This window comes from Rattus norvegicus, chromosome 3 (genome assembly GCF_036323735.1).
Source record: "Rattus norvegicus strain BN/NHsdMcwi chromosome 3, GRCr8, whole genome shotgun sequence".
In the NCBI taxonomy this organism is placed as follows: Eukaryota; Metazoa; Chordata; class Mammalia; order Rodentia; family Muridae; genus Rattus; species Rattus norvegicus.
This window is the reverse complement of record NC_086021.1, coordinates 23,873,919-24,018,097: the sequence shown is the minus strand read 5'-3', so window position 1 is coordinate 24,018,097 and position 144,179 is coordinate 23,873,919. Positions and strand designations below refer to the sequence as shown.

Genomic DNA, 144,179 nt, shown 5'->3' with positions numbered 1-144,179 from the left:
GGGAGGTCTAGTGGGGTTCGATTGGTTTATATTGTTGTTCTACCTATGGTGTTGCAAACCTTTTCTGCTCTTTCAGTCTTTTCTCTATCCTCTCCATTGGGGTCCCCTTGTTCAGTCCAATGGTTATCTGCAACCATCCTAATCTGTATAGTAGGGCTCTGGCAGAGCTTCTCAGGAGACACCCTTTATCTGGCTCCTGTCAGCAAGCACTTCTTGGCATCAGCAATAGTGACTGGTTTGGTTGCTGTTTATGGAATAGATCCCAAGGTGGGCCAGTCTCTGGATGACTTTTTCTTCAGTCTATACTCCATTCTTTGTCTCTGTATTTCCTCCCATGAGTATTTTGTTCTCCCTTCTAAGAAGAAATGACACATCCACATTTTGGTCATCCTTCTTCTTGGGCTTTTGGTCTGAATGCTCTCTGAGACCAGGGAAACCAAGAATGGGGATTGGGGCTAACTTCAGAGAGTTCTCTATTCTAGGTTTAGAGTGGCTCTTCCACCTTACCACCACCCTAGACCCTTAGCTCATCCCCTGACTCACATGATAATGACTGCGAAACCAAGTGGACAGGTGCTTGAGAATAGCTATCTCAATTCCTGAAAGATCACCCTGTGGCATCTCTACTTGGGTGCTGATAACAGGGTCCAGGGACTTCGGCCTCAGCCCAAAAGTAACAGGAAACCAAAAAAGAACAACCAGGGAACTTTCCTACCTCAGGAAGGGTAGGAAGGAGAGCTTGGTGCACACACAGAGACCTGCAAGGACCTGTCCCACCCAGTCTTTGTGCCCTTCCCCTTTTCAGCTTGTCAGCAGGGTTGCCAATGTCCAAGTGACCTAGCCAGGTACTTCTTTTTTTTTCTTAAATTTCTTTTTTTTTTACTTTACATTTCAAATGCTATCCCCTTTCCTGGTTTCCCCTCCATACACCCCCTATCCCACCTTTCCTCCCCCTGCTTCTTTGAGGGTGTCCTCCAACCATCCACTCACCACTTTCTCCCTCCCCGCCCTCATATTCCCCTGCACTGCAGAGGACCATCCTTGGCAGGACCTAGGGCTTCACCTCCAATTGGGGCTCAAAAAGGCTATCCTCTCCTACATATGCAGCTGAAGCCATGGTCTGTCCATGGATACTTTTTGGATGGTGGTTTAGTCCCTGGGAGATCTAGTTGGTTGGTATTGTTGTTCTTATGGGGTTGCAAACCCCTTGAGCTCCTTGAGTCCTTTCTCTAAATCCTCCAATGGGGACCCCATTCTCTGTTCAAGTTGGCAGCCTCTGTTATTTGTCATGCTGTGGAAGAGCCTTTCAGGAGACAGCTATATCAGGCTCCTATCAGTTTGCCCTTCTTGGCATCAGCAATATTGTCTGTCTTTGGTAGCTGTATATGGGCTGAATCCCCAGGTGGGGCAGTCTCTGGATAGTCTTTCCTTCAGTCTTTGCTCTCAACTTTGCCTCTGTATTTACTGCTGTGAGTATTTTTCTTCCTCCTTCTAAGAAGGACTGAAGCATCCACACTTTAGTCATTCTTCTTCTCGAGCTTCATGTGTTCTGTGGATTTAATTTTGGGTAATCCAAGCTTTTGGACTAAACACTTAAGGGCTCTCTCTCTCTCTCCTCAGATTTACCCTCAGTCTGTGTCATCCCTGGAATGTCCCACTTCAATTGTAGCTGCTCTTCTGCACATAGTGGAAACTAGTGTTTATTCCTTGTGAAGATGAATTACTTTCTTTTTGTGTGTGGAGGGGTCTGTGCTTATGTGTAAGGAACTGCTGACTGGTTATGCACATGAATGGATAGCTAGTGCCCATAGACTGCAGCCGGCTCCATCTTCCCCACCCTTGCCTGAGGAAGCTTGCTAGGGATCCTGGCTTCTGAGGGAACCCGTCTTTCCCCTTCATTCACTCTACACTATTTCCTGTTCTTTCAAATTTTTTTAGTGAAGCTGAAAGTGCAGTTCAGTAATAGATTCCTACCTATGTAATAGATTCCTAATGCTGTAGGAGTCTGCAGAGTTAGAACTTGTTTATTCTTGGCAGGAAGGCTGCTCCTGTGGTCTGGGAAAGAGCAAGGCCTTTTCTAAAAGAATACAATGTAACATTCTTTTGGAAGTTACTCAGGACCTGCTTAGCTACTGCAAAAACACCCTAGAAAAACTGATAGGTATAAATGTAAAGTGGATCTAAAACTTCATAATGAAAATTTCCTTAATTTTACCAGAGTTTGGGGTTAAAGGACAAAATTAAACATAGGGAAAATACACTTGAGTGCTGGGAGCTCTGCAGCAGCCTGAGAGGGAAATAGGAGGGAGGGCCACAGTGGGTGGGGTTCAGGTATAGGTGTGAGGCCATGTGCTATCCCATTGCTTACCCGCCATTGTTCACCCCACCGCTCACTTTGGACAGACTTCCAAGGAGGTGACACAGTCAAAAAGAGTCATATTACCCAAGACAAGTAAGTGTCACTACAACAATACAGAAAAAATAATTCAAAGAAAGCATTCTTAACTCTCATTCTTAACTCTTGATCTGGAAGAAAATAAGAAGCAAATGGAAATGTTTATTGGAGACAAATATTTGGCACTTTTGCAAATAATTAATAGTTGATGCCTAAATGTTGGATATGGAATTTAGTGAAAATGCTTCTGTTGATATTATATATAATAGCAGAAATCAATTGGCAATAGTACGAGATTAACAGGCAGGCGAATTTTACCAGGGTTTGTTGAGGATGCTTCTAAAACTTGTCATACTTGCTAGTGACACAATCCTGGTGGAAACCACTTAGGCAGGACATGTGTGAGCATCAAGTCTCAAGGCCCTCTGAATACTCAGATGGATTTTGTACTGGTGTTGTTTCAACTCTACATGTTCTGCACAAGACAAAGGCAACATATTACTAAAAAATATTTAATAGCCTCCTCTCCTCTCTTTTTCAGGCCATTCTTGTTAGTTTGCACCTCTGAGTGCAAACATTAAATCAACTATAAGGCGTATCGTCTGGAGACATTATTGAAGATTTGTGCCTCTGTAAAAAGTTGATTTTCAAATGGGGGTTTCGCAAACAGCACAAAATAGGACAGAGACATTAAATAATCACCGCAATACTTAGTTTAAAAAATAGAATGATGGCAACGCAAACCTGATGGATTCTGTTGTAATGTGGGAGATGTAAACATAGAGTGAGCAGTCAGAGAGCAAGAGAAGCCCATGGTGTTTGAGATGTCTGAAGGAATACACCATGGAAGGTCTACAGAGTTCTTAGTTCTTGGAGTATTCATTCTGTATGATACTAAAAAATAGACAAGTATTGTGCTGGGTATTTTGGCACCTAATCCTTCTAAATTCCTTACAGACTAATAATATTCTGGCACAGGAGTACATTTAATGACATTGCTCAATTGGTACAAAAAATGAGCACATTTTAAATACTGTCTAGCAAAAATCTTTTGCTGAATATCCAAACATGTTGATCATAGCCCAAATATAGATGTTGAAATTCTGTCAAGCTTGTGGCCTGGTAAAACTCTTTTTCAATATTCCCGTGAAGCTTCAGTAGACTTACTCAGTAAGCTGACACATTGGGTAAATACATATGACAAATCAGCTCCCATCTGAAGTTCCACTTCCTTGGCAATGGCAACAGGCATTCCAGATTTATTGATTACAACCATTGTTTCTATGACTGTTGGAATCCTTAAAGGGGAGCCATATTTTTAGGACGGAACTTCTCCACAACGCCTTCTTTCTCCACAAGAGCAGTGTTATAGGTTGCTTCACATACTCTTCCTATTAGGGTAACGCCATAACTGTTAACTTCCTCTATACAGTTGTTTAAGGTTGCATTGGTTGTATTGTGCATAATAAGAAATCTCATGTTCTTGTATGTGACTTCTACAAGAGCAAGGTGTTTCATTCAAGCCATATGAATTTAGTTTTTTAAAGAAACATGGAATAGGGTTATGAAAGAATTAAAAAATTGAATACAGAAATGATTCCAAGCAAAAACCAAAACCAGCAGCGGGGGGGAGGGGGGAGAAACTGAAATCTGATTCAATATTTATATACTCCACTTAAAAGTTTAAATGGTTGAGGACAGGAAATCAATGTATTTGTCCATTGGCACAAAAGATGTGGTATAGTGAGGGGTGAACAGAATGCATTCTATGACTAACTATTGGGTTACAATGATTTTGGGAACTGCGTTATAACGTGTGTATTTTTCTGTCTCACAAATAATGTTTTGTCATTTGTCTTAGTGAAAATAACTGCTGTGCAAATAGATTAAAAAATAAATAAAACATTCCCCCAAACATCAGTTCCTTTTTCCCCCCACTGTGGCATTTCAGGACAGGGCCTGCTGGGGATGCAGCTAGCGAGGAGCTCTGTCTGTAGCTCCTGAAATAAAGGTGTATCTATCTTTTCATCCTTTCAGATGTGTGTCCAGAGAAACAAGCAACTTTCTAGGGGTAGGAATGGAATGCTGAAGTTGAATTCATAAAGGAGAACGAGAAATAGGGAGAGAGAGGGCGATTTTTATTTGAATATCTGTCTTTCTGGGGGGAAAGCACAGGCTTGCAAAGTCAGTTTTAAAGAGTACTGATTGTTTCTTGTGTTTGCAAACTCTTTTCAAATGTGTAAGGTGGGGGAACGAAAGTGTTGAACTTCAGGAGAGGAATTGTTTGGCTTCATGTTTGAGTATTTTGACAATAAGGACTATTGTAATAGTTTGTAATATTCATTCAGTTTGCCAGGTCACAGGTAGGCTGAAGGGTGGGGAATGGTGCTAAGCTGAGCTGATTGGTGCATCCACTCTTCCACCTTTTGCAGATCATGGCAGGGGTACCCACGGCCCACACCAAGGTTCTCCAGCTTCCTCTCTCTGCTCATCCCCCATGTACCCGCTTCTCCCTCCATCTTGCTCTTAAACATCCTGGAGTCAGTTTCTGGAGACAATGTTTAACAAACTCCCTTTTCCTTCTTACTATCTGTCCTGTTTCCTGTGCAGGTCACCTGTCCCCTGTGATGCTACAGATGCTCCATTCACACTTGTGTGTACTGTTAAAATAGCAGTCAGTCTGGGGAGACTGAGAGCAGAAGTTGTAGCTGTCTGGAAGCACATTCTTTTGTGTGTCTGGTTTGGAAAGCCGACCATCCTGTAGGAAGTTCCTTAATTGTTTACAAAACTGTACAGTTGATGCAGGTCTAGGACTTTGCTGTTTTTCTTGGGCAAGTTGTAACCTAGAATTACCATTCTATGAGTCTGCTTTCTCACACCGACTGAGCTTTGCCCTGGGAAATCCTGCTACAATACCCTTTGTGCCCTTCCAGTGCTGCAGTTCAGACACTTGGAAACTTACCTGAAGCTCTCCATCCAGAAATTCAGTTTACCTGAGTACACTCAGATTGCTCCTTAGCCTAGTTATTGGCCATTTTTCCAGAATTACTCTGTTTTCTTGTTTGTGTCACTATGTACAACATTGTGTTTCACTATGTGAAACTTTACTTCTTTTTATGATGAGTAGCTGTTCATCTTTTAAAAGTTGGGATTCGAGAGAGAGACCCAACCGCCTGGTCAGGTGGGCACTCCTGAGGCTGCAGAGCAGAAGAGACCACCAACACTGCTCACACCTGCCCACATCCCTGGCCCAAGAGGAAACTGTATAAGGCCTCTGGGCTCCCGTGGGGGAGGGCCCAGGAGTGGCAGGACACCTGCCTGAGACACCGCCGGAACCTGAAAGAAACAGACCGGATAAACAGTTCTCTGCACCCAAATCCCGTGGGAGGGAGAGCTAAACCTTCAGAGAGGCAGACAAGCCTGGGAAACCAGAAGAGACTGCTCCCTGCACACACATCTCGGACGCCAGACGAAAAAGCCAAGGACCATCTGGAACCCTGGTACACTGAAGCTCCCGGAAGGGGCGGCACAGGTCTTCCTGGTTGCTGCCGCTGCAGAGAGCCCCTGGGCAGCACCCCACGAGCGAACTTGAGCCTCGGGACCACAGGTAAGACCAAATTTTCTGCTGCAAGAAAGCTGCCTGGTGAACTCAAGACACAGGCCCACAGGAACAGCTGAAGACCTGCAGAGAGGAAAAACTACACGCCCGAAAGCAGAACACTCTGTCCCCATAACTGACTGAAAGAGAGGAAAACAGGTCTACAGCACTCCTGACACACAGGCTTATAGGACAGTCTAGCCACTGTCAGAAATAGCAGAACAAAGTAACACTAGAGATAATCTGATGGCGAGAGGCAAGCGCAGGAACCCAAGCAACAGAAACCAAGACTACATGCCATCATCGGAGCCCAATTCTCACACCAAAACAAACATGGAATATCCAAACACACCAGAAAAGCAAGAACTAGTTTCAAAATCATATTTGATCATGATGCTGGAGGACTTCAAGAAAGACATGAACACACTTAGGGAAACACAGGAAAACATTAATAAACAAGTAGAGGCCTACAGAGAGGAATCGCAAAAATCCCTGAAAGAATTCCAGGAAAACACAATCAAACAGTTGAAGGAATTAAAAATGGAAATAGAAGCAATCAAGAAAGAACACATGGAAACAACCCTGGATATAGAAAACCAAAAGAAGAGACAAGGAGCTGTAGATACAAGCTTCACCAATAGAATACAAGAGATGGAAGAGAGAATCTCAGGAGCAGAAGATTCCATAGAAATCATTGACTCAACTGTCAAAGATAATGTAAAGCGGAAAAAGCTACTGGAAACATACAGGAAATCCAGGACTCAATGAGAAGATCAAACCTAAGGATAATAGGTATAGAAGAGAGTGAAGACTCCCAGCTCAAAGGACCAGTAAATATCTTCAACAAAATCATAGAAGAAAACTTCCCTAACCTAAAAAAAGAGATACCCATAGACATACAAGAAGCCTACAGAACTCCAAATAGATTGGACCAGAAAAGAAACACCTCCCGTCACATAATTGTCAAAACACCAAACGCACAAAATAAAGAAAGAATATTAAAAGCAGTAAGGGAAAAAGGTCAAATAACATATAAAGGGAGACCTATCAGAATCACACCAGACTTCTCGCCAGAAACTATGAAGGCCAGAAGATCCTGGACTGATGTCATACAGACCCTAAGAGAACACAAATGCCAGGCCAGGTTACTGTATCCAGCAAAACTCTCAATTAACATTGATGGAGAAACCAAGATATTCCATGACAAAACCAAATTTACACAATATCTTTCTACAAATCCAGCACTACAAAGGATAATAAATGGTAAAGCCCAACATAAGGAGGCAAGCTATACCCTAGAAGAAGCAAGAAACTAATCGTCTTGGCAACAAAACAAAGAGAATGAAAGCACACAAACATAACCTCACATCCAAATATGAATATAAAGGGAAACAATAATCACTATTCCTTAATATCTCTCAATATCAATGGCTTCAACTCCCCAATAAAAAGACATAGATTAACAAACTGGATACGAACGAGGACCCTGCATTCTGCTGCCTACAGGAAACACACCTCAGAGACAAAGACAGACATTACCTCAGAGTGAAAGGCTGGAAAACAACTTCACAAGCAAATGGTCAGAAGAAGCAAGCTGGAGTAGCCATTCTAATATCAAATAAAATCAATTTCCAACTAAAAGTCATCAAAAAAATAAGGAAGGACACTTCATATTCATCAAAGGAAAAATCCACCAAGATGAACTCTCAATCCTAAATATCTATGCCCCAAATACAAGGGCACCTACATATGTAAAAGAAACCTTACTAAAGCTCAAAACACACATTGCACCTCACACAATAATAGTGGGAGATTTCAACACCCCACTCTCATCAATGGACAGATCATGGAAACAGAAATTAAACAGTGATGTCGACAGACTAAGAGAAGTCATGAGCCAAATAGACTTAACGGATATTTATAGAACATTCTATCCTAAAGCAAAAGGATATACCTTCTTCTCAGCTCCTCATGGTACTTTCTCCAAAATTGACCATATAATTGGTCAAAAAACGGGCCTCAACAGGTACAGAAAGATAGAAATAATCCCATGCGTGCTATCAGACCACCATGGCCTAAAACTGGTCTTCAATAACAATAAGGGAAGAATGCCCACATATACGTGGAAATTGAACAATGCTCTACTCAATGATAACCTGGTCAAGGAAGAAATAAAGAAAGAAATTAAAAACTTTTTAGAATTTAATGAAAATGAAGATACAACATACTCAAACTTATGGGACACAATGAAAGCTGTGCTAAGAGGAAAACTCATAGCACTGAGTGCCTGCAGAAAGAAACAGGAAAGAGCATATGTCAGCAGCTTGACAGCACACCTAAAAGCTCTAGAACAAAAAGAAGCAAATACACCCAGGAGGAGTAGAAGGCAGGAAATAATCAAACTCAGAGCTGAAATCAACCAAGTAGAAACAAAAAGGACCATAGAAAGAATCAACAGAACCAAAAGTTGGTTCTTTGAGAAAATCAACAAGATAGATAAACCCTTAGCCAGACTAACGAGAGGACACAGAGAGTGTGTCCAAATTAACAAAATCAGAAATGAAAAGGGAGACATAACTACAGATTCAGAGGAAATTCAAAAAATCATCAGATTTTACTATAAAAACCTATATTCAACAAAATTTGAAAATCTTCAGGAAATGGACAATTTCCTAGACAGATACCAGGTATCGAAGTTAAATCAGGAACAGATAAACCAGTTAAACAACCCCATACCTCCTAAGGAAATAGAAGCAGTCATTAAAGGTCTCCCAACCAAAAAGAGCCCAGGTCCAGACGGGTTTAGTGCAGAATTCTATCAAACCTTCATAGAAGACCTCATACCAATATTATCCAAACTATTCCACAAAATTGAAACAGATGGATCACTACCGAATTCCTTCTACGAAGCCACAATTACTCTTATACCTAAACCACACAAAGACACAACAAAGAAAGAGAACTTCAGACCAATTTCCCTTATGAATATCGATGCAAAAATACTCAATAAAATTCTGGCAAACCGAATTCAAGAGCACATCAAAACAATCATCCACCATGATCAAGTAGGCTTCATCCCAGGCATGCAGGGATGGTTTAATATACGGAAAACCATCAACGTGATCCATTATATAAACAAACTGAAAGAACAGAACCACATGATCATTTCATTAGATGCTGAGAAAGCATTTGACAAAATTCAACACCCCTTCATGATAAAAGTCCTGGAAAGAATAGGAATTCAAGGCCCATACCTAAACATAGTAAAAGCCATATACAGCAAACCAGTTGCTAACATTAAACTAAATGGAGAGAAACTTGAAGCAATCCCACTAAAATCAGGGACTAGACAAGGCTGCCCACTCTCTCCCTACTTACTCAATATAGTTCTTGAAGTTCTAGCCAGAGCAATCAGACAACAAAAGGAGATCAAAGGGATACAGATCGGAAAAGAAGAGGTCAAAATATCACTATTTGCAGATGATATGATAGTATATTTAAGTGATCCCAAAAGTTCCACCAGAGAACTACTAAAGCTGATAAACAACTTCAGCAAAGTGGCTGGGTATAAAATTAACTCAAATAAATCAGTTGCCTTCCTCTATACAAAAGAGAAACAAGCCGAGAAAGAAATTAGGGAAACGACACCCTTCATAATAGACCCAAATAATATAAAATTCCTCGGTGTGACTTTAACCAAGCAAGTAAAAGATCTATACAATAAGAACTTCAAGACACTGAGGAAAGAAATTGAAGAAGACCTCAGAAGATGGAAAGATCTCCCATGCTCATGGATTGGCAGGATTAATATAGTAAAAATGGCCATTTTACCAAAAGCAATCTACAGATTCAATGCAATCCCCATCAAAATACCAATCCAATTCTTCAAAGAGTTAGACAGAACAATTTGCAAATTCATCTGGAATAACAAAAAACCCAGGATAGCTAAAGCTATCCTCAAAAATAAAAGGACTTCAGGGGGAATCACTATCCCTGAACTCAAGCAGTATTACAGAGCAATAGTGATAAAAACTGCATGGTATTGGTACAGAGACAGACAGATAGACCAATGGAATAGAATTGAAGACCCAGAAATGAACCCACACACCTATGGTCACTTGATTTTTGACAAAGGAGCCAAAACCATCCAATGGAAAAAAGATAGCATTTTCAGCAAATGGTGCTGGTTCAACTGGAGGGCAACATGTAGAAGAATGCAGATCGATCCATGCTTATCACCCTTTACAAAGCTTAAGTCCAAGTGGATCAAGGACCTCCACATCAAAGCAGACACACTCAAACTAATAGAAGAAAAACTAGGGAAACATCTGGAACACATGGGCACTGGAAAAAATTTCCTGAACAAAACACCAATGGCTTACGCTCTAAGATCAAGAATCGACAAATGGGATCTCATAAAACTGCAAAGCTTCTGTAAGGCAAAGGACACTGTGGTTAGGACAAAACGGCAACCAACAGATTGGGAAAAGATCTTTACCAATCCTACAACAGATAGAGGCCTTATATCCAAAATATACAAAGAACTCAAGAAGTTAGACCGCAGGGAAACAAATAACCCTATTAAAAAATGGGGTTCAGAGCTAAACAAAGAATTCACAGCTGAGGAATGCCGAATGGCTGAGAAACACCTAAAGAAATGTTCAACATCTTTAGTCATAAGGGAAATGCAAATCAAAACAACCCTGAGATTTTACCTCACACCAGTGCGATTGGCTAAGATCAAAAACTCAGGTGACAGCAGATGCTGGCGAGGATGTGGAGAAAGAGGAACACTCCTCCATTGTTGGTGGGATTGCAGACTGGTACAACCATTCTGGAAATCAGTCTGGAGGTTCCTCAGAAAATTGGACATTGAACTGCCTGAGGATCCAGCTATACCTCTCTTGGGCATATACCCAAAAGATGCCCCAAGATATAAAAGAGACACGTGCTCCACTATGTTCATCGCAGCCTTATTTATAATAGCCAGAAACTGGAAAGAACCCAGATGCCCTTCAACAGAGGAATGGATACAGAAAATGTGGTACATCTACACAATGGAATATTACTCAGCTATCAAAAACAACGAGTTTATGAAATTCGTAGGCAAATGGTTGGAACTGGAAAATATCATCCTGAGTGAGCTAACCCAATCACAGAAAGACATACATGGTATGCACTCATTGATAAGTGGCTATTAGCCCAAATGCTTGAATTACCCTAGATCCCTAGAACAAACGAAACTCAAGACGGATGATCAAAATGTGAATGCTTCACTCCTTCTTTAAATGAGGAAAAAGAATACCCTTGGCAGGAAAGGGAGAGGCAAAGATTAAAACAGAGACTTAAGGAACACCCATTCATAGCCTGCCCCACATGTGGCCCATACATATACAGCCACCCAATTAGACAAGATGGATGAAGCAAAGAAGTGCAGACCGACAGGAGCTGGATGTAGATCGCTCCTGAGAGACACAGCCAGAATACAGCAAATACAGAGGCGAATGCCAGCAGCAAACCACTGAACTGAGAATAGGTCCCCTATTGAAGGAATCAGAGAAAGAACTGGAAGAGCTTGAAGGGGCTCGAGACCCCAAAAGTACAACAATGCCAAGCAACCAGAGCTTCCAGGGACTAAGCCACTACCTAAAGACTATACATGGACTGACCCTGGACTCTGACCCCATAGGTAGCAATGAATATCCTAGTAAGAGCACCAGTGGAAGGGGAAGCCCTGGGTCCTGCTAAGACTGAACCCCCAGTGAACTAGTCTATGGGGGGAGGGCGGCAATGGGGGGAGGGTTGGGAGGGGAACACCCATAAGGAAGGGGAGGGGGGAGGGGGATGTTTGCCCGGAAACCGGGAAAGGGAACAACACTCGAAATGTATATAAGAAATACTCAAGTTAATAAAAAAAAAAAATGAAAAAAAAAAGTTGGGATTCACTTTGAATTAATTGCTATGTTGTCTCAGGTAGAAAAATACTAATTTTCAAAGGTAATGTATTTAAATATATACCTCCATTCCTTTATCCCCAATTGACAACTAATAAACTACATAGGAAAACAACCTCTTCTCCACAACCAATCACTGTTTTGTGTTTGTTTGTTTGTTTTTAGACATCTGAAAGGGGTCCTTTAATGACTGACAGTGGTGAGGCAGAGCCACACTTGACAAAAGCTCACAGGAACCTCATGAGTATTCATGACAAACTAATGAGGGGAGAAACAGGGCTGTGATGAGGGCAAGGCTTGAGGTGGAAGTAATGAGTTCACTAGGCACATAGACAGTAACTATGATGTCTGAGGCCGGCCTGGGCAGCGAGTGATTGGGAGGGGAGCCATGGCTGGCACTGATCCACCTTCAATGACTGACAGTGGGTGCTGTGATACACTTGATGGACGGTTCCCATGGGCGGAGACTCTAGGTGTGTGGAGGGTAATGATGACACCTGTAGCCATCCCTCAGGCAGGGCTGGGACCTCACATAGTCAAGAATTGTGTGTGTGTGGGGGGGTGCATATAACATCACCAAGAGTGGAGGCCGAGCCCCAGTGTGCGTTTGACGTCAGGTTGCCCCACAGTCATGCACGCAGACCCGCCCAATGCTTTCACCATTTAGTGTGATGTTTTCTACCATTTTGTACAAGGAGTTTTCCTACATGTTGTATTATGGTTCTCAAGTTGGAGGGTATTTTTACTTAGCATTTGTTCTTGGCAAATGGCGTTTTGTAATTCCTTCTATATATCAGTCTCAACCTTAAGTCATAGGATTGTAAGTCTTGTGCCTGATACTTAAAAATGAACATGAAACACTACTTGTTTTTTAACATTTGTTCCAAAATTTAATAATAATTGGTAAATTCCTGTGTATGGCCTATGCTATAAGACTCTTTGCTAAGTGGTTTCCCATTTAATATTCCAAAGGTCTATTTGAATTCAGCGTACTGAGAAAGGAACAGGTTTACAGAAATAACAATACTTGGTTGGCTCACATGGTATAAAAGGAACGAAGATTTTTCCTTTCTTTTGATTCATGACCCAGGTGCTAACTCTTTTGTGAGCTACATTTTAAAAGGACAAAATTTTGCATTTTTGCCATATATTTGTAAGTGTGTTTACTCCAAATTACTGGCAGTATTTTGTTATTTCTGCCCAAGAGGATGTTGTCTGATTCCTGGCAGCTGTAGTGACTGGTGTTTGCAGGATGCTGGGACTTGGATTGTAGGCCTCAGATCGCACCGCAAGTTCTTCTAACCTGGGAACCATCTGTCTAGTAACCAGAGCTGTAGTTTATAAAAAAGGTGAATGCAGATTTAAACATGGACACTAAGGGAGGATAAACACACATGCAAGCATGACAGGCATGAGAGAAAAAAAGGCAGATGTGGGGAAGCGAGCTGTGTAATCCAAAGACAGAAGTAAGCTGAGGCCAAGACCAGATAATTTGAAACACCTAGAATTAATTAATTAATTAATTAATACATTAGTGTATTCTGTGTGAAAATGTCTATAAGTGTCAGTGCGAATATATGGAGGTCAGAGGACAATGAGTGGGGAGGTCATCCTCCTACCACATGGGATAGAACTTGGATCCTCATGATTGATGACAAGTTGCTTAACCCCCTTTTGAAAATTACATTTATTATTATTTTTTTATTAGATACATTTCTTTATTTCTCCATCTTTATTAAATTGGGTATTTCTTATTTACATTTCAATTGTTATTTCCTTTCCCAGTTTCTGGCCAACATCCCCCTAACCCCTCACCCTCCCCTTCTACATGGGCTTCCCCTCCCCATCCTCCCCCCATTAAAACCCTCCCCCCAAAAATCACATTCACTGGGGGTTCAGTCTTGGCAGGACCAAGGGCTTCCCCTTCCACTGGTGCACTTAATAGGCTATTGATTGCTACCTATGAGGTTGGAGCCCAGGGTCAGTCCATGGATAGCCTTTGGGTAGTGGCTAAGTCCCTGGAAGCTCTGGTTGGTTGGCATTGTTGTTCATATGGGGTCTCAAGCCCCTTCAAGTTCTTCCAGTTCTTTCTCTGATTCCTTCAACGGGGGTCCGTTTCTCAGTTCAGTGGTTTGCTGCTGGCATTCGCCTATGTATTTGCTGTATTCTGGCTGTGTCTCTCAGGAGAGATCTACATCCGGTTCCTGTCAACCGGAACTTCTTTGCTTCATCCACCTTATCTAGTTTGCTGGCTATATATGTATGGGCCACATGGGGGGCAGGCTCTGAATGGGTGTTCCTTCTGCCTCTGTTCTAAACTTTGCCTCCCTATTCCTTCCCAAGTATATTCTTGTTCCCCTTTTAAAGGAGTGAAGCGTTTGCATTTTAGTCATCCATCTTGAGTTTCATGTGTTCTGTGCATCTAGAGCAATTCGAGCATTTGGGCTAATATCCACTTATCAGTGAGTGCATAACATGTATGTTTTTCTGTGATTGGGTTACCTCACTCAGGATGATATTTTCCAGTTCCATCCATTTGCCTATGAATTTCATTAAGTCATTGTTTTTGATAACTGAGTAGTATTCCATTGTTTAGATGTACCACATTTTCTCTATCCATTCCTCTGTTGAAGGGCATCTGGGTTCTTTCCAGCTTCTGGCTATTATAAACAAGGCTGCTATGAACATAGTGGAGCACATGTCTTTGTTATATGTAGGGACATCTTTTGGGTATATGCCCAAAAGAGGTATAGCTGGGTCCTCAGGTAGTTCAATGTCCAATTATCTGAGGAATCTCCAGACTGCTTTCCAGAATGGTTGTACCAGTCTGCAAACCCACCAACAATGGAGGGTTTCGCCAGCATTTGCTGTCACCTGAGTTTTTGATCTTAGCTATTCTCACTGATGTGAGGTGAAAAATCTCAGGGTTGTTTTGATTTGCATTTCCCTCATGACTGAAGATGTTGAACATTTCTTTAGGTATTTCTCAGCCATTCGGCATTCCTCAGCTGTGAATTCTTGTTTAGCTCTCAACCCCATTTTTTAATAGGGTTATTTGTCTCCCTGGGGTCTAACTTCTTGAGTTCTTTGTATATTTTGGATATAAGCCCTCTATCAGTTGTAGTATTGGTAAACATCTTTTCCCAATCTGTTGGTTATCACTTTGTCCTACCAACAGTGTCCTTTGCCTTACAGAAGCTTTGCAGTTTTCTGAGATCACATTTTTCGATTCTTGATCTTAGAGCATAAGCCATTGGTGCTTTGTTCAGGAAATTTTCTCCAGTGCCCACATGTTCGAGATGCTTCCCCAATTTTTCTTCTACAAATTTGAGTGTATCTGGTTTGATGTGGAGGTCCTTGATCCATTTGGACTTAAGCTTTGTACAGGGTGATAAGCATGGATCGATCTGCATTCTTCTACATGCTGACCTCCAGTTGAACCAGCACCATTTGCTGAAAATGCTATCTTTTCTCCATTGGATGGTTTTGGCTCCTTTGTCAAAAATCAAGTGACCATTGCTGTGTGGGTTCATTTCTCGGTCTTCAATTCTACTCCACTGGTCTCTCTGTCTGTCCCTACCAATACCATGCAGTTTTTATCACTATTGCTCTGTAATACTGCTTGAGTTCAGGGATAGTGATTCCCCCTGAAGTCCTTTTATGGTTGAGGATATTTTTAGCTCTCCTGGGTTTTTTGTTATTCCAGATGAATTTGAATCTTTTTCTGTCTAACTCTCTGAAGAATTGGATTAGTATTTTGATGGGAATTGCATTGAATCTGTATATTGCTTTTGGTAAAATGGCCATTTTTACTATATTAATCCTGCCAATCCATGAGCATGGGAGATCTTTCCATCTTCTGAGGTCTTCCTCAATTTCTTTCTTCAGAGGCTTGAAATTCTTATCATATAGATCTTTCACTTGCTTGGTTAAAGTCACACTGAGGTATTTTATACTATTTGGGACTATTACGAAGGGTGTCATTTCCCTAATTTCTTTCTCGGGTTGTTTCTCTTTTGTGTAGATGAAGGCTACTGATTTATTTGAGTTAATTTTATGCCAAGCCACTTTGCTGAAGGTGTTTATCAGCTTTAGTAGTTCTCTGGTGAAACTTTTGGGATCACTTAAATATACTATCATATTAATTGGCTATCCTCCCAAGTTTGGCACCACAATGCCCTGGCACATCTTTCAGGGAGGACAAATTGTGGTTCAAAGGATTTTTGGCTGCGTTGGTGCTCTCGTGTCAGTTTTGGTACCCTGCAGAGTACCTCCCTGTACCAAAGAGGCTAGAATGTAGGAATTCAAAATGAAGGAAAACATGCACGACTTGACCTTTATGAACTTTGTAGATGCTGTCCTTGGCAACGAGGCCATGCTGTCAGTTTGTGGAGGGCATCCCTTTGTTCTGTCATGATCATGGGTTGTTTGCAGATCCCTGTAGCCAAGTTTAGCCACTGTAAGTCTTCTTTGGCTATAAGAGATGGCCAAGTCAGAGTTTGTACTCTACGAAACTTGAAGCCTTCACTATAATCACCTTCAATGAAGTTTCCTCTGAATGAGATTTCCACACCACAACTGTATATGCAATTCCAATTATCTTAATCCTATCTCTCACTTCATCACTCCCCATGAACTCGACCCCACCTATTCCCATCCCACACTCCCTTAATTCACCCAAAAAACTGTCCTTTTTTCCCTGCCCAAGGAGATCCATGATTCCTCTAGCCTATTTCTTTATCTAACCTTTCTAGGTCTATGAATTGTAACTTATTATTTACTTAGCAGTTAATATGCATGTATGGTTGAATACATAATATATTGTTCTTCTAGGTCTATATTACCTGCTTCAATATTTTTTTTCTCGTTACATCCATTTTTCCGCAAATTTCATAATGCCATTGTTTAGATCAGTTGAGTCATACTCCATTATACAAATCTACCTCACTTTATTAATTTTTGGTTGAGGAATATCCACATGGTTTCAAGTTTATGGATATTATGAGTAAAGCCACGATGAATATAATTTAACAGGTGTCCTTGTGGTAGAATGGAGCATCCCATGGGTATATGCCCAAGAATAGTATGGTTGGGTCTTTTAGAAGATTGATTCCTAACTTTCTGAGAAACTGCTATATTCATTTCCATTGGAGCTGTAGAAGTTTGCACTCCAACCAACAAGCAGTTCCCCCTTGCACCACATTCTCACTAGCATGAACTGTCACTTTTACTATTACTCTTAGTCATTCTGATAGTTATAAAATAGTATTTCATGGTAGTTTTCATTTCATTTCTTTGTTGGCTAAGGAGGTTGAACATTTCTTTATGTGTTTCTCAGCAACTCAGGATTGCTTTGTTGTAAAGTCTCTTTAGATGTGCACCCCATTTTGTAATTGGAACATCTAGTTTCTTAAGTTCTTTATATATTAGGGATATTAGCCCTCTATCAGATGGGGAGTTGGTCAAAATCTTTTCCAATTCTATAAACTTCCATTTCCTCCTACTGACAGTGTTCTTTGCCTTACGGAAGATTTTCAGTTTCACGAGGTAACTTTTTTTTCAATTATTGATCATATTGCTGGTCTTATTAGTATTCTGTTGAGGAAATTCTCTCTTGTGCTAATGCATTCGAGACTACTTCCCACTTTTTCTTCTATAAAGTTCAGTATGTTGGGTTTTATGTTGAGCTCTTTCATCAACTGGGACTTGAGTTTTGCACAGGATGATAGATACAATTCTATTTCTTCTTCTACATGTAAAAATCCAGCTAGAACATAAATATTGTTGAAGATGCTTTCTTTTTCCACTGTGTATTTGTAGCTTCTTCATCAAAAATAATGTGTTCATAAGTATGTAGATTTATGTCTGGGTCTTAGACTGGATTTCATTGATCAAACTGTATGCTGTAATGCCCATAACCTGTGTCTTTTTAAAATTTATATTTTTTTACACTCCAGATTTTATTCAGCTCCCGGTCCACCCTCTTGACTGTACCACATCCCATACCTCCTCCCTGCTCTCCCTGCCTCCAGGAATATGTCCCCACCCCACCCATCCCACCACATCTCTAATGTTCCTGGGTCCTCCAGTCTCTTGAGGGTTAGGTGCATCTTCTCTGATTGAACCCAGACCTGGTATTTCTGTGCTGTATATGTGTTGGGGGGTCTCATATCAGCTGGTGTATGCTGCCTACTTGGTCATCCAGTGTGTGAGAGATCTCGGGGATCCAGCTTAATTGGGACTGCTGGTCTTCCTACAGGGTCACCTTCTTCCTCAACTTCTAGCTTTTCCCTAATTCAACCAGAGGGGTCAGAAGCTTCTGTTCATTGGTTGGGTACACATATCTACATCTGACTCTTATTATTACAGCTCTGTAATAGATCTTGAAATCAGGGATTGTAATAGGATGAATTTTCTTTTATTGTACTGAATCATTTTAGCTATCTGGACATAATGCTTTTCCATTTGAAATTACATATTGTTCTTTTAAGGTCTGTAAAGAATTATGTTGCAATTTTTATGGAGATTTCATTAAATCTGTAGATTCTTTTAAGTAGGATGGCTATTTTTGCTATATTAATCTTACTGGTAGTATAAGCCTAGGGCATCTTTCCATCTTCTAATATTTTCTTCAGTTTCTTTCTTCAAAGATTTGAAGTTTTATTATTTTATATTATTTGTCTTAGTTAGGGTTCTATTGCTGTGAAGAGATACAGGGCCCATAGCAACTCTTTCAATGGGAAACATTTATTTAGGGCTGGCTTACAGTTCAGAAGTTTAATCCATTATCATCGAGGCTAAAAACTTGGTAGTGAGCTGGCTGGAGAGATAGCTTAGAATTCTATATCCAGATCCAAAGGCAGCAAAATATAAAGGTGACATTTGGCATGGCTTGTGCTTCTTAAACTTCAAAGCTCCTCACCCCTCTCTGCCAGAATAAAACACTTCTTGCAAAAGAGAGAGCCACACTTGCTCTAGCAAAACCAGACTTCCTCATATTGACACTCTAGAGTAGCCTACAAGGATCATTTTAATTCACACTCACACAATTTATTCTGTGTCCCCCATAGTCAACTTCAAGGGTGTATCATAGTGTCTGCACTGTTCGAAAGTTCCAGGTCTCATCTGAGGCTCATGCAATCTCCTTACTGTAATCCTCTGTAAAATCAACATGAAAATGCGGATCGCTTACTTTCAACACACAGTGACACAAAATATACATTGCCATTCCAAATGGGAGAAAAGGGGACATAATATTCAAATACTAGATGAAAGTAAGACTAAAACCCAGCTAGACAAACTCTAAATTCTGAAGAATCTCCATGTTTAATTTCAAAGCATTCTTTGGATCTCCAACTCTTTTCAAATTTATTGACTACAAAACTCATCTTTCTTTTGAGCTGTGTTTATTCCCCATTAGCAGCATGCTTTGGCAAGCATACAAGACTACTTTGACATTATCAACATCTTAGAGTCTCCAAGGCAATCTAGGCTTCATCCTCGCAGCTTAATACAATGACCTCTATGGATCTTCGTTCAGGGTTACCTCTGCTATAACCTAGGGGTTATTTACTTGTTTAAGTCACAGAGGGAGATTCCATAACCCTATTCTTGCATATTTATATCTAAAGTTATAAGCATATACCCAATGTTGTCAAGATTTGTTGGTTTCCAGTATTGGGACATGGATTATTGTTCAAGTACAGTTTTACCAGCCTTTTGCTTTTGATGGTTTCCTTCAATGTTTAATCTTGGCTGTACTTGAGTTGGCTCTGTAGACCAGGCTGGCCTTAAAATCACTCTGCTACCTCCTCAACTCAAGGGCTGGTATAAAATTCATGTAGCAATACAGCTATTTTAAAGTTTTTAAAAATTCTTTTTCAAAAATTGGAAGATGAACTGGTGGGGTCTTGCCCTGAGGTTACCACACCCTTTCCATGAAATTTTTCAATTTTTCTCCTCCTTCTCTTCTTCCTCTTCTTCCTCCTCCAATTCTTCCTCTTCCTCCTTCTCATTGTTATTATTCACTATTATTGTTGTTGTTGATTTAGGCTTGTTTTATATACAGTCCAGTCATTATCCTCCTCCCGGTTCACTCTCCAATGGTTCCTCATCCATTTCCTCCTACTGTCTCCAAAAGAAGGCTTACATACCCCTATCCACCAGATCTTTTCTAGGGAACCTCCAGACTGATTTCCAGAGTGGGTGTACCATCTTACAATCCCACAGACAATGGAAGAATGTTCTACTATTTCTACATCCTCGCCAGCAGCTGCCTTTAACTGAAATTTTTATCTTAGCCATTCTAACTGGTGTTAGGTGGAATCTCAGGATTGTTTTGATTTGCATTTCCCAGATAACTTGGGATGTTGACCACTTCTTTAGGTAATTCTTTGCTATTCCATATTCCTCAGCTGAGAATTCTTTGTTTAGCTCTGTATCCCATTTAATAGGGTTATTTGATTTTTCTGGAGTCTAACTTCTTGAGTTATTTGTGTGTATTGGACATTAGTCTTCTATCAGATGTAGGATGGGTAAATATCTTCTCCCAATCTGTTGGTGGACATATTGTCTTAAGGACAGTGTCCATTGCCTTACAGAAGCTTTGCAATTTTACGAGGTCCCATTTGTCGACTCTTGATCTTAGAACAGTCTTAAGGAATGATCTTGAAATTAGTCTGTCATTTCCTCAGAAAATTAGACAGTTCTATCTGAGGACCCAGCTATACAACTTCTTGGCATATACCTAAAAGATGCTCCAACATATAACAAGGAAACATGCTCCACTATGCTCATAGCAGCCTTATTCATAATATCCAGAAGCTGGGAAAAAACCTACATGTCACTCAACAAAGGAATGGACACAGAAACTGTGGTATATTTGGACAATGAATAATTACTCAGCTATTGAAAACAATGACTTCATGAAAGTTTTAGGAAAATGAATGGAAATAAAAAATATCATCCTGAATGAGGTAACCCAATCAGAAAAGAACACACACGATATGTACTCACTGAGAAGTGGATATTAATTTTAAAACTTGGCATACCCAAGATACAATTTACAGACTACATGAAGCTCAAGAAGAAAGACAAAAGTGTGGATGTTTCAGTTCTTCTTAGAAGGGGGAACAAAATAATCACAGAAGTAAATACGGACATAAAGTGTGGAGCAGAGACTGTAGGGAAAGCCATCCAGAGACTGCCACACATGGTGATCCATCCTACATGCAGTCATCAAAACCTTATCACTATTGGGAATGCCAAGAGTTGCATGCTGACAGAAGCTGTCTCCAGATAGGCTCTGCCAGAGCCTGAGAAATTCAGAGGCAAGTCCTTGCAGCCAAACACTGGACTGAGAATGGGGTCCCCATTGGAGGAGTTAGAGAAAGGACTGAGGTATGTGAGGGGATTTGCAACCTCATAAGAAGAATAGGATCAACCTACTAGATACCCCAAAGCTCCCAGGGACTAAACCACCAACCAAAGAATACACATGGAGTGACCCAAGTCTCCAGTCGCATATGTAACAGAGGACAGTCTTGTTGGGCAGTAATAGGAGGAGATGTCCTTGCTCCTATGAAGGCTTGATGCTTCATTATAGTAGAATGGCAGTTTGGGGAGGTAGGAGGGAGTGGGTAGGTAGGGTGCGGGAGCACCCTCATGGAGGCAGGGGTGTGGGGATGGAATAGGGTTTTTTTGGGGAGGAGAAACCAGGAAAGGGGATAATATTTGAAATGTAGATAAAGAGAATGTCCAAGAAAAAAAAAAAGAAATGGTCATTCTACCAAAAGTATTCATTAGATTCAGTGTGAGCCCCATCAAAATTCCAGTAGATCCACAGATCTTGAATGGACTAATCTCAACTTCAAATGAAAGTAAACACACACACAGACACACAGAGACAGAGAGAGAGAGAGAGAGAGAGAGAGAGAGAGAGAGAGGGAACTGGATATCTAAAACACTGTGATATAATAAAATATGGTATTGGCACAAAACAGACAGAGTGATAAAAAGAATTGACCTGATAAGCCAGACACAAATTTACATACCTATGGTAGATTTCATCAAATGTCTGCATGCAGGAGAATAAAAATAGGTTTATACTTACCACCCTGTACAAAACTCAACTACAAATGCAACAAAACTACAACAATAAGCCAGATATACTCAATATGATAGGAGAGTATGTAATGAATAACCTTGAACTCACTGACAGAAGACAATAGTTTCTGAACAAGACACTATTAATGAAAGTGCTAACACCAAAATTTAATAAAAATGGGACCACCTTAAACCAAGAAGCTATACATGCCGAAAGACACTGTCATTAGGCAAATCAAGAGCCTACAGAATGGGCAAAGATATTTAATCAACAATACATTCTGTAGAGGACAAATATACTAAGTACATAAAAATAAAAAAAATTGGTTTTCCTTCCTGGTTGCTGCCGCCACAGAGAGCCCGTGGGCAGCACCCCACGAGCAAACTTGAGCCTCAGGACCACAGGTAAGACCAACTTGTCTGCTGCAAGAAAGCTGCCTGGTGAAATCGGGACACAGAGGCAGAATTCCTCTAGGACCGGGCACGTCCTGTGTTTACCGGAATCCCACACCCGCGGATCCCGGCCCGCAGCAGCTCTCTGCTCCCAGACCCCGTGGGAAAGAGACCTCACCGCCTGGTCAGGTGGGCACTCCTAAGGCTGCAGAGCGGAAGAGACCACCAACACTGCCCACCCCTGCCCACATCCCTGGCCCAAGAGGAAACTGTATAAGGCCTCTGGGCTCCCGTGGGGGAGGGCCCAGGAGCGGCAGGACATCTGCCTGACACAGCCGGAACCTGAAGGAAACAGACCGGATAAACAGTTCTCTGCACCCAAATCCCGTGGGAGGGAGAGCTAAACCCTCAGAGAGGCAGACACGCCTGGGAAACCAGAAGAGACTGGACTCTGCATACACATCTCGGACGCCAGAGGAAAACACCAAAGGCCATCTGGAACCCAGGTGCGCTGAAGCTCCCGGAAGGGGCGGCGCATATCTTCCTGGTTGCTGCCGCTGCAGAGAGCCCCTGGGCAGCACCCCACGAGCGAACTTGAGCCTCGGGACCACAGGTAAGACCAAATTTTCTGCTGCAAGAAAGCTGCCTGGTGAACTCAAGACCCAGAGGAACAGCTGAAGACCTGTAGAGAGGAAAAACTACACGCCCGAAAGCAGAACACTCTGTCCCCATAACTGACTGAAAGAGAGGAAAACAGGTCTACAGCACTCCTGACACACAGGCTTATAGGACAGTCTAGCCACTGTCAGAAATAGCAGAACAAAGTAACACTAGAGATAATCTGATGGCGAGAGGCAAGCGCAGGAACCCAAGCAACAGAAACCAAGACTACATGGCATCATCGGAGCCCAATTCTCCCACCAAAACAAACATGGAATATCCAAACACACCAGAAAAGCAAGAACTAGTTTCAAAATCATATTTGATCATGATGCTGGAGGAGTTCAAGAAAGACATGAAGAACTCCCTTAGGGAAACACAGGAAAACATTAATAAACAAGTAGAAGCCTACAGAGAGGAATCGCAAAAATCCCTGAAAGAATCGCAAAAATCCCTGAAAGAATTCCAGGAAAACACAATCAAACAGTTGAAGGAATTAAAAATGGAAATAGAAGCAATCAAGAAAGAACACATGGAAACAACCCTGGATATAGAAAAAAAAAGAAGAGACAAGGAGCTGTAGATACAAGCCTCACCAACAGAATACAAGAGATGGAAGAGAGAATCTCAGGAGCAGAAGATTCCATAGAAATCATTGACTCAACTGTCAAAGATAATGTAAAGCAGAAAAAGCTACTGGTCCAAAACATACAGGAAATCCAGGACTCAATGAGAAGATCAAACCTAAGGATAATAGGTATAGAAGAGAGTGAAGACTCCCAGCTCAAAGGACCAGTAAATATCTTCAACAAAATTATAGAAGAAAACTTCCCTAACCTAAAAAAAGAGATACCCATAGGCATACAAGAAGCCTACAGAACTCCAAATAGATTGGACCAGAAAAGGAACACCTCCCGTCATATAATAGTCAAAACACCAAATGCACAAAATAAAGAAAGAATATTAAAAGCAGTAAGGGAAAAAGGTCAAGTAACATATAAGGCAGACCTATCAGAATCACACCAGATTTCTCGCCAGAAACTATGAAGGCCAGAAGATCCTGGACTGATGTCATACAGACCCTAAGAGAACACAAAAGCCAGCCCAGGTTACTGTATCCTGCAAAACTCTCAATAAACATAGATGGAGAAACCAAGATATTCCATGACAAAACCAAATTTACACAATATCTTTCTACAAATCCAGCACTACAAAGGATAATAAATGGTAAAGCCCAACATAAGGAGGCAAGCTATACCCTAGAAGAAGCAAGAAACTAATCGTCTTGGCAACAAAACAAAGAGAATGAAAGCACACAAACATAACCTCACATCCAAATATGAATATAACGGGAAGCAATAATCACTATTCCTTAATATCTGTCAACATCAATGGCCTCAACTCCCCAATAAAAAGAAATAGATTAACAAACTGGATACGCAATGAGGACCCTGCATTCTGCTGCCTACAGGAAACACACCTCAGAGAAAGACAGACACTACCTTAGAGTGAAAGGCTGGAAAACAACTTTCCAAGCAAATGGTCAGAAGAAGCAAGCTGGAGTAGCCATTCTAATATCAAATAAAATCAATTTTCAACTAAATGTCATCAAAAAAGATAAGGAAGGACACTTCATATTCATCAAAGGAAAAATCCACCAAGATGAACTCTCAATCCTAAATATCTATGCCCCAAATACAAGGGCACCTACATATGTAAAAGAAACCTTACTAAAGCTCAAAACACACATTGCACCTCACACAATAATAGTGGGAGATTTCAACACCCCACTCTCATCAATGGACAGATCATGGAAACAGAAATTAAACAGAGATGTAGACAGACTAAGAGAAGTCATGAGCCAAATGGACTTAATGGATATTTATAGAACATTCTATCCTAAAGCAAAAGGATATACCTTCTTCTCCGCTCCTCATGGTACTTTCTCCAAAATTGACCATATAATTGGTCAAAAAATGGGCCTCAACAGGTACAGAAAGATAGAAATAATCCCATGCGTGCTATCGGAGCACCACGGCCTAAAACTGGTCTTCAATAACAATCAAGGAAGAATGTCCACATATACTTGGAAATTGAACAATGCTCTACTCAATGATAACCTGGTCAAGGAAGAAATAAGGAAAGAAATTAAAAACTTTTTAGAATTTAATGAAAATGAAGGTACAACATACCCAAACTTATGGGACACAATGAAAGCTGTGCTAAGAGGAAAACTCATAGCTCTGAGTGCCTGCAGAAAGAAACAGGAAAGAGCATATGTCAGCAGCTTGACAGCACACCTAAAAGCTCTAGAACAAAAAGAAGCAAATACACCCAGGAGGAGTAGAAGGCAGGAAATAATCAAACTCAGAGCTGAAATCAACCAAGTAGAAACAAAAAGGACCATAGAAAGAATCAACAGAACCAAAAGTTGGTTCTTTGAGAAAATCAACAAGATAGATAAACCCTTAGCCAGACTAATGAGAGGACACAGAGAGTGCCTCCAAATTAACAAAATCAGAAATGAAAAGGGAGAGATAACAACAGATTCAAAGGATATTCAAAAATCATCAGATCTTACTATAAAAACCTATATTCAACAAAACTTGAAAATCTTCAGGAAATGGACAATTTCCGAGACAGATACCAGGTACCGAAGTTAAATCAGGAACAGATAAACCATTTAAACAACCCCATAACTCCTAAGGAAATAGAAGCAGTCATTAAAGGTCTCCCAACCAAAAAGAACCCAGGTCCAGACGGGTTTAGTGCAGAATTCTATCAAACCTTCATAGAAGACCTCATACCAATATTATCCAAACTATTCCACGAAATTGAAACAGATGGATCACTACCGAATACCTTCTACGAAGCCACAATTACTCTTATACCTAAACCACACAAAGACACAACAAAGAAAGAGAACTTCAGACCAATTTCCCTTATGAATATCGACGCAAAAATACTCAACAAAATTCTGGCAAACCGAATCCAAGAGAACATCAAAACAATCATCCACCATGACCAAGTAGGCTTCATCCCAGGCATGCAGGGATGGTTTAATATACGGAAAACCATCAACGTGATCCATTATATAAACAAACTGAAAGAACAAAACCATATGATCATTTCATTAGACGCTGAGAAAGCATTTGACAAAATTCACCACCCCTTCATGATAAAAGTCCTGGAAAGAATAGGAATTCAAGGCCCATACCTGAACATAGTAAAAGCCATATACAGCAAACCAGTTGCTAACATTCAACTAAATGGAAAGAAACTTGAAGCTATCACACTAAAATCAGGGACTAGACAAGGCTGCCCACTCTCTCCCTACTTATTCAATATAGTTCTTGAAGTTCTAGCCCGAGCAATCAGACAACAAAAGGAGGTCAAGGGGATACAGATCGGAAAAGAAGAAGTCAAAATATCACTATTTGCAGATGATATGATAGTATATTTAAGTGATCCCAAAAGTTCCACCAGAGAAATACTAAAGCTGATAAACAACTTCAGCAAAGTGGCTGGGTATAAAATTAACTCAAATAAATCAGTTGCCTTCCTCTATTCAAAAGAGAAACAAGCCGAGAAAGAAATTAGGGAAACGACACCCTTCATAATAGACCCAAATAATATAAAGTACCTCGGTGTGACTTTAACAAAGCAAGTAAATGATCTGTACAATAAGAACTTCAAGACACTGAAGAAGGAAATTGAAGAAGACCTCAGAAGATGGAAAGATCTCCCATGCTCATGGATTGGCAGGATTAATATAGTAAAAATGGCCATTTTACCAAAAGCAATCTACAGATTCAATGCAATCCCCATCAAAATACCAATCCAATTCTTCAAAGAGTTAGACAGAACAATTTGCAAATTCATCTGGAATAACAAAAAACCCAGGATAGCTAAAGCTATCCTCAACAATAAAAGGACTTCAGGGGGAATCACTATCCCTGAACTCAAGCAGTATTACAGAGCAATAGTGATAAAAACTGCATGGTATTGGTACAGAGACAGACAGATAGACCAATGGAATAGAATTGAAGGCCCAGAAATGAACCCACACACCTATGGTCACTTGACTTTTGACAAAGGAGCCAAAACCATCCAATGGAAAAAAGATAGCATTTTCAGCAAATGGTGCTTGTTCAACTGGAAGTCAACATGTAGAAGAATGCAGATCGATCCATGCTTATCACCGTATACAAACCTTAAGTCCAAGTGGATCAAGGACCTCCACATCAAAGCAGACACACTCAAACTAATAGAAGAAAATCTAGGGAAGCATCTGGAACACATGGGCACTGGAAAAAATTTCCTGAACAAAACACCAATGGCTTACGCTCTAAGATCAAGAATCGACAAATGGGATCTCATAAAACTGCAAAGCTTCTGTAAGGCAAAGGACACTGTGGTTAGGACAAAACGGCAACCAACAGATTTGGAAAAGATCCTTACCAATCCTACAACAGATAGAGGCCTTATATCCAAAATATACAAAGAACTCAAGAAGTTAGACCGCAGGGAAACAAATAACCCTATTAAAAAATGGGGCTCAGAGCTAAACAAAGAATTCACAGCTGAGGAATGACGAATGGCTGAGAAACACCTAAAGAAATGTTCAACATCTTTAGTCATAAGGGAAATGCAAATCAAAACAACCCTGAGATTTCACCTCACACCAGTGAGAATGGCTAAGATCAAAAACTCAGGGGACAACAGATGCTGGCGAGGATGTGGAGAAAGAGGAACACTCCTCCATTGTTGGTGGGATTGCAAACTGGTACAACCATTCTGGAAATCAATCTGGAGGATCCTCAGAAAATTGGACATTGAACTGCCTGAGGATCCAGCTATACCTCTCTTGGGCATATACCCAAAAGATGCCCCAACATATAAAAAAGACACGTGCTCCACCACGTTCATTGCAGCCTTATTTATAATAGCCAGAAGCTGGAAAGAACCCAGATGCTCTTCAACAGAGGAATGGATACAAAAATGTGGTACATCTACACAATGGAATATTACTCAGCTATCAAAAACATCGACTTTATGAAATTCGTAGGCAAATGGTTGGAACTGGAAAACATCATCCTGAGTGAGCTAACCCAATCACAGAAAGACATACATGGTATGCACTCATTGATAAGTGGCTATTAGCCCAAATGCTTGAATTACCCTAGATGCCTAGAACAAATGAAACTCAAGACAGATGATCAAAATGTGAATGCTTCACTCCTTCTTTAAAAGGGGAACAAGAATACCCTTGGCAGGGAATAGAGAGGCAAAGATTAAAACAGACACAGAAGGAACACCATTCAGAGCCTGCCCCACATATGGCCCATATATATACAGCCACCCAATTAGACTAGATGAATGCAGCAAAGAAGTGCATGTCGACAGGAGCCGGATGTATATCGCTCCTGAGAGACACAGCCAGAATACAGTAAATACAGAGGCGAATGCCAGCAGCAAACCACTGAACTGAGAACGGGACCCCTGTTGAAGGAATCAGAGAAAGAACTCGAAGAGCTTGAAAGAGCTCGATACCCCTTATGAACAACAATGCCAATCAACCAGAGCTTCCAGGGACTAAGCCACTACCTAAAGACTATACATGGACTGACCCTGGACTCTGACCTCATAGGTAGCAATGAATATTCTAGTAAGATCACCAGTGGAAGGGGAAGCCCTTGGTCCTGCTAAGACTGAACCCCCAGTGAACGTGATTGTTGGGGGGAGGGCAGTAATGGGGGAGGGTGGGGAGGGGAACTCCCATAAAGAAGGGGAGGGGGAGGGATTAGGGGTATGTTTGCCTGGAAACCGGGAAAGGGAATAACACTCGAAATGTACATAAGAAACACTCAAGTTAATAAAAAAAAAAGAATGTTAAAAAAATTGGTTTTCAATAAAAATATGCAAACTTTTTCATTCTCTATGAAAATCAGTATGGAGGTTCCTCAGAAAGTTGGAAATCAATTTATCTCAAGATCTAGCTATATCACACTTCAACATAAACCCAAAGCATATTTCATCATATCAGAGAGAGACTTTCCCTACTATATTTAATGCTGATCTATTCCCAATTACCAGAAAGTGGAAATGAGCTAGATGCCTCTCTAAAGAAGAATGGATGAATAAAATTTGATAGTTTACATATTCCAATATTACACAGTTGTTAAAGAAAATGGCATCATGTAATTTGCAGGCAAATGATGGAACTGGAAAATTAACATCCCAAGTGAGGTATCCTCGACCCAGAAAGACAAACATGTCCTATATCACCTACACATGGATATTAGCTGTTAAGCAAATGAGAACCAAGCTTCACTGAATGTATAGAATAGAAACAATTAGACTTTTAAAACATGGAATATTCCTATATGGGAAAATATGATTTATCTTTTGCAGGGCAGAGATTTTCCTACTTACTGAAAAATTAGGTTAAATCTGGACTTTAATTAATGTTGTTTTGAAAGGGATTGATCTCTAAGAGGTAATCCAAAGCTTGATAGAAAAGAAAATATAGAATTAAACATAGGTTCTTACATTTAACCAGAAGCAGCATATCATGGAAGACATATTCCATTGAACTTCTCATACAAAATCAGATTAATATAAGCTGACTATATCATCACTTAACTGCTTTTTCTCTTGATATAATCATTATCAACACCATACTCCAGAATGTCCTTCTATATGCCTGATGTGCCGGTTATGGCAGGATTACTGAATTTATGAAACTTTATAGTATTTTATTAAGTGAAGCTTCAGTTAATTACAAAAGTACAAAATTATAATTCATTTAAATTACTTTTAAGATGTGTTACCATATTCTATGACTAAGGGAGTGCTAATATTTTTATAAATTATTTTAATTTTTATATAAAAGTATGGCACACATGGAGCTCTCTATGAAGACCAAAAGAGGATGCAGGGTGAGTTGAAGATAGGGTTATAAGATGTGTGAGCCACCAAAAGTCAACAATAGGAACCAAATCTAAGTCCTTTGGACAGGCAGAAAATGCCTAGACAAGATAACCTGTGGATGTTAATCTTTGGACACAAACTAGGAAAATCAAGTTTCGTGAGAATTTCAAAAGTGTATGCTGGTCTTGTATTTCTTCTGTTTTTTTGTTTTTTGTTTTGTTTTTTTTTTTACTGTGTTTTGTTTTAAAAACAAACTTGACTGACTAAGACCAAACAAATTGGGTATAAGTTCAAATACTTTGAGCTATTTAGTAATAATAATTTAATAATTTAATGGGTAATAATTTTAATTTACAAATTTATTTGATTAATCTAGGCTCTACTCTATAAAACTTGCTATATATTGATAGCTGTGTGTCCTCCTCTGTATCCTTCAAAGATGTCTGGCTTCACAGAAGTGTGTGAAGGTTTCTGATTCTATGTCAGGAAAGCACATTACAATTTAAAGTTCCTTGTGATTTTGTGTCTATTCAGTTCTAAGGTTCTCAGTGTTAAAGAAGTCTCCATGCTACCTTTTTCATAAGGAACCTTATGTTGAAAAAATAAAAATTGACAATTTTTGAAGATTCATAAGCATTTCACAATATTTTAAACCAATATCTTCTTATACACATGTCTGTCTATCCATCTATCTGCCTGTCCATCTGTCCATCCATCCATCCCTCTCTATCTATCTTTCTATCAATCTATCTATCTATCTATCTATCTATCTATCCATCCATGTATCTGTCTTCTATCTCATCTATATCTTATAGGTATATCTACATCTATACGTATATTTATAGTTGTGAAAATGTTATTCATTACAAACACTTGTGGTTCCACCTGTGTACAAAAATTATGTTTTAAAGCCACAAAGAGTAAATGAAATGCACGTGTCACTTTGCCAGATGACATGTGCCTTAGAATATTCACATCACAATAGTCCTTCAGCCTGACAACTACAGAATCCTCAGACCTCAGTAGTTTTCTAGCCACTGTAGTCACCAGTTTGGTGTCTAGAGGCAGGAAGGCAAACGAAAATTTCACATTGTTTGATAAGTTCTTCATCGCAGGCTCTACTAAAAAGGTATATATTTATATAATTTGATAGACTTATGGTATCATGAAGTGTTCTGTCTTGATTATTCAAGATCATATGAGATAACTCAACTCATCAGTGGTTTCTTGATAGGGTAATCATTGTAGCAATATTCAGTACCAATCTTCTACAGAAACAAAGTTATCACATGGAGAGGGGTATATTTTGTGCTACACAGGAGAATAATTTCTGTAAAGTTTTAAAAACTGTACAAGTTAGAAGTGAGGATTATTTTATGCTCAATCCAATTACTTTCCCCCCATGGCTGTAGATTTTTATTTTAAGAAACTGGTAAATCTAACCCACAATCTAAGAATTCTATGGTTTTTAAGACATTTTTATTGTTTCCAACATACATTGTGCCCTTTGGAATCTAATGCTCAGAATTTAACACTGACTCAGATGAGACATACACAACTTTCATGACATGGTCATTAACTTAAAATTTTGTTCATGAAGCTGAGGTACTACTATTTTTTAAACATATCTTTACAATACTGCTTGATGTGTGTGATGGCAACTATTGTCTGTTCTCCTTTTGATTCATGTGAGTCCTAAGTCCTTTCTAAGTGAAAGCTATGACATTTCTATACATATTCTTTGAAAGATGTAACATATATTGTGGGATGAATTATAGTCACTTGAGTAACTATATATGTTAAATATCCAAACTGAAAGAGCAGGGCACAATAAAGAAACCACCAAAACAGAAGCCACTCCCTTATTATAGGGAACAATTTTATTATGAATAAGAGAGAAAAATGTTCAGAGGCACATGGAAAATTTCAGAATATAGAAAACAGAAACAGGCTTGACCAAGTCTGGGAAAAGACAAGGAAGACTATCAGAAGAGAGAATGGAGATAGCTTGGTCACGGAAAAGGACTCACAAAGAGAGGAAGGGGATTCTAGCACATGTTAGGAGTTAGTATAATGAAGAAGGGGATGAGGATGTTGGAAAATGTCTGTAACCTAGATGTGGGATTTTAAATTTATACCAAGTATGATTACCTCCTTCAAGAATGAAGGAGGTCAGAATGGAAATTGATATCCTAATATGAACAAGTCAATGGAGAGCCATATGTCCCTTTTGCCACAGTCAGGGGAAATGTCTACCTTTGCTAGACAAGACCAATTTCACAAATTTTTTGATGAATGCTTGTATTTTTTCATTTTTCCTTTTATTTTTCTTGTTGTTTTTTTTGTTTGTAACTATCAGGAATCTTTCTTTCTTGTGTCTTGAACTGGACCGAGCCTGGCAATTGAGATAACCTGATTATTTTCAGCACATCTACTGTTGGGAGCGGCTAAAGATGGCACTGACATCTAGTGGTCGTTTGTGGTATACAACCATTATAGCCGTGTCCCTGGCCTTCCTCTGGCATTTACAAGGCCAGGGTGATATACATGCTAATAAGGTATCTCATACTGCACCAATCCCCAGAGGACAAATTTACAGTCACTGTCTGTCTTGAATTTAAGGCGAGTGCCTTTGTTCCTCGGGGTCCCCATATCAACAATTAGGTGTTCCTGCAATAAAGGCTGCTGAGAAAAATCCGACGGTGTTGCGTCTTTCTTGCTGGTCAGGGTGGGCACAACAATCTACAATATTAGCTCACAAAGGTTTAGTTATAGCATTTTCTCAGAGTATCATATCTGATATGTGACATAATATATATCTACATTAGGATTTATAAAAGTTTCAAAAAATCAGTTATAAAGTAGCAATGAAATAATTTTATTGGAGGGTATCACTACAAGTTTAGGAACTGCATTAAAGTGTTGTAGCATTTAGAGTTTGAGAACCATTGCTCTATATCCTACCAACTACACTTCTTCAAACTATTCCCATGACACTTCTGAAAAGAGTCCCACTTCTGAAAAGATCCTACTTCTTCAATACGTTCCCAATAGTTCCCTTCATCCATGACATAGTTTCTGTTACATTTTAAAGCTGTCTATAGCTCAACAGAATCATGCTTGGAAAACTGAGTCTGCATTTTAACTCCGTTCACCCTTTGAACTACAGTATGAACATTGGTTTTTAACTTATCCACTGAACACTTGTTCTCTAGGTGGAGCTCTGCATCAGGAGAATTTTTTTTCTCCAATATGGACATGACTAAGGAGGAAGATGTAGGAGAAGAAAATCGAACCGTGGTTTGCCAAGGTGCTGCGGTTATCCGAAGAGGCTGGAAAAGAAAGAAACGATATCTGACCTGTTCAATGACATTTTGGTGGTATCCAGTAAACTGTAAGTATACGCATCATGCTTTCCTTACTATAAGAGGCTACTCAGTGGAAAGGCCTTAAGGTACAAAACTGTTTATAACTTCCTTTATTTTTGAGATTATAATTATGTTACATTCTCCTTCTTTTTCCTCTTCCATGTCCTTCCACATCCTTCCATATACCCCTCCTTGTTCTCTTTTGAAATCATGGCTTTCTGGTTTTTTTTATTACTCATTCTTACTCATTATTTTATATGTAAGCTAACATAAGATACACATATATAATAGATATTCATGGATACATATATATGTACAGTTTCTAAGTACTTAAATATAACCTACTCAGTGAGTATACTTTGCTTGTATTTGTGTTTTCAGGAATGTGTATTTGGTATTAGATAGGCAATCTAATTGACAATCCTAGGGGAGATTTCTCTTACTCTCAAGTTTCCTTAGTGGCATATACTTCTTTGAGTAGGGTTGATGCTTACTGGACTACTCCTATATATTTCTCAATTTGTTTTGACACATTCTTTGAGCACATTTAAAAAATTAATTAATTAAGGTACTACTCTGCTGTTTGAATCTGGTGAAAGATTAGCGACAAGCTACCAAGGAGACAGTTATGCAGGCATGTGCCCACATTTCTAGCATTTTTTAAAAACTAACTTAGGAGTATTACAACTGGTAATACTTTCCACCAGGAAAGAGAGCATTCTTCTTCAAGGAAGGGAGGGCAAGGCCAGGCAGTTCCCCAGAAAGCAAGAGCAGATAACTCCCCACAAGGGAGAGGACATGAGGACTAGCTTGACGGTTCTACTCCAAGGAAAACCCAGATAAACACTGGCAAATGCAGGATGCTGGGGTATTCTCAAGTTGTCCCCACTTCCTGTTTAGCATTCTAGGATTTGGAAACCTGCAGGATATACAGAACCAATACAGCACTGAACAGAATCTGATGGCAGCATGAAGTAGCCAAGAAAGGCGCTGCCTGGCAGTCCTCAGGCCTCCTTGACTCCCGCACAACAGGTTCTGTGTCCAGGTGTGCCTCCATGATCATACAGGTTATGCAGAAGGTTGCTAAGCATCAAAAGGAGAGCCATTTGCGTCACAGGACTGCAGAACAAGGTTCCCAAGAACAATATGACTAAAATACGAGGACCTGTTGTGCTCAAGCAGGTCCTAAGAGGCGGACCCCAAGGTCTGCAAGCTGTCTTGGACACCAGTGCTATCTTTGCCATTACTGCCACTGTCACCTCTAGCCAGGTTGTCCCGCTGATAGGCCTCTTCGGAACCAGGAAGTGTGCTATCCTGATTCTCCTTGGAACCAAAAACGACATATCTGCCTTTCTTCAGCACCAGTTGCCTTCTCAGCTCATCTGCCATCTGTGAGAGATCTCGCTTCAGAGCATATGCATCTTCGCCATCTGCATAGTACTTGGGCTCCACCTCACTAACCTGGAAGTTCAGGGTGCTGGAACAGAGGTGCAAGGCTGCTCGGTTGCTCTTCCTGGCATGCAGGGAGACATACTTTGCACTGAAGTCCTCTATCATGGCCTGGGAGGCCTGGTCCATTAGCTTCTTGGCCAGGCCAAAGCTTAGGTGGCAGCGCTTCACAGCCAGTGGGGTGATGTGTCCATGAGGGATGCTATCAGGATCCTCTTCCATTTTGGCCAGAACATAACCCACAATCTTCCCAACCTCATCCTCAGCAATGTAGGAGAGCTGGGCCACGAGAGGCCATGATAGTAGTACTTCATCTAGTAGTTCTCGGGCAGGCAGAGCAGGTTGCAGTGTTGTATGTTTATCAGGTCATATGGCCGAGCCCAGCAGATGCTCATATTGGCGGCAGAAAAGCCTATCAGACTCGGGAGAATCAGAGAGGATGCCACAGAGCACAAGCGACACCAGCACCATTTGCTTTAAGACACCTGGGTTATCCAAACGGAACTCATACGAGATGAGGAAGATCTCTCACTATTTTCCATTTCGTTTCGGCGATGCTGTACAGAACTTTGTATATCTTCATGCAAGTGGGGTCCTAGTCGTGTCCGAAGTAAATGATGACCACGCAGTCCTCCTCTGAAAGGATTGGCCGGTCTACCTGCCAGCCATTGTGTAGATGCGGAAGCATGTACAACATTCTGGACGCGCTTGCACAGCATGACCTCGCGAGCTACCTCTAACCTCGTGTGAGCCCACAGGGCCGGACCAATGGGCAAAGCACCAGTGTGCTTTATGTTTTGATCTGCAATGTTCAAGACTCCACAAGATCCATGGGGCAGGACAGAGGTGCATTGTCCTAGAAGAATGTGAACAAGACAAGATATTATTTATCCTAGACATTCTTCTTCCCAAAATGATCTGATTTTATCTGTGTCTTAAAAGTACACAGATCTATCTCTTCCCAATAATAATGTGTAGTATAATTAAATTTGAAAAATACTTTATATACTCCCACATTTTCTTAAAAATTAGTATTTAATTGAATGATGAAAAGTTACTCATGCAATACTCAAGTAATTGAATGTCTCTGCAGAAGAATATCACTGGTTTTTATAGTCAATTAAAAAGGACTGGTGTCATTAGACCATCAGAGTCAGGTATAATTTTCAGAGTTCAGGAAAATTTCAAATTTGCATTCTAATCTTTCATGAGAAGTGCTCATGGCATATTGATATTATATTGAGTGTAGTTGATGGAATCACAGGGATTGTGTAGCGTGTGCCTTCTGCTCTAATCAAACATACACCAAAATTCAAATTTTTTTCCACATGAAAAGTTCATGCATACTCCATATTTGGGCTCTTTTCATTCTTCTATCCAAATTCTTAGTGTCATCACACAGTTGACTCAAATAACACAAACACAAGTTTTATGAGCATTCTAGGCTCTGTGACTTTGCTCTTTACATGGAAAAGCATTTGTCATAGACTCTGACAAAGAGAAGATCACCTTTTGTTCTTTGAATGTTTTCTATTCCTCTGGTAAAATCTCAAAAGTTTGTTATTTAATACTTAGGGTTTCTCTCTTATCAAATATGAGAAATATTATATTTAGGGATGGTAAAGTGTCACATGACAGCACGGCAGTACAAAAATTAGGTCATTTAGAGGTGGAATCGTGTAGAGACTGCCAAATATACCTATACCATAATTGATGACCACAGACGTAAGATATTTTTATGTATAATAACCTTAAAAATCTTACCATTTATCATGACTCTAATATTTTTCAATTTCACAGTTCCATGGAACAGACCATTTGGTAGTATTTCTTTCTACAAAGGTATTTTACTTTTGTTAATATTTTAATTCCTTGGTGATATAGGAATGGTAGTATGTGCTTCGATATACATATATATATGTATGTATGTATATATATGTATATATACACATTTGATATTCTGTCTCGAAATCAGTTGTTAATTAGATGGGCAATGGAAAGTGTTTTGCATTCTCCTGTCCATTCCTTATTTTATTTAATTTGGTGGAAGTTCTGCATTTATTATTTCCTCTTCGTATTAGAGTAAACAGTACTCTCAAGTCTTATTTTAAGTTCCACTAAGTAGATGTCACTCTATCATACACATTCCAACCATCTGCTGCTTCCTCCTTGAGGTCAAGCAAATTTCTATTCTTCTGTTTGTTTCAGGCACATCATTTTGAGGACTGGCTATACTACTTAGGTCAATGTGTTATTACCTGACTATATCTGTTTCTGAAACATTTTTGAGTATTCACCAGTCAAATAATGAATATTGCTGAACTTATTTTCTTATATTGAAAGCTATGATGATTCTGAAAAAATATTAACAGGGATTAGCTTGAAATATGCTCCTAATTAATCTTGCTGTATTGTATATTTTTGTTGCATTTCACAGATCCATTCGTGAAGCCAAGAAACACAACAAAATGGAACTTCCCATGCGGATATTCACTGAGAACATTGCAGGCTGTGACACTGTATGTGAATACAAAACCAAAACTAATATTCCATGTTCATGACTAGGAGAGAGACAGTTTGTAAAGTAATGGAAGATGGAGACATAAGAAGAGCATGGATGGGGAGAGCAGGACAGAGGGAGAGAGGGACAGAGGGACAGAGAGACTGAGGGAGAGAATTTAGACAGTATTGTGTGGAACTAATTAAATTATTTTACATTAAATTATATTAAATTATATCTGTAGTCAATGCAGACATAGGATTCTCATATGTGATGTGTAGAGAGCAACATGAAACAAGACTGATTCATGTACTAGAGATCCAAAAAGAGGAAATACTTTTTGTTAACTCACTGAAAATTGAACCAAATATTTCCAACAGCATATATTTCCAAGTGGAGTATTATTAGTACAATTAAATTGCTCCCTGCTGAATACTTATTGCTTATATATAAACTTGTGTGTTGTTTCCTCTATTCCTTATTCATTTTAAAATATTTATGTCTAGTAAACAATTTTTATTATATAATATTATCATAAAGCATTATTGATATACCTAAGTGTTATAACCATAACACTCCATACCTAACTGTTCAATGATATATTAGCTCTTTATCTCCATTCCTAAGTGTTCAATGACATATTAGGTCTTTATCTCCATTCTGTGCTCTTTCTCTAAGTCTCTTACTATGCATCCTTATACCTTCCTCTGAATACCAGCTACAAAGTCATGGCTTTCATCCTCATGTTTATTTGAATAATCTAGTCATGAGGGTATCTTTGCATGTGACTTCTGTTCAGAAATTACCTTTATAAATTTAACAGTGGTGTGTGTATGTGTGTGTGTGTGTGTGTGTGTGTGTGTGTGTGTGTGTGTGTGTGTGTTCATCTTTGTGTATGGTGTTTAGGATAAAACTCACAACCTCACAATACTATACAGTAGTTCTATCATTGAGATAAACATAAATATCTATTGAATAATTGTCTATTTTTCTCAGGCTTATATTATTGTTCACTTCCCAGTATTGGGTTTAGTGCAGATCAAAAATTTAACTACTATGTAACATGTAGACATTTCCTACTGTAAAGCAGAATAGACTGTGACTCAGGGATCACCACCTCTCTGCCTTTCATAAATGCTAATGGGTACACCTAGAGTCAGTGTTCTAACATGTCACTGTGGACACTTCACTAGACTTACAAAGGGCACTATAATGAAGATATTTTAGATCACCAAGCAATTTCTTACTCATATCAGGTCCACGTTACACAAAACAGTAACTAAAAATAGTATAAAATAGATTTTGAGTCAGTGACATAAATCAGGGAACACTCATTAGCTTGGCTGAACCATATATGTCCTCAGGACAGAGAAGAGCAGAAGAGCAGCACGTCCCATAGGGAAATGGTCTCTTGCCTCTGCTGTTTGACTTTAGCTGTGGCAAATGCTCAGCATTGTACACTTTTGTGACTTAGATCCATTTGCTTTAACATGAACATTTTTACTAATTCCCTCCCATGACTCTAGTGCTTTAATATTTTATCCTACCATAATTATTAAAAACCTTTCGTGTAGTTCAGAAGATTGGTAATAGATAATTATAACTTTTATTCATGTTATATGTTTATATCCTTTTTGTCTTTGAAGAGATATTATCAGATCATCAAAACATTCTTCTACCTTTCTTAGATATCTTCCCTTATTTTCTTTCTTCATATTCTCTAGTCAGTATTCAGAAATAATTCTTCATATATATAATTATATATATATAAATTTTTTAGTAGTTTTCATTGATTTTTTTGTTTATACTTTAGCCTTTTCTTTTATCGTTTGAAAATTCTTTGAATCATCAATGTATTTCATTACACTTAAGATAAACCTGTAAAGTTTTTCTATGGATAAATTAGGAAAATGTTTTAATCCTATTTTTATATTAGGATTTTTCCGCCTAATTTTTTTTCTTTACTCTTAAGATTGAATGTAGATCTCTCAGACACTGCTTATATTTTAAAATAGATAGATGCAGATGATTTTAGAATTATCTTTATTTGATAATTTCATGTAAGTATAGAAATGCCAAATCCCCCGCACAATCACACGATATCCCCAAACCTTTCCCTATATTCATGTTCTTTCCTTTTCTTGACTTTAATAATTACCAATGTATAAAATATTGACTTTTGGTCTTAGCATTGTATAGAAAACACCTGCACTGTCCTCATGAGTCAATGCTTATGCCATGGCTGGGGGACAGCATTTTACTACATGCCTCCATGATTTTAGTAATCTGTTTTAAAATTCATACCTTGTTAGTGATAGTATCACCTCACTGTTGCACATTTAGTCTATTAATATGTAATTTCAATATTTACAGTTATTATTTCTATCTGAAGATATAGGCAAATATATTTACGTTAAATGTTTTTTTATTTGTCTTTGAAAAATTAAAACATTTTATTCCTCATAGAAGGAGCATGTGAACTATCCTAAGGTTGATCTTCTCTCTTAAGAACTGTTTACCGCCGGCCCGCAGCAGCTCTCTGCTCCCAAACCCCGTAGGAGAGAGACCTCACCGCCTGATCAGGTGGGCACTCCTGAGGCTGCAGAGCAGAGGAGACCACCAACACTGCCCACCCCTGTCCACATCCCTGGCCCAAGAGGCAACTGTATAAGGCCTCTGGGTTCCCGTAGGGGAGGGCCCGGGAGCGGCAGGACCCCTGCGCCTGAGACACCGCCAGAACCTGAAGGAAACAGACCGGATAGACAGTTCTCTGCACCCAAATCCCGTGGGAGGGAGAGCTGAACCTTCAGAGAGGCAGACACGCCTGGGAAACCAGAAGAGACTGCACTCTGTGCACATCCAGACGCCAGAGGAAAACACCAAACGTCATCTGGAACCCTGGTGCACGGAGGCTCCCGGAAAGAGCGGCGCAGATCTTTCCGGTTGCTGCCGCCGCGGAGAGGACTTAGGCAGTACCCCACGAGCAAACTTGAGCCTTGGAACCGCAGGTAGGACCAACTTTTCCCCTGCAAGAAACCTGCCTGGTGAACTCAAGACACAGGCCCACAGGAACAGCTGAAGACCTGTAGAGAGGAAAAACCACACGCCTGAAAGCAGAACACTCTGTCCCCATAACTGGCTGAAAGAAAACAGGAAAACAGGTCTACAGCACTCCTGACACACAGGCTTATAGGACAGTCTAGCCACAGTCAGAAATAGCAGAACAAAGTAACACTAGAGATAATCTGATGGCGAGAGGCAAGCGCAGGAACCCAATCAACAGAAACCAAGACTACATGGCATCATCGGAGCCCAATTTTCCCACCAAAGCAAACACGGAATATCCAAACACACCAGAAAAGCAAGATCTAGTTTCAAAATCATATTTGATCATGATGCTGGAGGACTTCAAGAAAGACATAAAGAACTCCCTTAGAGAACAAGTAGAAGCCTACAGAGAGGAATTGCAAAAATCCCTGAAAGAATTCCAGGAAAACACAAACAGTTGAAGGAATTAAAAATGGAAATAGAAGCAATCAAGAAAGAACACATGGAAACAACCCTGGACATAGAAAATCAAAAGAAAAGACAAGGAGCTGTAGATACAAGCTTCACCAACAGAATACAAGAGATGGAAGAGAGAATCTCGGGAGCAGAAGATACCATAGAAATCATTGACTCAACTGTCAAAGATAATGTAAAGCAGGAAAAGCTACTGGTCCAAAACATACAGGAAATCCAGGACTCAATGAGAAGATCAAACCTAAGGATAATAGGAATAGAAGAGAGTGAAGACTCCCAGCTCAAAGGACCAGTAAATATCTTCAACAAAATCATAGAAGAAAACTTCCCTAACCTAAAAAAAGAGATACCCATAGGCATACAAGAAGCCTACAGAACTCCAAATAGATTGGACCAGAAAAGAAACACCTCCTGTCACATAATTGTCAAAACACCAAACGCACAAAATAAAGAAAGAATATTAAAAGCAGTAAGGGAAAAAGATCAAGTAACATATAAAGGCAGACCTATCAGAATCACACCAGACTTTTCGCCAGAAACTATGAAGGCCAGAAGATCCTGGACTGATGTCATACAGACCCTAAGAGAACACAACTGCCAGCCCAGGTTACTGTATCCTGCAAAACTCTCTATTAACATAGATGGAGAAACCAAGATATTCCATGACAAAACCAAATTTACACAATATCTTTCTACAAATCCAGCACTACAAAGGATAATAAATGGTAAAGCCCAACATAAGGAGGCAAGCTATACCCTAGAAGAAGCAAGAAACTAATCGTCTTGGCAACAAAACAAAGAGAATGAAAGCACACAAACATAACCTCACATCCAAATATGAATATAACGGGAAGCAATAACCACTATTCCTTAATATCTCTTAACATCAATGGCCTCAACTCCCCAATAAAAAGACATAGATTAACAACCTGGATACGCAATGAGGACCCTGCATTCTGTTGCCTACAGGAAACACACCTCAGAGACAAAGACAGACACTACCTCAGAGTGAAAGGCTGGAAAACAACTTTCCAAGCAAATGGTCAGAAGAAGCAAGCTGGAGTAGCCATTCTAATATCAAATAAAATCAATTTTCAATTAAAAGTCATCAAAAAAGATAAGGAAGGACACTTCATATTCATCAAAGGAAAAATCCACCAAGATGAACTCTCAATCCTCATCTTCGGTTGGTTTATATACAAGTGTGCAATTTCTAGGCTTGAAAGTAAAATGATGCTATCTGGTGCTGGATAGAGGAGCCTTATTTTTTATTATGACAGCTTGCTTATTTGGTAACATGGTGATTTGGTTGAACACAATAAAGTACAGTAGTAACTGATCTCCCCTTCTTCCTGGATGAGTGAGGAGATGATTAAATGTTGATGTCAGCATCCTTGAGCATATTCAGATGAGCTTCTGCTTCTGTTGAAAAGGATGCTGTATTTGATGGTGGTCCGAAGCTTTGAAGCACTACTTGGCATCTCCTTCCTTGGAGGTCTCACTGTTTAAACATAACAGATTTGATAGCTTGTTGGTAAGGTGAGGTCCAGCTTGTCTCCACTAGGTCATCTTCATGTGAATCCGGTGGTTATACGGTTTTGTTCTAGGGATATTTCATTTTTTTAATAACGGTTTTAGCTGACATTCATGGAGAGAATGAATCCTTAGAACTGTGCCACTAGTGAAAGGAAATCCTGTCTAGAGTATATTTCTTTACAAAGCTGTGTCACACCATCCTTTGGGCCCTCTGCTGGAAAAGTAGAATCAAGTCTCAAATAATGCCTTTTAAACTGTATCCTCTAGTATTATAGATGTAGGACAGTACTGTATCATACCTCTGTGGATGTAAAATAGCTTGTACCTGCTTTATGATACGTAGTAGTGACCGTGCTTTATCAGAGCTGTTTTAATGATGTTGCTCAGAATGTTTTCTTTCCAGATGATGATTGAGAAGCTAATTTAAAAAAAAAAAATGGTGCCAGGTACCACAAGAGTAACAGAACTGTGCTGTTTTCTCGGGTTTTGTTTTTTTACTTTTTTTTTTTTTTTAATGGAGTGTGCTGGATGTCTCTACAGTTTTGTTCAGATGACTGCAGAACCTGGAAAAGCTGTTGCTGCTGTTGATGCATAACACACTGCTATTATTGGTCTTTTTATATAAATATAAATATATATATACAGATATATAATTTGAATTTTTGGAAACTTTAGCTCTGCTGTCAACTTTGGAAAAAAGTATCCCCGTTTACTGTGTTGAGTTGGCACTGTACAGAAATTAACAGCCATATTGGTCTAGAAATGTTGAACTTAAGTTTTTTCCATTTGTACAGGGGTAACACACTGTATTAAATATGTAAGGTCTTATCTACGTGCGTTTGATTACAAAAACTAATAAAGTATTCTCTAAATTTAAAAAAAAATAAATCTAATTGATCAATAAAAAAAAAAGAACTGTTTACCTTTCTGTGGTTCATCATGAGTCAAGAAATATTTTAGCATTTATAATAAAACTACCAGTTCTATTTTAGTTTTCATGCTTTCAAAATGTTATTTGTAGAAATATTTTATTTAAAAAGTCTCTTTGTCTTGAAATCTGTTTTACAAACAAAATCACCATCAGAAAGAGATGTACACATCTTTGCAAACATTAATTAGACATTAATATGTTTCTAATGCTGTGAAAACAAAATGTTTACAATAATGTGAATTAAAGTCCCATGTGAATTATTACTCTATCTCATGTGCAGAATTCTTTATAATAAAACTTTGTTATCTTAAAATTATACCAATGTTTTCAGACATTCATCAAAATATCAGAAGCTTTACTTTTCTTTAAATGTTCAATGCTTCCATGTGTGTGTGTTTCTGTCTCTATGTGTGTGTGTGTGTGTGTGTGTGTGTGTGTTCCTATGAGTATGTGGTTTATGAATATATGTACATATTTCAATGTGCCATATTGGTGTAAGAAGGAAACTTGCAGGTGATTATTTCCTTCTGGCATGTATGATTTCTGAGCCCTGATCTATATTTTCACCCATAGGTGATTAATTTTACATTCTGAACAAAACCTTAAATTTGTTCCTTTCTTGTTACATTCCAACCACAAGATCAGAGCTGGTTTTTTTTTTCATATTCTAAGATGCTTTTGCATAATTGTTAGCCTTTGCATAAAAAGATACAAAGTCAGTTAGTGTAAGTTGTCCTTTTCATAAAATTCTACTAAGCTGACATGTAACATTGGGGTCTTGGATGAATCATCAGAAGCACTCAAACATACACACGAACACACACACACAAACACACACATACACACACACAGGCACACACACACACATGCAAACACACCACAGACACAGACACACTCACTCATATTATTTTCAAAGTAATACATTATGCATGGCAGTTGATTAATAAAAAGTAAAAATTAAAAAGTAATGAATGAAACCTTTGTAAAAGAGATGGTTCGTGAAGTGGTTTTCTTAGGTTTGGGTTCATGGTTGTTATGGATAGGGAGAGAGCACATGTGCTGTGTTTCTCATTTAAGGGACTGAAACAGATACTTACAGATAGATACTTACAATCCTCATCAAAGATAACTGATAATATAGATACTAACTTCATAAAAATATACTTATGTACTCACTGTCTGGTTATTTATTAGATTTCCAGTACATCAGTGGTTTCTTGTCCGATTACTATGCTTTGATTTCATGCTATATTCTTGCTGCTGTCTTCCTTGGTCTCTGGAGCAGATTCTAAATGTAGGAGGCAGTAGAGAGCTAATAGTACAAGTACCTTGTTTTTTCCTGGGAGTGTTAAGAAATGGGGTCTTGTTTCTAATATATTCATTTTGGATCCCTAGATCTATCACCATAAAAGAATTCAACGCTCTATATCTGTATGCCATCTAAGTATTTACAAACCCTGATATAAGAGTGCTCACTAATTTTAATTTTTATAAAAATAATTGTGCTGCTTCCCAACCTCATTTTCCTAGAACTGTGCATATGAAGCACATGGAAGTAAGGCTGTAATGATGGAAGTCCAGTTGGAGAGGAAGCAAACATCTCTGCTCTCTTTTTAAGTGTCCTCCCTGACTACGTTCTGCCATAATGAAAGAGAAATCAGGATGCTGAGCTCTAGCACCCATGGCTTCTCAGTCACCCTTTATCATACGCAACCTGTTACAGTTATGTTTGATTTTTCAGTACCCAAGAACTAAATTCTAATATAAATATGTTAGACTGAGTGTCTTCCAGACTTAGCCTATGGGAAGAAAATGAGTTCTACATTAGAGGAGTTGTTACAGATTATAAATTGTAAATAATGATTAGATCATATTAATTTTGTATTCATGAGCTTTCAGGTTATTTTATAGCATTTTTCTCTCTGTGCATTCTATAGCCTCTGTATGTGACAGCAACAAACTTTGATATGGTGAATGACATAATCAGCAAGGTATTACCAATGATAAGAAAGCATGTAAGTTACTTTCAATCTATTTTGAGTTAAAATTGAATTTTGCTTTTGAGATTCACATATGTGGAAATGTGTAAATACAGATGAAATTTGATCATGATACATTTACAAATCATATTTTACAAATGGCTCCTTTTTTATTTTATTTGTTAGGTATAAATTTCTTTTTTTATTAACTTGAGTATTTCTTATTTACATTTTGAGTGTTATTCCCTTTCCCAGTTTAAGGGCCAACATCCCCCTAACCCTTCCCTCTCCCCTTCTTTATGGGTGTTCCACTCCCCATCCTCCCCCGATTGCCACTCTCCCCACAACAATCACGTTCACTGGGGGTTCAGTCTTAGCAGGACCCAGGGCTTCCCTTACACTAGTGATCTTACTAGGATATTCAATGCTACCTATGAGGTCAGAGTCCAGGGTCAGTCCATGTATAGTCTTTAGGTAGTGGCTTAGTCTCTGGAAGCTCTGGTTGCTTGGCATTGTTGTTCATATGGGGTCTCGAGCCCCTTCAAGCTTTCCAGTTCTTTCTCTGATTCTTTCAACGGGGGTCCTGTTTTCAGTTCAGTGGTTTGCTGCTGGCAATCGCCTATGTATTTGCTGTATTCTAGTAGGGTCTCTCAGGAGAGATCTATATCCGGCTCCTGTCTGCCTGCACTTCGTTGCTTCATCCATCTTGTCTAATTGGGTGGCTATGTATGGGCCACATGTGGGGCAGGTTCTGAATGGGTGTTCCTTCTGTCTCTGTTTTAATCTTTGCCTCTCTATTCCCTGCCAAGGGTATTCCTGTTCCCCTTTTAAAGAAGGAGTGAAGCATTCACATTTTGATCATCCATCTGGAGTTTCATGTGTTCTAGGCATCTAGGGTAATTCAAGCATTTGGGCTAATAGCCACTTATCAATGAGTGCATACCATGTGTGTTTTTCTGTGATTGGGTTACCTCAGCCAGGATGATATTTTCCAGTTCCAACCATTTGCCTACGAATTTCATAAGGTCATTGTTTTTGATAGCTGAGTAATATTCCTTTGTGTATATGTACCACATTTTCTGTATTCATTCCTCTGTTGAAGGGCATCTGGGTTCTTTCCAGCTTCTGGCTCTTATAAATAAGGCTGATGTGAACATAGTGGAGGACATGTCTTTTTTATATGTTGGGGCATCTTTTGGGTATATGCCCAAGAGAGGTATAGCTGGATCCTCAGGCAGTTCAATGTCCAATTTTCTGAGGAACCTCCAGACAGATTTCCAGAATCGTTGTACCAGTCTGCAATCCCACCAACAATGGAGGAGTGTTCCTCTTTCTCCACATCCTCGCCAGCATTTGCTGTCACCTGAGTTTTTGTACTTAGCCGTGCTCACTGGTTTGAGGTGAAATCTCAGGGTTGTTTTGATTTGCATTTCCCTTATGACTAAAGATGTTGAACATTTCTTTAGGTTGTTTCTCAGCCATTCGGCATTCCTCAGCTGTGAGATCTTTGTTTAGCTCTGAACCCCATTTTTAATAGGGTTATTTGTCTCCCTGTGGTCTAACTTCTTGAGTTCTTTGTATATTTTGGATATAAGGCCTCTATCTGTTGTAGGATTGGTAAAGATCTTTTCCCAATCTGTTGGTTGCCGTTTTGTCCTAACCACAGTGTCCTTTGCCTTACAGAAGCTTTGCAGTTTTATGAGATCTCATTAGTCGATTCTTCATCTTAGAGCATAAGCCATTGGTGTTTTGTTCAGGAAATTTTTTCCAGTGCCCATGTGATCCAGATGCTTCCCTAGTTTTTCTTCTATTAGTTTGAGTGTGTCTGGTTTGATGTGGAGGTCCTTGATCCACTTGGACTTAAGCTTTGTACAGGGTGATAAGCATGGATCGATCTGCATTCTTCTACATGTTGACCTCCAGTTGAACCAGCACCATTTGCTGAAAATGCTATCTTTTTTCCATTGGATGGTTTTGGCTCCTTTGTCAAAAATCAAGTGCCCATAGGTGTGTGGGTTCATTTCTGGTTCTTCAATTCTGTTCCATTGGTCGTTCTGTCTGTCTCTGCACCAATACCATGCAGTTTTTATCACTATTGCTTTGTAATACTGCTTGAGTTCAGGGATAGTGATTCCCCCCGAAGTCCTTTTATTTTTGAGGATAGTTTTAGCTATCCTGGGTTTTTGTTATTCCAGATGAATTTGCAAATTGTTCTGTCTAACTCTTTGAAGAATTGGATTGGTATTTTGATGGGGATTGCATTGAATCTGTAGATCGCTTTTGGTAAAGTGGCCATTTTTTCTATATTAATCCTGCCGATCCATGAGCATGGGAGATCTTTCCATCTTCTGAGGTCTTCCTCAATTTCTTTCTTCAGAGTCTTGAAGTTCTTATTGTACAGATCTTTTACTTGCTTGGTTAAAGTCACACCGAGGTACTTTATATTATTTGGGTCTATTATGAAGGGTGTCGTTTCCCTAATTTCTGTCTTGGTTTGTTTCTCTTTTGTATAGAGGAAGGCTACTGATTTATTTGAGTTAATTTTATACCCAGCCACTTTGCTGAAGTTGTTTATCAGCTTTAGTAGTTCTCTGGTGGATCTTTGGGATCACTTAAATATACTATCATATCATTTGCAAATAGTGATATTTTGACTTCTTCTTTTCCGATCTGTATTCCCTTGACCTCCTTTTGTAGTCTGATTGCTCTGGCTAGAACTTCAAGAACTATATTGAATAAGTAGGGAGAGAGTGGGCAGCCTTGTCCAGTCCCTGATTTTAGTGGGATTGCTTCAAGTTTCTCTCCATTTAGTTTAATGTTAGCAACTGGTTTGCTGTATATGGCATTTACTATGTAGTTTAGGTATGGGCCTTGAATTCCTATTCTTTCCAGGACTTTTAGCATGAAGGGGTGTTGAATTTTGTCAAATGCTTTCTCAGCATCTAATGAAATGATCATGTGGTTTTGTTCTTTCAGTTTGTTTATATAATGGATCATGTTGATGGTTTTCCATATATTAAACCATCCCTGCATGCCTGGGATGAAGCCTACTTGGTCATGGTGGATGATTGTTTTGATGTTCTCTTGGATTCGGTTTGCCAGAATTTTATTGAGTATTTTTGCATCGATATTCATAAGGGAAATTGGTATGAAGTTCTCTTTCTTTGTTGGGTCTTTTTGTGGTTTAAGTATAAGAGTAATTGTGGCTTCATAGAAGGAATTCAGTAGTGCTTCATCTGTTTCAGTTTTGTGGAATAGTTTGGATAGTATTGGTATGAGGTCTTCTATGAAGGTCTGATAGAATTCTGCACTAAACCCGTCTGGACCCAGGCTCTTTTTGGTTGGGAGACCTTTAATGACTGCTTCTATTTCCTTAGGAGTTATGGGATTGTTTAACTGGTTTATCTGTTCCTGATTTAACTTCGGTACCTGGTATCTGTCTAGTAAACTGTCCATTTCCTGCAGATTTTCAAGTTTTGTTGAATATAGGCTTTTATAGTAAGGTCTGATGATTTTTTGAATTTCCTCTGATTCTGTAGTTATGTCTCCCTTTTCATTTCTGATTTTGTTAATTTGGACACACTCTCTGAGTCCTCTCGTTAGTCTGGCTAAGGGTTTACCTATCTTGTTGATTTTCTCAAAGAACCAACTTTTGCTTCTGTTGATTCTTTCTATGGTCCTTTTTGTTTCTACTTGGTTGATTTCAGCTCTGAGTTTGATTATTTCCTGCCTTCTACTCCTCCTGGGTGTATTTGCTTCTTTTTGTTCTATAGCTTTTACGTGTGCTGTCAAGCTGCTGAGTTATGCTCTTTCCTGTTTCTTTCTGCAGGCCCTCAGAGCAATGAGTTTTCCTCTTAGCACAGCTTTCATTGTGTCCCATAATTTTTGGTATGTTATACCTTCATTTTCACTAAATTCTAAGAAGTCTTTAATTTCCTTCTTTATTTCTTCCTTGTCCAGGTTATCATTGAGTAGAGCATTGTTCAATTTCCACTTGTATGTGGGCATTCTTCCCTTATTGTTTTTGAAGACCAGCTTTAGGCCATTGTGGTCTGATAGCACGCATGGGATTATTTCTATCTTTCTGTACCTGTTGAGGCCCATTTTTGACCAATTATATGGTCAATTTTGGAGAAAGTACCATGAGGATCTGAAAAGAATGTATATCCTTTTGATTTAGGATAGAATGTTCTATAAATATCTGTTAAGTCCATTTGGTTCATGACTTCTCTTAGACTGTCTACGTCTCTGTTTAATTACTCTTTCCATGATCTGTCCATTGATGAGAGTGGGGTGTTGAAATCTCCTACTATTATTGTGTGAGGTGCAATGTGTGTTTTGAGCTTTAGTAAGGTTTCTTTTACGTATATAGGTGCCCTTGTTTTGGGGGCATAAATATTTAGGATTGAGAGTTCATCTTGGTGGATTTTTCCATTGATGAATATGAAGTGTCCTTCCTTATTTTTTTGATGACTTTTAGTTGAAAATTGATTTTATTTGATATTAGAATGGCTATTCCAGCTTGCTTCTTCCGACCATTTGCTTGGAAATTTGTTTTCCAGCCTTTCACTCTGAGGTAGTGTCTGTCTTTGTCTCTGAGGTGTGTTTCCTGTAGGCAGCAGAATGCAGGGTCCTCGTTGCATATCAATTTTTTTAATCTATGTCTTTTTATTGGGGAGTTGAGGCCATTGATGTTGAGAGATATTAAGGAATAGTGATTATTGCTTCCTGTTACATTCATATTTGGATGTGAGGTAATGTTTGTGTGCTTTTTTTTCTCTTTGTTTTGTTGTCAAGACGATTAGTTTCTTGCTTCTTCTAGGGTGTAGCTTGACTCCTTATGTTGGGCTTTGCCATTTATTATCCTTTGTAGTGCTGGATTTGTAGAAAGATATTGTGTAAATTTGGTTTTGCCATGGAATATCTTGGTTTCTCCATCTATGTTAATTGAGAGTTTTGTAGGATACAGTAACCTATGCTGGCTTTTGTGTTCTCTTAGGGTCTGTATGTCATCTGTCCAGGATCTTCTGGCTTTCTTAGTTTCTAGCATAACATCTGGTGTGATTCTGATAGGTCTGCCTTTATATGTTACTTGACCTTTTTCCCTTACTGCTTTTAATATTCTTTCTTTATTTTTTGCGTTTGGTATTTTGACTATTATGTGACAGGAGTAGTTTCTTTTCTGGTCCAATCTATTTGGAGTTCTGTAGACTTCTTATATGCTTATGGGTATCCCTTTCTTTAGGTTACAGAAGTTTTCTTCTATGATTTTGTTGAAGATATTTACTGGTCCTTTGAGCTGGGAGTCTTCACTCTCTTCTATTCCTATTATCCTTAGGTTTGATCTTCTCATTGAGTCCTGGATTTCCTGTATGTTTTGGACCAGTGGCTTTTTCTGCTTTACATGATCTTTGACAGTTGTGTTGATGATTTCTATGGAATCTTCTGCTCTTGAGATTCTCTCTTCTATCTCTTGTATTCTGTTGGTGAAGCTTGTATCTACGGCTCCTTGTCTCTTCTTTTGGTTTTCTATATCCAGGGTTGTTTCCATGTGTTCTTTCTTGATTGCTTCTATTTCCATTTTTAATTCCTTCAACTGTTTGATTGTGTTTTCCTGGAATTCTTTCAGGGATTTTTGTGATTCCTCTCTGTAGGCTTCTACTTGCTTATTTATGTTTTCCTGTGTTTCTCTAAGGGAGTTCTTCATGTCTTTCTTGAAGTCCTCCAGCATCATGATCAAATATGATTTTGAAACTAGATCTTGCTTTTCTGGTGTGTTTGGATATTCCTTGTTTGCTTTGGTGGGAGAATTGGGCTCCGATGATCCCATGTAGTCTTGGTTTCTGTTGCTTGGATTCCTGCGTTTGCCTCTCGCCATCAGATTATCTCTAGTGTTACTTTCGTCTTTTATTTCTGACAGTGGCTAGACTGTCCTATAAGCCTGTGTGTCAGGGGTGCTGTAGACCTGTTTTCCTGTTTTCTTTCAGCCAGTTATGGGAACAGAGTGTTCTGCTTACGGGCGTGTAGTTTTTCCTATCTACAGGTCTTCAGCTGTTTCTGTGGACCTGTGTCCTGTGTTCACTAGTCAGGTCGCTTGGAGTAGGAAATTTTTGTCTTCCTGTGGTCCCGAGGCTCAAGTTTGCTCGTGGGGTGTTGCTTATGAGCTCTCCGTGGGGGCAGCAACCAGGAAGATCTGCGCTGCCCTTTCCGGTAGCTTCCGTGCACCAGGGTTCCAGATGGCGTTTGGTGTTTTCCTCTGGAATCAGTAATGTGGGCAGAGTGTAGTCTCTTCTGGTTTCCCAGGCGTGTCTGTCTCTCTGAAGGTTTTGCTCTCCCTCCCACGGGATTTGTGTGCAGAGAACTTTTTATCTGGTTGGTCCCTTCAGGTTCAGGCGGTGTCTCAGACGCAGGGGACCTGCTGCTGCTTTGGCCTTATCCAAGGGAACCCAGAGGCCATGTCCAGTTTCCTCTTGAGCCAGGGATGTGGGCAGGTATGAGCAGTGTTGGTGGTCTCTTCTGCTCTGCAGTCTCAGGAGTGCCCACCTGTCCAGGCGGTGAGGTCTCTCTCCCACTTGGTTTGGGAGCAGCGAGCTGCTGCGGGCAGGGATCCGCGGGTTTGGGAATCCCACTAAAACCAACTGGCTCCTTTTTAATCAGAAGTTATTGAAGACATAATAATAGTCCTTTGAGTGACAGTTTTTCTTGAATTCGTGTCTAGTTTTATGTGAAATGAAAGTCATAGCCCAATGGTTTGAGCTGTATGTGTAGTTTCACTAGATAATACATATCCACTGTAATAAACTGTGATTAATTTGTCATGTGCTCATACCTAATTTAAAGGATGCCAATGTTAGAGGGAATATTTTTCTTTCTTTCTTTTTTTTTTAAATTAGACTATACTGCCTATTTGGTATGTAATTCTGTAGTCTTTCTCATTTCTTCCTGTTTTTATTTCTCTTGTGTGGATGTGTAAGTGTACATGTTCTAGTGTATTTATTTTTAACATTTAATAAATCTTTAATGAATGAGTCTACATTTCTATGTCTTTTCTGCATACATATCTGTGTATATATTGTATTTCTATTTTTAAATGTGCATGTGTATCTCTTTGTAACTGTGTGTGTGTGTTTCTCTGTGTTTATGCATCCCTGTCTATCTCTTTCTGTGAGTGTGTACAATGAGAATCCACATGTCAGTCTGCCTCTCTAACTTTATGCCCCTCTACCTCTGTCTGCCTCTCTCTTTCACTCTCTTTCTCTTTCTGTTTCATTATCACCTCTCCATGTATGTTTGTGTGTAAATGGGTATTTGGTGGTGTGTCTGCTTGAGTGCTTTTTGTCTGCTAGTTTAACACTGAAAAACTCTATGGGACGATGACATTGGTTTTAAATAGGTGTCTACAAGAAAATAAAATTAATAATAATTCCAGTTAGAGCCACTCCTGGAGGGTGCTCAATATTTCAACATTCTATTTAGATAATCATTTCAAATGGATCCATAACAGTGTGTGCAGTAATTATGTTCTAGAACTTCTTTTCAGCATCAGGCCTATTTTCCAGGATAGACACAAGTCCTTCATCTCCACAGACTGGACATCTCTGAATGAAAGCCATGGGCTGTTTTCACTTCTAGGCACCCTCAAAGACTCTGTTTTTGACTCTTGTGTTCACTGTTGTCGAAGTTATCATATCTTTTGAATGTTAACTTTGCTAAACTCATCATAGCCACCATGAGTATACGCCTCTGTGGACACTAGGTTCTGTGCTCATGTTAAGTCGAAATTCAATATACCACACACAGTCTGCACAGATATAAGAAATTTCATAATACTATTTGTCTTGGTTAGTGGTAATGGCTGAATGCAACTTCTTATTTTATTGTGGATCAGGAGATCAAGGTTCCCTCCAAGAGGAAAGGCAAGTACCCATAGATTTTCTCCTGAAATCAGTCCTGTTTACTCAAACCTGTGGTCAGAAGAAATATCATTAATACTGGTTTAAATAATTTCCCTGCTAGAGAGCTAGAAATGGTAAGTAAAGGAAATTGCTAGACTCTTCAAGACTCTGATGTCAGTTTATTTGTGATGGTTGGTTCTTTTTGCCTCCCAGAACATTGAAGATTACCAACTGTGGTTCTATACTGGTCCTGGGAAAGCTCCAAGAGTACTCCAAGGTAATAACAGGGAAATCTAAGGAGGGACGAGCTGAGTTTGGTGAATCCTCACTATTTTCATTATTTAGTCTTAAACTTGAATAAACACTAAAGCAAAATGACTTAAGTATAATTTCATTCATTTAAATCATAATTAATTACTAATATAACATTCAGAAACAATTTATTACCTCATAAGCAACAGCCTTAGAATGACAGGAATTTTTCTGTGCTTTCTGTTTCAGAAACAGAATTTTCCTGATAAGGCAAACAAAACAAAAATCTAGACATATTGTTTCTGGAGAAAACAATTTAAAAAAGTCATTTGGTGATCATTACAGAAACTCTTCCTAGCTATATATCTCAAGGGATTCCATCACTCACATGGTAGCCCACAACCATCTATAACTCCAGTTTCAGGGGTTCTAATTCCCACATCTGACCTGCCCAGACACCAAGTCTAACATAGTGATCGGGTATATATGTGAGTGAATGAGTTACACAGAGAAACAAGTTTAAATCTAAAATGTAAAATCTTCAGTTTTTTATTTATTCCAAATTATGTAGATTGTTTTGTAATGAATATCAGAAATATAGCCCTTTCTCCGAATCCATGTAAAATATTCAGTTCACATCTCCTATGACCAATAATTCTGCAACTGAATATGAAATCATATTCTGATTTCTGGAGACAATCTGACTTAATTACAGCTATACTGTTTGTTGCCTTCTTTTATTTCTCACCGGATTATTACCAAATAAATAATAGTAATAAAATTATCAGAAAAGTTTGAATAAGAAATAAAATTTGAGATCACCAAGTATTCTTGAAAGCTGATCTTCTAAAAGCTACTGAAAATTTGAAGCTCTAACCCATAAAGTTGACCTTCATACCAGTGGCATAAGTCTCTGCAGATTTAAGGGCACGCTCTCCCACTAATGCCAGATAAGAAAACATTCTTGTACATAGGTGCCTGTGGCCTCTGAACAGCCCATGTATGCCCTTTAGTTAGTGACTCAGTCTCTGATAGCTCCCAGGGGTCCAGGTTGATATTACTGGTCTTTCTATGATGTTTCCTATCCTTCCAGTTCTTTCAATTCTCCCAACTTTTCCATAAGGCTTGTTGACCTCGGTCCAATGGTTAGAGGTACTATCTATATCTGTTTTAGTCAGCTGCTTGCAGGGCCTCTCAGAGGACAGCCATGCTAGGCTACTGGCTGCAAGTACAACATTGCATCAGTAATAATATTTTGGATTGGTACCTAATAATGGGATGGATCCCAAGTTGAGCCTGTCACTGACTGGTCACTGCTTCAGACTCTATTCCATTTTTGTCCTGCATTTCTTTTAGACAGGAGCAATTTGAGGTTGAAAGTTTTGTAGGTGTGTTAGTGTCCCTATCCATCTACAGGTGTCCTGTCTGATTTAAAAAGGTGGTCTCTTCAAATTTTACATCTGTGTGATTTTGTGTTTGGGCAAGATTTCCTACCTGGACTCTTTTTTTTTTTTGGTGTTTTTTTTAATTTTTTTTATTAACTTGAGTATTTCTTATTTACATTTCTAATGTTATTCCCTTTCCCGGTTTCCGGGCAAACATCCCCCTAGTCCCTCCCCCTCCCCTTCTTCATAGGTGTTCCCCTCCCCACTCTCCCCCCATTGCCGCCATCCCCCCAACAATCACGTTCACTCCTACCTTGACTCTTGAGAGCACCCCTTTCCCACGACTCTGGGATATTCTAGAGGTTCCCACCAACCCCGAGAGCTGTATATTTCCATTCATTCTCTTGGGTCCCTTGTCCTCTCTCATGTTTCTCCCATACCTGATCCTGACCTGTTCTCTTCCCATTCCACTCTCACACATATCTCTCCTTCCCTCTGCCTCCCATGGTTATTTATTTCCCTTTGCTAAGTGGGATTGAAGCATCCTTACTTAGGCTTTCCTTATGGTTTAACTTTTAGTGTCATGGATATTCTGTATATTTTGTGTAGTGTCACTGATTAATGAATATATACTATTCATGTCCTTTGGAGTCTGGGTTAGCTCACTTAGAATATTTTCTAGATCCATGCAATTGCCTGCAAATTTCACGATGTCATTTGTTTTTAGTAGCTGAATAGTATTCCATTGTGTAAATAAACCATATTTTCTGTATCCATTCTTTGGTTGAAGAACATCAGGGTTGCTTATAACAAATAAAACTGCTATTAACATAGTGGAGCTTGCGTCTTTGTGGTACTGTGGAGCATCTTTTGGCTATATGCCCAGGACCAGTATATCAGCGTCTTCAGGTACAACTATTTCCTGTTTGCTGAGGAACAGCCAGATTGATTTCCAGAGTGGTGGTAGTTTGCCATCCCACCAGCAATGGAGGAGCATTCCCGTTTCTCTACAATCTCACCAGCAAGTTCTGTAGTTCTGTTTCTCTTTTGAGAACAGATAAGGAGTTTTGGTATTAGCTCTTATTTGAAAGTCTGGTAGAATTAGGCACTGAATTATGCATCATGCCCTAGTCTTTTTGTTACTGTTATTGTTGTTGGTTGTTTTTAATGAATTCTTCTAGTTCCTTAGGGGTTATGGGATTGATTAGTTTATCTGATCTTGATTTAACTCTGGTATGTGGTATCTGTCTAGAAAATCATTCATTTCATATAGATTTTCAAAGCTTTGTCAAGTTAGTCTTTTGTAGTAAAACCTGATGATTTTTTTTAATTTCTTCAATTTTCATTATGTCTCTCTTTTCATTTCTGATTTTGTTAATTTGCATACTATTTCTGAGACTTTTAGTTAGTTTAGGTTTATGTGTCTTGTTGATTTTCTCAAAGAACAGGATCTTGGTTTTATGGATTCTGTTTCTAATTGATTTCAGACTTAATATTAAGTTGTCGGCTTCTCTTTAGTGTATTTTCTTATTTTTGATCTGGATTTTTCATTGTGCTTTTAAGTTACTAGAATAGGATATCACAATTACCTTTGTGAAGACAAATAGTGCTCATATTCTATTTTATGTATGCAGTGTGAAATATTTAAATTGCTTAATATGAAGCTAGAGGAGTGAAGTAGGATTCTTTTTTTTTTCTTTTCTTTTCTTTTTGGAGCTGGGGACCGAGCCCAGGTCCTTGTGCTTGCTAGGCAAGCACTCTACCACTGAGCTAAATCCCCAACCCCGGTGAAGTAGGATTCTTATGATGTAAAAATATTATAGGTATTAATACTCCAACAGGCCTGTCTTAAAAGGGTTAGAGAAGAATACAGCAAAAGTCCCCCTACACAGTGCATTCTTAGGTCTAAACAAAGTGATACACTGAAAATTTTCTCCTCATTATTTTCAGAGTTTTCAGCTTAATTTATTATAGTATCCCTGTAAAGGTTCTAATGTTCTAGTATGTACAGTCTACATTATCCTGAAAAAGGAGAAGGAGGAGGAGGAGGAGGGGAGAGGCAGGGGGAGGGAAAGGGGAGGTGGAGGAGGAGGAAAAAGAGGTGGAGTGGGAGGGGGAGGACAAGGAGAAGAAATGCAGCAAAGCATTCTAAATTGTATCAGAAGGGTTGCCTATATTCAGTTACAGTAGTTACAATTCATTTTTTTTCTCATAAGGCATGAGTATCCGCATGACTTTAGAATGATAAATATTCAAAAGAACTTCAGTTCACGGGACTTAAGAAATTTTACAGCTTTTCCTTCCCTACCTGGGGTAATCATGAAATGCCTAAATGCTGATGTACATGGGAAATTCATCTTGAAGCCCAGAAACTCAGCAAGAAGCCAGCAGCAAAAGAGTGAGTCTGCCATCTTCCTTCAGGTGGCTTTTCTTAGTTACCATTTTAATTTGTCATAAAATATCGTAGCATACTATCATTTTCTTCCAAAGGAATGGGGCACTGTAAAAACAAACAAACAAAAAAAACCACACTAAAGCAGTATGTTTCAGGTCCATATTAAGAGAACTCTAAATTCCGATGTAAAGACTAATCTTGGTTATAGGGAGAACATTTCATTTTTCCCAGGCAGATATTTGCCATAAACTGGTATGTCAAAACACTGTGTACACACATTTTTGTCCCATTAGAATAAGCAGGTCTAAGACATCGATCATGATATGTTCCCATTAAGTGCTTTTGTGATTATAGCACAAAATTACTCATGAACTGTATTTTGACAATCTATTGCAATGAAATGTACATAGAAAAACAAGATTTATGGTATTGCAGATAATCTGTTGCAGGCTTGACTAGAAATCACCTTAGGCTTGTAGCCCAGTCTCTAATCTCATTTCAAATCATACAACAAATATCTTTTAGACCTATATCTAGATTCCAAATGGCCCTAATAGTGATAGACTGGGGCTTTTTAATTATTTTTTCAAATGATAGAATACTATTATTATTTCTCCTTATTCTCCTTTCTTGAAAACCTCCCACATATACCCCTGATTTCTTTTAAACTTTGCTTTTTTTATTTTTATTACTTTTATTTACATTTGAAATGTCCCATTCCTGGTCCCCCTACCAAGAATGCCCCACCATATCCCTCTTCCCCTTTGCCTGTAAGAGGGTGCTCCCCCACCAACCTACCTACTCCCACCTTACCCCTCTAGCATCCCGCTTCTTTGGGGCATCAAGCCTCCACAGGAACAAGAACATCCGCTCCCACTGAGGCTAGACAAGACAGCCATTTCTTTACATATGTAGCAGGGACTGCAGACTGGCAATGTATGCTCTTGGGTTGTTGGCTAAGACCCTGAGAGCTCTGAGGGGTCAAGTTAATTAATATTATTGTTCTTCCTATGGGGTTGCTATCCCTCTCTCCTCCTTCATTTCTTCCCCGAACTTTTGCATTGGGGTCCCAGGACTCAGTCATGTGGTTGGCTGAGAGTATCTGCATCTGTCTCAGTCAGAAGCTGGTAGACCCTCTCAGAGGACAACCCTGTGAGGTTCCTGTCTGCAAGCATATCATTTCATCATCAACACTGTCATGGTTTGGTGTCTATGGATGGGATAGATCAGATGTTGAGGCAATCTCTGGATGGCCTTTCCTTCAGTCTCTGCTCCAGTTTTTGTCCCTCCATTTTCTTTAAAGAGAAACAATTCCGAATCAAAAATTTTGATAGGTGTTTTGGTATACATATATATAAAAAAAACACATACACACACACACACACACACACACACACACACACACACTCAAACATCTTTGTCCATCTATCTAATATTACTTGTGATTTCAGCCCTCATAATTTTGCATTAGATAGCCAGGCAGGCAATATGTTTTTCAATGAAGAAGACTATTTTATATTGTGTTATATGACTCATTTGTTTACTTTTAATTTATTTGTTTTAAGTAACATGTTTAAAATTGTATTATAGTCCAATATTCTAAAAGAAAACTAGAAGCGAAAAAGAAACTTAATTTCAGCTCTGAACTGACACTATAGTGTATAGTCATGTATATTTCACATGAGGGGGATATGGTGCTGCTGAAATAAACTTAACAATGGTTCTTCAAAATGCTGAACAAGAAAAATAAGGATGAAAAGAGCTTCACTGTGACATTTGAAAAAATAGAAAAATTTTAAATAAGAATAAAAGTAAGCGTGGCTATGAAAATGGATGTAATTATTGAAGCAACAGCCTATACATACTTCAGGGAGTTCATTCAACCAATGTATCTAGTATTTCATGATACAGTATGGAGTTAGACATCATCATGTTGTGAGAATTCCCACTACAGAACACAAGACCATGTCTTAGAGACATCACTAAGATTAATAACAGTGTAAGGCATATGAGAAGGTTACATAAGCACAACAAGATGATTAACCCATTATAATACGGACATTTTGCAAATGAAATTTGGTTTTGTAAAAGATCTTTATAAATTATACTATCCCATGTAATGATCTCAACTCCTGCTCAGATATGAAGGAAAAAACTTTTAAGAAACAAAGAACTTCTATAACATCGCAGTTGGACAAGGGCTCTGTGCCCCACAGGACCAAGTATGCACCACCCCACCATTTAAAAAGGGAAGAAAACTGTTTGGAAGGGAACTCAGTTCCATTTGTGAGGATGGCATCCTGCCTGCAGCAATTCTGGTATGTCTCATATGGTGTTTCTCTGGCTATCCTAAGACAAAATCCTGCTTCTTAAATACCTGACCCCTTCACTTCTATCACCATGTGGAGCAAGAATTGTTTCTCAAATCATTGGCTTTCCAGTAGGAAGATGAGAGAGGGCTATTCAGAAACCATCTATTGGAAAAGTTGGATTTAATCCCTTAACTATTTTGGAAAATCTGATATAAAGAAATGTTGCCTGATCCTTAATGGATAATATTAGGGTGGGAAGTGTACAACGAAAGATTGAGGCACAAAACCAGCGTGAGGTCATCTGTGTCCATGCCAGCACGTGCACTGCACCTGTGCACACCATTGGTCTGGTTCTTAAGGAACAAATAGTAGTCTGTGGTGTGTGAAGCCTGACAGGTATTTCTCTATCTTATTCTCAGGACATGCTGTACCTACTAAAAAAGAAAGGGCTCACAACCACGGGTGTCTTCTTAGAACCTCCGAGTACAACTTTGTGCCAAACAGTAAAGGACAAATTGGATTCGGAAGAGGAGGTGGATATAAACAAGCAATCAGTTAATGTAATGGCGTAGATCTTTAAGGTAGGGAATGTCCTTCCATCATCCACCTCAGGATTCCTCTGAGTCTATGAGAGTAGTTGTCTTCTTTTTGCATTCCCTTGAGTGACAGTAGATATGTATGAGAGAAATCTTTTTTTTTTATCTTTTTTTTTTTTGGTTCTTTTTTTCGGAGCTGGGGACCGAACCCAGGGCCTTGCGCTTCCTAGGTAAGCGCTCTACCACTGAGCTAAATCCTCAGCCCCATATGAGAGAAATCTTATATGCTCAAAGTCTCCTCTGTTAGTGTTAATAACATGGATGATGTTTTGTTCAGAAATTGTTTAAGCAATGTGATTGTTGAACTATCAAAAATGAACCCTACCCTCATTTCTAGGAGACCAAATCTCAAAGCAAATGTCCCTATCCTCTGGTGTACAATTTTTCTGTCTGTCTCAACCTATGCTCAGAGACAACAGTTCAGGAGTTATTATGTATATATATGAACTGGCACTCAGAGTCACAGGATAGTTTGTTCTTTGTATCTTGACTAGCTGTGGTTTTCAGTAATGGTCTCCATCCATTTCAAAGAGAAGCTTTTTTGATGGGTAAGGGTATATTATCTGTGAACATTAAGTTAAATATTTATAATAGAGTTCGGAGTTACACTTGTTTAGTGAAATAGGGGCAGGGCATTCTCTAAGAACTATGACCACATGTGCCTCCATGCTTCCAGTACCAGACGTGGCTTTCTGCTCCTGAGAAATCCGATAATAACTTCCTATGGTTGTCTTTATTGTGGGTATCATAATTGTATGTTTCTATCATTTAAAAATAGTATTCGAACTATAGTATTAATCACTTATATGTCTAGTTTGCTCAGCTGTCTGCTAGAGGCATGCTGAGCTAAGGAAAGATTTTTCTATAGTCCAAGTAAATCTGAAAATTTACTCTTTGGTCTCTAGCTTAAATAGATGAAACTTACTGGGCCCACATATCATGGAACGTTCTAACTAGGGGAAATTTGGGGAACTGTGAAGAAAGTTGGAACTAAACTGAAATTTACAGGTGAATGTACTTTGAATAATTTCCATGTTTAATTTTTTCCACAAAATATTTTTCCTCTCTTCATAAGGACTTCCTCCAAAACCTCAAGGGAAGTCTAATGGCTTCAAAACTATATGATGAGTGGATTGCTGTACCCGAAAAGGTCAATATGAAGAGAAATTAGCTGCAGTGCAGAGGTAATCATTGGAAACTGTGAACAACCTCAACAAAATAGAAGTAACATTTACTTACACACATTAGAAATTATATATCACAGAAACATTTACTAAGAACACTGACAGACAGCAAAAGCTTTCAATTGTTCACAAACATGGAAGACACTTTTAAAAGAGTATGAGTTACAGTGGGAAATACAGTAGCCCAGGCTTATAATCTTACTTTCATATTCCAATTAGATTTGTCTTTTTTTCTGAATTGGGTAAATATTTCAAGCAATAATTTGAGTACAAACTCTTTCATTTTATTTACAGTGCATCCTGCATACGATACGATTACTCTGTTCCCTTCCTTTATATTTACAAATTGAGTATACTTGTTTTAAAATAACTGTCTCTGTGTTCAGTCTTTTAGATAAAATGCCACCTGAAAATGCAGCTCTTCTGAGGCAAGTTTTTTGTACATTATATGAAATTAAAAGTAACTGTTCTGTTAATGAAATGTCTTCTTACAACCTATCTGTTGGGTGAGCCCCATGTCTCTTATTTGTGCCCAGCTCCTGCAATAATGGAGTGACAAATGATATTGACAAAAGGGTAATTAGATAAGAACTTTATGCCTAGAATTGATAAGCCTTTACAATGAGACAGGAAAACAGGATTACCCTGAGAATCTTGGTCATTTTGTTGTTGTTGTTGTTGTTGATGATGATTGTTTTGGTTTTTGTTTTGTTTCATTTTGTAAAGTAAGTACAGCTTTGAAAGGTGTTCTTCTGGAGGGAAGGAATCATTGGTGCATTCTAAGTAAAATATAAATGGGTATTTGAGCTCCGTGACTCAGTCTTTTGTCTTTGTCATTTAGAATATCCTTACACTAACCCATAGAGAACACATGCTGTGAAATGATACAAAAAAAAAATCCTAGGTACTGGGTTCAGCAATCAAGACTTAATTCTGACATATTGAGTGTAGAATGTGTGAAATTCTACTTGTTTTCAAGGTGGTTTCCGCAACAAAAGATGGCAATGCAATTTGGATTTTTTTTTAATCAGATATGCTCCTTAAGAATTCCTGATTAATGTGAGTAAAATACCATTGGCCTCAGGATGCTGGTTATGATTGGTTTAGAGAAATTATTGTGTATACTTTTCTATGTTAGCCATCTTTCAAGTACTATAATAAACTAACAAACCTTATGCAGTACAGTGATCAAATGGTTATTTTGACTCTAAGTATTTGAGTTTCTGATCCATTATTAATTGACCAATTGTCCTTGGACCTGTAAGGAACATACTGTAAAACAACTCAACTGAGAAACAATAATATTCCTCATATTGTGTAGAAGAATCAAAGATCAGGAGAAGACAGGGTTCCAAAGTACCGGCCATTGAAGATACATAATTATCCCATTTCCTCCCGGTAGATCTTATTTCAAATACCTCCCAATATAATGAATCATAAAATCAAGATGTTACCATTGCATCTGCACTGAGTCATCACTGTATTAAGATTAAGTAATTAACTAAATATGTGACGAAATGGCACCTACAGTGATATATTGATGCAGCTGTTACCATTGCACTGCACTGAGACACATGAATTTCACTGCTCAGATGGGTTTGCCTGTCTCTTACTTTTTAGACAGCCCATGTGAATTTTCAATAGGATGATACCCACATTCAGAGGCCATCTTCCCTCCTTAGCTCTGCCTTTCTATAAGCATCCTTAAAATCATGCTCACACATATATTATAAAATGTAACCAAAGCTATTTCAGTGTACAGTATGTATCACATACTGACCATCACAATGTAAAAACTGGAAATCATTCTCTTATGTAACATTGCACTGTGATGATCACACTTGAACATCTGATCTCACAATCTTTTAAATTTCTGACAAAAGCCTGCCCCTATTTAGAACAGCTAAATTTTTCTCAGAATTTTGAATGGCATATTTTTAGCCTCCAAGACTAAGAAGTAAAATGTGATTTTGCAACCATGCAAAATGACAGAGACCCTCTGTGTTTGCCCTGTTTTTTCATAGATTTCTCTAGTAGAATTTATGATTGAAAATTCTCCAAAATTTTTGGAGAGGCCTTGGCTGCAGTGCGGCATGGAACATCACTATGCCATCCTCCTGGAGGAAAGTCCTCATGTTCCCAGAATAATGCAACAAATGTTGGAAACATTAAGGAAACCGAACATGGACTCAGCAGCTGCCCCATTGGGAGGACATGCACTACTGGCTATAATACAATGCCGAACAGTCCAGCTGCTCCTCTTCCCTATGAGGGCCTTATAGGTTGTTCTACTCCCAGAACTTAAAGTTAAATCATTGAGCACTGAAAATATGATTTATAACAAACAGTAATGAAGGATTTACCATGAGAGGGAAAATTTCACCTGTGCATTATAGATATTATCCTATTGTTAGAATTTGCTTCCAAATTTTAGTACCTCTTTCCACTGGTCCTGAGTTTATGCTAGAGGTTAAACACAGAAATGAGATTAAGAAATTAAGAATATGTAAAGAAATGATACTTACAATGATATATTGATTCTTAACATTTTGTCCATCTTTATTAACTTGAGTATTTCTTATTTACATTTCTTTTTTATTTTATTAAATTGAGTGTTTCTTATTTACAATTCGGATGTTATTCCCTTTCCCGGTTTCCGGGCCAACATCCCCCTAACCCCTCCCACTCCCCTTCTATATGGGTGTTCCCCTCCCCATCCTCACACCATTGCCCCCTTCCCCCCAAAAATCATGTTCACTGGTGGTTCAGTCTTAGAAGGAACAAGGGCTTCCCCTTCCACTGGTGATCTTACTAGGATACTCATTGCTACCTATGAGGTCAGAGTCCAGGGTCAGTCCATGTATAGTCTTTAGGTAGTGGCTTAGTCCCTGGAAGCTCTGGTTGTTTGGCATTGTTGTCCATATGGGGTCTCTAGCCCCTTCAAGCTCTTCCAGGTCTTTCTCTGATTCCTTCAACGTGGGTTCTATTCTCAGTTCAGTGGTTTGCTGCTGGCATTCGCCTCTGTATTTGCTGTATTCTGGCTGTGTCTCTCAGGAGAGATCTGCATCCGGCTCCTGTCGGCCTGCACTTCTTTGCTTCATCCATCTTGTCTAATTGGGTGGCTGTATATGTATGGGCCACATGTGGGGCAGGCTCTGAATGGGTGTTCCTTCTGTCTCTGTTTTAATCTTTGCCTCTCCATTCCCTGCCAAGGGTATTCTTGTTCCCCTTTTAAAGAAGGAGTGAAGCATTTGCATTTTGGTCATCCTTCTTGAGTTTCATGTGTTCTGTGTATCTAGTGTAATTCAAGCATTTGGGCTAATAGCCACTTATCAATGTGTTCATACCTTGTGTGTTTTTCTGTGATTGGGTTACCTCACTCAGGATGTTATTTCCCTGTTCCCTCCATTTGCCTATGAATTTCATAAAGTCATTGTTTTTGATAGCTGAGTAATATTCCATTGTGTAGATGTACCACATTTTCTCTATCCATTCCTCTGTTGAAGGGCATCTGGGTTCTTTCCAGCTTCTGGCTACTATAAATAAGGCTGCTATGAACATAGTGGAGCACGTGTCTTTGTTGTATGTTGGAGCATCTTTTTGATATATGCCTAAGAGAGGTATAGCTGGGTCCTTAGGTAGTTCAATGTCCAATTTTCTGATGAACCTCCAGACTGATTTCCAGAATGGTTGTACCAGTCTGCAATCCCACCAACAATGGAGGAGTGTTCCTCTTTCTCCACATCCTCACCAGCATTTGCTGTCACCTGAGCTTTTGTTCTTAGCCATTCTTACTAGTGTGAGATGGAATCTCATAGATTTATATAAGAAAGAAAATAGCAACTCAATAGCAAATTGGATCTTCTCTATGTAACAGCTCTGGCTGTCATGATCAGTGAAACAAACTGAAATCAAATTTACAGAGATCCTCTTGGCTCTGCTTCCTGAGATCTAGAAATAAAGGCATGTGCCACCATCCTAGTCTCTTACAAAAATCTGTAAATATAGCATAATAAACCCATATGGTTGACATAGACACTACGATCTCAGATTTGAGCTCACAGATCAGTGGAGAAAGCCAAGGAATATAACAAAAGTGCAGTTAGGCAAATTGTGTTGTGAAGTACAGATACTGCTGGTACTTTTCTGTTGTCCACGGCAGTCAGAAAGTCAAACAATAGGATGAAAAGATTGGTACTATATGACTGTTTGATTCTAGTACCTATAAGCATAGCTTTCAAGGCAAACACAATAACTTACTCTTTATACATGAAGAATGGGCCATTTAGAACTATGTATCAAGTGCCTTATGAAGCAAGATCATTATAAGTGTTATAATATTAATTAGTTATTTTCTGTGTGTTTGTGATATTGCATAAGGCATGCAGTTGTAAAAGGAAAAGGGCATGTATCCTAGGGCTAAATGAGGACTAAATGAGTTCAGTTACACCAATGATTTCCCTTCTTTCTTAGATTCACAAAAACACAAAGGCAATGTATATACTAACCCAAGAGTAACATCTATTAATCCACGACAAGCAAAACAGAAATGTTTGTTTGGCAAATCTCTTTAGGGTCTTTTAGAAGACAAAAAGTTGCCTACTCCAAAACTTGTATCATTTTGGGTTTCTACAGCACCTTCGTTTGAAGGAATTATTTAATCAAACAGATTAATGTTTAGATAACCTATACATGAAGGTAAGATCATTGTAAAATAGAAATAATTTGCACTGAAGTTTGAGTCATGTAATTGAAAGAAATCAAAAATACAAAATAAAAAGAAATAGTATTCCCACGCTTTCCTCTGATTGTATCGAAGATCCTAACCCACCAGCTTCTTGGAGGAAATGGGTCTAGGGATGTACAAAGCTGATAACCCGACTGTAAAGTCCTCCAGCTTCTTTATGACTCCATATTATTCTGGAGTCGATCCCTTAATAGCATTGCCTCTGAGATTACTCAATCTTTTATAATTAATATCTATAGACTTTTACTTTACTTTATCAATGAATTAGATGTACACATTATTTTTTTGCTATATAGTAACATCTTTCATTATAGTGGACTAGATTTAAATGCTGTCTAATATGGCTTAATCTATTTTAAACTACTTTGGAAATATATATTCTTTGGAAACTAACTTCTTTGGAAATATTTATTTACTGTCCACATCTATTTTAGCACTATAGCTGAGCTAGGAATTTATGCTTTGTGTGAACCAATTTATCTCGTCAGACACGTGCATTCCTGCCCATTTCTTAGGTATTTAAGAGCAGAGTTTTCTGGTAACCATGTTTTTAATCATGTAATCGATTGAAAATAGAGAAAATGTGGAATAAATCTGTGTATGGTAGTCATTTTTACAGAATAAAATTATGGAAGAATAATTGACAAATACTTGGGTTCTTAAATGTGACAGCATCTTTAGACATAGTTAAAAATAAGAAGTCACAGAAAGGGTTGGGGATTTAGCACAGTGGTAGAGGGCTTGCCTAGCAAGTGCAAGGCCCTGGGTTCGATTCCCAGCTCCAGAAAAAAGAAAAAAAAAAGAAGTCAGAGAAAAGGAAATTAAAGTCTTAGAAGTAGGGAAATAATATTTATAAAAATAAAAAACTTAGGATACATAATAAAGGCCAGGAGAGACAGGAAGTAAAATACTGATTTGATCTCTAGAAGGGAAATATCCCAATTTACTTAGAATGCCATGCTTGAGAAAGATATTCATAGAAGGAAACAGAAAGTAATAAAGGACCATTCACCAAAATGCTTTGGGGAACAGGAGTCCAAACAAAACTGTGATGTTACAAATTGGGGAAAAATGGATTAGGGAAGAAAATGTATTTGGAAGCTAAAACAGAAAAAAGTTCAATGACCTCTTTATTCCTCTCAGTTATTGCTGTGCACGCAAAACTGTCCTTGCTCAGGATCACAATAAAAGACATATTTGTGCTTCAGATGTGGCTCTCTATTAATACAAGCTTATCCTTATCCCACACAGGATATGTTATCCATAATTGCAGAGAAAGGGCCAGAATCAGATCACATATTTGAAATTCTACCTAAAGAATCACACTGGTCCCTGAGGTGTAGGCTTGACAGTGAACAACACAGTGACTGGAGTGAAGAATACATGCTTATAACAGCATCTGTCTTAAAGGTAAGGAAGGTTTTTACATCACCAACATTAACATCCCTCTAGAGATGCATATGTCCTTTCTGTCCTTGAGATTACATGACGATGTCGGTTTCCTGGAGCTATGGACACAGGACGTCTTGATAAGAGGCATAACATTTAAAAGTCTGACAACCTCAAAGACTCATCACAAAGACACAGGTGAAGAGCTTCTGTTGGAAGTTAACATCCTCATATGTCAGATGGGCTTTAGTTTGGTGTTAAAAAAGTTCCTACTGATTTCACCTCTGACCATACCATGTGAAGTAATAGTGAAACAAGTTACAATAGTGGTAAAAGTGTGTTTCACAAAACACTTGTTTCAATAACACTTACCAAAAAATGTCCTTCAGAAATAACAGCTCAAAATGGCTAGTCCACCACTGATCAAGAAACAGTAAACAGGCAAAGGCTGGGCAGGGTGGGAATGGGGTTCCTGCATCCGGACAGGGGGACAACACAGGAGGCAGCGGCTTCATCACAGCAGATGTCCCTAGGCTGCAGGCACTGGTGGAATGGATCGGTAACAGAAGACCACTTCCCTTCCTCCTCAGGGCTTCAGCTCCTCCCTGCCCCCCACCAGCAGCCCTAGTGAACACTGCCAGGGCAAGCAAGGTGGCAGGCTGACCCAGACTTTCAGCTCTGAGGAGATCAGCCCTACAAAATTTCCTGGATTGTACCGGACAGGTGAGCATTCACCTCCCCATGACATCCTCCACGAGCCTCCTAATATCGTGTCAGATGATGAGAAAGACCATGGAAAGGAAAAAGGAAAATTTAAGAAAAAGGAGAAAAGGACTGAATGCTAAGCTGCCTTCTAGGAAGACAGCTCTGGAGATGAAGCTGAAAGTCCTTCCAAGATGAAGAGGTCCAAGGAAATCCATGTGTTCAAAAAGCCCATCTTCTCTAAAAAGAAGGAAAAGGATTTTAAAATCAAAGAAAAGCCCAAAGAAGAAAAGCATAAAGAGGGAAAGCACAAATAGGAAAAGCATAAAGAAAAGAAATGTAAAGACTTGACAGAAGCCAATGTTGTTAAAGAGTGGAAGGAAAAGAAGAAAAAGAAGAAGCCAACTCAGGAGTCAGAGGTGCCTCAGACGGACGTCCCAAGTCTCAGACTCATTTTCGGCGTTGCCTTGGCTGACGCAGTAGAGAGGACCATGATGTATGATGGCATCCGGCTGCCAGCTGTCTTTCGAGAGTGCGTGGACTACATGGAGAAGCATGGCATAAAGTGTGAAGGCATCTACCGAGTGTCAGGAATCAAATCAAAGGTAGAGGAGCAGCGTATGACCCAGAGGAGCCTCCAAACTTGGAAGAATATGAACCTAACACTGTAGCCAGCTTGCTGAAGCAGTATTTGCGAGACCTTCCAGAGAATTTGCTTGCCAGAGAGCTTATGCCCCGATTTGAAGAGGCTTGTCAGCAGAGGACCACAAAGACAGAGAAAGTGCAGGAGTTCCCTAACTGCCGGAGTATAACCATCTTCTGCTTTCCTGGCTAATTGTGCACATGGACCACATCATTGCGAAGGAGATAGAAACCAAGATGAACGTCCAGAACATCTCTCTAGTGCTGAGCCCAACTGTCCAGACCAGCAATCGGGTACTGTATGTGCTTTTCACACACGTGCAAGAGCTCTTTAGCACCGTGGTCCTGAAGCAAGTAACAAGACCTCTGCGTTGGTCCAACATGGCCACAATGCCTACACTGCCAGAGACCCAAACAGGCATCAAGGAAGAGATCAGGAGACAGGAGTTCCTTTCGAACTGTTTACATCGAGATCTGCAGCGCGGGATATAGGACTTATCTAAAGAAGAAAGATTATGGGAAGTACAGAGGATTCTGACTGCCCTCAAGAGAAAGCTGAGGGAAGCTAAAAGAAAAGAGTGTGAGACCAAGATTTCCCAGGAGATAGCGAGCCTTTTGAACGAGGACGTTGCCAAAGAAGAAATGGACGAAAATGAGGAGGTCATAAATATCCTCCCTGCCCAGGAGAATGAGATCCTGACTGAGCAGGAGGAGCTCCTGGCCATGGAGGAGTTTCTGCGTAGTCAGATCGCCTCGGAGAAAGAAAAGATCCACTGCCTCCGAGCTGAGATTGCGGAGATCCAGTCACCAGCATGGTGTTCCCTGTACCTGCCCTGTGTGTACCACTTTGCTTTTCCAGCTCGGGGTCTGTCAGTGTGAGTCAGGATAACCCAGTTTGGTTGCAGACGGAGGTTATCATGCAGCCTGCCACCAGCCTGGGCAGCTCAGGCCACCCAATCACTGCCAGGGAGCAGCAAGGACCTCTTCTCAGAGGTAGCCCTGAGGTTGCACAGGACGCTTCTCACACCAGAGTCCTTTTCCACACTGACCTTCCAGGAAAGTCACCTTCCACAGTGACTTCAGTTGCTAGCTTGGGCTGGGATACCCACACCTCTGTCAGGAAAAGCAATGTAGATGCTCTCATGCACAACTTTCACCTGTCCATGTCATCTCAAGGGGCTGCTTAAGGACTCTGACAGAACTGAGCGGAAGGAAGGAAAGCATAACTGTAATTGACCCCACCTGGTGTTTGCCTCTAACCCAGACAACTGCTCCCAGCGGTCTGGGAGGCCTGACTCTTAGGCAACTGGATTTCACTGTCAGATCAGTGGCCCCAGGGAGGTCCCCTGTGGCTCTGAAGACAGACCCCACACTCTAAAGTGAGCAACAAACCCACAGGAGGGCTCCAGTCTACTCCTAGTTAGTATTTATTTCAGCACCTGTTTTTTGCGATTTTTCATTAGCCTCTACCTATTGCACTGTGGTGACTTGTTGGCCATTATGTGAATTTTGTATGAAAAAATATAGCTTTGTTATAGAAATCAGCATACTATTTTTTTAAATCTGAAGAGAAGGTATACTGAGACTGGAAACGTGGTCAGGTGTCAAATGAAAATGTATACATACATTGCTGCACCTGTCAGATGTGCGACACTCATTCTATATTTGCTGGCAATATCGAAGAATTCTTTTTGTTTGTGTAAACTCTAATTTCTATCAAGGTATCCTGGGTTTTTAAAATTTCATTACAAATGTCTCACTGTTGGTTAACTAATTTTTGTCAGGACCATTATTGATTAAGGAAATAAATTCAGCAGCCATTTGAGAAAAAAAAAAAAAGAATTGGTGTTCGATGTTGGATATTGCCCTCCCTACATGGAATTGTTTTCATTCCCAATCAAAAAACTAACCAGCAATTTCATTTTATCTGAATATTCACACTGGTACCTGAGGGATAAGATAGACACCGAACGATATATTAATTGGAATGAAGAATGGGCGCTTGTTATACCATCTCTCTTTCCTGGAACCATGGACTCATGATCTCTTGATAAGATGCATGGCAGGTAAAAGTCTGACAAAGATTAGAATGTCACAAGATTCATCCCAAAGACACAGGTGAACAGCGTCTGTTGGAAGGTAAAATAATCATATAGCAGATCGGCTTTAGTTTGGCATTACATATATTCCCACTGATTCACCTCGGGCTGTATATTGTAAAGTAATAGCAGGACAAGTAGCAATAGTGATAAAAGTGTGTTTTACAAAATTCATGTCTTAAATAATACTTACCAAACATTATCCCTCACAAATAACAGTTCAAAATGGCTAGTCCACCACTGACCCACAATAGGCTGTCAATGTTTGATATTGCCCTCTGCCCAGTAGATAAACAAAATTGTTTTCCTTGTCAATCAAAAAGCAATCCAGCATTTTCACTTTTGCCGGATATTGACATTCTAATTCCATGTCAAGTAGTCAAGAATTAACCTAAGCTACATTTAACCAGTCTAGCACTCTTAATTTGTCAGGGAGCTGCAGTGACTCTATAGCAAATATCCTTGTTTTATTTCTGTTTGAGCCTTGATCTGAATTCACCTCTCAGAAGACTGTGGACCTATAGCCCAGACATCAAGAGAAAACATAATGTTCTGCGATTAACTATATTTAGTAACATTGGGCAAAGGTACACAATGATTCCTCCTTGGCTCTTGAGCTTGCCAAGTGTGTCTGGTTAAAATTGCCAGAAACTTAGGACCACATCATGGGGAGAAAGTTAAGATCAGTGACTGAAGGTAGCCATGTGCATTCAAAGAAATTTACAGGTATGAGAGCACCTGGGATTCTTCCAATTTTATGACTTGTTACCCTTAGTACAACACGAAAGTTATTTGTGGTATTTTATGAACAAAGACAGTTTCTGTTCTTTAAACAAACTGATGCTTACAACTTAATTTATATTGTTGAATATTTACCAATTTTAAAAAAAAGATATGAAACTGAGATGTTCTCACTTGGAAAACATATAAGAAACTTCATCACTATTCCAGGTGGTCTGTAAGTAGAGGTCTACATGTTACAGCTTTACTCTGTGTGTACTCTACACATTCACCAAATTATACAATTAGGATCAGGTAATTTCTGGTGCTACCATTTTTTGACAGTTGCCTATTTCCAAGAAGAGGACTATAGTCTTTGTTTCTTTGTTTTGTTCATTTATTTTATTAGTTACTATCATCATCATTATTATAATCATTATTATTATTATTTTACATTTATTTATTTGTTAATTTTATATCTCCTATGCTGACAACCCCCCCATTCTCTCCTCACAAAGTCTTTTTCCTTCTCTGAGCCAGTTATGGGCCCCTGGTTTATCCTACTACCTTGGCACCTCAACTCTGTTCAGGGTTAGACCATCTTCTCCCCTAAGGCCAGTTGAGGAGTTTCAAGTCAAGAGCTTGCAGATAGCCCTGTTCCACATGTTGGGGGACACACATGGAGACTAAGCTTTACATTTGCTATAAATGTGCAGTAGGTCATGGTACAGCTTCTGTAGGCTTTTTAGATGGTAATTCAGCCTTTGATAGCCCCTAGTGGTCCTGAGTAGTTGATACTGTAGCTCTTCCTATGGAGTTCCTATCTCCTTTAGGGTGTGGAATCCTTCCCCCATTTCTTCCTTACAAGTCCCTGATTGTTCCATAAAATCTAATGATTGGCTATGGCTCTTCATATCCTATTCCAGTCAGCTGCTGGATGGAGCCTCTCAGAGGGCACTTATGATAGGCTCCTGTCTGGATATTCCATGTAGGAACTGGTTTCCTTTAGGCAGAGAGAGCTTTGAGCTGGGAAGTGGAGTGGAGATCTATGATTGGAAGAAATGGTGTAGTCTAGAAGCCAGGAGAGACAATTTGAACAGACGGTAGGTTTACTTCATTGCTATAGCAACTAGGACTCTGCTTAATTGATTCTAGTCTTAGGGAAGGAAAAAAATAAGATCCTGCATATATAGGTTCCACTTTTGAGCCAAGATTCTGGAGCCAGGGCAGTTTGGGAATCTTTTGGGGAAGTACACTCTCAACCAATGATTCTCAGCCTCCCTAATTCTGTAACATTAATATATTTTCTCATGGCTTTGTGACTCTTAACCATTACTTCATTTTGCTTCTCTTCATAATTCAAAGTTTGCTCCTGATGTGATTATAAAGAAAAATGGATCGAATATCTGATATGGAAAATATATGTGACCCCGTAATGATTATGACCCACAAGTTGAGAATCACTGGTCTAAACTGCTATTTTAAACAAAAATGTTTTTCAAGTACTTTCTACAATGTACATTGACCATTACTATTTTTGTTTTATTTTCAATAAAAAAGGATTTTATTATTACCATCGATGGAAGCTTACTAACCTTGGATTTTTATGAAAATTGGCTTAGCATCCCAGATGAAGGAACTCTGGCTGGAAAAATTAATGCCATTCAAAGGTAATGATACAGTAAACACTCGGGGAACTACACCAATATAGAAGCAATGCTTTTGTAAGGTACATAGGCTTGTGTTTACAGGATTATAAGCTGGACTGATATTCTATGCCAAGAGGTTTCCTTAGGTCAGACATGTATTGTCACTTTTTAAACATTCCCATTTCTCAAGCTAATGTGTTGAACCATGTCTGTAATCTTACCTTGGAGCCTTCTCGTTATAAATGTCATGATTTAGAAGACAGTCTATGTAACATCTCGTGTTCAGGTCAGTTTAGAGTATTGGTTTAGTTCCTGTGTGAGGCAAATTAAAAGAAGTAAGTGTGTATAATACCTGTGGGTTACTTGCATCCTAGAATTGTTACCATGGTATTGTGAATATTTCACATGGTCAATATATGTCAGTGATTAGAACAGGAATCTCTTACTGAATTCTTCTTTCTCAACTATAACTACCTAGAGAAGTCAAGATCAGGTATAGCTTTGACTTTTTTGAATCATTTTTCTGTGTGATACATAGAATGATTTCAAACTTAACCAGAGCTTTGAGCTCCCATTGCTACCCAGGATCCCTGCATCTCTGTCTTGCTGTAGCGAAGCATTTATAATTGCATTTTGTAGGGTCACCAGTGCGCTTTCTGCTCCTTATGTTCTAGAGTGTCACAAATGTGTTACATGGATTCATACTACATTAGATATTAAATGTGTCTCCACTCCATGATGGATGGAAAGATAGTTTGCTGTTTAATAACACTGGATGTTTTCATACACAGAACACACATGGTCTTCAAAAATCTTCATTCATTCTAATACCAGGGGATTGAGTATCGCCATGAGTGTGATTTTGCTCCTTATGTTCTAGATTGTTATAAGGGTGTGTCATCGATTCATAATACATTAGATATTAAATGTGTCCCCATAGTGGCAAGAAAGATGGTTTGCTGTTGATAACACTGGATGTTTTCACACACAGAACATACATGGTTTGCAACAATATTCACTCATTCTGTTACCAGGGATCCTGACATGTTCCTCTGGCTCCCGTAGGTAGCAGTCATACATCTAGTACACTGAAATTCCTAAATAATTTGAAAAATGTTTTTTTCCATGATTCTGTACAGAAAAGTGATTTGCAGAAAATATTTTATGTAATACTCTAGGTATATATTCTTCTTTTGAATTCTGATTATACTATGAGTTGGTCTACAAAACATTTACCCTATTTGTTCTTTGTAGTTAGATTTCTAACTTACATTATTTTCAAGATGGTCTAACCTAAAATTCTCCTTTTTCTTTGTTTAGCCTTTTGCAGCAGATCCCAGAACCAAACTTTATACTATTAAAACATCTCATATGTGTATTAGTAATAATAAAAGATTCTTCCATGAATAATTTAGACAGTTACAGGTTGTCTCTGCACATAGCTCCACATGTACTGTGGGGTCAGACTTCGAGAGATTCATTATGTGGGAGTCACGTCTTAAGAAATGTAAGGGGATCTGAAATTTGCCTTTGGGAACAAAAGTCTAATTTTTATTATTCAGTAATTGGGAATACTTTACAAAGATGATTTCTCTAACAGGAAACCCTAGGATTGCATTCTTATGGAGTGGAGTAGAATATGTATTGATCTATTTCAGGAATATTTGGGAAGGGAAATTTTTAATGTAGTTTAAAGTAAGTTAATCGTTTCTTTCTACTGTTCTTTCCTTCTTTCTTGTTAGATATTGATTTAGATATTGATGTTTTAGCCAACAATAATCTGTACATATAATGGTAATCCAAGAAGACTAGAGTGAAATTTTAAAAGATCCGGATTACCTAGGTTTTGTTTGTTTTTTCCATTGTAGCCCTACTTTTGGAGTATAGAACAGTTGTTTTTCACAATGGTGAGACCATGATATTACTGAATATTCACATCATGTGAATTGCTGGTCATATTAAAGCATATTACATATATACATACATATATATGTATGTGTGTATACATATGTGTGTCTGAGTGTGAGTTTGTGTGTGTACATATACGTGTAAAGTATACTTGTACATGTGCATGTATTTGTATATGTATATGTATATACATATGTAATGATGAATAATTGGTGTATATTATTTTATATGCTTTCCATTATTTTAGCACTAACCTATTTCAGGTAGAGTTTTATGATCCTCAGGTATACTGTAGCTGTTAATTTTATTATAAACACACATACATCAATATTCTTCACTAATTTATTTACTTTATATCCTGATTGCAGGCCCTTCCTCCAAGTCCCATCTTTGCAACCTGTTTTTCCATCCATTCTTCTTTACCTCAGTAGTGTAGACCTTCCATTGACACCAACCCACTCTCATACATCAATTCTCAACAGGAATAAGTGAATCACCTTCCCCTGAAGCCATACAAAGCAGCCCAGATAAAAGAAAGCAATCCAGTTGTAGACTACAGAGTCAGAGCCAGTCTGCATACGAACTGGTAGGGAACCTACCTGAAGATCAAGCTGCATATCTGCTACATATATATAGGGGCCCTAGATCCTGCTGCTGGAGCATAGGATCGGGGAGATCCTGCAGATTCAAAGCTGAAGGATCACAATGACTAAAGGCTACAGCAAGATACCAGGATATAGAAGGAGAGGCATCTCCAGGAGATTCCAGTATTGCGAGTATAGTAAAACACAGAGAGCTTAAACCAGACTTATTTCATTATATATTTGCAAGAAAAACTGTTTGGACAAGAGGGTATAATGTGTGACCACTTATGGCACAACACATCTCACAAACTGTATTTTTAATTTTTTTAAATTTTAGTTTGATTTTTTAAAATTAAATTTAAATTTTTATTTAATTTTAATTTTTGAAATTTAGTGAGGGGGGATTGTTTCCAAGGGATATATGGAAGGATTGAAAAATGAAATGAAAGTTACTTGGTAGCATGATTAGAAATTTCAGAGAATTAATAAAGGACACATATTTTGAAAACGAAAAAATAAAGAAAATATAAATATGACAGAAAGCAAGGTACATGTTAACTAGTAGCTCCCAGGTATTAGGTCCACAGGAAAGAAGATATCATGATGTTACTCACAATGGAGAATGATAGCCCAAGGGATAGCTTGAATAAGATTCTTGCTCAGGACTGGACTTGGCTTGAACTAGAAACGTAGGTTTTTTAGTTAATTTCTAATTACCAAGGTACTGGAAACCTAAAATCCAAGACTATATCAAACTGCATGTTTAGTCGAAATGAAACAAGAAAATATATTTTTACTCTTAATAACTATTAAAGATTCTTCCTTTATGGACAGTTCTTTTCAAATATATTCTTTTGTATGGTCAGGTATGAAAACAAAGAAGCAAAACTATCCTGTACAATCTGCATGTAAAATAAGACTATCCTGTGCAGGACTGCTCAAAAATAAACTTAGGTGCATGCTGAGAAGAAACATATGTGATGTATAGAGTTTGCTTAACCTAAGTCATCATCTTAGGAGAAAAGTAACTTAGTAGTGTTGTTCAATTTTGGAAGTGCCATAATTTTCTACAATTGCTGTGACAAAACACTGATGAAAAGCAACTAATGGAAGACAGGTTACACCCCACAATATACTTGCAGTTACCAGTTAAATACTGAGAAATTTCAGAGCCAAAAATAAAACAGGGAGGCAAGAAGTGAGGCAGAAGCCTAGTAGGAACACTGCCTCCTGCCTTGTATCCCATATCTTTTTTTTTTTTGACCAATAACTCAAGGGTGGCACCATCCTGGAGATCTGGGCCCTACAAATTCCAAGGTTAATCAAGACAATATCCCTTAGGCTTCACTATACAATAGGTCCATCTGATGGAGGCATTTTCTCAATTAAGACTCCCTCTTCTCACCAACTTCTCTCAGTCACATTTCTATTGCCCTAATAAAACATCAGGATTTAAAAGACCAAGCAAAGAGTGCACATGGGGGAACCATGGCTACAGCTGGATATGTAGCAGAGGATTGTCTTATTTGGCATCACTAGGGGGGAGCTGCTTAGTCCTGAGGGGCTTGATGGCCTAGGGTAGGGAAATGCTAGGTTGTTGAGGCAGGAGTGTGTGGTCAAGTGAGAGAAAACTGCAATAGAGGCAGGGGAGGAGACATAGGATTTGTGGAAGGGATCTGTGAAGGGGGATAACGTTTGAAATGTAAATGAATGAAATAAACAATAAAAAATAAAACAATATGACCAGGGAAACGTATTGAAGTAGGTGGTTATTTGGGACCTACAAATGCTGAGCGAGTATAGCACTTTGGTGTCATGACAGAGGAGCACGACTGCAGAAAAGAAGAAAAAACAAACAGGAAGCTGAGACCTGATGGTTCTTATCTTGGGAAGCAAAAATGTAGCAGAGAAAGTACATTGAAAATGGGCACCTACCTTTTGTAACTACAAATTCTAAGCAGTGGCACTCTTTACCAGGCAGACCAAGGCACCAGAAAATTGTCAAAGAGAGGGTATTGCGATGCCTGGAACTAGAGAGGCATCCCATTCAAAACATCACAATAAACAGCTACCCCCACCCACACACACAAAATTAACACACAACAGTCATTAATTTGGTACACTCACAGGTTTTTTGCAGCATATCAGTTCTGAAATGTTGCTTTGGTTAAGTAGTTCTGTTCTTTGCAATATGCATGAAATTTTAACAAGTTGTGTAAAGATGCAAAAGACTTAGAGTCTCCATTTCAGAGACTTCATTTCATGGGTTCTTATCTCTAATTTTCCTCCTGGTATTTCTTTTCATTTTTAAATTTATTTTGTAAACTATGTGAAATGACAATCTTGTTTTTGCCTTGTGGTGTTATGGAAGTCTCTTATACAAATCATGATTGACAACTATGGTCAAATATTTGGAAATGATGATATATTTAGTAAACACATTGACAAAAGATCTGAAGACTTAAAGACATACAAAGAATCAATAAATTATTCTGGAAAATCTCCTATTATGACAAAAGTCATAGCTGGATACAACTGGAAAACCAATGATATTGATGAAAAATTTAATATTTCATATGCTGCACTGCAGGAAGAAGGTCCTACAGGTAAGACAAGATTTATTTATTCATCAAATGAATGGAATCATTTGATCAAATCATTTCATGATGTCATAAATTTGTGTATATCAGAGAAGCTTTGGGAAACAAAATGATTATTAGAGTATGGGAAAAGTTTTTAAACATCATATATATGTATATATATTTATATACACACACATATATATATACTCATATACTGAAATACATCTGGATGCATTCAGGTGTGTATGACACATTCTTTATTTAGAGAATCCACCAATATTGTCTGCTATATTTTCCCCCCTTTCTTCCCATGGTCCCAAGTTAGAGAATTCCTTGCATATGAAATTATTATGTTTGATAAGATCATTTAGAAACAATGATTTGATTAAAAAATTGATTAAACATTCTGCAAGATTAAGCCCTGCACCACTGTCAACATGCTTTGGTTTCCTAGCACGAAAATACTAGTGTTTGTTTAATTTCCTATGAGAAACAATATTTGTCAAAATCTTATCATTGGTAAAAATATTTGCACAGGATCCACTACAAAACCTATGAGAGATATGATAAAGAGGTGAAATTCACCTGATTATCAGGTGGTAGCACACAAATTCAAATACATTTTTAACTGAACTAATTCTTTCTATAGAGTTAAGAAAATATACCCAAATATTACCCTTATTTTAAGTGATGTGAATCTATTGTCTGAAAACATTTGTCTGATGATGACATTTTATGTTTCATTTAGCAGGACAAAACAGAGCAGCTACCACATATAAGTGGTAGTGGATGAATTAAGAAGGTCTAAGGGCATCGTATTTTAATGTTCCCTTCTACCTCCCATTTAGTCATATTAGAAGAAATATTCCAAGATCCTATGTTAGTTTTATATTTCACCGTATTAGTTACAAATAATTTTCACTCATTGTACTTATTTTATGCTGCATATTTCATATTGTTTGCTATTATAACAAATGTTATTAAATTGGGTTATTGCTTACACTCCAATGTGCCTTGTTCATGGTCCTACACAGTCTTTGGAAAAATTTTCAGTCTCTGCCTCTACAGCCCAGTTATAGTACTAGTTTTCCCACCTCAGTTACCAATGTGTGGCCAGAAGCTAATGACACTGAATAATCCCTCAGAATTCTGCATAGAATGACGTGCCATAGAAAGTTATAAATAAAATTCCATTAACAATCAAAATTAATCATCACACATGATGAACTTAGAGGTGGATCATGGTTTTAAAATATAAAAAATGACCTGAAAAGATAATCCAGTGTCCAAAGCAATTGAGATTTAGACTTTGTAACATGAATTTGGGTCATCAAAACATACATTAAAGAGCAAAACTAGGCATTGCAGCACAATCATCTCTAAACAAGAAGGTTCTACCTGAATAATGATGGCAGGCAGAGACAGTAACAGAAGCTTATTGGACAGATATTGTTCAGTAATGATCAAAAGAGACCCCCCCCCGAAAAAAAAGAGACAGAGAGAAAGACTAGAAAATACTAGAGGCTCCTCATATGTTAATAAGCTCAAAGCTCTAATTAAGCTCTAAATATATATCACCAGTGTTGTGATCTGCACGTGCTTTACACACACACACACACACACACACACACACACGCATGCATTACGTACACTGATGAATGCACAGAAGCACACAGCATATTTGTTATATCTCGCTTCATCACCTGAGGCCTCAACATGAAATATTCTTTATTCATGGTTTGTCTATCTCAAAAGTGTCTGTAATACAAATTTGAGAAATGGAAATCTTAGAGAAAACATCCAGTAAAGAAATTGATAATTTCCACATTTACTGTTCTTGGTCTTTCCTGAACTCCCATTACTATAAGTTTACAATGTTTTCATTTATTACTAGTATTTTAAATTTTTTTTTATTTTATTTTTATTTTTTATTAACTTGAGTATTTCTTATATACATTTCGAGTGTTATTCCCTTTCCCGGTTTCCGGGCAAACATCCCCCTCCCCCCGTCCCCTTCCTTATGGGTGTTCCCCTCCCAACCCTCCCCCCATTGCCGCCCTCCCCCCATAGACTAGTTCACTGGGGGTTCAGTCTTAGCAGGACCCAGGGCTTCCCCTTCCACTGGTGCTCTTACTAGGATATTCATTGCTACCTATGGGGTCAGAGTCCAGGGTCAGTCCATGTATAGTCTTTAGGTAGTGGCTTAGTCCCTGGAAGCTCTGGTTGCTTGGCATTGTTGTACTTTTGGGGTCTCGAGTCCCTTCAAGCTCTTCCAGTTCTTTCTCTGATTCCTTCAATAGGGGACCTATTCTCAGTTCAGTGGTTTGCTGCTGGCATTCGCCTCTATATTTGCTGTATTCTGGCTGTGTCTCTCAGGAGCGATCTACATCCGGCTCCTGTCGGTCTGCACTTCTTTGCTTCATCCATCTTGTCTAATTGGGTGGCTGTATATGTATGGGCCACATGTGGGGCAGGCTCTGAATGGGTGTTCCTTCAGTCTCTGTTTTAATCTTTGCCTCTCCCTTCCCTGCCAAGGGTATTCTTTTTCCTCATTTAAAGAAGGAGTGAAGCATTCACATTTTGATCATCCGTCTTGAGTTTCGTTTGTTCTAGGGATCTAGGGTAATTCAAGCATTTGGGCTAATAGCCACTTATCAATGAGTGCATACCATGTATGTCTTTCTGTGATTGGGTTAGCTCACTCAGGATGATATTTTCCAGTTCCAACCATTTGCCTACGAATTTCATAAACTCGTTGTTTTTGATAGCTGAGTAATATTCCATTGTGTAGATGTACCACATTTTCTGTATCCATTCCTCTGTTGAAGGGCATCTGGGTTCTTTCCAGCTTCTGGCTATTATAAATAAGGCTGCGATGAACATAGTGGAGCACGTGTCTCTTTTATATGTTGAGGCATCTTTTGGGTATATGCCCAAGAGAGGTATAGCTGGATCCTCAGGCAGTTCAATGTCCAATTTTCTGAGGAACCTCCAGACTGATTTCCAGAATGGTTTACCAGTCTGCAATCCCACCAACAATGGAGGAGTGTTCCTCTTTCTCCACATCCTCGCCAGCATCTGCTGTCACCTGAGTTTTTGATCTTAGCCAATCGCACTGGTGTGAGGTGAAATCTCAGGGTTGTTTTGATTTGCATTTCCCTTATGACTAAAGATGTTGAACATTTCTTTAGGTGTTTCTCAGCCATTCGGCATTCCTCAGCTGTGAATTCTTTGTTTAGCTCTGAACCCCATTTTTAATAGGGTTATTTGTTTCCCTGCGGTCTAACTTCTTGAGTTCTTTGTATGTTTTGATATAAGGCCTCTATCTGTTGTAGGATTGGTAAAGATCTTTTCCCAATCTGTTGGTTGCCGTTTTGTCCTAACCACAGTGTCCTTTGCCTTACAGAAGCTTTGCAGTTTTATGAGATCCCATTTGTCGATTCTTGATCTTAGAGCATAAGCCATTGGTGTTTTGTTCAGGAAATTTTTTCCAGTGCCCATGTGTTCCAGATGCTTCCCTAGTTTTTCTTCTATTAGTTTGAGTGTGTCTGGTTTGATGTGGAGGTCCTTGATCCACTTGGACTTAAGCTTTGTACAGGGTGATAAGCATGGATCGATCTGCATTCTTCTACATGTTGCCCTCCAGTTGAACCAGCACCATTTGCTGAAAATGCTATCTTTTTTCCATTGGATGGTTTTGGCTCCTTTGTCAAAAATCAAGTGACCATAGGTGTGTGGGTTCATTTCTGAGTCTTCAATTCTATTCCATTGGTCTATCTGTCTGTCTCTGTACCAATACCATGCAGTTTTTATCACTATTGCTCTGTAATACTGCTTGAGTTCAGGGATAGTGATTCCCCCTGAAGTCCTTTTATTGTTGAGGATAGCTTTAGCTATCCTGGGTTTTTTGTTATTCCAGATGAATTTGCAAATTGTTCTGTCTAACTCTTTGAAGAATTGGATTGGTATTTTGATGGGGATTGCATTGAATCTGTAGATTGCTTTTGGTAAAATGGCCATTTTTACTATATTAATCCTGCCAATCCATGAGCATGGGAGATCTTTCCATCTTCTGAGGTCTTCTTCAATTTCTTTCCTCAGTGTCTTGAAGTTCTTATTGTACAGATCTTTTACTTGCTTGGTTAAAGTCACACCGAGGTACTTTATATTATTTGGGTCTATTATGAAGGGTGTCGTTTCCCTAATTTCTTTCTCGGCTTGTTTCTCTTTTGTATAGAGGAAGGCAACTGATTTATTTGAGTTAATTTTATACCCAGCCACTTTGCTGAAGTTGTTTATCAGCTTTAGTAGTTCTCTGGTGGAACTTTTGGGATCACTTAAATATACTATCATGTCATCTGCAAATAGTGATATTTTGACCTCTTCTTTTCCGATCTGTATCCCTTTGATCTCCTTTTGTTGTCTGATTGCTCTGGCTAGAACTTCAAGAACTATATTGAATAAGTAGGGAGAGAGTGGGCAGCCTTGTCTAGTCCCTGATTTTAGTGGGATTGCTTCAAGTTTCTCTCCATTTAGTTTAATGTTAGCAACTGGTTTGCTGTATATGGCTTTTACTATGTTTAGGTATGGGCCTTGAATTCCTATTCTTTCCAGGACTTTTATCATGAAGGGGTGTTGAATTTTGTCAAATGCTTTCTCAGCATCTAATGAAATGATCATGTGGTTCTGTTCTTTCAGTTTGTTTATATAATGGATCCCGTTGATGGTTTTCTGTATATTAAACCATCCCTGCATGCCTGGGATGAAGCCTACTTGATCATGGTGGATGATTGTTTTGATGTGCTCTTGAATTCGGTTTGCCAGAATTTTATTGAGTATTTTTGCGTCGATATTCATAAGGGAAATTGGTCTGAAGTTCTCTTTCTTTGTTGTGTCTTTGTGTGGTTTAGGTATAAGAGTAATTGTGGCTTCATAGAAGGAATTCGGTAGGGCTCCATCTGTTTCAATTTTGTGGAATAGTTTGGATAATATTGGTATGAGGTCTTCTATGAAGGTTTGATAGAATTCTGCACTAAACCCGTCTGGACCTGGGCTCTTTTTGGTTGGGAGACCTTTAATGACTGCTTCTATTTCCTTAGGAGTTATGGGGTTGTTTAACTGGTTTATCTGTTCCTGATTTAACTTCGATACCTGGTATCTGTCTAGGAAATTGTCCATTTCCTGAAGATTTTCAAATTTTGTTGAATATAGGTTTTTATAGTAAGATCTGATGATTTTTTGAATTTCCTCCGAATCTGTAGTTATGTCTCCCTTTTCATTTCTGATTTTGTTAATTTGGACACACTCTCTGTGTCCTCTCGTTAGTCTGGCTAAGGGTTTATCTATCTTGTTGATTTTCTCAAAGAACCAACTTTTGGTTCTGTTGATTCTTTCTATGGTCCTTTTTGTTTCTACTTGGTTGATTTCAGCTCTGAGTTTGATTATTTCCTGCCTTCTACTCCTCCTGGGTGTATTTGCTTCTTTTTGTTCTAGAGCTTTTAGGTGTGCTGTCAAGCTGCTGACATATGCTCTTTCCTGTTTCTTTCTGCAGGCACTCAGCGCTATGAGTTTTCCTCTTAGCACAGCTTTCATTGTGTCCCATAAGTTTGAGTATGTTGTATCTTCATTTTCATTAAATTCTAAAAAGTTTTTAATTTCTTTCTTTATTTCTTCCTTGACCAGGTTATCATTGAGTAGAGCATTGTTCAATTTCCACGTATATGTGGGCATTCTTCCCTTATTGTTATTGAAGACCAGTTTTAGGCCGTGGTGGTCCGATAGCACGCATGGGATTATTTCTATCTTTCTGTACCTGTTGAGGCCCGTTTTTTGACCAATTATATGGTCAATTTTGGAGAAAGTACCATGAGGAGCTGAGAAGAAGGTATATCCTTTTGCTTTAGGATAGAATGTTCTATAAATATCCGTTAAGTCCATTTGGCTCATGACTTCTCTTAGTCTGTCTACATCACTGTTTAATTTCTGTTTCCATGATCTGTCCATTGATGAGAGTGGGGTGTTGAAATCTCCCACTATTATTGTGTGAGGTGCAATGTGTGTTTTGAGCTTTAGTAAGGTTTCTTTTACGTATGTAGGTGCCCTTGTATTTGGGGCATAGATATTTAGGATTGAGAGTTCATCTTGGTTGATTTTTCCTTTGATGAATATGAAGTGTCCTTCCTTATCTTTTTTGATGACTTTTAGTTGGAAATTGATTTTATTTGATATTAGAATGGCTACTCCAGCTTGCTTCTTCTGACCATTTGCTTGGAAAGTTGTTTTCCAGCCTTTCACTCTGAGGTAGTGTCTGTCTTTGTCTCTGAGGTGTGTTTCCTGTAGGCAGCAGAATGCAGGGTCCTCGTTGCGTATCCAGTTTGTTAATCTATGTCTTTTTATTGGGGAGTTGAGGCCATTGATATTGAGAGATATTAAGGAATAGTGATTATTGCTTCCCGTTATATTCATATTTGGATGTGAGGTTATGTTTGTGTGCTTTCATTCTCTTTGTTTTGTTGCCAAGACGATTAGTTTCTTGCTTCTTCTAGGGTATAGCTTGCCTCCTTATGTTGGGCTTTACCATTTATTACCCTTTGTAGTGCTGGATTTGTAGAAAGATATTGTGCAAATTTGGTTTTGTCATGGAATATCTTGGTTTCTCCATCAATGTTAATTGAGAGTTTTGCTGGATACAGTAACCTGGGCTGGCATTTGTGTTCTCTTAGTGTCTGTGTGACATCAGTCCAGGATCTTCTGGCCTTTATAGTTTCTGGCGAGAAGTCTGGTGTGATTCTGATAGGTCTCCCTTTATATGTTACTTGACCTTTTTCCCTTACTGCTTTTAATATTCTTTCTTTATTTTGTGTGTTTGGTGTTTTGACAATTATGTGACGGGAGGTGTTTCTTTTCTGGTCCAATCTATTTGGAGTTCTGTAGGCTTCTTGTATGTCTATGGGTATCTCTTTTTTTAGGTTAGGGAAGTTTTCTTCTATGATTTTGTTGAAGATATTTACTGGTCCTTTGAGCTGGGAGTCTTCACTCTCTTCTATACCTATTATCCTTAGGTTTGATCTTCTCATTGAGTCCTGGATTTCCTGTATGTTTTGGACCAGTAGCTTTTTCCGCTTTACATTATCTTTGACAGTTGAGTCAATGATTTCTATGGAATCTTCTGCTCCTGAGATTCTCTCTTCCATCTCTTGTATTCTGTTGGTGAAGCTTGTATCTACAGCTCCTTGTCTCTTCTTTTGGTTTTCTATATCCAGGGTTGTTTCCATGTGTTCTTTCTTGATTGCTTCTATTTCCATTTTTAATTCCTTCAACTGTTTGATTGTGTTTTCCTGGAATTCTTTCAGGGATTTTTGCGATTCCTCTCTGTAGGCTTTTACTTGTTTATTAATGTTTTCCTGTGCTTCCCTAAGTGTGTTCATGTCTTTCTTGAAGTCCTCCAGCATCATGATCAAATATGATTTTGAAACTAGATCTTGCTTTTCTGGTGTGTTTGGATATTCCATGTTTGTTTTGGTGGGAGAATTGGGCTCCGATGATGGCATGTAGTCTTGGTTTCTGTTGCTTGGGTTCCTGCGCTTGCCTCTCGCCATCAGATTATCTCTAGTGTTACTTTGTTCTGCTGTTTCTGACAGTGGCTAGACTGTCCTATAAGCCTGTGTGTCAGGAGTGCTGTAGACCTGTTTTCCTCTCTTTCAGTCAGTTATGGGGACAGAGTGTTCTGCTTTCGGGCGTGTAGTTTTTCCTCTCTACAGGTCTTCAGCTGTTCCTGTGGGCCTGTGTCTTGAGGTCACCCGGCAGCTTTCTTGCAGCAGAAAATTTGGTCTTACCTGTGGTCCCGAGGCTCAGGTTTGCTCGTGGGGTGCTGCCCAGGGGCTCTCTGCAGCGGCAGCAACCAGGAAGACCTGTGCCGCCCCTTCCGGGAGCTTCAGTGCACCAGGGTTCCAGATGGTCTTTGGCTTTTTCCTCTGGCGTCCGAGATGTGTGTGCAGGGAGCAGTCTCTTCTGGTTTCCCAGGCTTGTCTGCCTGTCTGAAGTTTTAGCTCTCCCTCCCACGGGATTTGGGTGCAGAGAACTGTTTATCCGGTCTGTTTCCTTCAGGGTCCGGCGGGGTCCTGCCGCTCCTGGGCCCTCCCCCACGGGAGCCCAGAGGCCTTATACAGTTTCCTCTTGGGCCAGGGATGTGGGCAGGGGTGAGCAGTGTTGGTGGTCTCTTCCGCTCTGCAGCCTCAGGAGTGCCCACCTGACCAGGCGGTTGGGTTTCTCTCTCACCGGGTCTGGGAGCAGAGAGCTGCTGCGGGCCGGGATCCGCGGGTGTGTATTTTAAATTTTTATCAAAAATTGACTTATAGCACTGTAGCCTGACTTTTCTCCCTTAAGTCCATCACAGTCACTGCACTTTCATACTCATTTAAATATTGTTTTATACATGTTTATATATATATATGTTTATATCTTTACAAATATGAATATTACTTGAGATCATTTTGTTCTGTTTGTGAATATGGTTTCCATGATATACAGTGTGTATTAGATAATCCATATGCAGGTCATTTCTGGAAAAATTAATATTCTGTCAGTCATAATTAGCTGCCTATAACTTTTGACAAGTGAAATTTTGACCATTGCCTTAACACTGCATTGACGTTGCTATTATTGTGATTTTGCACCTATTTTTATGAGAGGCAATTTCAAAACAGACTTTCAAGTATGCTGGGTCTTACAGTATTTGTAAGCCCTTTTCTACAATGGTCCCTCAGCTACAGAGCATTTAGCTCTAATGTACATGTATTCACTGGTGCTGGATTTTTCATAATGCAATTATCTCTTCATTGTGTCCAAGATTTTGTTTTCTGTAATGGTTTCCATTTTCTATACAAAGAGGCTTCTTCGATGTAGGATGATGGCCCCACTTGTTGGTACATATAAGACTGATATATAAATGCTTTAAAAAACGTCGCTAATTTATTAAATTAATGTCATCAATTTTAAAGTTTATGACCAAACTATCTACATAAATCGGACTAGATTTCTAGCTCCAGCCATGATTTCAATCCTGGTGAGAGAAATTCTACCAATTGTTAAAGTATTTCCTGTGGCTTTCCCCCAAAATATGGATTTGTCAGGTAGCACTTGGATTTCTCTCAAGGTTGGTGGCTTGAGTGCCAGTTGCCAAATTAATCTTACAAGGAATCTCATCAATCTACCTGGATATGTCTTAGAAGACTCTAGGTTTAAGTCAAAGTTCTAAGGTAGAAAAAAAAGTAGGCAAGTTGACACGTTAGGGAAGCAATTGATAGTTGTACCCACCTGTAATACCTATAAAGTACGATGATAACCAGTATGGCAAGATAGCAGAATAGTTTCAATAAGTGACACTAACAGCTCAATTCAAAACAACTGTTCTTTGATTAGACTTAAATGTATTTTCTTTACCATAGAATTGAACATGGTTCTGGGTCTTTCATTTGGTTTCTCAGAAAAAAGTTATTCCTAAGTATGCTTTTAAAGTTCAACATTTGGTATCTTGTTATTTCTCTTTAGGATCATCCGTGCAGGTCCTTTGACTTGTCCAAGTCACACATTTTCACTCCTCTCTGACAAGATAAATTCATTTTCCTAAAGTAATATGGTATAAATGTTATATAAATATACAATTCCTTCTTTTTGATTACTTTAATTTTCTTCTTTCCACATCTACAATTAGCTTTAATTGACAATAGTCTAAAACATCAAAAGTTGAAATTTCTAGCAATAAGAATGCTTACGATATTGAGTTAATTGAAGAATATTTAACAGTGAGTGCCTTATGTCTGCAAGGATGATAATGATTCTATCACCTAGAATTTCCTTATAGTGTGTGCTGCCCCTCATCAAGTTATTTATGAAATATTATGGTACCAATGGCTTCCTTTGCTGATCTTTGGTCATACTCAATTTACTCTTGTTTCATACAGCATATGTAAACAATTAAGATAATATTAAAACTGCATGTGACCAAGGGGACATATATTAGAAATGAAGAATTCAAAGTATGTCTTTCTGAAAATCATATGATAGTAAACATAAGTGAGCCTAAATATAACATAAGAATGATCAGATATCTTGTAAATTCTTTCAAAAGTAGAAGCATACAAAATTAACACACAAAGTAAGTACTCCTTCTTTGTAAAAATCACTGAATTACTGAAAAGTAAATCAATGAAAACATGTCATTAACAGTAACTTTTAAAAGTATTAAGTTTCTTGGGAAAATTCTAACCGAGAAATAAAAGGCTTTTATGATTAAAAAGGCAAAGCCAAAAACAAAAGAAACAATGAAAAAAATTCAACCCAAAACAAAACAAAATGTCTTATAAATTTAACAGATATCAGATAATGGAAAGATTCCCACATGTTCATGAATCAGTGAGATTTAAACAGTAAAAATTCTAGATCATCCTGTAGTAACATTTTGATTCTATCCTTTGAAAGCTTGATAAAATTTATAACACTCTTGATGTTATTAGGAGAAACAATATTGTAGAAGTGATTTTTTTAAACTTCTTTCCTCCCAGTCTTCTACCATGTTCCCTTGACCTCACCCGTAAAGCCTCACCAACATCACTTCCTAAACATTAACTGAACAAGGCAACACCAATGAACATGGAAAACTAAATGGGCCCTGAAACCTAGACAAAGAAATATAGGCAATTGCATCGTAAACACGAGTATGCGATTTTATCTAAAACAAGTGTATTTTTTGGATGCAGGAGATAGATGAAACCTGCTTTCTGACCCAAACTGATAGTCTATATATTATTGGTGTTAGACAGTTAATGCTTAGAGTTATTAATGAGCAGTATTTATTGGTCTTTGTAATTTTTTTGTTGAAACATATTTCCCCCTCTTTTTTGAATGACTACAGGGTTATTTATCATTTCTGTCCTCTTGTGTATATGTACGTTATCTTCAGCCTGCTGTTTGCCTTTTGTAGACAAAGATTGATGATGAGAAATGGCTTAGTGGTGCTTAAACTATGTAATGTTTCTCCTCTTTTGTTGATATAAATGATGCTTTTGCTCAGTAATAAAGTCTAGGCTAGTATCTGTATTCTTTGAAAGCATGGAGAACGTTGATGCAGGCCCACTATATTTTAGAATATCCATTGAAAATTCAGGTATTAGTCTAATTTAGTTAACATTGTGTGACTTTGTCTTTTTCATTCATAGCTTTTTGTATTTTTATTTCTATGTTCAGTTAGCCTTTGACTATTATGTGTCTACTTGATGTTTTCTATGCTTCTAGTACTTTAACACATATCTCTTTTTGATTTGGTGTGATAAATGCAAAGGATATACAAGGTTAAAGAGAGTTCAGTTTCAAAAATGATTTCCCTTCTTTCTTATATGCAGAGAAACAGAAAGGCTATATATATATGCCAAGCCACCAGTATATTCTGATCCAACACCACCAAGAAAGAAATGCTTATTTGGCAAAAATCTTACAAGCATTTATGTCGACAGAAAGCTGCCTGCTCCAATACATTTGAGTATCATTTTGGCTTTCTGTAGCACCTTTGTTTTCAGTAAGCTATTTAATCAAACTGAGGAATGTTTAGATAACCGATCTATGAGAGTAAGATCATTTTAAAACACAAATAAGTTCTACTGTATTTTGAATAATGTAATTGAAAGAAAAAGAGAAGAAATACAATTCCCATGTTTTGCACTGACTGCATCAAAGATTCGAACCCACCAGCATGTTGGAGGAAATAATTCTATGGAAGTGCCCCACTAATTACCCAACTGTAAAGTCTTGCAGCTTCTTCATGACTCCACATTTCTCTGGAATCTCTGTTAATATCATTGCCCCTGAAATTAATCAATACTTAAAAATATCTGTAGGCTTTTCTTTTAAATTATAAAGGAATTAGATGAGCACACTGTTTTTTATATATATTAACATCATTTATACTAGTGGACTATATTTAAATGCCATATAATATGGCTTAATCTATTTTAAATGAGTTATTAAACTTCTTTGGAAACATATATTTAGTATCCAACATCTCTTTTAGCACTATAGCTGTGATAGGAATTTATGCTGTTTGTGAACAAATTCATCCTGTCAGTCACATGAGCATTACTGCCAATTTCTTAGGTATTTTAGAGCAGAATTTTCTGGTAACCTTGTTTGTATTCGTGTAATCAAATTAAAGTGGTGTAAACCTATGCATAGTAGTCATGTTTACAGAGTAAATTATGGAAGAATGATAGAAATATGCTTGGGTTTTTGTGAAAGCATCTGTAGACATAGTTGAAAATAAGAAGTCACAGAATAAGGATATAAAAGTCTCAGAAATATGGTGAAAAAATATTTCTTCAAAACACAAAAGTTAGGATTCATAATACAGGCCAGGACAAACAGTAAGTAAAATAGTGAGTTTATCTCTGGAAGGGAAATGTCCCAATATTTACTTAAGATGCCAGGCTTGAGAAAGATATTGATAGAAGGAAACACAAAGTAGTAGAGGACCATTCACCAAAATGCTTTGGGGAACAGAAGTCCAGCAAAACCATGATGTTACAAATTGGGAAAAAATGGATTAGCGAAGAAAATGTATTTGGAAGCTAAAACAGAAAAAAGTTCAATGACTACTTTATTCCTCTCAGATATAGCTGTGCAGCCAAAACTATCCTTGCTCAGGTTCACAATAAAAGACATATTTGTGCTTCAGGTGTGGATCTCTAATACTACATCCTTATCCCACACAGGACATGCTATCCATAATTGCAGGGAAAGGACGAGAATCAGATCACATATTCGAAACTCTACCTGAAAATTCACACTGGGGACTCAGAGAGAGGATTGACAGTGAACAACTCATTGAATGGATTAAAGAATGCGTGCTTGTAATAGCATCTGTCTTGAAGGTAAGGAAGGTTTTCATGTCACCAACATTAATCATCCCTCTAGAGATGCATATGTGCTTTCTGTCCTTAAGATTACATGATGATGACTGTTTCCTAGAACTATGGACACGTGACCTCTAGATAAGAGGCATGGCAGGTAAAAGTCTGACAAACCCAAAGATTCATCATAAAGACACAGGTGAAGAGCTTCTGTTGGAAGTTAACATCCTCATATATGAGATGGACTTTAGTTGGTCATTACAAATATTCCCACTGATTTCACCTCTGAACATACCCTGTGAATTAATAGCTGAACAAGTTATAATGGTGGTAAAATGTGCTTTATCAAATGAATGTATTAAATAATACTTAACAAAAAATATCCTTCACAAATAACAGTTCAAATTGACAAGTCCAAAACTCACCTACAATAGGCTATCGATGTTGAATATTACCCTCTGTCTTGTATATACAAGAAATCGTTTTCCTTCTCAATCAAAAAAATAATCCAGCACTCTCACTTTCACCAGATATTGCCATCCTAATTCCATGTCAAATATTCAAGTATTAGCCTAACCTACTTTTAACTTGTCTAACACACTAACACTCCTAACTTGCCAGGGAGCTGCAGTGACTCTAGAGCAAATATCATTGTTTTATTTTTACTTGGGCCATGATCTGATTTCACCTTTCAGAAGTCTGTGGAGCTATGGCCCAGACATAAATAGTAAAAATAATGCTCTGGGATTAACTATGCTTACTAACATTAGGCAAAGGTACTGAATGATCCTTCCTTGGCCTTTGAGCTTGCCAAGTGTGTCTGATTCTGATTGCCAGAAACTTAAGGCCTTACTGAAGTTAGCCGTGTGTATTCAAAGCAATTTACATGTACAAGGGCACCTATGATTCTTCCATTTTATGGCTTGCTATCCTTAGTCAAACATCAAAGTTCATTGTTGTGCTTCATGCAAAAGACAGCTTCTGTTCTTCAAACAATCTGATGCTTACAACTAAATTTAAATAGTTGAATATTTACAAATTTTAAGAAAAAGACATGAAACTGTGAGATCTTCTCACATGGAAAATAAGTAAGCTTCACCACTATTCCTGCTGGGTCTCTAAGCAAGGAGTGCGTGTATACAACAGGTTTATGCTGTGTGAGCCTAAAGTACAGATTCAACAATTATACAGTCAGGATGAGTTAATTTTGGGTGCTGTCATTTTTTGATAGTTGCCTATTCCAAGAAGAGGACTTTGGTTTTGGTTTGATTGTTTTGGTGGATTTTTAAACCATCATCATCATCATCCTCGTCATCATTTTACATTTTTTTTGTTTGTTCATTTTATGTCTTGTATGCTGCCCCCTACCTATTCTGCCCTCACAGAGTCTCTCTCATTCCCTGAGCTGAATTGGGACCCTTGGGTTGTCCTCCTACCCAGGCACATCAACTCTCTTCAGGTTTAGCACATCTTATCCCCCTAAGGCCAGGTGGGGACAGATTTTCACAGTCAACAGCTTACAGATAGCCCCTGTTCCACATGTTGGGGGACCCACAAGGAGACTAAGTTTACATTTGCTAGAAATTGTGCTGTAGGTCATGCTGCAGGTTCTGCAGGATTTTTAGATGTTAATTCAGCTCCCAGTGGTGGTGCTTAGTTGATTCTGTAGCTCTTCCTGTGGAATTCCTATCTCCTAGAGGTCATGGAATCTCTCCCCCATTTCTTCCATACAAGTCCTTGATTGATCCATAAGATCCAATGATTGGCTGTGGCTCTACATAGCCTATTTAGGTCAGCTGCTGGGTGGAGCCTCTCAGAGGGCAGTTATGATAGGTTCCTGTCTGGGTATTCCACATAGCATCTGGCGTTTTTCAAGGCAGAGAGAGCTTTGGGCTGCGAAGTGGAGTGCAGATCTATGATTGCAAGTCATAGTGTGGACTAGAAGTCAGGAGAGGCAATTTGAACAGACCATAGGTTTATTTCATTGCCATAGCAACTAGGACACTGCTTCATTGCTTCTAGTCTTAGGGAAGAAAACACAAGATCCTGCATATAGGTTCCACATTTGATCCAAGATTCTGGGGAGATAGAAGTTTGGGAGTCTTTTATGTTATATGCTTTCAACCAATGATTCTCAGCCATCCTAATACTGTAACACTAATATATTTCCTTATGGTTTGGTGATTACTAACCATTACATCATTTTGCTGCTTTCTCACAATTAAAATTTTGCTATTTGTAAGAATTATAAAGAAAAATGGAGAGAATATCTGACGTGGAAGATATATGATATGTGAACCCCTAATGGATTATGACTCCCAAGTTGAGAATCACTGGTCTAAACTGCTAATTTTAAACAAAAATGCTTTTCATGTTCATTCTAAAATGTACATTGACCATTACTTTTTTATTTTCATTTAAAAAAAGGACTTCATTGCAAACATTGAAGGAAGTTTACTTACTTCTGGCTTATAAGAGAATTGGCTTAGCGTCCCAGATGAAGGAACTCTGGATGGAAAAATTAATGCCATCCAAAGGTAATGATACAGAAAGCACTTGCGGAACTGTACCAATATAGAAGCAGTGTTTTTGTAAGGTACATAGGCTTGTGTTTACAGTATTATAAGCTGGAGTGATGTCCCATGCCAAGAGGTTTCCTTAGCACAGACACGTATTGTCACTTTTTAAACATGTTCATTTCTCAAACTAGAATGTTGAACCATGTCTGTAATCACACCTTGGTGTCTTCTTCTTTATAACTGTCACAGTTTAGAAGACAGCCTATGCAACACCTTGTGTGCAGGTCAGCCTAGAGTATTGGTTTAGTTCCTGTGTGAAACAAATTAAAAGAAAGAGGTGTGTACAATACCTGTGGATTATTTGCATCCTAGTATTATTACCATGTTACTGTGAATATACCACATCTTAAATATATGTCATTGATTACAACATGAAGCTATTATGAATACTTCTTTCTCAAATATAACTGCCTCGAACAGTCAAGTCAGGTATAGCTTTGACTTCTTTGATTCTTTTTTCTGTGCAATACTCCAGAGAATGATTTTGTGTGTAACAGGAGCATTGAGCTCCACTTGCTACCCAGGTGCCATGCATCTCTGTCTTGCTGTAGCGAAGCTTTTATAATCGCATTGTGTAGGGTCACTAGAGTGCTTTCTGCTCCTTATGTTCTAGAGTGTCACAAGAATGTTACATGGATTTATACTACATTAGATATTAAACGTGTCTCCACTCCATGGTGCTTGAGAAGATGGATTGATGTTTAATAACACTAGATGTTTTCATACACAGAACACACATAGTCTGCAACAATCTCATTCATTCTAATACCAATATCCCAACAGCTTCCTCTGGCTTCTGTAGGTAGCAGTCAAATATCTATTACATAGAAAATCATTCATACTTTTAAAATGTTCCCATGATTTTATACAGTAAAATGATTCGCAGAAAATATTTTTGTAGTACTCTAGCTGTACTTCTTTTGAATTCTGGTTAAACTATGAGTTGGTCTACAAAACATTTGCCCTGTTTTCTTCATAATTAGTTTTGTAACTAACATTAGTTTTCAGACGGTCTAAAATAAAATTATCCCCTTTCTTTGTTTAGACTTCTACTGAAGATTCCTCAGGCAAACTTTATCCTTCTAAAGCATCTCATTTGGTAATAGTAATAATAAGAGACTCATCCATGAATAATTTAGACATTAACAGGTTATCTATCTGGATAGATTCTTATGTTTTGTGGGATCAGACTACAAATGACACATGGTTTGGGAGTGATGTATCAAGAAAGGTAAGGGGATCTGACTTTTGCCTTTGGGAACAGAATTCTCATTGTAATGCAGGAAGTAGGAAAACTTTGGAAAGATCATTTCTGTAAAAGGAAACCCTAGGATTCCATTCTCCTGGAGTGGAGTAGAATATATATCGATCTGTTTCAGGAAGATTTGGGAAGAAAGATGGTTAATGTAGTTTAAAATAAGTGAATCATTTCAGTCTTTCTTTTGTTCTTTCTTCATAGATATTGATTTTGGCCAACAGTATGCTTCACATATAATGGTAGTCAAAGAAGACTAGAGTGAAGTTTTAAAAAATCCTGATTGTCCAGGTTTTGCTTGTTTTTTTTTTTTATTCCTGCCCTATTTTTGGAGTATATATTACTTGTGTTTTACAGTAATTAGACTGTCATATTATTAAATATTCATATCAAGTGAATTAATGGTCATATAAAAGTACATTTCATATATATATTTCATATGTGTGTATGCATATTTGTGTGTGTGTGTATGTACGTGACAAAGTGGTGTATATTATTTTGTATACTTTCAAATGCTTTACCACTAATGTATTCAGGTGCAGTTTTAAGTTCCTCAGGTCTCAAGGACCTCCAAATCAAACCAGATACACTCAAACTTATAGAAGAAAAAGTGAGGAAGCATCTCGAACACATGGGCACTGGAGAAAATTTCCTGAACAAAACACCAATGGCTTATGTTCTAAGACCCAGAATCGACAAATGGGATCTCATAAAACTGCAAAGCGTCTGTAAGGCAAAGGACACTGTGGCTAGGACAAAACGGCAACCAACAGATTGGGAAAAGATCTTTACCAATCCTACAACAGATAGAGGGCTTATATCCAAAATATACAAAGAACTCAAGAAGTTAGACCACAGGGAGACAAATAACCCTATTAAAAAATGGGGTTGAGAGCTAAACAAAGAATTCACAGATGAGGAATGCAGAATGGCTGAGAAACACCTAAAGAAATGTTCAACATCTTTAGTCATAAGGGAAATGCAAATCAAAACAACCTTGAGATTTCACCTCACACCAGTGAGAATAACTAAGATAAAAAACTCAGGTGACAGCAAATGCTGGCGAGGATGTGGAGAACGAGGAACACTCCTCCATTGTCGGTGGGATTGCAGACTGGTACAACTATTCTGGAAATCAGTCTGGAGGTTCCTCAGAATATTGGACATTGAACTACCTAAAGACCCAGCTATACTCCTCTTGGTCATATACCCAAAAGATGCCCCAACATATAAAAAAGACACGTGCTCCACTATGTTCATATCAGCCTTATTTATAATAGCCAAAAACTGGAAAGAATCCATATGCCCTTCAACAGAGGAATGGATACAGAAATTGTGGTACATCTACAAAATGCAATATTACTCAGCTATCAAAAGCAATGACTTTATGAAATTCATAGGCAACTGGAGGGAAATGGAAAATATCATCCTGTGTGAGGTAACCCAATCACACAAACACACAAATGGTATGCACTGATTGATAAGTGGCTATTAGCCCAAATGCTTGAATTACCCTAGATGCACAGAACACATGAAACTCAAGACGGATGATCAAAATGTGAAATCTTCACTCCTTTAAAAGGGGAACAAGAATACCCTTGGGAAGGAATACGGAGGCAAAGTTTAGAACAGAGGCAGAAAGAACATCCATTCAGAGCCTGCCCCACATGTGGCCCATACATATACAGCCACCCAATTGGACAAGATGGATGGAGCAAAGAACTGCAGGCTTACAGGATTGGGATGTAGATCTCTCCTGAGACACACAGCCAGAATACAGCAAATACATAGGCGAATTCCAGCAGCAAACCACTGAACTGAGAAGGGGACTCCCAATGAAGGAATCAGAGAAAGGACTGGAAGAGCTTGAAGGGGCTAGAGACCCCATATGAACAACAATGCCAACCAACCAGAGCTTCCAGGGATTAAGCCAGTACCCAAAGACTGTACATGGATTGACCCTGGGCTCCAACCTCATAGGTAGCAATGAATAGCCTAGTAAGAGCACCAGTGGAAGGGGAAGCCGTTGGTCCTGCTAAGACTGAACCCCCAGTGAACGTGACTGTTGGGGGGAGGACCATAATGGAGGGAGGATGGGGTAGGGGAACATCTATATAGAAGGGGAGGGAGAGGGGACAGGGGGATTTTACCCGGAAACCTGAAAGGGAATAACTATCGATTAAGCTGCACAACTGCTACATATATGTTGGGGGCCTAGATCCTGCTGCTGGAGCATTTAAGGGGGAAGTCCTGCAGATTCAAAGGTGAAGGATCACAATGATTTAAAGGCTACAGCAAGATACCAGGATATAGAAGGAGAGGCATGTATGGGAGGCTCCGGTATTGATGGTGTAGCAAAATCCAGAGGGCTTGAAGCAGGCCAGTGACTTATTTCAATGTACATTTACAAGTAAACCTGTTTGGACAAAAGGGTATAATTTGTGACATAGTATAGAGACATAGTGAGCACACCACATCTCACAGACTGCATTTTTTTAAAAGGATTAATTTTTTGTTTGATTTTTAATTTACCTTTAAAACTTAATTTAATTTTAATTTTTGAAGTTTTGTGAGGGGGGATTGTTATCAAGAGATAATTAGAAGGATTGAAAAATAAAAGGAGAGTTACTTGTGAGCATGATGATAAATTTAAAGAGATTCAAAAACAGACATATATTTTGAAAAGGATAAAAAGCAACAAAAAAGTAAAAAATGAAAGAAAGCAGGGTACATTTTAACTAGTAGTTTCCAGGGATTAAGTCCACAGGAAGGACGAATTAGTGATGTCACACACATGAATAGTATTCTCGCCCAGGACTCAACTTGGCTTGGACTAGAAACCTACCTTTTATAGGTAATTTCTTATTACCAAGCTCCTGGAAGCCTAAAATCCAAGCCTGTATCAAAGCGCATGTCCAAATGAAGCAACAAAATTCATTTTTCACTCTTAATAACTATTAATGATTCTTCTGTTATGGGCGGTTCTTTTCAAATCAAATATATTCTTTTGTATGGTCAAGCATGAAAACAAACAAGCAAAACTATTCTATGCAATCTGCATATAAAATATGACTATCTTGTGCAGGACTGCTCAAACATAAACTTAGCTGCATGCTGGTAAGAAATATGTGATTAGAGTTGACTTAACCTAAGCCATCATCTCAGAAGAAAAGTAACTTATCAGTGTTGCTCACTTTAGGAAGTGTTATAATTTCCTATGATTGCTCTGACAAAACACTGATAAAAAGCAACTTATGGAAGACAGGTTACACTCCATGATATACTTGCAGTTACCAGTTAACTCCTGAGAAATATCAGGGCCTAAACTGAAGCAGGGCAGAAACCTGGATTCAAGAACTGAAGTACAAGCTGAGTAGGAGTTCTGCCTCTTGCCTTGTACCTCATACCTTTCATTTTCTGACTAATAGCTCAAGGGTGGCACCATCCTAGAGATCTGGGCCCTACAAATTCCAAGATTAATCAGGACAATATCCCTTAGACTTCTCTATACATTAGGTCAATCTGATGGAGGCATTTTCTCCATTAAACTCCCTTTTCTCACCAACTTCTTTTCTCAGACACATTTGTTTTGCCTTAATAAAACACCAGGATCTAAAACACTAAACAAAGATTGCACATGGGAAACCCATGGCTCCAGCTGAATATGTAGCAGAGGATGGCCTTATTTGGTGTCACTAGGAGGGAAGCTGCTTAGTCCTAAGGAAGCTTGATGACCCAGGGTTAGGGAATGCTAGGGTGTTGAGGTCAGAGTGTATAGGTGAGGGAGGGAGCATGTAATAGAGGCAGGGGGAGGAGATACAGGGTTTGTGGAGTTGAACTGTGAAGGGGGATAACATTTGAAATATAAATAAATAAAATAGTCAATAAAAAAATGTAACAGCAATTCACTTTGCAAAACACTAGGTGTGTGTTTATCTTCAATATAAACTTACTACAAGCTTTTCCCGCTTGGAACGAATAGAATTCGCCAAAGTATGTGCGATTCAGACAGGGAAAAGCACGTCTTTTCTATATAGAAAAGTATGCTTTTTACGGTCCAGAACCAATTAAAAGTAAGCTTATTCGCCAACAGCAATTCACTTTGCGAAACACTAGCTGTGTGTTTATCTTCAAAGTAAACTTACTCCAAGCTTTTCCCGCTTGGAACAAACAGAATTCGTCAAAGAATGTGATATTGAGACAGGGAAATGCATGTTTTGTCTTTATAGAAGAGTATGCTTTTTACCGTGTAGTACCACCTAAAACTAAGCTTATTTGCGAAGTAACATCAATTCATTTTGGGAAACACTAGCTGTGTGTTTATCTTCAAAGTCAACTTCTTACAAGCTTTTCCCGCTTGGAACAAACAAATTGGCCAAAGAATGTGCGATTCAGACTAAAAACGCACGTTTTGTCTATATAGAAAAGTATGTTTTTAACCATCTAGAACTACTTATAATGAAGCTTATTGGCCAAGTAACGGCAATTCACTTTGCGAAACACTAGCTGTGTGTTTGTCTTCAAAGTCAACCTCGTACAAGCTTTTCCCTCTTGGAAGGAACAGAATTTGCCAAAGAATGTGTGATTCAGACTGGGAAACTCACGTTTTGTCTATATAGAAAAGTAGGCTTTTTACCATCTAGAACCCTTTAAAACTAAGCATATTTGCCAAGTATTATCGATTCACTTTGTGAAATACTAGGTGTATGTTTATCTTCAAAGTCAACTTCCTACAAGCTTTTCCCGCTTCGAACAAACGGAATTTGCCAAAGAATGTGACATTGAAACAGGGAAACACATGTTATGTCTCTATTGAAAAGAATTCTTTTTACTGTGTAGTACCACCTAAAACTAAACTTATTTGCCAAGTAACATCAATTCATTTTGGGAAACACTAGCTGTGTGTTTACCTTCAAAGTCAAATTCCTACAAGCTTCTCCAACTTGGAATGAACAGAATTCGGAAAAGAATGTGCGATTCAGACTAAAAACACACCTTTTGTCTATATAGAAAAGAGTGCTTTTAACCGTCTAGAACTACTTATAACGAAGCTTATTGGCCAAGTAACGGCAATTCACTTTGCGAAACACTAGCTGTGTGTTTGTCTTCAAAGTCAACTTCCTACAAGCTTTTCCCGCTTAGAACGAACAGATTGGCCAAAGAATGTGCGATTCAGACTAGGAAACTCACGTTTTGTCTATACAGAAAAGTAGTTTTTTTTTACCATCTAGAATCATTTAAAACTAAGCTTTTTCACCATGTAACAGCAATTCAGTTTGCAAAACACTAGGTGTGTGTTTATGTTCAAGGTAAACTTCATACAAGCTTTTCCCGCCTGGAGCAAACAGAATTCGTCAAAGAATGTGACAATGAGACAAGGAAACACATGTTTTGTCTTTATAGAAGAGTAAGCTTTTTACCGTGTTGTACCACCTGAAACTAAGCTTATTTGCCAAGTAACGTCAATTCATTTTGGGAAACACTAGCTGTGTGTTTATCTTCAAAGTCAACTTCCTACAAGCTTTTCCCACTTGGAACAAACAGAATTCGCTAAAGAATGTGCGATTCAGACTAAAAACGCACGTTTCGTCTATATAGAAAAGTATGTTTTTAACCATCTAGAACTACTTATAATGAAGCTTATTGGCCAAGTAACGGCAATTCACTTTGCAAAACACTAGCTGTGTGTTTGTCTTCAAAGTCAACCTCGTACAAGCTTTTCCCTCTTGGAAGGAACAGAATTCGCCAAAGAATGTGCGATTCAGACTGGAAAACTCACGTTTTGTCTATATAGAAAAGTAGGCTTTTACCATCTAGAACCCTTTAAAACTAAGGATATTCGCCAAGTAATATCGATTCACTTTGTGAAATACTAGGTGTATGTTTATCTTCAAAGTCAACTTCCTACAAGCTTTTCCCGCTTCGAACAAACGGAATTTGCCAAAGAATGTGACATTGAAACAGGGAAACGCATGTTATGTCTCTATTGAAAAGAATGCTTTTTACTGTGTAGAACCACCTAAAACTAAGCTCATTCACCATGTAATAGCAATTCACTTTGCGAAACACTAGGTGTGTGTTTATCTTCAAAGTCAACTTCCTACAAGCTTTTCCCGCTTGGAACAAACAGAATTCATCAAAGAATGTGAGATTGAGACAGGGAAACGCATGTTTTGTCTTTATAGAAGAGTATGATTTTACCGTGTAGTACCACCTAAAACTAAACTTATTTGCCAAGTAACATCAATTCATTTTGGGAAACACTAGCTGTGTGTTTACCTTCAAAGTCAAATTCCTACAAGCTTCTCCCACTTGGAATGAACAGAATTCGGAAAAGAATGTGCGATTCAGACTAAAATCCCACCTTTTGTCTATATAGAAAAGTATGCTTTTAACCGTCTAGAACTACTTATAACGAAGCTTATTGGCCAAGTAACAGCAATTCACTTTGCGAAACACTAGCTGTGTGTTTGTCTTCAAAGTCAACTTCCTACAAGCTTCTCCTGCTTGGAATGAACAGAATTCGCAAAATAATGTGCGATTCAGACTAAAAACACATCTTTGGTCTATATAGAAAAGTATGCTCTTAACCGTCTAGAAGTACTTATAACTAAGCTTATTGGCCAAGTAACATCAATTCATTTTGGGAAACACTAGCTGTGTGTTTATCTCAACGTCAACTTCCTCCAAGCTTTTCCCGCTTGGAACGAACAGAATTTGCCAAAGAATGTGCTATTCAGACTGGGAACCTCACGTTTTGTCTATATAGAAAAGTAGCCTTTTTACCGTCTAGAACCCTTTAAAACTAAGCATATTCGCCAGGTAACATCAATTCACTATGTGAAACACTAGCTGTGTGTTTATCTTGAAAGTCAACTTCCTACAAGCTTTTCCCGCTTCGAACAAACGGAATTTGCCAAAGAATTTGATATTGAAACGGAAACGCATGTTTTGTCCATATTGAAAAAAATGCTTTTTACTGTGTAGAACCACCTAAAACTAAGCTTATTCGCCATGTAACAGCAATTCACTTTGCGAAACACTAGGTGTGTATCTTCAAAGTAAACTTCCTACAAGCGTTTCCCACTTGGATCGGACAGAATTCGCCAGAGAATGTGCGATTCAGACTGGGATACGCACGCCTTTTCTATATAGAAAATTACGTTTTTACCGTCTTGAACCAATTAAAACTAAGCTGATTCGACAACAGTAATTCACATTGCTAAAAAGTAGCTATGTGTTTATCTTCAAAGTAAACTTCATACAAGCTTTTCCGAATTGGAACGAATAGAATTCGCCAAAGCATGTGCGATTCAGCCTGGGAAAAGCACGTTTTGTCTATGTAGAAACAGACGCTTTTTACTGTGTAGACCCACCTAAAAGTAAGCTTATTCGACAAGTAACAGCAATTCAATTTGCGAAAGAGTAGCTGTGAGTTTATATTCAAAGTAAACTTCATACAAGCTTTTCCGAATTGGAACCAACATAACTCGCCAAAGCATGTTCGATACAGACTGGGAAACGCAGGTTTTGTCTATGTAGAAACAGATGCTTTCTACTGTCCAGAACCACTTAAAACTGAGCTTAATCGCCAAAAAACAGCCATTCACTCTGTGGAACACTAGTTGTGTGTTTATCTCAAAGTCAACTTGCTACAAACTTTTCCCGCTTGCAACGAACAGAATGGCCAAAGAATGTGCGATTCAGACTAGGAAACTCACGTTTTGTCTATATAGAAAAGTATGTTTTTAACCATCTGGAACTACTTATAATGAAGCTTATTGGCCAAGTAACGGCAATTCACTTTGCGAAACACTAGCTGTGTGTTTGTCATCAAAGTCAACTTCCTACAAGCTTTCCCCGCTTGGAACGAACGGAATTTACCAAAGAATGTGACATTGAAACAGGGAAACGCATGTTATGTCTCTATTGAAAAGAATGCTTTTTACTGTGTAGAACCACCTAAAACTAAGCTCATTCACCATGTAATAGCAATTCACTTTGCGAAACACTAGGTGTGTGTTTATCTTCAAAGTAAACTTTCTACAAGCTTTTCCCACGTGGAACGAACAGAATTCATCAAAGAATGTGAGATTGAGACAGGGAAACGCATGTTTTGTCTTTATAGAAGAGTATGATTTTACCGTGTAGTACCACCTAAAACTAAACTTATTTGCCAAGTAACATCAATTCATTTTGGGAAACACTAGCTGTGTGTTTACCTTCAAAGTCAAATTCCTACAAGCTTCTCCCACTTGGAATGAACAGAATTCGGAAAAGAATGTGCGATTCAGACTAAAATCCCACCTTTTGTCTATATAGAAAAGTATGCTTTTAACCGTCTAGAACTACTTATAACGAAGCTTATAGGCCAAGTAACAGCAGTTCACTTTGCGAAACACTAGCTGTGTGTTTGTCTTCAAAGTCAACTTCCTACAAGCTTTTCCCGCTTGGAATGAACAGAATTCGCAAAATAATGTGCGATTCAGACTAAAAACGCATCTTTTGTCTATATAGAAAAGTATGCTCTTAACCGTCTAGAAGTACTTATAACTAAGCTTATTGGCCAAGTAACATCAATTCATTTTGGGAAACACTAGCTGTGTGTTTATCTCAACGTCAACTTCCTCCAAGCTTTTCCCGCTTGGAACGAACAGAATTTGCCAAAGAATGTGCTATTCAGACTGGGAACCTCACGTTTTGTCTATATAGAAAAGTAAGTAGGCTTTTTACTGTCTAGAACCCTTTAAAACTAAGCATATTCGCCAGGTAACATCAATTCACTATGTGAAACACTAGCTGTGTGTTTATCTTGAAAGTCAACTTCCTACAAGCTTTTCCCGCTTCGAACAAACGGAATTTGCCAAAGAATTTGATATTGAAACGGAAACGCATGTTTTGTCCATATTGAAAAAAATGCTTTTTACTGTGTAGAACCACCTAAAACTAAGCTTATTCGCCATGTAACAGCAATTCACTTTGCGAAACACTAGGTGTGTATCTTCAAAGTAAACTTCCTACAAGCGTTTCCCACTTGGATCGGACAGAATTCGCCAGAGAATGTGCGATTCAGACTGGGATACGCACGCCTTTTCTATATAGAAAATTACGTTTTTACCGTCTTGAACCAATTAAAACTAAGCTGATTCGACAACAGTAATTCACATTGCTAAAAAGTAGCTATGTGTTTATCTTCAAAGTAAACTTCATACAAGCTTTTCCGAATTGGAACGAATAGAATTCGCCAAAGCATGTGCGATTCAGCCTGGGAAAAGCACGTTTTGTCTATGTAGAAACAGACGCTTTTTACTGTGTAGACCCACCTAAAAGTAAGCTTATTCGACAAGTAACAGCAATTCAATTTGCGAAAGAGTAGCTGTGAGTTTATATTCAAAGTAAACTTCATACAAGCTTTTCCGAATTGGAACCAACATAACTCGCCAAAGCATGTTCGATACAGACTGGGAAACGCAGGTTTTGTCTATGTAGAAACAGATGCTTTCTACTGTCCAGAACCACTTAAAACTGAGCTTAATCGCCAAAAAACAGCCATTCACTCTGTGGAACACTAGTTGTGTGTTTATCTCAAAGTCAACTTGCTACAAACTTTTCCCGCTTGCAACGAACAGAATGGCCAAAGAATGTGCGATTCAGACTAGGAAACTCACGTTTTGTCTATATAGAAAAGTATGTTTTTAACCATCTGGAACTACTTATAATGAAGCTTATTGGCCAAGTAACGGCAATTCACTTTGCGAAACACTAGCTGTGTGTTTGTCATCAAAGTCAACTTCCTACAAGCTTTCCCCGCTTGGAACGAACGGAATTTACCAAAGAATGTGACATTGAAACAGGGAAACGCATGTTATGTCTCTATTGAAAAGAATGCTTTTTACTGTGTAGAACCACCTAAAACTAAGCTCATTCACCATGTAATAGCAATTCACTTTGCGAAACACTAGGTGTGTGTTTATCTTCAAAGTAAACTTTCTACAAGCTTTTCCCACGTGGAACGAACAGAATTCATCAAAGAATGTGAGATTGAGACAGGGAAACGCATGTTTTGTCTTTATAGAAGAGTATGATTTTACCGTGTAGTACCACCTAAAACTAAACTTATTTGCCAAGTAACATCAATTCATTTTGGGAAACACTAGCTGTGTGTTTACCTTCAAAGTCAAATTCCTACAAGCTTCTCCCACTTGGAATGAACAGAATTCGGAAAAGAATGTGCGATTCAGACTAAAATCCCACCTTTTGTCTATATAGAAAAGTATGCTTTTAACCGTCTAGAACTACTTATAACGAAGCTTATAGGCCAAGTAACAGCAGTTCACTTTGCGAAACACTAGCTGTGTGTTTGTCTTCAAAGTCAACTTCCTACAAGCTTTTCCCGCTTGGAATGAACAGAATTCGCAAAATAATGTGCGATTCAGACTAAAAACGCATCTTTTGTCTATATAGAAAAGTATGCTCTTAACCGTCTAGAAGTACTTATAACTAAGCTTATTGGCCAAGTAACATCAATTCATTTTGGGAAACACTAGCTGTGTGTTTATCTCAACGTCAACTTCCTCCAAGCTTTTCCCGCTTGGAACGAACAGAATTTGCCAAACAATGTGCTATTCAGACTGGGAACCTCACGTTTTGTCTATATAGAAAAGTAAGTAGGCTTTTTACTGTCTAGAACCCTTTAAAACTAAGCATATTCGCCAGGTAACATCAATTCACTATGTGAAACACTAGCTGTGTGTTTATCTTGAAAGTCAACTTCCTACAAGCTTTTCCCGCTTCGAACAAACGGAATTTGCCAAAGAATTTGATATTGAAACGGAAACGCATGTTTTGTCCATATTGAAAAAAATGCTTTTTACTGTGTAGAACCACCTAAAACTAAGCTTATTCGCCATGTAACAGCAATTCACTTTGCGAAACACTAGGTGTGTATCTTCAAAGTAAACTTCCTACAAGCGTTTCCTACTTGAATCGGACAGAATTCGCCAGAGAATGTGCGATTCAGACTGGGATACGCACGCCTTTTCTATATAGAAAATTACGTTTTTACCGTCTTGAACCAATTAAAACTAAGCTGATTCGACAACAGTAATTCACATTGCTAAAAAGTAGCTATGTGTTTATCTTCAAAGTAAACTTCATACAAGCTTTTCCGAATTGGAACGAATAGAATTCGCCAAAGCATGTGCGATTCAGCCTGGGAAAAGCACGTTTTGTCTATGTAGAAACAGATGCTTTTTACTGTGTAGACCCACCTAAAAGTAAGCTTATTCGACAAGTAACAGCAATTCAATTTGCGAAACAGTAGCTGTGAGTTTATATTCAAAGTAAACTTCATACAAGCTTTTCCGAATTGGAACCAACATAACTCGCCAAAGCATGTTCGATACAGACTGGGAAACGCAGGTTTTGTCTATGTAGAAACAGATGCTTTCTACTGTCCAGAACCACTTAAAACTGAGCTTAATCGCCAAAAAACAGCCATTCACTCTGTGGAACACTAGTTGTGTGTTTATCTCAAAGTCAACTTGCTACAAACTTTTCCCGCTTGCAACGAACAGAATGGCCAAAGAATGTGCGATTCAGACTAGGAAACTCCCGTTTTGTCTATATAGAAAAGTATGTTTTTAACCATCTGGAACTACTTATACTGAAGCTTATTGGCCAAGTAACGGCAATTCACTTTGCGAAACACTAGCTGTGTGTTTATGTTCAAGGTAAACTGCATACAAGCTTTTCCCGCTTGGAACGAACAGAATTCGCCAAAGAATGTGCGATTCAGACAGGGAAAAGCACGTCTTTTATATATAGAAAAGTATGCTTTTTACCATCTAGAACCAATTAAAAGTAAGCTTATTCGCCAACAACAATTCAATTTGTGAAACACTAGCTGTGTGTTTATCTTCAAAGTCAAATTCCTACAAGCTTTTCCCGCTTGGAACAAACAGAATTCGTCAAAGAATGTGAGATTGAGACAGGGAAACGCATGTTTTGTCTTTATAGAAGAGTATGCTTTTACCGTGTAGTACCACCTAAAACTAAACTTATTTGCCATGTAACATCAATTCATTTTGGGAAACACTAGCTGTGTGTTTATCTTCAAAGTCAACTTCCTACAAGCTTCTCCTGCTTGGAATGAACAGAATTCGCAAAATAATGGGCGATTCAGACTAAAATCGCATCTTTTGTCTATATAGAAAAGTATGCTCTTAACCGTCTAGAAGTACTTATAACTAAGCTTATTGGCCAAGTAACATCAATTCATTTTGGGAAACACTAGCTGTGTGTTTATCTCAACGTCAACTTCCTCCAAGCTTTTCCCGCTTGGAACGAACAGAATTTGCCAAACAATGTGCTATTCAGACTGGGAACCTCACGTTTTGTCTATATAGAAAAGTAAGTAGGCTTTTTACTGTCTAGAACCCTTTAAAACTAAGCATATTCGCCAGGTAACATCAATTCACTATGTGAAACACTAGCTGTGTGTTTATCTTGAAAGTCAACTTCCTACAAGCTTTTCCCGCTTCGAACAAACGGAATTTGCCAAAGAATGTGACATTGAAACAGGGAAACGCATGTTATGTCTCTATTGAAAAGAATTCTTTCTACTGTGTAGAACCACCTAAAACTAAGCTCATTCACCATGTAATAGCAATTCACTTTGCGAAACACTAGGTGTGTGTTTATCTTCAAAGTAAACTTTCTACAAGCTTTTCCCACGTGGAACGAACAGAATTCATCAAAGAATGTGAGATTGAGACAGGGAAACGCATGTTTTGTCTTTATAGAAGAGTATGATTTTACCGTGTAGTACCACCTAAAACTAAACTTATTTGCCAAGTAACATCAATTCATTTTGGGAAACACTAGCTGTGTGTTTACCTTCAAAGTCAAATTCCTACAAGCTTCTCCCACTTGGAATGAACAGAATTCGGAAAAGAATGTGCGATTCAGACTAAAAACCCACCTTTTGTCTATATAGAAAAGTATGCTTTTAACCGTCTAGAACTACTTATAACGAAGCTTATTGGCCAAGTAACAGCAGTTCACTTTGCGAAACACTAGCTGTGTGTTTGTCTTCAAAGTCAACTTCCTACAAGCTTTTCCCGCTTGGAATGAACAGAATTCGCAAAATAATGTGCGATTCAGACTAAAAACGCATCTTTTGTCTATATAGAAAAGTATGCTCTTAACCGTCTAGAAGTACTTATAACTAAGCTTATTGGCCAAGTAACATCAATTCATCTTGGGAAACACTAACTGTGTGTTTATCTCAACGTCAACTTCCTCCAAGCTTTTCCCGCTTGGAACGAACAGAATTTGCCAAAGAATTTGATATTGAAACGGAAACGCATGTTTTGTCCATATTGAAAAAAATGCTTTTTACTGTGTAGAACCACCTAAAACTAAGCTTATTCGCCATGTAACAGCAATTCACTTTGCGAAACACTAGGTGTGTATCTTCAAAGTAAACTTCCTACAAGCATTTCCCACTTAGATCGGACAGAAATCGCCAGAGAATGTGCGATTCAGACTGGGATACGCACGCCTTTTCTATATAGAAAATTACGTTTTTACCGTCTTGAACCAATTAAAACTAAGCTGATTCGACAACAGTAATTCACATTGCTAAAAAGTGGCTATGTGTTTATCTTCAAAGTAAACTTCATACAAGCTTTTCCGAATTGGAACGAATAGAATTCGCCAAAGCATGTGCGATTCAGCCTGGGAAAAGCACGTTTTGTCTATGTGGAAACAGATGCTTTTTACTGTGTAGACCCACCTAAAACTAAGCTTATTCGCCAAGTAACAGTAATTCAATTTGCGAAACACTAGGTGCGTGTTTATCTTCAAAGGCAAATTCCTACATGCTTTTCCCACTTGGAACGAACACAAGTCGCCAAAGAATGTGAGATTCAGACTGGGAAACGCAGGTTTTGTCTATGTAGAAACAGATGCTTTCTACTGTCCAGAACCACTTAAAACTGAGCTTAATCGCCAAAAAACAGCCATTCACTCTGTGGAACACTAGTTGTGTGTTTATCTCAAAGTCAACTTCCTACAAACTTTTCCCGCTTGGAACGAACAGATTGGCCAAAGAATGTGCGATTCAGACTAGGAAACTCACGTTTTGTCTATATAGAAAAGTAGGTTTTTTTACCATCTAGAACCATTTAAAACTAAGATTTTTCACCATGTAACCGTAATTCACTTTGCAAAACACTAGCTATGTGTTTATGTTCAAGCTAAACTTCATACAAGCTTTTCCCGCTTGGAACGAACAGAATTCGCCAAAGAATGTGCGATTCAGACAGGGAAAAGCACGTCTTTTATATATAGAAAAGTATGCTTTTTACCGTCTAGAACCAATTAAAAGTAAGCTTATTCGCCAACAACAATTCAATTTGTGAAACACTAGCTGTGTGTTTATCTTCAAAGTCAAATTCCTACAAGCTTTTCCCGCTTGGAACAAACAGAATTCGTCAAAGAATGTGAGATTGAGACAGGGAAACGCATGTTTTGTCTTTATAGAAGAGTATGCTTTTACCGTGCTGTACCACCTAAAACTAAGCTTATTTGCCAAGTAACATCAATTCATTTTGGGAAACACTAGCTGTGTGTTTACCTTCAAAGTCAAATTACTACAAGCTTCTCCAACTTGGAATGAACAGAATTCGGAAAAGAATGTTCGATTCAGACTAAAAACACACCTTTTGTCTATATAGAAAAGTGTGCTTTTAACCGTCTAGAACTACTTATAACGAAGCTTATTGGCCAAGTAACGGCAATTCACTTTGCGAAACACTAGCTGTGTGTTTGTCTTCAAAGTCAACTTCCTACAAGCTTTTCCCGCTTAGAACGAACAGATTGGCCAAAGAATGTGCGATTCAGACTAGGAAACTCACGTTTTGTCTATACAGAAAAGTAGTTTTTTTTTTTACCATCTAGAATCATTTAAAACTAAGCTTTTTCACCATGTAACAGCAATTCAGTTTGCAAAACACTAGGTGTGTGTTTATGTTCAAGGTAAACTTCATACAAGCTTTTCCCGCCTGGAGCGAACAGAATTCGTCAAAGAATGTGACAATGAGACAAGGAAACGCATGTTTTGTCTTTATAGAAGAGTAAGCTTTTTACCGTGTTGTACCACCTGAAACTAAGCTTATTTGCCAAGTAACATCAATTCATTTTGGGAAACACTAGCTGTGTGTTTATCTTCAAAGTCAACTTCCTACAAGCTTTTCCCGCTTGGAACAAACAGAATTCGCCAAAGAATGTGCGATTCAGACTAAAAACGCACGTTTCGTCTATATAGAAAAGTATGTTTTTAACCATCTAGAACTACTTATAATGAAGCTTATTGGCCAAGTAACGGCAATTCACTTTGCAAAACACTAGTTGTGTGTTTGTCTTCAAAGTCAACCTCGTACAAGCTTTTCCCTCTTGGAAGGAACAGAATTCGCCAAAGAATGTGCGATTCAGACTGGAAAACTCACGTTTTGTCTATATAGAAAAGTAGGATTTTTACCATCTAGAACCCTTTAAAACTAAGGATATTCGCCAAGTAATATCGATTCACTTTGTGAAATACTAGGTGTATGTTTATCTTCAAAGTCAACTTCCTACAAGCTTTTCCCGCTTCGAACAAACGGAATTTGCCAAAGAATATGACATTGAAACAGGGAAACGCATGTTATGTCTCTATTGAAAAGAATGCTTTTTACTGTGTAGAACCACCTAAAACTAAGCTCATTCACCATGTAATAGCAATTCACTTTGCGAAACACTAGGTGTGTGTTTATCTTCAAAGTAAACTTTCTACAAGCTTTTCCCACGTGGAACGAACAGAATTCATCAAAGAATGTGAGATTGAGACAGGGAAACGCATGTTTTGTCTTTATAGAAGAGTATGCTTTTACCGTGTAGTACCACCTAAAACTAAACTTATTTGCCAAGTAACATCAATTCATTTTGGGAAACACTAGCTGTGTGTTTATCTTCAAAGTCAACTTCCTACAAGCTTCTCCTGCTTGGAATGAACAGAATTCGCAAAATAATGTGCGATTCAGACTAAAAACGCATCTTTTGTCTATATAGAAAAGTATGCTCTTAACCGTCTAGAAGTACTTATAACTAAGCTTATTGGCCAAGTAACATCAATTCATTTTGGAAACACTAGCTGTGTGTTTATCTCAACATCAACTTCCTCCAAGCTTTTCCCGCTTGGAACGAACAGAATTTGCCAAAGAATGTGCTATTCAGACTGGGAACCTCACGTTTTGTCTATATAGAAAAGTAGGCTTTTTACCGTCTAGAACCCTTTACAACTAAGCATATTCGCCAGGTAACATCAATTCACTATGTGAAACACTAGCTGTGTGTTTATCTTGAAAGTCAACTTCCTACAAGCTTTTCCGCTTCGAACAAACGGAATTTGCCAAAGAATTTGATATTGAAACGGAAACGCATGTTTTGTCCATTTGAAAAAAAAATGCTTTTTACTGTGTAGAACCACCTAAAACTAAGCTTATTCGCCATGTAACAGCAATTCACTTTGCGAAACACTAGGTGTGTATCTTCAAAGTAAACTTCCTACAAGCATTTCCCACTTGGATCGGACAGAAATCGCCAGAGAATGTGCGATTCAGACTGGGATACGCACGCCTTTTCTATATAGAAAATTACGTTTTTACCGTCTTGAACCAATTAAAACTAAGCTGATTCGACAACAGTAATTCACATTGCTAAAAAGTGGCTATGTGTTTATCTTCAAAGTAAACTTCATACAAGCTTTTCCGAATTGGAACGAATAGAATTCGCCAAAGCATGTGCGATTCAGCCTGGGAAAAGCACGTTTTGTCTATGTGGAAACAGATGCTTTTTACTGTGTAGACCCACCTAAAACTAAGCTTATTCGCCAAGTAACAGTAATTCAATTTGCGAAACACTAGGTGCGTGTTTATCTTCAAAGGCAAATTCCTACATGCTTTTCCCACTTGGAACGAACACAAGTCGCCAAAGAATGTGAGATTCAGACTGGGAAACGCAGGTTTTGTCTATGTAGAAACAGATGCTTTCTACTGTCCAGAACCACTTAAAACTGAGCTTAATCGCCAAAAAACAGCCATTCACTCTGTGGAACACTAGTTGTGTGTTTATCTCAAAGTCAACTTCCTACAAACTTTTCCCGCTTGGAACGAACAGATTGGCCAAAGAATGTGCGATTCAGACTAGGAAACTCACGTTTTGTCTATATAGAAAAGTAGGTTTTTTTACCATCTAGAACCATTTAAAACTAAGATTTTTCACCATGTAACCGTAATTCACTTTGCAAAACACTAGCTATGTGTTTATGTTCAAGCTAAACTTCATACAAGCTTTTCCCGCTTGGAACGAACAGAATTCGCCAAAGAATGTGCGATTCAGACAGGGAAAAGCACGTCTTTTATATATAGAAAAGTATGCTTTTTACCGTCTAGAACCAATTAAAAGTAAGCTTATTCGCCAACAACAATTCAATTTGTGAAACACTAGCTGTGTGTTTATCTTCAAAGTCAAATTCCTACAAGCTTTTCCCGCTTGGAACAAACAGAATTCGTCAAAGAATGTGAGATTGAGACAGGGAAACGCATGTTTTGTCTTTATAGAAGAGTATGCTTTTACCGTGCTGTACCACCTAAAACTAAGCTTATTTGCCAAGTAACATCAATTCATTTTGGGAAACACTAGCTGTGTGTTTACCTTCAAAGTCAAATTACTACAAGCTTCTCCAACTTGGAATGAACAGAATTCGGAAAAGAATGTTCGATTCAGACTAAAAACACACCTTTTGTCTATATAGAAAAGTGTGCTTTTAACCGTCTAGAACTACTTATAACGAAGCTTATTGGCCAAGTAACGGCAATTCACTTTGCGAAACACTAGCTGTGTGTTTGTCTTCAAAGTCAACTTCCTACAAGCTTTTCCCGCTTAGAACGAACAGATTGGCCAAAGAATGTGCGATTCAGACTAGGAAACTCACGTTTTGTCTATACAGAAAAGTAGTTTTTTTTTTTACCATCTAGAATCATTTAAAACTAAGCTTTTTCACCATGTAACAGCAATTCAGTTTGCAAAACACTAGGTGTGTGTTTATGTTCAAGGTAAACTTCATACAAGCTTTTCCCGCCTGGAGCGAACAGAATTCGTCAAAGAATGTGACAATGAGACAAGGAAACGCATGTTTTGTCTTTATAGAAGAGTAAGCTTTTTACCGTGTTGTACCACCTGAAACTAAGCTTATTTGCCAAGTAACATCAATTCATTTTGGGAAACACTAGCTGTGTGTTTATCTTCAAAGTCAACTTCCTACAAGCTTTTCCCGCTTGGAACAAACAGAATTCGCCAAAGAATGTGCGATTCAGACTAAAAACGCACGTTTCGTCTATATAGAAAAGTATGTTTTTAACCATCTAGAACTACTTATAATGAAGCTTATTGGCCAAGTAACGGCAATTCACTTTGCAAAACACTAGTTGTGTGTTTGTCTTCAAAGTCAACCTCGTACAAGCTTTTCCCTCTTGGAAGGAACAGAATTCGCCAAAGAATGTGCGATTCAGACTGGAAAACTCACGTTTTGTCTATATAGAAAAGTAGGATTTTTACCATCTAGAACCCTTTAAAACTAAGGATATTCGCCAAGTAATATCGATTCACTTTGTGAAATACTAGGTGTATGTTTATCTTCAAAGTCAACTTCCTACAAGCTTTTCCCGCTTCGAACAAACGGAATTTGCCAAAGAATATGACATTGAAACAGGGAAACGCATGTTATGTCTCTATTGAAAAGAATGCTTTTTACTGTGTAGAACCACCTAAAACTAAGCTCATTCACCATGTAATAGCAATTCACTTTGCGAAACACTAGGTGTGTGTTTATCTTCAAAGTAAACTTTCTACAAGCTTTTCCCACGTGGAACGAACAGAATTCATCAAAGAATGTGAGATTGAGACAGGGAAACGCATGTTTTGTCTTTATAGAAGAGTATGCTTTTACCGTGTAGTACCACCTAAAACTAAACTTATTTGCCAAGTAACATCAATTCATTTTGGGAAACACTAGCTGTGTGTTTATCTTCAAAGTCAACTTCCTACAAGCTTCTCCTGCTTGGAATGAACAGAATTCGCAAAATAATGTGCGATTCAGACTAAAAACGCATCTTTTGTCTATATAGAAAAGTATGCTCTTAACCGTCTAGAAGTACTTATAACTAAGCTTATTGGCCAAGTAACATCAATTCATTTTGGAAACACTAGCTGTGTGTTTATCTCAACATCAACTTCCTCCAAGCTTTTCCCGCTTGGAACGAACAGAATTTGCCAAAGAATGTGCTATTCAGACTGGGAACCTCACGTTTTGTCTATATAGAAAAGTAGGCTTTTTACCGTCTAGAACCCTTTACAACTAAGCATATTCGCCAGGTAACATCAATTCACTATGTGAAACACTAGCTGTGTGTTTATCTTGAAAGTCAACTTCCTACAAGCTTTTCCGCTTCGAACAAACGGAATTTGCCAAAGAATTTGATATTGAAACGGAAACGCATGTTTTGTCCATTTGAAAAAAAAATGCTTTTTACTGTGTAGAACCACCTAAAACTAAGCTTATTCGCCATGTAACAGCAATTCACTTTGCGAAACACTAGGTGTGTATCTTCAAAGTAAACTTCCTACAAGCATTTCCCACTTGGATCGGACAGAAATCGCCAGAGAATGTGCGATTCAGACTGGGATACGCACGCCTTTTCTATATAGAAAATTACGTTTTTACCGTCTTGAACCAATTAAAACTAAGCTGATTCGACAACAGTAATTCACATTGCTAAAAAGTGGCTATGTGTTTATCTTCAAAGTAAACTTCATACAAGCTTTTCCGAATTGGAACGAATAGAATTCGCCAAAGCATGTGCGATTCAGCCTGGGAAAAGCACGTTTTGTCTATGTGGAAACAGATGCTTTTTACTGTGTAGACCCACCTAAAACTAAGCTTATTCGCCAAGTAACAGTAATTCAATTTGCGAAACACTAGGTGCGTGTTTATCTTCAAAGGCAAATTCCTACATGCTTTTCCCACTTGGAACGAACACAAGTCGCCAAAGAATGTGAGATTCAGACTGGGAAACGCAGGTTTTGTCTATGTAGAAACAGATGCTTTCTACTGTCCAGAACCACTTAAAACTGAGCTTAATCGCCAAAAAACAGCCATTCACTCTGTGGAACACTAGTTGTGTGTTTATCTCAAAGTCAACTTCCTACAAACTTTTCCCGCTTGGAACGAACAGATTGGCCAAAGAATGTGCGATTCAGACTAGGAAACTCACGTTTTGTCTATATAGAAAAGTAGGTTTTTTTACCATCTAGAACCATTTAAAACTAAGATTTTTCACCATGTAACCGTAATTCACTTTGCAAAACACTAGCTATGTGTTTATGTTCAAGCTAAACTTCATACAAGCTTTTCCCGCTTGGAACGAACAGAATTCGCCAAAGAATGTGCGATTCAGACAGGGAAAAGCACGTCTTTTATATATAGAAAAGTATGCTTTTTACCGTCTAGAACCAATTAAAAGTAAGCTTATTCGCCAACAACAATTCAATTTGTGAAACACTAGCTGTGTGTTTATCTTCAAAGTCAAATTCCTACAAGCTTTTCCCGCTTGGAACAAACAGAATTCGTCAAAGAATGTGAGATTGAGACAGGGAAACGCATGTTTTGTCTTTATAGAAGAGTATGCTTTTACCGTGCTGTACCACCTAAAACTAAGCTTATTTGCCAAGTAACATCAATTCATTTTGGGAAACACTAGCTGTGTGTTTACCTTCAAAGTCAAATTACTACAAGCTTCTCCAACTTGGAATGAACAGAATTCGGAAAAGAATGTTCGATTCAGACTAAAAACACACCTTTTGTCTATATAGAAAAGTGTGCTTTTAACCGTCTAGAACTACTTATAACGAAGCTTATTGGCCAAGTAACGGCAATTCACTTTGCGAAACACTAGCTGTGTGTTTGTCTTCAAAGTCAACTTCCTACAAGCTTTTCCCGCTTAGAACGAACAGATTGGCCAAAGAATGTGCGATTCAGACTAGGAAACTCACGTTTTGTCTATACAGAAAAGTAGTTTTTTTTTTTACCATCTAGAATCATTTAAAACTAAGCTTTTTCACCATGTAACAGCAATTCAGTTTGCAAAACACTAGGTGTGTGTTTATGTTCAAGGTAAACTTCATACAAGCTTTTCCCGCCTGGAGCGAACAGAATTCGTCAAAGAATGTGACAATGAGACAAGGAAACGCATGTTTTGTCTTTATAGAAGAGTAAGCTTTTTACCGTGTTGTACCACCTGAAACTAAGCTTATTTGCCAAGTAACATCAATTCATTTTGGGAAACACTAGCTGTGTGTTTATCTTCAAAGTCAACTTCCTACAAGCTTTTCCCGCTTGGAACAAACAGAATTCGCCAAAGAATGTGCGATTCAGACTAAAAACGCACGTTTCGTCTATATAGAAAAGTATGTTTTTAACCATCTAGAACTACTTATAATGAAGCTTATTGGCCAAGTAACGGCAATTCACTTTGCAAAACACTAGTTGTGTGTTTGTCTTCAAAGTCAACCTCGTACAAGCTTTTCCCTCTTGGAAGGAACAGAATTCGCCAAAGAATGTGCGATTCAGACTGGAAAACTCACGTTTTGTCTATATAGAAAAGTAGGATTTTTACCATCTAGAACCCTTTAAAACTAAGGATATTCGCCAAGTAATATCGATTCACTTTGTGAAATACTAGGTGTATGTTTATCTTCAAAGTCAACTTCCTACAAGCTTTTCCCGCTTCGAACAAACGGAATTTGCCAAAGAATATGACATTGAAACAGGGAAACGCATGTTATGTCTCTATTGAAAAGAATGCTTTTTACTGTGTAGAACCACCTAAAACTAAGCTCATTCACCATGTAATAGCAATTCACTTTGCGAAACACTAGGTGTGTGTTTATCTTCAAAGTAAACTTTCTACAAGCTTTTCCCACGTGGAACGAACAGAATTCATCAAAGAATGTGAGATTGAGACAGGGAAACGCATGTTTTGTCTTTATAGAAGAGTATGCTTTTACCGTGTAGTACCACCTAAAACTAAACTTATTTGCCAAGTAACATCAATTCATTTTGGGAAACACTAGCTGTGTGTTTATCTTCAAAGTCAACTTCCTACAAGCTTCTCCTGCTTGGAATGAACAGAATTCGCAAAATAATGTGCGATTCAGACTAAAAACGCATCTTTTGTCTATATAGAAAAGTATGCTCTTAACCGTCTAGAAGTACTTATAACTAAGCTTATTGGCCAAGTAACATCAATTCATTTTGGAAACACTAGCTGTGTGTTTATCTCAACATCAACTTCCTCCAAGCTTTTCCCGCTTGGAACGAACAGAATTTGCCAAAGAATGTGCTATTCAGACTGGGAACCTCACGTTTTGTCTATATAGAAAAGTAGGCTTTTTACCGTCTAGAACCCTTTACAACTAAGCATATTCGCCAGGTAACATCAATTCACTATGTGAAACACTAGCTGTGTGTTTATCTTGAAAGTCAACTTCCTACAAGCTTTTCCGCTTCGAACAAACGGAATTTGCCAAAGAATTTGATATTGAAACGGAAACGCATGTTTTGTCCATTTGAAAAAAAAATGCTTTTTACTGTGTAGAACCACCTAAAACTAAGCTTATTCGCCATGTAACAGCAATTCACTTTGCGAAACACTAGGTGTGTATCTTCAAAGTAAACTTCCTACAAGCATTTCCCACTTGGATCGGACAGAAATCGCCAGAGAATGTGCGATTCAGACTGGGATACGCACGCCTTTTCTATATAGAAAATTACGTTTTTACCGTCTTGAACCAATTAAAACTAAGCTGATTCGACAACAGTAATTCACATTGCTAAAAAGTGGCTATGTGTTTATCTTCAAAGTAAACTTCATACAAGCTTTTCCGAATTGGAACGAATAGAATTCGCCAAAGCATGTGCGATTCAGCCTGGGAAAAGCACGTTTTGTCTATGTGGAAACAGATGCTTTTTACTGTGTAGACCCACCTAAAACTAAGCTTATTCGCCAAGTAACAGTAATTCAATTTGCGAAACACTAGGTGCGTGTTTATCTTCAAAGGCAAATTCCTACATGCTTTTCCCACTTGGAACGAACACAAGTCGCCAAAGAATGTGAGATTCAGACTGGGAAACGCAGGTTTTGTCTATGTAGAAACAGATGCTTTCTACTGTCCAGAACCACTTAAAACTGAGCTTAATCGCCAAAAAACAGCCATTCACTCTGTGGAACACTAGTTGTGTGTTTATCTCAAAGTCAACTTCCTACAAACTTTTCCCGCTTGGAACGAACAGATTGGCCAAAGAATGTGCGATTCAGACTAGGAAACTCACGTTTTGTCTATATAGAAAAGTAGGTTTTTTTACCATCTAGAACCATTTAAAACTAAGATTTTTCACCATGTAACCGTAATTCACTTTGCAAAACACTAGCTATGTGTTTATGTTCAAGCTAAACTTCATACAAGCTTTTCCCGCTTGGAACGAACAGAATTCGCCAAAGAATGTGCGATTCAGACAGGGAAAAGCACGTCTTTTATATATAGAAAAGTATGCTTTTTACCGTCTAGAACCAATTAAAAGTAAGCTTATTCGCCAACAACAATTCAATTTGTGAAACACTAGCTGTGTGTTTATCTTCAAAGTCAAATTCCTACAAGCTTTTCCCGCTTGGAACAAACAGAATTCGTCAAAGAATGTGAGATTGAGACAGGGAAACGCATGTTTTGTCTTTATAGAAGAGTATGCTTTTACCGTGCTGTACCACCTAAAACTAAGCTTATTTGCCAAGTAACATCAATTCATTTTGGGAAACACTAGCTGTGTGTTTACCTTCAAAGTCAAATTACTACAAGCTTCTCCAACTTGGAATGAACAGAATTCGGAAAAGAATGTTCGATTCAGACTAAAAACACACCTTTTGTCTATATAGAAAAGTGTGCTTTTAACCGTCTAGAACTACTTATAACGAAGCTTATTGGCCAAGTAACGGCAATTCACTTTGCGAAACACTAGCTGTGTGTTTGTCTTCAAAGTCAACTTCCTACAAGCTTTTCCCGCTTAGAACGAACAGATTGGCCAAAGAATGTGCGATTCAGACTAGGAAACTCACGTTTTGTCTATACAGAAAAGTAGTTTTTTTTTTTACCATCTAGAATCATTTAAAACTAAGCTTTTTCACCATGTAACAGCAATTCAGTTTGCAAAACACTAGGTGTGTGTTTATGTTCAAGGTAAACTTCATACAAGCTTTTCCCGCCTGGAGCGAACAGAATTCGTCAAAGAATGTGACAATGAGACAAGGAAACGCATGTTTTGTCTTTATAGAAGAGTAAGCTTTTTACCGTGTTGTACCACCTGAAACTAAGCTTATTTGCCAAGTAACATCAATTCATTTTGGGAAACACTAGCTGTGTGTTTATCTTCAAAGTCAACTTCCTACAAGCTTTTCCCGCTTGGAACAAACAGAATTCGCCAAAGAATGTGCGATTCAGACTAAAAACGCACGTTTCGTCTATATAGAAAAGTATGTTTTTAACCATCTAGAACTACTTATAATGAAGCTTATTGGCCAAGTAACGGCAATTCACTTTGCAAAACACTAGTTGTGTGTTTGTCTTCAAAGTCAACCTCGTACAAGCTTTTCCCTCTTGGAAGGAACAGAATTCGCCAAAGAATGTGCGATTCAGACTGGAAAACTCACGTTTTGTCTATATAGAAAAGTAGGATTTTTACCATCTAGAACCCTTTAAAACTAAGGATATTCGCCAAGTAATATCGATTCACTTTGTGAAATACTAGGTGTATGTTTATCTTCAAAGTCAACTTCCTACAAGCTTTTCCCGCTTCGAACAAACGGAATTTGCCAAAGAATATGACATTGAAACAGGGAAACGCATGTTATGTCTCTATTGAAAAGAATGCTTTTTACTGTGTAGAACCACCTAAAACTAAGCTCATTCACCATGTAATAGCAATTCACTTTGCGAAACACTAGGTGTGTGTTTATCTTCAAAGTAAACTTTCTACAAGCTTTTCCCACGTGGAACGAACAGAATTCATCAAAGAATGTGAGATTGAGACAGGGAAACGCATGTTTTGTCTTTATAGAAGAGTATGCTTTTACCGTGTAGTACCACCTAAAACTAAACTTATTTGCCAAGTAACATCAATTCATTTTGGGAAACACTAGCTGTGTGTTTATCTTCAAAGTCAACTTCCTACAAGCTTCTCCTGCTTGGAATGAACAGAATTCGCAAAATAATGTGCGATTCAGACTAAAAACGCATCTTTTGTCTATATAGAAAAGTATGCTCTTAACCGTCTAGAAGTACTTATAACTAAGCTTATTGGCCAAGTAACATCAATTCATTTTGGAAACACTAGCTGTGTGTTTATCTCAACATCAACTTCCTCCAAGCTTTTCCCGCTTGGAACGAACAGAATTTGCCAAAGAATGTGCTATTCAGACTGGGAACCTCACGTTTTGTCTATATAGAAAAGTAGGCTTTTTACCGTCTAGAACCCTTTACAACTAAGCATATTCGCCAGGTAACATCAATTCACTATGTGAAACACTAGCTGTGTGTTTATCTTGAAAGTCAACTTCCTACAAGCTTTTCCGCTTCGAACAAACGGAATTTGCCAAAGAATTTGATATTGAAACGGAAACGCATGTTTTGTCCATTTGAAAAAAAAATGCTTTTTACTGTGTAGAACCACCTAAAACTAAGCTTATTCGCCATGTAACAGCAATTCACTTTGCGAAACACTAGGTGTGTATCTTCAAAGTAAACTTCCTACAAGCATTTCCCACTTGGATCGGACAGAAATCGCCAGAGAATGTGCGATTCAGACTGGGATACGCACGCCTTTTCTATATAGAAAATTACGTTTTTACCGTCTTGAACCAATTAAAACTAAGCTGATTCGACAACAGTAATTCACATTGCTAAAAAGTGGCTATGTGTTTATCTTCAAAGTAAACTTCATACAAGCTTTTCCGAATTGGAACGAATAGAATTCGCCAAAGCATGTGCGATTCAGCCTGGGAAAAGCACGTTTTGTCTATGTGGAAACAGATGCTTTTTACTGTGTAGACCCACCTAAAACTAAGCTTATTCGCCAAGTAACAGTAATTCAATTTGCGAAACACTAGGTGCGTGTTTATCTTCAAAGGCAAATTCCTACATGCTTTTCCCACTTGGAACGAACACAAGTCGCCAAAGAATGTGAGATTCAGACTGGGAAACGCAGGTTTTGTCTATGTAGAAACAGATGCTTTCTACTGTCCAGAACCACTTAAAACTGAGCTTAATCGCCAAAAAACAGCCATTCACTCTGTGGAACACTAGTTGTGTGTTTATCTCAAAGTCAACTTCCTACAAACTTTTCCCGCTTGGAACGAACAGATTGGCCAAAGAATGTGCGATTCAGACTAGGAAACTCACGTTTTGTCTATATAGAAAAGTAGGTTTTTTTACCATCTAGAACCATTTAAAACTAAGATTTTTCACCATGTAACCGTAATTCACTTTGCAAAACACTAGCTATGTGTTTATGTTCAAGCTAAACTTCATACAAGCTTTTCCCGCTTGGAACGAACAGAATTCGCCAAAGAATGTGCGATTCAGACAGGGAAAAGCACGTCTTTTATATATAGAAAAGTATGCTTTTTACCGTCTAGAACCAATTAAAAGTAAGCTTATTCGCCAACAACAATTCAATTTGTGAAACACTAGCTGTGTGTTTATCTTCAAAGTCAAATTCCTACAAGCTTTTCCCGCTTGGAACAAACAGAATTCGTCAAAGAATGTGAGATTGAGACAGGGAAACGCATGTTTTGTCTTTATAGAAGAGTATGCTTTTACCGTGCTGTACCACCTAAAACTAAGCTTATTTGCCAAGTAACATCAATTCATTTTGGGAAACACTAGCTGTGTGTTTACCTTCAAAGTCAAATTACTACAAGCTTCTCCAACTTGGAATGAACAGAATTCGGAAAAGAATGTTCGATTCAGACTAAAAACACACCTTTTGTCTATATAGAAAAGTGTGCTTTTAACCGTCTAGAACTACTTATAACGAAGCTTATTGGCCAAGTAACGGCAATTCACTTTGCGAAACACTAGCTGTGTGTTTGTCTTCAAAGTCAACTTCCTACAAGCTTTTCCCGCTTAGAACGAACAGATTGGCCAAAGAATGTGCGATTCAGACTAGGAAACTCACGTTTTGTCTATACAGAAAAGTAGTTTTTTTTTTTTTTACCATCTAGAATCATTTAAAACTAAGCTTTTTCACCATGTAACAGCAATTCAGTTTGCAAAACACTAGGTGTGTGTTTATGTTCAAGGTAAACTTCATACAAGCTTTTCCCGCCTGGAGCGAACAGAATTCGTCAAAGAATGTGACAATGAGACAAGGAAACGCATGTTTTGTCTTTATAGAAGAGTAAGCTTTTTACCGTGTTGTACCACCTGAAACTAAGCTTATTTGCCAAGTAACATCAATTCATTTTGGGAAACACTAGCTGTGTGTTTATCTTCAAAGTCAACTTCCTACAAGCTTTTCCCGCTTGGAACAAACAGAATTCGCCAAAGAATGTGCGATTCAGACTAAAAACGCACGTTTCGTCTATATAGAAAAGTATGTTTTTAACCATCTAGAACTACTTATAATGAAGCTTATTGGCCAAGTAACGGCAATTCACTTTGCAAAACACTAGTTGTGTGTTTGTCTTCAAAGTCAACCTCGTACAAGCTTTTCCCTCTTGGAAGGAACAGAATTCGCCAAAGAATGTGCGATTCAGACTGGAAAACTCACGTTTTGTCTATATAGAAAAGTAGGATTTTTACCATCTAGAACCCTTTAAAACTAAGGATATTCGCCAAGTAATATCGATTCACTTTGTGAAATACTAGGTGTATGTTTATCTTCAAAGTCAACTTCCTACAAGCTTTTCCCGCTTCGAACAAACGGAATTTGCCAAAGAATATGACATTGAAACAGGGAAACGCATGTTATGTCTCTATTGAAAAGAATGCTTTTTACTGTGTAGAACCACCTAAAACTAAGCTCATTCACCATGTAATAGCAATTCACTTTGCGAAACACTAGGTGTGTGTTTATCTTCAAAGTAAACTTTCTACAAGCTTTTCCCACGTGGAACGAACAGAATTCATCAAAGAATGTGAGATTGAGACAGGGAAACGCATGTTTTGTCTTTATAGAAGAGTATGCTTTTACCGTGTAGTACCACCTAAAACTAAACTTATTTGCCAAGTAACATCAATTCATTTTGGGAAACACTAGCTGTGTGTTTATCTTCAAAGTCAACTTCCTACAAGCTTCTCCTGCTTGGAATGAACAGAATTCGCAAAAGAATGTGCGATTCAGACTAAAAACGCATCTTTTGTCTATATAGAAAAGTATGCTCTTAACCGTCTAGAAGTACTTATAACTAAGCTTATTGGCCAAGTAACATCAATTCATTTTGGAAACACTAGCTGTGTGTTTATCTCAACATCAACTTCCTCCAAGCTTTTCCCGCTTGGAACGAACAGAATTTGCCAAAGAATGTGCTATTCAGACTGGGAACCTCACGTTTTGTCTATATAGAAAAGTAGGCTTTTTACCGTCTAGAACCCTTTACAACTAAGCATATTCGCCAGGTAACATCAATTCACTATGTGAAACACTAGCTGTGTGTTTATCTTGAAAGTCAACTTCCTACAAGCTTTTCCGCTTCGAACAAACGGAATTTGCCAAAGAATTTGATATTGAAACGGAAACACATGTTTTGTCCATTTGAAAAAAAATGCTTTTTACTGTGTAGAACCACCTAAAACTAAGCTTATTCGCCATGTAACAGCAATTCACTTTGCGAAACACTAGGTGTGTATCTTCAAAGTAAACTTCCTACAAGCATTTCCCACTTAGATCGGACAGAAATCGCCAGAGAATGTGCGATTCAGACTGGGATACGCACGCCTTTTCTATATAGAAAATTACGTTTTTACCGTCTTGAACCAATTAAAACTAAGCTGATTCGACAACAGTAATTCACATTGCTAAAAAGTGGCTATGTGTTTATCTTCAAAGTAAACTTCATACAAGCTTTTCCGAATTGGAACGAATAGAATTCGCCAAAGCATGTGCGATTCAGCCTGGGAAAAGCACGTTTTGTCTATGTGGAAACAGATGCTTTTTACTGTGTAGACCCACCTAAAACTAAGCTTATTCGCCAAGTAACAGTAATTCAATTTGCGAAACACTAGGTGCGTGTTTATCTTCAAAGGCAAATTCCTACATGCTTTTCCCACTTGGAACGAACACAAGTCGCCAAAGAATGTGAGATTCAGACTGGGAAACGCAGGTTTTGTCTATGTAGAAACAGATGCTTTCTACTGTCCAGAACCACTTAAAACTGAGCTTAATCGCCAAAAAACAGCCATTCACTCTGTGGAACACTAGTTGTGTGTTTATCTCAAAGTCAACTTCCTACAAACTTTTCCCGCTTGGAACGAACAGATTGGCCAAAGAATGTGCGATTCAGACTAGGAAACTCACGTTTTGTCTATACAGAAAAGTAGTTTTTTTTTTTACCATCTAGAATCATTTAAAACTAAGCTTTTTCACCATGTAACAGCAATTCAGTTTGCAAAACACTAGGTGTGTGTTTATGTTCAAGGTAAACTTCATACAAGCTTTTCCCGCCTGGAGCGAACAGAATTCGTCAAAGAATGTGACAATGAGACAAGGAAACGCATGTTTTGTCTTTATAGAAGAGTAAGCTTTTTACCGTGTTGTACCACCTGAAACTAAGCTTATTTGCCAAGTAACATCAATTCATTTTGGGAAACACTAGCTGTGTGTTTATCTTCAAAGTCAACTTCCTACAAGCTTTTCCCGCTTGGAACAAACAGAATTCGCCAAAGAATGTGCGATTCAGACTAAAAACGCACGTTTCGTCTATATAGAAAAGTATGTTTTTAACCATCTAGAACTACTTATAATGAAGCTTATTGGCCAAGTAACGGCAATTCACTTTGCAAAACACTAGTTGTGTGTTTGTCTTCAAAGTCAACCTCGTACAAGCTTTTCCCTCTTGGAAGGAACAGAATTCGCCAAAGAATGTGCGATTCAGACTGGAAAACTCACGTTTTGTCTATATAGAAATGTAGGATTTTTACCATCTAGAACCCTTTAAAACTAAGGATATTCGCCAAGTAATATCGATTCACTTTGTGAAATACTAGGTGTATGTTTATCTTCAAAGTCAACTTCCTACAAGCTTTTCCCGCTTCGAACAAACGGAATTTGCCAAAGAATATGACATTGAAACAGGGAAACGCATGTTATGTCTCTATTGAAAAGAATGCTTTTTACTGTGTAGAACCACCTAAAACTAAGCTCATTCACCATGTAATAGCAATTCACTTTGCGAAACACTAGGTGTGTGTTTATCTTCAAAGTAAACTTTCTACAAGCTTTTCCCACGTGGAACGAACAGAATTCATCAAAGAATGTGAGATTGAGACAGGGAAACGCATGTTTTGTCTTTATAGAAGAGTATGCTTTTACCGTGTAGTACCACCTAAAACTAAACTTATTTGCCAAGTAACATCAATTCATTTTGGGAAACACTAGCTGTGTGTTTATCTTCAAAGTCAACTTCCTACAAGCTTCTCCTGCTTGGAATGAACAGAATTCGCAAAATAATGTGCGATTCAGACTAAAAACGCATCTTTTGTCTATATAGAAAAGTATGCTCTTAACCGTCTAGAAGTACTTATAACTAAGCTTATTGGCCAAGTAACATCAATTCATTTTGGAAACACTAGCTGTGTGTTTATCTCAACATCAACTTCCTCCAAGCTTTTCCCGCTTGGAACGAACAGAATTTGCCAAAGAATGTGCTATTCAGACTGGGAACCTCACGTTTTGTCTATATAGAAAAGTAGGCTTTTTACCGTCTAGAACCCTTTACAACTAAGCATATTCGCCAGGTAACATCAATTCACTATGTGAAACACTAGCTGTGTGTTTATCTTGAAAGTCAACTTCCTACAAGCTTTTCCGCTTCGAACAAACGGAATTTGCCAAAGAATTTGATATTGAAACGGAAACGCATGTTTTGTCCATTTGAAAAAAAAATGCTTTTTACTGTGTAGAACCACCTAAAACTAAGCTTATTCGCCATGTAACAGCAATTCACTTTGCGAAACACTAGGTGTGTATCTTCAAAGTAAACTTCCTACAAGCATTTCCCACTTGGATCGGACAGAAATCGCCAGAGAATGTGCGATTCAGACTGGGATACGCACGCCTTTTCTATATAGAAAATTACGTTTTTACCGTCTTGAACCAATTAAAACTAAGCTGATTCGACAACAGTAATTCACATTGCTAAAAAGTGGCTATGTGTTTATCTTCAAAGTAAACTTCATACAAGCTTTTCCGAATTGGAACGAATAGAATTCGCCAAAGCATGTGCGATTCAGCCTGGGAAAAGCACGTTTTGTCTATGTGGAAACAGATGCTTTTTACTGTGTAGACCCACCTAAAACTAAGCTTATTCGCCAAGTAACAGTAATTCAATTTGCGAAACACTAGGTGCGTGTTTATCTTCAAAGGCAAATTCCTACATGCTTTTCCCACTTGGAACGAACACAAGTCGCCAAAGAATGTGAGATTCAGACTGGGAAACGCAGGTTTTGTCTATGTAGAAACAGATGCTTTCTACTGTCCAGAACCACTTAAAACTGAGCTTAATCGCCAAAAAACAGCCATTCACTCTGTGGAACACTAGTTGTGTGTTTATCTCAAAGTCAACTTCCTACAAACTTTTCCCGCTTGGAACGAACAGATTGGCCAAAGAATGTGCGATTCAGACTAGGAAACTCACGTTTTGTCTATATAGAAAAGTAGGTTTTTTTACCATCTAGAACCATTTAAAACTAAGATTTTTCACCATGTAACCGTAATTCACTTTGCAAAACACTAGCTATGTGTTTATGTTCAAGCTAAACTTCATACAAGCTTTTCCCGCTTGGAACGAACAGAATTCGCCAAAGAATGTGCGATTCAGACAGGGAAAAGCACGTCTTTTATATATAGAAAAGTATGCTTTTTACCGTCTAGAACCAATTAAAAGTAAGCTTATTCGCCAACAACAATTCAATTTGTGAAACACTAGCTGTGTGTTTATCTTCAAAGTCAAATTCCTACAAGCTTTTCCCGCTTGGAACAAACAGAATTCGTCAAAGAATGTGAGATTGAGACAGGGAAACGCATGTTTTGTCTTTATAGAAGAGTATGCTTTTACCGTGCTGTACCACCTAAAACTAAGCTTATTTGCCAAGTAACATCAATTCATTTTGGAAAACACTAGCTGTGTGTTTACCTTCAAAGTCAAATTACTACAAGCTTCTCCAACTTGGAATGAACAGAATTCGGAAAAGAATGTTCGATTCAGACTAAAAACACACCTTTTGTCTATATAGAAAAGTGTGCTTTTAACCGTCTAGAACTACTTATAACGAAGCTTATTGGCCAAGTAACGGCAATTCACTTTGCGAAACACTAGCTGTGTGTTTGTCTTCAAAGTCAACTTCCTACAAGCTTTTCCCGCTTAGAACGAACAGATTGGCCAAAGAATGTGCGATTCAGACTAGGAAACTCACGTTTTGTCTATACAGAAAAGTAGTTTTTTTTTTTACCATCTAGAATCATTTAAAACTAAGCTTTTTCACCATGTAACAGCAATTCAGTTTGCAAAACACTAGGTGTGTGTTTATGTTCAAGGTAAACTTCATACAAGCTTTTCCCGCCTGGAGCGAACAGAATTCGTCAAAGAATGTGACAATGAGACAAGGAAACGCATGTTTTGTCTTTATAGAAGAGTAAGCTTTTTACCGTGTTGTACCACCTGAAACTAAGCTTATTTGCCAAGTAACATCAATTCATTTTGGGAAACACTAGCTGTGTGTTTATCTTCAAAGTCAACTTCCTACAAGCTTTTCCCGCTTGGAACAAACAGAATTCGCCAAAGAATGTGCGATTCAGACTAAAAACGCACGTTTCGTCTATATAGAAAAGTATGTTTTTAACCATCTAGAACTACTTATAATGAAGCTTATTGGCCAAGTAACGGCAATTCACTTTGCAAAACACTAGTTGTGTGTTTGTCTTCAAAGTCAACCTCGTACAAGCTTTTCCCTCTTGGAAGGAACAGAATTCGCCAAAGAATGTGCGATTCAGACTGGAAAACTCACGTTTTGTCTATATAGAAAAGTAGGATTTTTACCATCTAGAACCCTTTAAAACTAAGGATATTCGCCAAGTAATATCGATTCACTTTGTGAAATACTAGGTGTATGTTTATCTTCAAAGTCAACTTCCTACAAGCTTTTCCCGCTTCGAACAAACGGAATTTGCCAAAGAATATGACATTGAAACAGGGAAACGCATGTTATGTCTCTATTGAAAAGAATGCTTTTTACTGTGTAGAACCACCTAAAACTAAGCTCATTCACCATGTAATAGCAATTCACTTTGCGAAACACTAGGTGTGTGTTTATCTTCAAAGTAAACTTTCTACAAGCTTTTCCCACGTGGAACGAACAGAATTCATCAAAGAATGTGAGATTGAGACAGGGAAACGCATGTTTTGTCTTTATAGAAGAGTATGCTTTTACCGTGTAGTACCACCTAAAACTAAACTTATTTGCCAAGTAACATCAATTCATTTTGGGAAACACTAGCTGTGTGTTTATCTTCAAAGTCAACTTCCTACAAGCTTCTCCTGCTTGGAATGAACAGAATTCGCAAAATAATGTGCGATTCAGACTAAAAACGCATCTTTTGTCTATATAGAAAAGTATGCTCTTAACCGTCTAGAAGTACTTATAACTAAGCTTATTGGCCAAGTAACATCAATTCATTTTGGAAACACTAGCTGTGTGTTTATCTCAACATCAACTTCCTCCAAGCTTTTCCCGCTTGGAACGAACAGAATTTGCCAAAGAATGTGCTATTCAGACTGGGAACCTCACGTTTTGTCTATATAGAAAAGTAGGCTTTTTACCGTCTAGAACCCTTTACAACTAAGCATATTCGCCAGGTAACATCAATTCACTATGTGAAACACTAGCTGTGTGTTTATCTTGAAAGTCAACTTCCTACAAGCTTTTCCGCTTCGAACAAACGGAATTTGCCAAAGAATTTGATATTGAAACGGAAACACATGTTTTGTCCATTTGAAAAAAAATGCTTTTTACTGTGTAGAACCACCTAAAACTAAGCTTATTCGCCATGTAACAGCAATTCACTTTGCGAAACACTAGGTGTGTATCTTCAAAGTAAACTTCCTACAAGCATTTCCCACTTAGATCGGACAGAAATCGCCAGAGAATGTGCGATTCAGACTGGGATACGCACGCCTTTTCTATATAGAAAATTACGTTTTTACCGTCTTGAACCAATTAAAACTAAGCTGATTCGACAACAGTAATTCACATTGCTAAAAAGTGGCTATGTGTTTATCTTCAAAGTAAACTTCATACAAGCTTTTCCGAATTGGAACGAATAGAATTCGCCAAAGCATGTGCGATTCAGCCTGGGAAAAGCACGTTTTGTCTATGTGGAAACAGATGCTTTTTACTGTGTAGACCCACCTAAAACTAAGCTTATTCGCCAAGTAACAGTAATTCAATTTGCGAAACACTAGGTGCGTGTTTATCTTCAAAGGCAAATTCCTACATGCTTTTCCCACTTGGAACGAACACAAGTCGCCAAAGAATGTGAGATTCAGACTGGGAAACGCAGGTTTTGTCTATGTAGAAACAGATGCTTTCTACTGTCCAGAACCACTTAAAACTGAGCTTAATCGCCAAAAAACAGCCATTCACTCTGTGGAACACTAGTTGTGTGTTTATCTCAAAGTCAACTTCCTACAAACTTTTCCCGCTTGGAACGAACAGATTGGCCAAAGAATGTGCGATTCAGACTAGGAAACTCACGTTTTGTCTATACAGAACAGTAGTTTTTTTTTTTACCATCTAGAATCATTTAAAACTAAGCTTTTTCACCATGTAACAGCAATTCAGTTTGCAAAACACTAGGTGTGTGTTTATGTTCAAGGTAAACTTCATACAAGCTTTTCCCGCCTGGAGCGAACAGAATTCGTCAAAGAATGTGACAATGAGACAAGGAAACGCATGTTTTGTCTTTATAGAAGAGTAAGCTTTTTACCGTGTTGTACCACCTGAAACTAAGCTTATTTGCCAAGTAACATCAATTCATTTTGGGAAACACTAGCTGTGTGTTTATCTTCAAAGTCAACTTCCTACAAGCTTTTCCCGCTTGGAACAAACAGAATTCGCCAAAGAATGTGCGATTCAGACTAAAAACGCACGTTTCGTCTATATAGAAAAGTATGTTTTTAACCATCTAGAACTACTTATAATGAAGCTTATTGGCCAAGTAACGGCAATTCACTTTGCAAAACACTAGTTGTGTGTTTGTCTTCAAAGTCAACCTCGTACAAGCTTTTCCCTCTTGGAAGGAACAGAATTCGCCAAAGAATGTGCGATTCAGACTGGAAAACTCACGTTTTGTCTATATAGAAAAGTAGGATTTTTACCATCTAGAACCCTTTAAAACTAAGGATATTCGCCAAGTAATATCGATTCACTTTGTGAAATACTAGGTGTATGTTTATCTTCAAAGTCAACTTCCTACAAGCTTTTCCCGCTTCGAACAAACGGAATTTGCCAAAGAATATGACATTGAAACAGGGAAACGCATGTTATGTCTCTATTGAAAAGAATGCTTTTTACTGTGTAGAACCACCTAAAACTAAGCTCATTCACCATGTAATAGCAATTCACTTTGCGAAACACTAGGTGTGTGTTTATCTTCAAAGTAAACTTTCTACAAGCTTTTCCCACGTGGAACGAACAGAATTCATCAAAGAATGTGAGATTGAGACAGGGAAACGCATGTTTTGTCTTTATAGAAGAGTATGCTTTTACCGTGTAGTACCACCTAAAACTAAACTTATTTGCCAAGTAACATCAATTCATTTTGGGAAACACTAGCTGTGTGTTTATCTTCAAAGTCAACTTCCTACAAGCTTCTCCTGCTTGGAATGAACAGAATTCGCAAAATAATGTGCGATTCAGACTAAAAACGCATCTTTTGTCTATATAGAAAAGTATGCTCTTAACCGTCTAGAAGTACTTATAACTAAGCTTATTGGCCAAGTAACATCAATTCATTTTGGAAACACTAGCTGTGTGTTTATCTCAACATCAACTTCCTCCAAGCTTTTCCCGCTTGGAACGAACAGAATTTGCCAAAGAATGTGCTATTCAGACTGGGAACCTCACGTTTTGTCTATATAGAAAAGTAGGCTTTTTACCGTCTAGAACCCTTTACAACTAAGCATATTCGCCAGGTAACATCAATTCACTATGTGAAACACTAGCTGTGTGTTTATCTTGAAAGTCAACTTCCTACAAGCTTTTCCGCTTCGAACAAACGGAATTTGCCAAAGAATTTGATATTGAAACGGAAACACATGTTTTGTCCATTTGAAAAAAAATGCTTTTTACTGTGTAGAACCACCTAAAACTAAGCTTATTCGCCATGTAACAGCAATTCACTTTGCGAAACACTAGGTGTGTATCTTCAAAGTAAACTTCCTACAAGCATTTCCCACTTAGATCGGACAGAAATCGCCAGAGAATGTGCGATTCAGACTGGGATACGCACGCCTTTTCTATATAGAAAATTACGTTTTTACCGTCTTGAACCAATTAAAACTAAGCTGATTCGACAACAGTAATTCACATTGCTAAAAAGTGGCTATGTGTTTATCTTCAAAGTAAACTTCATACAAGCTTTTCCGAATTGGAACGAATAGAATTCGCCAAAGCATGTGCGATTCAGCCTGGGAAAAGCACGTTTTGTCTATGTGGAAACAGATGCTTTTTACTGTGTAGACCCACCTAAAACTAAGCTTATTCGCCAAGTAACAGTAATTCAATTTGCGAAACACTAGGTGCGTGTTTATCTTCAAAGGCAAATTCCTACATGCTTTTCCCACTTGGAACGAACACAAGTCGCCAAAGAATGTGAGATTCAGACTGGGAAACGCAGGTTTTGTCTATGTAGAAACAGATGCTTTCTACTGTCCAGAACCACTTAAAACTGAGCTTAATCGCCAAAAAACAGCCATTCACTCTGTGGAACACTAGTTGTGTGTTTATCTCAAAGTCAACTTCCTACAAACTTTTCCCGCTTGGAACGAACAGATTGGCCAAAGAATGTGCGATTCAGACTAGGAAACTCACGTTTTGTCTATATAGAAAAGTAGGTTTTTTTACCATCTAGAACCATTTAAAACTAAGATTTTTCACCATGTAACCGTAATTCACTTTGCAAAACACTAGCTATGTGTTTATGTTCAAGCTAAACTTCATACAAGCTTTTCCCGCTTGGAACGAACAGAATTCGCCAAAGAATGTGCGATTCAGACAGGGAAAAGCACGTCTTTTATATATAGAAAAGTATGCTTTTTACCGTCTAGAACCAATTAAAAGTAAGCTTATTCGCCAACAACAATTCAATTTGTGAAACACTAGCTGTGTGTTTATCTTCAAAGTCAAATTCCTACAAGCTTTTCCCGCTTGGAACAAACAGAATTCGTCAAAGAATGTGAGATTGAGACAGGGAAACGCATGTTTTGTCTTTATAGAAGAGTATGCTTTTACCGTGCTGTACCACCTAAAACTAAGCTTATTTGCCAAGTAACATCAATTCATTTTGGGAAACACTAGCTGTGTGTTTACCTTCAAAGTCAAATTACTACAAGCTTCTCCAACTTGGAATGAACAGAATTCGGAAAAGAATGTTCGATTCAGACTAAAAACACACCTTTTGTCTATATAGAAAAGTGTGCTTTTAACCGTCTAGAACTACTTATAACGAAGCTTATTGGCCAAGTAACGGCAATTCACTTTGCGAAACACTAGCTGTGTGTTTGTCTTCAAAGTCAACTTCCTACAAGCTTTTCCCGCTTAGAACGAACAGATTGGCCAAAGAATGTGCGATTCAGACTAGGAAACTCACGTTTTGTCTATACAGAAAAGTAGTTTTTTTTTTTACCATCTAGAATCATTTAAAACTAAGCTTTTTCACCATGTAACAGCAATTCAGTTTGCAAAACACTAGGTGTGTGTTTATGTTCAAGGTAAACTTCATACAAGCTTTTCCCGCCTGGAGCGAACAGAATTCGTCAAAGAATGTGACAATGAGACAAGGAAACGCATGTTTTGTCTTTATAGAAGAGTAAGCTTTTTACCGTGTTGTACCACCTGAAACTAAGCTTATTTGCCAAGTAACATCAATTCATTTTGGGAAACACTAGCTGTGTGTTTATCTTCAAAGTCAACTTCCTACAAGCTTTTCCCGCTTGGAACAAACAGAATTCGCCAAAGAATGTGCGATTCAGACTAAAAACGCACGTTTCGTCTATATAGAAAAGTATGTTTTTAACCATCTAGAACTACTTATAATGAAGCTTATTGGCCAAGTAACGGCAATTCACTTTGCAAAACACTAGTTGTGTGTTTGTCTTCAAAGTCAACCTCGTACAAGCTTTTCCCTCTTGGAAGGAACAGAATTCGCCAAAGAATGTGCGATTCAGACTGGAAAACTCACGTTTTGTCTATATAGAAAAGTAGGATTTTTACCATCTAGAACCCTTTAAAACTAAGGATATTCGCCAAGTAATATCGATTCACTTTGTGAAATACTAGGTGTATGTTTATCTTCAAAGTCAACTTCCTACAAGCTTTTCCCGCTTCGAACAAACGGAATTTGCCAAAGAATATGACATTGAAACAGGGAAACGCATGTTATGTCTCTATTGAAAAGAATGCTTTTTACTGTGTAGAACCACCTAAAACTAAGCTCATTCACCATGTAATAGCAATTCACTTTGCGAAACACTAGGTGTGTGTTTATCTTCAAAGTAAACTTTCTACAAGCTTTTCCCACGTGGAACGAACAGAATTCATCAAAGAATGTGAGATTGAGACAGGGAAACGCATGTTTTGTCTTTATAGAAGAGTATGCTTTTACCGTGTAGTACCACCTAAAACTAAACTTATTTGCCAAGTAACATCAATTCATTTTGGGAAACACTAGCTGTGTGTTTATCTTCAAAGTCAACTTCCTACAAGCTTCTCCTGCTTGGAATGAACAGAATTCGCAAAATAATGTGCGATTCAGACTAAAAACGCATCTTTTGTCTATATAGAAAAGTATGCTCTTAACCGTCTAGAAGTACTTATAACTAAGCTTATTGGCCAAGTAACATCAATTCATTTTGGAAACACTAGCTGTGTGTTTATCTCAACATCAACTTCCTGCAAGCTTTTCCCGCTTGGAACGAACAGAATTTGCCAAAGAATGTGCTATTCAGACTGGGAACCTCACGTTTTGTCTATATAGAAAAGTAGGCTTTTTACCGTCTAGAACCCTTTACAACTAAGCATATTCGCCAGGTAACATCAATTCACTATGTGAAACACTAGCTGTGTGTTTATCTTGAAAGTCAACTTCCTACAAGCTTTTCCGCTTCGAACAAACGGAATTTGCCAAAGAATTTGATATTGAAACGGAAACGCATGTTTTGTCCATTTGAAAAAAAAATGCTTTTTACTGTGTAGAACCACCTAAAACTAAGCTTATTCGCCATGTAACAGCAATTCACTTTGCGAAACACTAGGTGTGTATCTTCAAAGTAAACTTCCTACAAGCATTTCCCACTTGGATCGGACAGAAATCGCCAGAGAATGTGCGATTCAGACTGGGATACGCACGCCTTTTCTATATAGAAAATTACGTTTTTACCGTCTTGAACCAATTAAAACTAAGCTGATTCGACAACAGTAATTCACATTGCTAAAAAGTGGCTATGTGTTTATCTTCAAAGTAAACTTCATACAAGCTTTTCCGAATTGGAACGAATAGAATTCGCCAAAGCATGTGCGATTCAGCCTGGGAAAAGCACGTTTTGTCTATGTGGAAACAGATGCTTTTTACTGTGTAGACCCACCTAAAACTAAGCTTATTCGCCAAGTAACAGTAATTCAATTTGCGAAACACTAGGTGTGTGTTTATCTTCAAAGGCAAATTCCTACATGCTTTTCCCACTTGGAACGAACACAAGTCGCCAAAGAATGTGAGATTCAGACTGGGAAACGCAGGTTTTGTCTATGTAGAAACAGATGCTTTCTACTGTCCAGAACCACTTAAAACTGAGCTTAATCGCCAAAAAACAGCCATTCACTCTGTGGAACACTAGTTGTGTGTTTATCTCAAAGTCAACTTCCTACAAACTTTTCCTGCTTGGAACGAACAGATTGGCCAAAGAATGTGCGATTCAGACTAGGAAACTCACGTTTTGTCTATATAGAAAAGTAGGTTTTTTTACCATCTAGAACCATTTAAAACTAAGATTTTTCACCATGTAACCGTAATTCACTTTGCAAAACACTAGCTATGTGTTTATGTTCAAGCTAAACTTCATACAAGCTTTTCCCGCTTGGAACGAACAGAATTCGCCAAAGAATGTGCGATTCAGACAGGGAAAAGCACGTCTTTTATATATAGAAAAGTATGCTTTTTACCGTCTAGAACCAATTAAAAGTAAGCTTATTCGCCAACAACAATTCAATTTGTGAAACACTAGCTGTGTGTTTATCTTCAAAGTCAAATTCCTACAAGCTTTTCCCGCTTGGAACAAACAGAATTCGTCAAAGAATGTGAGATTGAGACAGGGAAACGCATGTTTTGTCTTTATAGAAGAGTATGCTTTTACCGTGCTGTACCACCTAAAACTAAGCTTATTTGCCAAGTAACATCAATTCATTTTGGGAAACACTAGCTGTGTGTTTACCTTCAAAGTCAAATTACTACAAGCTTCTCCAACTTGGAATGAACAGAATTCGGAAAAGAATGTTCGATTCAGACTAAAAACACACCTTTTGTCTATATAGAAAAGTGTGCTTTTAACCGTCTAGAACTACTTATAACGAAGCTTATTGGCCAAGTAACGGCAATTCACTTTGCGAAACACTAGCTGTGTGTTTGTCTTCAAAGTCAACTTCCTACAAGCTTTTCCCGCTTAGAACGAACAGATTGGCCAAAGAATGTGCGATTCAGACTAGGAAACTCACGTTTTGTCTATACAGAAAAGTAGTTTTTTTTTTTACCATCTAGAATCATTTAAAACTAAGCTTTTTCACCATGTAACAGCAATTCAGTTTGCAAAACACTAGGTGTGTGTTTATGTTCAAGGTAAACTTCATACAAGCTTTTCCCGCCTGGAGCGAACAGAATTCGTCAAAGAATGTGACAATGAGACAAGGAAACGCATGTTTTGTCTTTATAGAAGAGTAAGCTTTTTACCGTGTTGTACCACCTGAAACTAAGCTTATTTGCCAAGTAACATCAATTCATTTTGGGAAACACTAGCTGTGTGTTTATCTTCAAAGTCAACTTCCTACAAGCTTTTCCCGCTTGGAACAAACAGAATTCGCCAAAGAATGTGCGATTCAGACTAAAAACGCACGTTTCGTCTATATAGAAAAGTATGTTTTTAACCATCTAGAACTACTTATAATGAAGCTTATTGGCCAAGTAACGGCAATTCACTTTGCAAAACACTAGTTGTGTGTTTGTCTTCAAAGTCAACCTCGTACAAGCTTTTCCCTCTTGGAAGGAACAGAATTCGCCAAAGAATGTGCGATTCAGACTGGAAAACTCACGTTTTGTCTATATAGAAAAGTAGGATTTTTACCATCTAGAACCCTTTAAAACTAAGGATATTCGCCAAGTAATATCGATTCACTTTGTGAAATACTAGGTGTATGTTTATCTTCAAAGTCAACTTCCTACAAGCTTTTCCCGCTTCGAACAAACGGAATTTGCCAAAGAATATGACATTGAAACAGGGAAACGCATGTTATGTCTCTATTGAAAAGAATGCTTTTTACTGTGTAGAACCACCTAAAACTAAGCTCATTCACCATGTAATAGCAATTCACTTTGCGAAACACTAGGTGTGTGTTTATCTTCAAAGTAAACTTTCTACAAGCTTTTCCCACGTGGAACGAACAGAATTCATCAAAGAATGTGAGATTGAGACAGGGAAACGCATGTTTTGTCTTTATAGAAGAGTATGCTTTTACCGTGTAGTACCACCTAAAACTAAACTTATTTGCCAAGTAACATCAATTCATTTTGGGAAACACTAGCTGTGTGTTTATCTTCAAAGTCAACTTCCTACAAGCTTCTCCTGCTTGGAATGAACAGAATTCGCAAAAGAATGTTCGATTCAGACTAAAAACGCATCTTTTGTCTATATAGAAAAGTATGCTCTTAACCGTCTAGAAGTACTTATAACTAAGCTTATTGGCCAAGTAACATCAATTCATTTTGGAAACACTAGCTGTGTGTTTATCTCAACATCAACTTCCTCCAAGCTTTTCCCGCTTGGAACGAACAGAATTTGCCAAAGAATGTGCTATTCAGACTGGGAACCTCACGTTTTGTCTATATAGAAAAGTAGGCTTTTTACCGTCTAGAACCCTTTACAACTAAGCATATTCGCCAGGTAACATCAATTCACTATGTGAAACACTAGCTGTGTGTTTATCTTGAAAGTCAACTTCCTACAAGCTTTTCCGCTTCGAACAAACGGAATTTGCCAAAGAATTTGATATTGAAACGGAAACACATGTTTTGTCCATTTGAAAAAAAATGCTTTTTACTGTGTAGAACCACCTAAAACTAAGCTTATTCGCCATGTAACAGCAATTCACTTTGCGAAACACTAGGTGTGTATCTTCAAAGTAAACTTCCTACAAGCATTTCCCACTTAGATCGGACAGAAATCGCCAGAGAATGTGCGATTCAGACTGGGATACGCACGCCTTTTCTATATAGAAAATTACGTTTTTACCGTCTTGAACCAATTAAAACTAAGCTGATTCGACAACAGTAATTCACATTGCTGAAAAGTGGCTATGTGTTTATCTTCAAAGTAAACTTCATACAAGCTTTTCCGAATTGGAACGAATAGAATTCGCCAAAGCATGTGCGATTCAGCCTGGGAAAAGCACGTTTTGTCTATGTGGAAACAGATGCTTTTTACTGTGTAGACCCACCTAAAACTAAGCTTATTCGCCAAGTAACAGTAATTCAATTTGCGAAACACTAGGTGCGTGTTTATCTTCAAAGGCAAATTCCTACATGCTTTTCCCACTTGGAACGAACACAAGTCGCCAAAGAATGTGAGATTCAGACTGGGAAACGCAGGTTTTGTCTATGTAGAAACAGATGCTTTCTACTGTCCAGAACCACTTAAAACTGAGCTTAATCGCCAAAAAACAGCCATTCACTCTGTGGAACACTAGTTGTGTGTTTATCTCAAAGTCAACTTCCTACAAACTTTTCCCACTTGGAACGAACAGATTGGCCAAAGAATGTGCGATTCAGACTAGGAAACTCACGTTTTGTCTATATAGAAAAGTAGGTTTTTTTACCATCTAGAACCATTTAAAACTAAGATTTTTCACCATGTAACCGTAATTCACTTTGCAAAACACTAGCTATGTGTTTATGTTCAAGCTAAACTTCATACAAGCTTTTCCCGCTTGGAACGAACAGAATTCGCCAAAGAATGTGCGATTCAGACAGGGAAAAGCACGTCTTTTATATATAGAAAAGTATGCTTTTTACCGTCTAGAACCAATTAAAAGTAAGCTTATTCGCCAACAACAATTCAATTTGTGAAACACTAGCTGTGTGTTTATCTTCAAAGTCAAATTCCTACAAGCTTTTCCCGCTTGGAACAAACAGAATTCGTCAAAGAATGTGAGATTGAGACAGGGAAACGCATGTTTTGTCTTTATAGAAGAGTATGCTTTTACCGTGCTGTACCACCTAAAACTAAGCTTATTTGCCAAGTAACATCAATTCATTTTGGGAAACACTAGCTGTGTGTTTACCTTCAAAGTCAAATTACTACAAGCTTCTCCAACTTGGAATGAACAGAATTCGGAAAAGAATGTTCGATTCAGACTAAAAACACACCTTTTGTCTATATAGAAAAGTGTGCTTTTAACCGTCTAGAACTACTTATAACGAAGCTTATTGGCCAAGTAACGGCAATTCACTTTGCGAAACACTAGCTGTGTGTTTGTCTTCAAAGTCAACTTCCTACAAGCTTTTCCCGCTTAGAACGAACAGATTGGCCAAAGAATGTGCGATTCAGACTAGGAAACTCACGTTTTGTCTATACAGAAAAGTAGTTTTTTTTTTTACCATCTAGAATCATTTAAAACTAAGCTTTTTCACCATGTAACAGCAATTCAGTTTGCAAAACACTAGGTGTGTGTTTATGTTCAAGGTAAACTTCATACAAGCTTTTCCCGCCTGGAGCGAACAGAATTCGTCAAAGAATGTGACAATGAGACAAGGAAACGCATGTTTTGTCTTTATAGAAGAGTAAGCTTTTTACCGTGTTGTACCACCTGAAACTAAGCTTATTTGCCAAGTAACATCAATTCATTTTGGGAAACACTAGCTGTGTGTTTATCTTCAAAGTCAACTTCCTACAAGCTTTTCCCGCTTGGAACAAACAGAATTCGCCAAAGAATGTGCGATTCAGACTAAAAACGCACGTTTCGTCTATATAGAAAAGTATGTTTTTAACCATCTAGAACTACTTATAATGAAGCTTATTGGCCAAGTAACGGCAATTCACTTTGCAAAACACTAGTTGTGTGTTTGTCTTCAAAGTCAACCTCGTACAAGCTTTTCCCTCTTGGAAGGAACAGAATTCGCCAAAGAATGTGCGATTCAGACTGGAAAACTCACGTTTTGTCTATATAGAAAAGTAGGATTTTTACCATCTAGAACCCTTTAAAACTAAGGATATTCGCCAAGTAATATCGATTCACTTTGTGAAATACTAGGTGTATGTTTATCTTCAAAGTCAACTTCCTACAAGCTTTTCCCGCTTCGAACAAACGGAATTTGCCAAAGAATATGACATTGAAACAGGGAAACGCATGTTATGTCTCTATTGAAAAGAATGCTTTTTACTGTGTAGAACCACCTAAAACTAAGCTCATTCACCATGTAATAGCAATTCACTTTGCGAAACACTAGGTGTGTGTTTATCTTCAAAGTAAACTTTCTACAAGCTTTTCCCACGTGGAACGAACAGAATTCATCAAAGAATGTGAGATTGAGACAGGGAAACGCATGTTTTGTCTTTATAGAAGAGTATGCTTTTACCGTGTAGTACCACCTAAAACTAAACTTATTTGCCAAGTAACATCAATTCATTTTGGGAAACACTAGCTGTGTGTTTATCTTCAAAGTCAACTTCCTACAAGCTTCTCCTGCTTGGAATGAACAGAATTCGCAAAAGAATGTTCGATTCAGACTAAAAACGCATCTTTTGTCTATATAGAAAAGTATGCTCTTAACCGTCTAGAAGTACTTATAACTAAGCTTATTGGCCAAGTAACATCAATTCATTTTGGAAACACTAGCTGTGTGTTTATCTCAACATCAACTTCCTCCAAGCTTTTCCCGCTTGGAACGAACAGAATTTGCCAAAGAATGTGCTATTCAGACTGGGAACCTCACGTTTTGTCTATATAGAAAAGTAGGCTTTTTACCGTCTAGAACCCTTTACAACTAAGCATATTCGCCAGGTAACATCAATTCACTATGTGAAACACTAGCTGTGTGTTTATCTTGAAAGTCAACTTCCTACAAGCTTTTCCGCTTCGAACAAACGGAATTTGCCAAAGAATTTGATATTGAAACGGAAACACATGTTTTGTCCATTTGAAAAAAAATGCTTTTTACTGTGTAGAACCACCTAAAACTAAGCTTATTCGCCATGTAACAGCAATTCACTTTGCGAAACACTAGGTGTGTATCTTCAAAGTAAACTTCCTACAAGCATTTCCCACTTAGATCGGACAGAAATCGCCAGAGAATGTGCGATTCAGACTGGGATACGCACGCCTTTTCTATATAGAAAATTACGTTTTTACCGTCTTGAACCAATTAAAACTAAGCTGATTCGACAACAGTAATTCACATTGCTGAAAAGTGGCTATGTGTTTATCTTCAAAGTAAACTTCATACAAGCTTTTCCGAATTGGAACGAATAGAATTCGCCAAAGCATGTGCGATTCAGCCTGGGAAAAGCACGTTTTGTCTATGTGGAAACAGATGCTTTTTACTGTGTAGACCCACCTAAAACTAAGCTTATTCGCCAAGTAACAGTAATTCAATTTGCGAAACACTAGGTGCGTGTTTATCTTCAAAGGCAAATTCCTACATGCTTTTCCCACTTGGAACGAACACAAGTCGCCAAAGAATGTGAGATTCAGACTGGGAAACGCAGGTTTTGTCTATGTAGAAACAGATGCTTTCTACTGTCCAGAACCACTTAAAACTGAGCTTAATCGCCAAAAAACAGCCATTCACTCTGTGGAACACTAGTTGTGTGTTTATCTCAAAGTCAACTTCCTACAAACTTTTCCCACTTGGAACGAACAGATTGGCCAAAGAATGTGCGATTCAGACTAGGAAACTCACGTTTTGTCTATATAGAAAAGTAGGTTTTTTTACCATCTAGAACCATTTAAAACTAAGATTTTTCACCATGTAACCGTAATTCACTTTGCAAAACACTAGCTATGTGTTTATGTTCAAGCTAAACTTCATACAAGCTTTTCCCGCTTGGAACGAACAGAATTCGCCAAAGAATGTGCGATTCAGACAGGGAAAAGCACGTCTTTTATATATAGAAAAGTATGCTTTTTACCGTCTAGAACCAATTAAAAGTAAGCTTATTCGCCAACAACAATTCAATTTGTGAAACACTAGCTGTGTGTTTATCTTCAAAGTCAAATTCCTACAAGCTTTTCCCGCTTGGAACAAACAGAATTCGTCAAAGAATGTGAGATTGAGACAGGGAAACGCATGTTTTGTCTTTATAGAAGAGTATGCTTTTACCGTGCTGTACCACCTAAAACTAAGCTTATTTGCCAAGTAACATCAATTCATTTTGGGAAACACTAGCTGTGTGTTTACCTTCAAAGTCAAATTACTACAAGCTTCTCCAACTTGGAATGAACAGAATTCGGAAAAGAATGTTCGATTCAGACTAAAAACACACCTTTTGTCTATATAGAAAAGTGTGCTTTTAACCGTCTAGAACTACTTATAACGAAGCTTATTGGCCAAGTAACGGCAATTCACTTTGCGAAACACTAGCTGTGTGTTTGTCTTCAAAGTCAACTTCCTACAAGCTTTTCCCGCTTAGAACGAACAGATTGGCCAAAGAATGTGCGATTCAGACTAGGAAACTCACGTTTTGTCTATACAGAAAAGTAGTTTTTTTTTTTACCATCTAGAATCATTTAAAACTAAGCTTTTTCACCATGTAACAGCAATTCAGTTTGCAAAACACTAGGTGTGTGTTTATGTTCAAGGTAAACTTCATACAAGCTTTTCCCGCCTGGAGCGAACAGAATTCGTCAAAGAATGTGACAATGAGACAAGGAAACGCATGTTTTGTCTTTATAGAAGAGTAAGCTTTTTACCGTGTTGTACCACCTGAAACTAAGCTTATTTGCCAAGTAACATCAATTCATTTTGGGAAACACTAGCTGTGTGTTTATCTTCAAAGTCAACTTCCTACAAGCTTTTCCCGCTTGGAACAAACAGAATTCGCCAAAGAATGTGCGATTCAGACTAAAAACGCACGTTTCGTCTATATAGAAAAGTATGTTTTTAACCATCTAGAACTACTTATAATGAAGCTTATTGGCCAAGTAACGGCAATTCACTTTGCAAAACACTAGTTGTGTGTTTGTCTTCAAAGTCAACCTCGTACAAGCTTTTCCCTCTTGGAAGGAACAGAATTCGCCAAAGAATGTGCGATTCAGACTGGAAAACTCACGTTTTGTCTATATAGAAAAGTAGGATTTTTACCATCTAGAACCCTTTAAAACTAAGGATATTCGCCAAGTAATATCGATTCACTTTGTGAAATACTAGGTGTATGTTTATCTTCAAAGTCAACTTCCTACAAGCTTTTCCCGCTTCGAACAAACGGAATTTGCCAAAGAATATGACATTGAAACAGGGAAACGCATGTTATGTCTCTATTGAAAAGAATGCTTTTTACTGTGTAGAACCACCTAAAACTAAGCTCATTCACCATGTAATAGCAATTCACTTTGCGAAACACTAGGTGTGTGTTTATCTTCAAAGTAAACTTTCTACAAGCTTTTCCCACGTGGAACGAACAGAATTCATCAAAGAATGTGAGATTGAGACAGGGAAACGCATGTTTTGTCTTTATAGAAGAGTATGCTTTTACCGTGTAGTACCACCTAAAACTAAACTTATTTGCCAAGTAACATCAATTCATTTTGGGAAACACTAGCTGTGTGTTTATCTTCAAAGTCAACTTCCTACAAGCTTCTCCTGCTTGGAATGAACAGAATTCGCAAAATAATGTGCGATTCAGACTAAAAACGCATCTTTTGTCTATATAGAAAAGTATGCTCTTAACCGTCTAGAAGTACTTATAACTAAGCTTATTGGCCAAGTAACATCAATTCATTTTGGAAACACTAGCTGTGTGTTTATCTCAACATCAACTTCCTCCAAGCTTTTCCCGCTTGGAACGAACAGAATTTGCCAAAGAATGTGCTATTCAGACTGGGAACCTCACGTTTTGTCTATATAGAAAAGTAGGCTTTTTACCGTCTAGAACCCTTTACAACTAAGCATATTCGCCAGGTAAC

At 38.2% G+C, this 144,179-nt stretch overlaps 3 pseudogenes; 1 reads left to right on the top strand and 2 right to left on the bottom strand.

The window, feature by feature from the left end:
* Positions 1 to 34,423: 34,423 nt before the first annotated feature.
* Positions 34,424 to 35,351, bottom strand: Naa11-ps22 (N(alpha)-acetyltransferase 11, NatA catalytic subunit, pseudogene 22; annotated as a pseudogene).
* Positions 35,352 to 35,359: 8 nt separating this feature from the next.
* Positions 35,360 to 35,551, bottom strand: Txnl4a-ps17 (thioredoxin-like 4A, pseudogene 17; annotated as a pseudogene).
* A 1,107-nt stretch (positions 35,552 to 36,658) lies between these two features.
* Positions 36,659 to 97,178, top strand: LOC120101869 (uncharacterized; annotated as a pseudogene).
* Positions 97,179 to 144,179: the final 47,001 nt, after the last annotated feature.